The sequence below is a fragment of the Oryzias latipes genome, chromosome 6, assembly GCF_002234675.1.
Source record: "Oryzias latipes chromosome 6, ASM223467v1".
NCBI classification, from domain to species: Eukaryota; Metazoa; Chordata; class Actinopteri; order Beloniformes; family Adrianichthyidae; genus Oryzias; species Oryzias latipes.
In genome coordinates, this window is record NC_019864.2 from 23,103,141 (window position 1) to 23,247,319 (window position 144,179).

Here is a 144,179-nt window from a genome sequence, read left to right on the forward strand (position 1 = left end):
CCCTCCCACTTCAGGTTTTATGTTTCCTATGCAGAATCCAGTGGGAGACATTAAGAGATTATCTGTCTAGTGTATATACCAGTACGTCTATGCATTCATAAATGCAACTATTGTGTGAAGCTTGTTGAGGACTTTTGTCCTATATTAAATTGCTATACCCATTTTTTCAGAATTTTCACAGTTTGTTGCTAGAGTGAAAAGATATAAAATATAAGTTTTATGTAGCTTTGTTTTTCTTTTAAAGTTTTACTTCAATAATCTTTGAAGTTATGTTTAAGTGTTAACAATGGTCTTTTAATTATGATTATGCCATTTTTAGTAGGAGTCCAAAAACCTGAGTTGTTATTTTAGTTTCTGCAAAGCGGCAGAAGATCTTCAGAAATTTCCCTCTGAGTTGTGGGCAGAACTGTTGGTGTCGGGTAAGGCCGCCCCCATTTCCTATCACCCATCTGTTTACATACTCTCCTGCAAGCTTACAGCTCCTCGTAACCCCAACCAAACATGACCAGTGCAACAAAGATGGTGAGCAATATCTGAGCTATCCAGCCATACAGTTTTATTTGCTCTGCTTTGGATTCAAGATTTCAGTAAAAAAAAAATTGAACTTTCAGCATAATTTTTCTATAAATGTCCTTTATCAAGAGAAAAGTTCTACATGTTAAAAACCCAATTTGCATTGGAGTGGGTCTCTAAGGATTCATAATGGAGTCTCAGGCGTGGATATCTATGTGGTCTCCTCATTAAAAATATTCTGGACTCTCCTGCATATTTTAAAGCTGAAAAAAGAAGGATATAGGTATAGGAGTAATCTAAAAGTATTGGCCCTTTTTTTAAATGTCGTTTTTTGATCTGTATAAGTGAGCTGTGGTGCCTCTGATCCGCCGTTTGGGAGGCCATGTCCCGGGCGAGCCTGCGGCTCCGCCTCCCTCCCAGCACCACCAGCACTCCCGAGCCTGCGTGTCCGCCGCCCCGGACTCCCCCCTCAGCCTCGGCTTGTGTGCCATCCCCGCTCCCCAAAGTGGACTTGGGACTGCTGGCCCGACCCGAGGCCATTTGTCCCAGCCGAAAACGCGAACCTGCTTCAAACAGGACGTAACTCGGTCAGACGTGAAAGGTGCAGGAGAAGTTTCTTCTTCTTCTTTTTTTCTTCTCTTTTTTTGCCCCCAGTTTTGTGCCCCGCGGTGGGGCAGGAACGCTGAGGTAGGCCGTGCAGGAGGAAAAGAGAGCGTATGATGTGGATCTGGTACCTTCTGCTTGGTTCGGGGTCAGGCTCAAGAACTGTTGGTAAGTTTCCAGACGCGCGTGCGAACTAACGTAGCCATGTAGCGGATACGCTCGAGCTGGAGGAAAAAAGGGGGCTGAGTTCCTCTTGCTGTTCTCTCTTTTTTTTTGTTTTGTTTTTTCCCCTCAAAATAACACTTTTGCTAACAAGCACCGGCGCAGGAGTTCCGAAAAAGTGAGAAACTTCACACGTTCGAACCGTAAGTTTGTCTTGGGGGTGGAAGTGTTAGAAGCTGGGCAGAGTTTGTGTGGAACTCATTGGACCGAGAGCGGGTCTCCTCAGCCCACATCCGCGCTCCGTGTTTGGGTGATGAGGCAGTAAAGTCTCCGCAGAGAAGCTGTTGACAGGAGAGGGGTGACAACACCATCCGTTCCCTAGTACCGACATGGCAGCTGTACACACATTTATACTGGGACACACACTTACAGTTTGGCTTATTTTACTCTTTTAAATGTGGATAGTGACTGCTGTGACATGATGTATTTACTGATTCAGATTTAATATTCGGGATGCACGATATTCAGTATTGCAACATGACCTGCGATACGTAAACAAATAGCAAATACAAAACAACAAATGCATCATTTCTGTTTCAGGGCAACAGTTTTATTTAAGTAAAAGTCAACCTAAATTATACTGCGAGTGATTTCAGTCGGAGACAGGTAAGAAGTTGGACATTGGGAAACGCATCAAAGAACATTTAGCTACTTTTCTCTTAGTACTGACCAGAACTAATATGGGCAACAATTAAAGACCCACTTCTATGAAAATCACATTCTTAACATGTTCTTGTGGCATTTTTCATATTATGGAGGACATGTATCAAGAGAATTAAGATTAAAATTGAGTATTTCTTTGTTCAAATTGTTGTGAAACAGGATTGAATACAAATGCTGTAGGAAAAACCTTGTAGTTGGGAGGTAGGTCCTACAATCGGTGGGCCACAAGTTCCCTCCTGCGCTCCTTTCTGATGTATCTACTTGCAGAGAAGCCACGTACATCTTCATCTTCCTCGTCTGAGCTGCCACCTGGCTCAAAACTATACAGCTGGATAGCTTCAACAATCTTTGCACTTTTATTGTACTAGTAATGCTAGGTTGGGCTGAGGGGCTGTAAGCTAGCTGGAGAGATTGAAAGCAAAGGGATGATGGGAAGTTAGGGAGGCTTCCTCTGCACCCACAAATCAGAGGGGGACTTTCTGATGAACACTTGCCGCTCTACAGTAACTATGTTCTAGAAAACAACTCAGGTTTATAATTCATTTTTGGCTAAAAATGTCATAATCATAATTAAAAGACCACTGGAAATGATGATCAGAGTTGGACTTTAAGATGTAACCATTTATTGCAGTTTATACCTGTCCGGGTGAATACTCGATTCTGATTGGCTGCTGGGTATTCGTTAAAAAGTGATATACAACAGGATAATCGCACGGTGAAAAAAGAAGTTCCGGTCACCTAGTTTAAATGTTTTGTATTACTGCGCCGGCTTCTTTCAAACAACCTTTTGCTGCATCATCTGGACAAAAACAAACGGTAAAAGGTGAACTTTCTCTAGGAACTGATGCTTTATTAAACCCATCGGAAAGATTTATTTCTTTTGTAAGTGACCATGGTATAAGCGGGTTAATGGCCTTCGAAGTATCCATTATAACTTTTTAACGCACTTAGAAGCTTCCATGGCGTGCGTTAAAAAGTGATCATGCATACTTCTTCGGTCGTTAACCCTTACTTTTGCTGTATGGTGTGGTAATGCGACGTTGATACATTTTCAGTTTATTGTGCAGGCCTATTAAATATCCAGTAAAATATTGCCAGTCTTGTTTCAAGGGTCAATTTTACCACAGAAAATGACCTGGTGGCGACTTTTAAGATAAGGAGACTAACACCAGCATGCGATACATCATACTGTCTCCACTTTTATTTTGCAACATACTTATCCTCCACAACACAGACGCATTGCTCAGATTCTTTTTTTGTTCAACTTCTCCCCCTCAGGTCATTGAGGTTTGCAGGCATGTTGATTCCCTACTCCCTGAAGGTCCCACAACAGCTTTAATCAGTCTCAGGCCGAGCATACTTTTTTTTACTGCACATTGTTTTCATTGTCAGACATAGTTGAGAATTATTGGTGAACTGGGGATCTTTGTCTTATCTGACACAGATTTCAGATAAAAAGCTTTAAATGTGATTATAGGATAAAGACCCACCCTGATGAAAATGTTTTTTTTTTTTTTGGCAGTTTTAACATGTTATTGTAATATTTTTCTTGAAATGGAGGACATACAGAGACAACTAAGCTTAAAATAATATTTCTGAAAATGTCTTCATTCAAAAAGTTGTGAGTCAGGGGCAAGAAAAAAAAAGCTGTTTGATAAAATAACTTGTAGTTGTGACATAAAATACATTGATAAACTCCCCATTCAGATACATCCACTTGGAGACGTATAGATCCGTCTACGTCTTCATTCTCCTTGTCCGAGCTGGCATTTGGCTCCAAACTGTACGGCTGGATAGCTCCAATATTGCCCCCCATTTTTGTTGCACCTGTAATGTTAGGTTGGGGGTGGGAGGGGCTGTATGCTATGGTGGGAGAGCATGTAAACAGATAAATGACGGGAAGTGGGGGCGTACTTGCTCCACGCCGACAGTCCTGCCCTCAACACAGAGGAGAATTTTGAATGAAATTGTGCATCTCTGCAGAAACTATGTCCTAGAAAAGAACACAGGTTTCTTAATTTTGGCAAAAGATGGCGTAATCATAGTTTAAAGACCACTGGAAACGCTTTTACAATAACTCAAAAGATGATCGGAGTGCGACTTTAAGTGTTCAAGTCTTAAAAAAAGTATGGTTTTTTTTTTTTGCTCATTCATTTTTAGCATGTGATTGTACTGGTATGTTGTTTGGTTTTAGTCATCCATGACATTTTGAGTGATAGGCAACACCCTTTGTTTGGTTTTTATTGTTTTGCATATCTTTGTGGTTTCTCTAAATGCAGTTTTGATTGCCCTTTTGCAGCTTCCCTGTTATTAACTGAGCCTTGTAGAGTCTGAGATGTGGCTCCTGGATGTTTGGAAATTTCCCTGAGAGTTGCATTATTTGACACTTGGATGAACCAACAGATACATTTACATTTTTGGAAAGTTAACTTGCTTTTCCTCTGAATTAAAATGGACCAAAAAAAACAGTTGAAAGTTTTAAAATTTATTTTAAACCCTTCAGAAAATCCTCCAAAATATACAATTTTTTGACAGCATGCTAAAAAAAAGTAAAGACACAACTCTTAATACTTTCACGGGACCTATCATTTTCATAATTTTGTATTCATTTTGCATTTGAACAGTTTTGAAATGCAGCATGGAAACTCAGCATGGATGTCAAGGATTTGGATCTTGAACATTTCTCAGATAGGCTATTAAGATGACCACCTTTTCCATTAGACATGTGGAAAAGATTCAAGTCCTGCATAGATCCCCTCCAAAAGAATTTGGCTGAAATTAGAGGAAGGAAGGAAATTTTCTGCCCAACCCTACCCCTTGATAGCTACAACCCCGCTTGTTTTCCAGCTGCCAGTGTTGCTGCTGACTACCTGAATGATATTTGTTTAGTCCATCAGAGTTTAAAATCACCCAAAATCTATCTTTATACCAGGGAGTTCCTGGTATACAAGAACATGAAAGCTCCCACTTCCCGGTTCATGGTGTCTTTGCCGTGTTTCCTGACTTCAGTCGCATCTTTAATCCAGTGTTTGAACCTGTTTGCTTTTCATCCTATGATCATTCATCCTGGTCCATGGTGTGTTTATTTATTTTGCAGTTGTCCAGAATGGCTGACCTCAAGTTTCACTGTTTCTGTCTCCTGTCATGTTGTGTTTTTCAATGTCCTTTTCTTTTCTGTTGTGAATAACTCCCACCTTTTCTATACATGCATTTTCACATGATTTTGGAATATAACTTTGAATTTATTATTTATTTTTTGGATCAAACCAAGAGTTTCCATCTGATGTTGAATATTGGCAGCATTTGAGTGTGGGTTGTGTGTGCTTGGCCTCAGCTTTGCTGTCCTCGTTTGAGGTGATGGTGACCTGTTCATATATGAGCAATTGGTAATTCAGAGCTTGTGTGCAATTTGGTGCTCTAGAGACCATAAAAATATTGATCAGCATTTATGGGTTTCCTGCATACGAAAGCATTTCTGATGTACATCAGCTTTGTTTCACAAACCTGAACTTACATTAGTACTTAGTGCATGAGGAGATAAATAACAGTGAAAGTGGTTGTTTAGTCACATTGTCGTTGTCATTTTTCTGACATTACAGAAGCATCAAAGTGAAGTCTATTTCAGGTGTTCTATCACTTTTTAATACATTTCGGTAGCAGAGTAAAAATCACAGTCTTACAAAGATAAGGTTTTGATTAGGTTTGCAAAAACATCAAAAATGGTTCGGAAAGCTGGTTTGACAGTTTCTGTAACATCAATTGAAATATGTTTTGTTGATAAGAAAGTAAGGGGAGGGTACTAGGATCCACTTTTGTTTTCTCAGTTGAAGTATAAGACACTTTTTAATGTGGGAACATTTTTGCAGTTTGTTGTTTTCTGAAAACAACACCAAAAAAAAAGAATTGGTTTGTTTGCTGATCTGTGAGTGGCTTTTATTGTTTGGTAAGTTAGATAAAACTGCTTCACAATAGCAATGTTTTTTTCTCGACTCACCGTGGGAACACTAAAATAGGTTCCTAATCAGCACTTCTGTCTGAGCATTATGCCTTTACTTTGACATGTAGCTCAGAAAAACAAAGGTCAGCTGCAAATTCAAAACTAGTAAGTCCTCAGGGCGTGTTGATGTCTATTAGAATGGAAATAGTGACAGGCATTTCCCACCTCAACAGTGATACTGCTAGATAGATTTGAGCAAACTCTGTATGATGATCCGTGCACCTTATGTACACAATATTTTATTGTTTTCCCTCACAATGTGCATGGTGATACTAGTCCCATGTGTCTATTTCACATAGTCTACTCAACATTCAAACGTTGTAAAAGCAAAGCTGTGGTGTGGACTAAATGAATCACGGAATGCACATTGTGTGTCACACAGCGAATAGGCAATTTTTTGTTGATAGTTTTCATAAAACGTACACTTTCTGCACAAAATAGGAACAGTTTCAAGAGGTTAAATATGTTATATTTTTTGTTTACAGTAATGCCTCTTTATCATTTCAGGATTTATTTCCAAATTTGTGAAATATTACAATGATCTTCAATTAATGTTAAGACATAAATATGGTGCCATACATAATGGATGAGAGATTTGCTAAGGCCCTTTAAAAAAGCCCATAGACCAAACGCTCCACCTTCATTACTGAAGTGCAGAATTAGTTGGCAGATTATTGGGGGGTAAAATTGAGATGCACACTATTTCCATTTAGCCACAATCCATTTTTTTATTTTAATTACTTATTTCCTCTGTTAATGCTGTTCACTCTGCCTGTTGTATCTTCTTTAAAAGTCATTTGCTGGCAACTCTGGGCAAATGTTAGGGATCTATAAATCAATATCAATACAAATATAGAACTTATGTCACCGTGCTAGCCTCAAAACATTTTATTACTTTATATCAGCCTCATTCAACTGAAGCTGTTGGAATTACATACATTGGTCACGCACTTGCAAATGTTGTCATTGTATAATTATCTATACTTTTTATTATGCTGTTGGTCATAAAGATTCTTAACACATCTTAATCAAAAGGTGCCCTTTTCATCATTCAGGGCTGTGACCCACAAGTGCTGTGCTCTTTCTAGCAACACTTATGAAGTATTTTTTTTTTTTTGGTTGTGGAAGTTTTCAGGACCTCTTTCTTTAGTTTTCATGATAAATGTGATATTAAAATGGATGAGTTGAAAATAGGTCTATCTGAAATGCAGAATGTTTCTCTTAGACATTTCAGCCGTTTAGTGCCACCCCTTCCTGCTCTGGATACAAAACTTTTGGCTCTTGTCTTTTTCAGGTTGGAGTTCAAAAACCCAAACCTGTGTGTGTGCTTGTAAAATGTTCGCTGGTGTCCTATCTAATGTCATAGCTACACGCAATGGGGTAAATAAACGTATTTGAAGGTCATGAATTTTGCTAGTCGTTCCTCTAAACGAGAAATGTTTGTAATGTTCATCATAGGTACACCTTAACTGTAAGAGACAGAATGTAAATAAATCCAGTAAATCATGTTGCACGATTAGGTTATTTATTTGTAAAATAAAAAGAGCAGAAAATAAGTATTTGGTCAATAGCAAAGGTTAGTCTCAATACTTTACGTTAATCTGATTGTCAGTGACAGATGTCAAAGGCTTCCTTTAGGTTTCCACCAAGTTTGAACTCTTTGTACTTGCGATTTTGGTCCATTATTCCATGCATGTCTTCTTAAGAGCTGTGATTCTTTGGGACCGTCACTGGACTTTCGACCCCCCCCCCCCCCCCCCCCCCCCCACAGATTTTGTATTGGATTGATGTCCAGAAACTGGCTAGACCACTCCAGAACCTTGAAATGCTTTGTAGGTAGCGTTTTATAACAAGAACAAGTCGATGTTAACTTTTTAGACCTTTTTCATTCATTTAAGTTGAACGACTAGAGTTAGTAACTGACAAATAGTCTGACTGACATAGTCAGCCTCATAATAGAAATCTGCCAGTGGAGGAATCTTTTAAAACTTTTTTGCAGAAAATTCTTTTCTCTTTTCTTGCAGTTCAGAGTTTAAGAAATAAAACTATAATTTCATTCAAACATTCCAATTAAATAAATCATAAGAAAGTGAACGAGGCACAATCTCAGCTAAGTTTTCACATTGCCATCAGTAATCAATGGAGGCAAAAATCCAAATAGTCCTGATTATTTTAAACTTGTTTTCTGGGTTTATTCTTTAATAAAATTACATATTTTATCATACTTTTGAAATCTACATTAGTATGAAAAGTCTTTACGACTACTGATATTTTTCATGTCGCCAGTATACAATGGTCAAAGCTAGTGCGACACTGAAAAGAGTGATCAGATTTACACAATAGAATGAGCAGAACGAGGCTGCACTCTGGGGTCATGTGGTAGTTATTATTTCTCTCCCAGTCTCTTTGTTTTTCTTCAGTAATTTACTGACGCATGTTTTTCAAAGCTAAGTTCTTTTTATGTTTGTATGGCTCTTAAAGAGAAATAGTGACAGAGTATTTTTTGGTTGGCTAGTAAGGTTTTTAAGTACACGGTAAATGTCGCTGTGAGTATTAGGGATTAAGGGTGGTTTCTTGGCTGAAGTATAATTTAATTCAACTTGATGTACTGTAATCATCAGTGGAAGATTAATAGATATAAAATATAATAAGTGCTTAGTAATATTTAATTAGAATGTATATTTACGCCATGTCATTTGTGACCCCCAGGGTTATAGTAAATGATGCTGCACATGTTCTGAGCAGCGTCTTTTAGCTGCTACTCTCAATTAGTTATGGTGTTTAATATTTCATGATCACTGATGGAGAGGCATTAAAGGAGATAGCAGAGATGAGTCAAATGCTCTTGAAAAAGCTGAGAGAGCTCATTATGTCTAGATTTTGTTTTCTTACTGAACTACATTGACTTGCTATGTTGCAAGGCTTGGGTCAGTTTATTTACTGAGGAAATTGATCAGCCTTGCTCCTTTCAAAAGTTAAAGCTTTCCTAATGCATCACAGACACGTTGACTCAAAAGCAAACGGCTCACTTTGAGTAGCTGTTAACTTCCAAAGTTCAAAGGACACGGGCTTATGCATGTTGAAAACATGCTAAGAGATTCTTACTACTATATTTGTATAAAGATCATAAATCAGCAATCTTAGATGTCACAAATATTCATACTTGTTTCTTCTGGAACACATCTCAAATATCTGAGTATTCGGATACTCGTTAAAGCCCTATCGGGAAGGTTGCCAGCACTCTAGGTGGCCACTTCCAGAGATGGGCAACACTCATACTCGCTTTTTCCTTAGAGGTACTTAAGTATGAGCAAATAACCACTAGGACTATACTGAAGAAAGCCAGAGTGTCCAGAGAGAACCAGTACATGTACACAGAGAGTGTGCTTTAGTCTATGAAGAAAGAACCTACTCCCAGAACTCCCAAAAGTTTGTCCTCAGGGATTCCATTGGGACTTTGGGTCTGCCAAAGACTTCGTCCTGTCAGATTCCTCCAGTGTCCGAGCACATTTTCATGGTGAAAGAATCGCTTGTCACTGACACCTTAACTTTCTGTGCAATTTCTATGTAAGAACGACCCACATTTTCCAGTTTAATGATGGTTTGTCTCTGCCATTATTAGTTCCTTTCTCCCCATTTTAGACTCAACTCATTCCTGCCAGCAGTACAGTGCTGCATGACGAAAGCTCACGAGGGTATATAACACCCCAGTGTGCTTCAGGACGGCTTTTATGCCGACAGAGAAGGTTGCAGGGAATCAATAAATGCACTAAAAGTCAAACACTTTTAGGTTTGACTTTTAAGGCTTTGTCAACCCATGTTGCATAAAAACAACTTTAAATTTTTAATGTCTTTCACGTTTCCTGGGAGGATCTTTTTATTTCATTCTGAATTGTACACCACTTTTTCCATTAGGGTAACCTTGCCTTTCTTTTTGTTTCTGGCAGTTTATAGATTACTTTTCTACATTTTAAGTTATTTGTTAAACTTTACTTTACTGAACTAGAAAAATAACAGATAGTTGAGGCAGTCAAAAAATTTTGACCAGTTATGTAGGTTCCAAAAATAATGTTTTGGATTTTTTTAGTTCCCAGAATTCTTACTTTTTTTTTCTTCTCATTGTAAACAGTTGTATTTTTCGCCCAGGTTTAATTGTATATCAATTATGGCTGTCAACAATTAGTCTAAAATGTCGACTAATTGACTATTAACAACCGTCAACACCAAATTGGTATTGTCGTTGCGTCTTGGTCATTTTTTGATAATTATAACCAACACCAGCCACAAAGTCATTGGGACTGGAAAGCACAAAAGGAACTTTTGGGGGTGGTGTAGCCCTTTCTCAGCCATAGAAAAAGATGACAGATACAAATTTATGTTTCATGCTGCGTTCACACAGGCCGCATGTGGTGCGTTTAAGAACGCGCTCTATGCGGATTTATGAACACGCATCCAGCCAGTTGTGTTCACATTGGACAAACGCCAGACACGCAGGTAGCGACAGGGAGAAGATTCTCCTTCTTTTGTTTATTTACTCTTTATTAGCGCTTGTCCGCCATCTGCAATAGGAAGAAGCTTGGTGGGAAAAATCGAAGCGGTGCAAAAAAATTATTATTATTATTAAATCATTCATATTTTGCCAAAGACGTTTTGTTTTCACAGCTCTGTTCTCACAAATGTCGTCCGTCTAGGTGTCATATTAATCGGACCGGACACAAACCGCTATTAATTGGGTCTCATTCGTGATCATGTTTACAACCGTTTGTACTTCCTCGTTTTGAAGTGGGTGCCACCCACATGTCACTACCAAATCTGGTCATATTTTTACTTACTATTTCTATGGGACATTTAGACAATGATTTAGTGCAGGGATCAGGAACCCTATAGAAAGCAAGTGCATGATGGCTTTTTTTGAGTTAGAATATAGCTTACCTTTTATAAGGTGAAATTCAAATTAATGAACTATACATTTATGAACTATACATTTAAAATTTCAATTTTTGTGAATGCACCATACGCTAGGCATTAGCTGTACCGTATATGACGTGAACCTCCACACACTGAGTATTAGCACTATCACCTTTTGTAAAAAAAAAATGCACATCACTTCATGTAAACCATAATCATTGACTAATCAACTACTGAAATAATCGTCAGTGACAGCCCTTGTACCAACAGATTGCTGGAGAGTCTTTTGCCAGTCTATCTTTGATCAGTTAAACAGTTAAGCTGATGTTGATTCATCGCTGCAAGATACACCAAACATTTTCAACATTACAGGCAGCAGGGGGTCCAGAATGAGGTTCTAATAAATTACTATAGAAATTAACCACCATAAAGAGATTTTCCTCATAAATGGAATCCAAAACTCAAAAATTTCCATGGAGTTTTGCCTATTAAACCTTTACTGACAACAAACCATTCATTCAATTTTTTACACAATACTTTACTAAAACCAACAAAGGTGAACAGGATGTCTTCTTTGAACACATTGCTTCTTTACTGAACTCACATGGTTTCTGCGTTTTGGTAGGGTCCCATTCCTTTTTTTATTCTAAATGATGCTTTTCTAGAGCATTTTCTGTTGTTTTTTTTTTACTAAGTTATTATTTCTTAAGAAGTCTAAACCCAGGTCATGGTTGAAGTTTCAAATATACTCTTTAATTATGTTTCTTTCTGACTATGTTTGGTTCAGAAATGCTCCATCATAATTTTCATCCAGAGTGCCCCCCCCCCCACGCCGTCCTCAGTGTTGCTTTGCCTGCCGTCACCCTGGAAATGGACCCTGGCATGCTGACAGCTGGCTCACCTGCTGTCCCCCGTGATTAGCAGTCATTTGCTGTAGTGTGCCTCACAGCCACCGGGGTGGACACTGTGGACTCTGACGGGCTATTTTGGACAGAAATTCCAACATCCCCTGTCACTACAAACAAACACTACCTTAAAGGTCAACACAAACCCAGAGAGGGACACAGTTTCAGGGCTGCTGATCCTCTGTGAACTATGTGGCGTGAGCCCTGCTGTATATCACAGTGAGTGTTTGTTTTCTTGTGATGCAGAGAGAGCAAATAGACAGGTTATCTCCCAACTATCCCAGTTTTCAATCAGAAAAATACTGAATATGAACTAAAGGAGGCTAAAATAGGCGGTAACATGACCCAAAAACACAACACAAAAGTATAAGTTCCTACACTATTGAGGTAAAATCTGATTCTTTAATACCTACTACAGACTTTTAGATCAAATTGACTTGTTAAAGACCCTCTTCAAACATCTTTTGAGCTCTTTTAAAAGTTTATAAAAATTCTAATTGTATTGTTTATGTGTTGTTTTCTATGACATTGTTTCTGCAGAGCGGCAGTAGTTCATTAGAAATTTGCATCTGAGTTATGGCAAGGACTATTGGTGTGGAGCAACCCTGCTTCCCCTTCTCCTCTGTGTTGCTTAGAGCTCATAGCAGGGACCGTGTGGCCTGCTCAGTGTATTTTCTTAATCACAAATGAGCTCAAACTGCATTTTTTTGTCTGCTCCTGATTCACAACGATTTGAATGATGAAATTACTCAGAAATGTCCTCCGTCATGAGAAAAAAGCGACGAGAACATGTTAAAAACGCCAAAAACACGATTTTCATTGAACTGGGTCTTTAAATAAGGTTGAAACACCCTTATTGTTGGATTTGCTGCAGTTCTTGCTGCTGTTTGTTTTATTAATTAAGGAAATGTATTATTTTGGAACTAATTGGTAAACTTCGATCTTCATTTGGAGCCACAGGCTTTTAATTTTGACATGTGAAGTAAAAAAAGAAAAGAGACTTTGTGACTTGTTGTGTTGCATAAAACTAAATACATAATCCGAAAGGCTAGCATCTAAAGCAGGTGTGGGCAAACTATGACCCGCGAGCTGGATCCGGCCGGCCTCCATGTTTGGTCCTGCCCACTGAACAATATCAGAGACCCATGTCTTTTTATTTTTATCTGGCCAAACGATCAAAACCTGCATAGAACCCTTCTGCAGTCTGTGCTCCAACCTGAAACCCTCTAAATTCCTGTCAAACAGAACAGACGACAGTCTTCCCTTTCTACGTTGCAGTTCATCTTTCCCGGTTTAGCTCACTCATTTAGAGCGATGATGCTGTTTTTTTTAAACAGCGCACCCTTTTCTGTGTCCCGATTGGCTGGAGACCTTGTCAATCAATCTCCTCAGTCCGTGCCGTGTCTCCTGTACAGAAACACGGAGCTCTTCAGATCTACAGAAATCTGTGATCGATCAGATCTTTGTTTTCATTCTAAAATTTCTATAAAGGTTTGATAATTTCAAATAGAGAAAAGGATGAAAATGTCCATGTCTGCTGAGAAAGTGTATTTAGGCAGTGAGGAGTTTTACTGCCATAATCGTCTGTAATCAGACTCAGTGGATTTCACCGATCACGGTTATTTTTAGAAAGTATCTCCTGCAATAAACGAGGAAACTCTGTACTGGTGAAGAGGTAACGCAGATAAATGCGTAGCTGCAGCAGAAGACATAGAAATTAGCTTTTTTCATTATTACTGGATGAGAAACAGACGTGCAGGACACAGCTGCTCAGTTTTAGAGCAAACTGTGAGACCTGTGAGGAGCTACAGCCCTAAAGTCTCAGCAGGAAAATGACAGGGGAGGTTCCACTATTTATTGGTTTTTCTTTTTAATGTATCTGTATATTTTTTCCTGACTTTTTGTCTTAAAAATCACAGTTATTTGACCAATTTTTAATTCATAAATAGTGTTATATATTTTATTAAAAGGATCTTGAACTAACAAAACTTTATCATAGGGATTTAACAATAAAATATAGATAAAAGAAGTTTAAAGAAAGAGAGTTATTGTGGCCCTCACAAGAAAAAGTTTGGGGACCTACTCCAGCATCCATGTGGTGTTGGAAGATTTGTTGTTTGTCATTCTTCCTATCATTCAAACACCACATGAGTCAAATAATTGCCCACCCCTGATCTAAAGGCTCTACATACAAAAACCATCTTGATGCTGGGATGTGACACATAAACAACCCATTTACCAAAATCGCAGCGTGACTTCAACCTCAAAATCTACATTGCACGGCCCGGTTTCATCATCCCGCTTCAGTGCTACGGTTAGATGTAACTTTCCAAAGATCTCATCCTCTCAAAAATATTTTATTTAGATTTTTCACGCTTCTTGCTATCAACAGATCTATCCGGATGCATTTGTAATTTCATACTCATTTAGTTTCAGAGGATACAGTAGATGTCTGATGTAGCCTGTTCACATCACATTTGTGCCAAGGCATTCATCTGTGGGATTAGAATAATCTGCAGCATTAGGGAGACTTGTTGCAGACCGCTTTTCTTTTTCTACCACGCCACCAGTAATTTGGGATTGTTGAGTTGCTCTGGGATAAACTTTAACCCAGAGACTAACTCACAAACAGCTGCGGCTCATGAAACAAGCCCTTTGCACAAGTGTGCTGCATAACTATAATTAAGGTGCTGCAGAGTGTAAAATTTACACAGAAATTCCTTTTCCTCTGAGGCCTTGTGGATCTGTGTTCTCTTTAATGCTGGCCATGACAGTTTACTTGCTGTGCATACATTTTGAAATCATCCCTACAGCTTTGCAGTTCATGTGTATTACTGGCAAGCATTTGGAGGTATTTACATTTGTCCAGCATGATGGAGTCAGAGGAAATAGTTACTGGATTTTCCACACTATAAGTCACTTTGGAGTACAAGTCGCAGCAGTAAAAAAATAATAAAAAAAACTTAAATAAAGAAAAAGAAATGTAAGTCGCACTTTTTTTGGAGAAAAAGTGTGACGCTTTTGAAAAATTCCGCCAAGCCCGCTGTAATGCTTAGTTACACCAAACACGATTTGTGTGTCATATTTGCATTTTCTGCCTCTTTTTTGACACACATCAGATTTGGTGCCTGACCTATGTCCAAAAATGTGTACATAAACTCCCGCTGCATGTGGGAGAAGCTACAGTCAGAAGTGTTTCGCCTCACCACTACATGGAAGCATTGGCTGGATATCTCAGTTACAATGCGTGGAAGACACGGATGATATCGAGACATCAAGTTTATTTTGTTTTTTAAGAGATCTACAAAGACGTTAGCAACATGTCTCCATGTCCATGAGATCAGTCTCTTTTTTTTTTTTACAGTGAGGTTTACCATCCACTGCAGGAGCTGCGTCTGAATGACTGTTGCTCTCAGCGGTACTTCTGTCTCTCTGTGACCCAGTTTGAAGACTTGCTTTTCCACACTAGTTTAAAAAAGTAAAATTTAAAACAAGGATAATAAAAAAGTCGATGCAAATAAGAAAAATATCGCAAAGTTCGGGAGGAGAGCGATCATACCCTCCTCCATGTTGGTTTTGGACTCCACCCGCTGATCAGACTTAGCGTCACATCTTATTTTGTGTTTGTGCACACACAACGGTAGTGCCCTCTAGCGGTTGTTTGTGGGAATTACTGAAAAAATCAGCCTGTCTTTCTCAGAAATCACGTAAAAGTCGCACCTGAGTATAAGTCGCTTCCCCGGCCAAACTAAGCAAAAAATAATGACTTACCTTTGTTTCACTGAAGAAACACAAATAACAGATGTGATATGCCGCTCCTCCTTCGCCAACCCCTATTTGACAGTTGCCTTTAAAATGCCTTTAGATAATAATGCATGTTCTTTCACACTGAAACCTGTTTTATTTAGCAGCCTCTGAGGTGAAATTCCTGTCTAAAAAAGCTATTATGGACGTGAAGCTATAACTTCAGCGGTTGAGCACATGAGTGAACAAATGCCAACCTCAATTGGTTTGACTTCATAATTGTCTTTTTTTCTTCACAATTAATTTGAGCCCTCTGACTAATAACCCATAATATTGATTTTGAACCTCAAAGTTTATTACATACCTGAAAAACCTGGTGCTCAATGGAGCTGAATATCTGAAATTTCTGATGTTAAAAGGGTCAGGTATTCTGTTTTTTTTTTCTAACTCACTGACAAATTAGGAAGTGATTCAGAAGTTGAAATTTATTGCATGAAACAGACATAACACACCTGAGCTTTATCACTAAACTTTAGTTATCCTCTCTCGACATCAGCTCTTATTTTTTGTCTATCCACCATTGTAAATCGGTGTTTGGGAAAATTTAAGGTGTGGGGCGTATGCGGAATATGTATAAAGAGTAATCCTCTATTGGATAAGTACCAGAGGAGGCAAAGCACTCATCTTCACAGGAACTAATCACCCAATCCTGCCTGCTGTTTACAGAGGCAGTCTTGCCTGCCAAAATCAAATGCAAAGCCCATGCTAATTGCCTTAATGCTGCTTTCCTGTCAAGCATGGCTTAACAGCAGCTCCCAGGGACAGGGCATGAAGTTTAAAAAAATATAGAATTTTCAATGAATAACAAAAACTAGCAGGGGTTCGTGCTTCTTGTGTGCAAAATAAAAAAGAAACAAACACACACGTAAAGTATATTTACTAGTTTTCAGTTTTTGGGGATTTACATGCACAAAGGAGGTGGAGAAGAGGAAGGGGGTACCGTAATTCAAAAACATTTTGGACCGGAAATAAGCTATTGCTAGACAAAAACTATTACTTCTGCATGGGTCTCAGTGGTAGCAATTTGAGTGTGTCCCTGTAGAGCTGCAGGATTGAACTGGATCCATTTATGCCTGAGGCTTGATGTCACGCTGACCTTCCTGCTTCTAATGACTCTGCATACTTAATGAAGGATTGTGGGGATTTTGAAAGACTTGGATGGACCTGGATAGTAATTGACTTCTTAAAGTCAGCGCAACTTTGGCACTGACTTTATTTGGGATGTTTTTTGTTTTAAGGTCTTTTGTACCAAGCATGTTGTCATTGTTCTGTTTTGTGACTCACTTGTACAGTAGTACACATCAGGACATGATCAACCTAACCTTTTTCCCCACGTTTTGTCTGGTTGAAAAAAAATCAACATGCTTTATTGTTGATGTCTTAGTGACTATATTCATGCACTATTGTGCTTTTTCTTTCCATTGATCCATCCTAGGTACAATAAAACACAGTCTTCACCTTCAAAATAAGAGTCTGTTAGTGTTGTTTTTTTTTCTTCTTGCTGTGTGCTACTAAGTCTGGTGCTATTTGAGTCCACAGATGCACTATCAATAATGCAGGCCTTTTTGCTAGGCTCAGGCTTTTAAAGGCGCTTGTCAAAGCCGGTTCAACCAAGATGCCTCCGAGTTGCTGAGTTGTCATGTCTTAAATGATCTGAAATTAAAAAAAGAAAAGATCTGTTAATATTTAATCCCTTAACGCAGGGGTCGAGAACCTATGGCTCGCGAGCCATATTTGGCTCTTTTGATGGTCACATGTGGCTCGCAGACAAATCTTTAATTACACTTTTTTTTTTTCATTAGACCAGTCCTTCTCGGGCGCGATGTGACGCCAGAGGCGCGCAGTAGTAGCGGTGCTTGGAGAGAAAAATCTGCGCCAGCATTATCAGTTTACTATTAACTATTATTTCAGATAGTTTATAACCAGTGACGTGCGGTGAGGTTAATGGCTGGTGAGGCACTGACGTCATCAGTCAGATTTACAAACATATGAACCATACTGAGTAACTTATTCACCATTTGATTGACAACAGTTAACGTGTTTTGTTTAAAATATCATTTCAACGTGTTTTTTTTCATATACAACTGCAGCATAGAAAAAAACATTATCGTCTTACCTTTACTTGTAAATAAAGTCCATATGCCGCTCCTTCTGAAGAAAATGACTTGCCCCTTGCTATCACTTATTCTATTGTTTTTTAGCGTCATAATCTCAGGGCTCACCGGCGCCCCCTAACATGAGGCACGAGAATGTCTGGCCTCACCCAGCGGCTTTTTTGCCAGCGTTTAACGCTCAGCACAAGAAACACGTCCCTCACATACAGTTAATTATAAAAACAAACACTGTACATTATATACATCTGCTAAATTAAACTCAGCTCATATAGTACAAGTGATTGAACCGACATACAGAGAGACAGCAGTACCGTCTGACTGCATAGGTATTGCGCAATCCAAGGCGAGGCTCAGCGGGCTGGTGCCTCATTGCACGTCACTTAATATCTGAACGGCAAATGCGGAAATTCAGCGATTTTGAAAAGAAAAAAAAAAGCCAAAAATGGTACATTTAAATGGAAAATGACTGCAAAGCACAAATTACTGATTAAATATAATAATTGAATTTATTTTTTCTCTTTTCTTCCCATAATGACAGGTGATGCTGTGCCTCACCTGTCATTATGGGACGTGCAGTCTCCTGACTGCACGTCACTGTAACTGTAACAGCCTGAAACCTGTGAATTGCCGTGCCTAAAACTGAGAAAACTCTTTCTCAGAGACGGGAGCGCGCAGTTGTGGGGATGTGTGAGGAAGAAAGCAGAGGGTGGGGGGGTTGTGGGGACAGGTAGCAGGTGAATCGCGCAGGGATTGTAATAACGTAAAACCCGCTGCCTGTCACTCACTGCAGCGTGTGAGTGTATGTTTGGCTCCAGGTCTGCATGTGATCAGTCTTTGTCACATCTACAGAACATTCAGACCTACGATCACGTTTAACGTCTCAACGCCTGCATGGAGCAGAAACTAACCACCTATCAACCAGACTAGACAATCAGCAAAACTACCACGAGAAATAGACATAATTTATTAGCAACAGCATAACAATGTTATTAAAAAGAATCCACAGACTTGTTGTACTTTAAAAATGTTGAAATTACATCAAATACACATATCCATTTGTATATTTAGTTTTAAACATATCGTTGCGTACTGACTTGGACTGGGTGGCTGTTGGGACGCGTTAAAAGTTCTGGGGTTCATTGAACGCATCAAGCAGAGATATGATTGGCCCTCAGTTCTGTCGCTCAGCCTGTTAGGTAATTTGGACCAATGGGGTTTAGCTATGGGCCGAATTAGGGAAATGGGAGGGCTGATGCGGCAGTGAGGGAAAATAAAGTTGGGAGAAGCGCTCTCGTCTCAGCGGGAGAGATTCAGGAGTTGCTGAATTAATTGTATGGCGTTTGTTGCGGTCTACAGTAAGCAGAATAAATAACCTTAAAAGAGGTTACGTCTCCGTGCCTCAGTGTGGGAAAGGGACACTACATTATTGTATGGCTCTTTCAAAATTACATTCCAAAATATGTGACGTTTATGGCTCTCTTGACCAGAAAGGTTCCCGACCCCTGCATTAACGTATTGACACTTTTTCTCACTCTTTTTTTTTTTTTTACAAAATACTGACATGCCAAGAAGTGCTTTTGTGAAAAGATAATTAATGTTTCAAATAATTGAAGAAGCTGCAACATCAACAATTGATAAATATCTTCTCTAAAGTAAAAGAAAAAAGAAATGGGATCTTTTTCCATGCATAATTGTGCAACTGACAAGCACGATCTTTGAAAATTCAACTCCCAAACACACTAAGCTGTCATAATGAAAAAACAACAGCTGCACTTCAACTAGAGCTGTCAACAACGTCGACGTATCGACTATTAAAAATCGTCTATGCTAATTTGATAACATCGACACATGGTTTTTTTTTTGGGTCGTTTTGGTTTTCGTGAACGCACATCCACCCGGTTGTGTTCACATCGGACATATAGACACGCAGGTAGCGACAGGGAGAAGATTCTTCTTCCTTTGCGTATTTACTCTTCATCAGCGCTCACGTATTTACTCTTCATCAGCGCTCACCTACAATACGAAGAGGCTTGGTGCACAAAATCAGAACAGTTCAAATCCCGCAAATTCTGCCCCAGACGTTTGGCTTTAACAGCTTTGTTCCTACTAATGTCCGTTTTGGTGTCATATTAATCCGGCCAAAAACAAACCACAATTATCAAGGTCTCCTTCATGATCATGTTTATAACGGTTGGTAGTTCCGTGTTTTGTTATGGTAGTTATGGTAGTTTAAAGACCCACTTCAATGAAAATTGTGTTTTTTTTTTATTTAATTTTTTTAACATGCTCTTGTGGCATTTTTCATATGATGGAGGAGAAGAAAATTCAACTTTAAATTACATTTTTGAGGATTTTCTTTATTTAAACCAGTCTGTATGAATACCATTTGAAAAAGGGTCTATTTTTGACATGGAAAATTCCCCACAAGCTATAAGCTCTCAGCAACAGGAATGGGGGAAGGGGGGTGGGGTTGCTCCTCTGCCATTCTGTAGAAACTATGTCCTAGAAAAAGATGCAGGTTTTTTTTTATTTTAGCTTTAAACAGTGTAATTATAATTAAAGGCCTAGACTAGAAATGCTTTGAAAATGGATAAAAAAGATGATTAGGTCTTTAAAGAGTGTGTGTTTTTTTGTAGATTAGGTGGTAAAAGGTTAAAGAGAAAATGAAAAATATAATCTGAAACCAAGGTAGTACTGGAAGAGCCCCTTTTAAATCTGCCCATTTTTTTCAATTTGAAACCAAAACGGTGTGAAACAGCGAGCTCCTTCACCATAAGAAGCCGTATCCTCACAGTTTTTTACTTTACCACGGACGCACACTGCTGGTGAAGCAGCAGGCCAAAAGAAGCGAGGTTGGATGGTGTTGACTGCTGGTGCAGACTGATCTGCAGCGTGTAACCTGGTCACCAAACTGCTAAAGCAAATCGATTAAGAGCAAAGGTCAGGGAAACAACGGCTAAATAGGGAGAAGATTAGTGGGCGATTCTGTGGTTTCAAATAGCTGCAGCCCTGAAAACAAGCCAGCATGTCATATTGATCAGCGGGAGCTCTGACGCACAACGCGTTAAAAGGAAAATTGTTCCTTTTTATAACACGAGAGGCTTCTTCTGCCTTCAGTGAGGAAGTTTTTAGCCATTACCATGACAACGTAGTGGTCTAACGCCAAGGGGAGCAAAATTACAGGTCTGAGTGAAGCAGGAGAAGGGAAGCCAGAGTTGACAGGCTTCCCAGCACTGGAGAATCAGGTGGTAACTAGGTGAATAGCAGGGGGGGGGGGGGGGGGGGGGGGGGCTGTTGAAACAGCATGATAGGCTGAGATTAACACAGTGTTTGCACACCTTCTTAAACAGTAATCAGTAATATGGATAAGAGATGGAGCAATACATTGACAACCGACACTCCTGCTCTAAAATCAGTAAAGCCTTGGTCACAGGTGATGTCTCAGGTGATGTTGATGTTGTCATACAATGCCCTTATTCCCTTCTGCTCCTCTTTCTGTGGCAAATAAACACTCTAGTTGCTGTTGGTGAGGTTGCATGCACAGGTGAGCAGGTGAAACGTAAGTGCAGGTAAGCTTGCCTGCAGACAAGCCCATATGCACCCGTAAGGGCAGTTGTGACTGAGACATGGGGTATATCTTTAAGAAATGGTGACCTTTTTTTTCCTCCATCATCCATATCTTTACCTGACGTGCTGCTGCTGTGTCTCAGTTGGCCTTTTACAGATCTCATTTCACGTAAAGATTCTGAGTTATAGCAGCAGCTGGCACTGCCTGGCAGTGTCAGAAACACGCATGCGACCTTTACGTTGTAATTGCAGGCTTTTTATTGATTCTAATGGAATTTAACCCTCATTAACACAGACGATACACATAGTGCAACAAAAAACAGAAATCAAAAGTGACAAGGGTATATGAGCAGCCAAATATAGCAGAAAGAGGCGACCCTATGTCTGTTGGAGCACACATTTCTTAGTGATAATGCCGTCATTTTTTTCTTTACCCACTTTTTGCCTTAATTTACTGCCATTCTGTCCCCCTTTATTTCCTCAGCCGCTCACCTTTTGCTCTCCGTTACTGTTCCTCCATCACTCTCTGCCCTGCTGCTTTTGGCAGATATAGTTAATTCCCACTGCTTCTCAACCCCTGCAGTGACTCCACGGCCTGGCTGCACAATTAGGAGCTCATTACTTGCTAATACACAGAGTAGGAGAGGAAAGGCCGTCCGTCCCTTTTTTTTGTTGTGTGCTGCCGGTCTCCATCATTTTATCACTTTTCATCTTCAGGCTATTTTTAAGCAAAAAAAAGCCTTTTTTTCCCTTTTCCTCCTCTGCTCTTCTCATTCAAGCCTTCTAGTATCTGCATGGTGCATAATAAGCCAGCTATGAGGAATTAATAGTCTAATTTCCACCTAATAAATATTGAGCATTTTTTTAAATGTATTTCTTCTATTATTAGCATATACTCTTATCTCATGCGCTGACGGCTTGGCTGTAATTTTGTGGTTCGTTTTACCTCCTGAAAGCAGATGTACTTTATCATTTCTCCCATATCTGGCTATGAGAAATCTCTTTTGACGTTGTGTTGTACATCTGAAAGCGAGCCGAGACGCGAGTCCTGCCAGGTTTGGCAGATTCCCTCTGTGGCACTCTGCATCACTTCTGTCTGTCTGGCTCTCCTGAAATGTCAGTTTGCGCAGCGAGGGGCCTCGCTCCTGCAGCATTGCAGCGGTTGAAGGTTGTGCCCTGCTTACCAGTTTGTTCTGCCGCAGCTGAGCGCATGACGAAAGTGAAGCAGGGGAGCGTTGACGTTCGGTTTGGTGGATGTATTACAGTCTTGTTGACAAGAGAAGCTTTTATTATTTTCCTGAAAGGACCGATGAACAAACAGTGACTTTTAAAACACCGTGTGCGTTACTGTGCTTGTTTTAATCTTTTGTGTGTCAAACGCTGCAGCTCTGAGTCTGTGTTTGAGTTGTGAGCTGTTTTTCCTGATAGCTGCATCTCCTTTTATCACTGTCCCCTTAGAATCGGGTTATTGAAAGACATGTCATATATTATAGTGTTTTCATTCTGCGTGGTCTGCACAGTCATTTTATTGGCATAAGCATTTGTCAGAGTGAGATATTCTTATCCAATAACGGTGCAGTTGATTCATATTTATTGGAAACATCTTTGGATGTGTCCCACTTGCTGTTTTCCTGATGCTTTTTTGTTATTTTAAAATTCTGTATAAACAGGAATGGCACTAAACTGAGAGATACCTTAAAAAGTGTTAAATATCCACTTAAAATAGAAGATACAGATTTATTTTCATGTGTGCGTGCATGTTTAAAGCTGTAATTCTGAATGACACACAGAGTTTCACACAGTTATCTGAAATTACTGGGATTTGATTGTTGACTTCCTGCAAGCAAATGGATCTATTATTATCCAGCAGCCAGTTTGAATGATTAAAAGTAGGAATGTCACTGTTTAAAAATGTTTTCTTTTCTCTCACTCCAGGGCTACTTTAGCCAAAACACTATCAAAAAAATGTCTGCTGGTTCCCTTTGTGGTCTCATCCCTAACCACAAAAAAAAAGACATAAGCCTAAGTCGTAACTGCCACTACGGTGGATGCGGGCTGTCGAAAAATGGACAAACCTGTATAAGCCCTGTAACCTGTATGAAAGAATTAAGGTCGTAGACGGCTCTTTTAGCCCGCATAGGGAAAATGTTCATGCGCATTTTTGCTGCATGTGACAGGTCATAGCGAACTCTAATAAAATGGTGAAGTATGTTAAACGCAGACACGTCATACAGATTTTTTATTTTCCTAATCCTCCCTAACCCTTTGCACTGCTCAAGGCATCCATTAGTGCTGGTCAAATGATAAGTGTGTGTCCTTACGCATATCTTCTCTGTTAGAGATGAGGAAATTAGACAGAGTGTAGTTTGCATAGGTATGGGCGTCTTACGGGCGTCCTTTTCAGACACTTTCTTTTGAGCTGCACACCCCATCCATGCAGGACAGAAGTAAGGAGTGTGGCGTTAAAGGCACCGTATGACAGCATCACTCGAACGTCAAAGGTGCTTCCAACTTACTTTATCTTTACAGATATTTCACGATACACTTGCCACACACCACAATGGTACGTTCCATTTTCATGACGTCCCTTAAGGCCCGTACACACCGGGACGAATATTCGGCAGCCGTTATTCGCCAGCGTTTTTCAACACGTTTTTTGTGTTCACACCCAGGCGATTTTCACTGACCATGAGCCGAGCGAACATGCAATTTCATTCCCTGACATTAGATGGCGCTTAATGTAAAACAGAAATACTCCTGTACACAAGGTGGCGCTGCGCAACTTTACGCTTCTTAAAGTGGCTTTTCACTCAGAAGAAGAGAGCAAGTATTTACGCGCTTGTCAGAATCATACAAAGAAAACATGAATATTTCAAGCACCAGTAGCTCCGCTCCAGTTCCAGCGATGAAGAAATTATTGTTCTGTAGAATGATGAAAGACGCCGGAAAAGACGTCGATTTTGGGTATATCCCATAGTTACGAGAAGAGAAGAACATGGGGAGTTTTATCGACTGGTACAAGAGCTGAAAATGTATCATTAGCGTTTTCGAGGATATTTTAGAATGTCCGTCTGTGAGTGCATCTTCTTCGTCTTATTTCTTCACGGCAGTGTAGACGCTACTTGGCGTATATCTTCTTCGCCGTGACGTATGTGTGCTCAGCAAGACAGTTTTGTGTTTGAGCGCCCCCAAGTTGTGTTATACTGTAACTTCAGAAGCTCCAGACACGTGTGCAAAAGCGCCATTCTCATTGGTCGTATAGTTTTTGACGCGGCGCGTCAAACCAAAAAACGAACCCGAGGCGTTTTTTAAAAAATGACGCTTTTACGCGTGGCGTTTTTCGCGTCGGTAGGCACACTCATATTGGTGCCCTTTGTTTAGTCACGAGGCGTTAAACGTCGGCGAATATCGCGTGTGATATGCGTCTCGGTGTGTACGGGCCTTTAGGGTGACCGTACGACAATCAAGGGAACTGCAAGACACACCTGCACCCCCCTTAAGATGCAGCCGCTCCTGTCCATGACTCTCCACAGGCCTGGACAACCCAAAATCCCAAAGTACCTGTACGGGTGCATGTGACCAAAGCTTTCACTTACTTCATCAGCATAGCTGTGTCAGTCTTTATTAAACATGGCGAACTGACATTTTTACCTAAGTTCCTCTGCAGAAAGCTACTAAAAGGGCAGTCTGCATTTCAATAGATAAAATAATTTTTTAGATGTTAAATTTTTTTTTTTTTTGCTCACAAACACACTGAAAGGAATTAAAAGTACATTCTTCCTCATCAGGAATTCCAAGCCCTGCGAATGTGCTGCTATGGTGATGCCTCTCGGCGGGAAACCCACAGCCGCAGCGTTGGTGGTCTGATTACACGTCTGCATGTGCACAGCCTCCAAAATTCAGCTCACTTTCATGACCCCAGCATATATTCATGCCTGTTTCATTCGGGTGAGGATCTGTTTATCCGGTTTTATCCTTGAACTGAGTGGGATGGCCGGGTTCAGAAACTTCTATTTCTGCTGATTACTTCGGGGCATTTTCAGAGCGTTAGTTTTTGTGTCTTGCACTGAAAGTGCAGCACAATTGTTGGTGAATATTTTACATTTCTTTTGAAATGAGAAAGGTGCAATAATTCTGCCCCAGTGACTCCTGAAGAAGGACAATTCTGGAACATTATTTCGGCCGTCAGGCAGGATCCATACATATGTTTTCCTAATTTGTTTTTCTCTAAGACAGTTGTTATTCGTATTTGCAGATATTTGTATCTGATTTTGAATGAATGAACAACTGTAATTACTACAGACTCACGGCATTTTGACTTAATGTAGCGTCAGTTACCCTGAGATTTTTCACCAGTAATCAGTAAACATTTATGCTGGTTAGTGAACCAGCTTCCTGCCATGGAGGTCGACGTTCAGAGTGAGTAAACATCGTTAAACTACTACATCAAAATCGTGTTTAGGTCCTTAATAATACATAGCTGATTAAACATTCCAGCCTCCCATGGATGTTTACTGGATGATGGACTACAGTTTATACTTTGTGCACTGCATGTAGTCCAAACTATCTTCTGAAAAAACGTTCTGTGTAGTAAATGATCGGGAAATTATATTTAATGCTCAGCTTTCAGGAACTGGGGGTGTAGGACCCAATATACATGAAGACACTAAATGTTGACAATGTAGATGACCTGACAGGACACTTAAATACACGGAGGGGAATTAATAAAAATGAAGACAGATGTGATGATTATGAACAGGAATCTGGTGTGACTGACAGGGGGACAACTCCAAACCGAACATGACTAAAAACATCACCAAAACTTCAAACTAAAGGGCACAGTACCCCTTTCCAAAAGGGCACATTCCAGATGGTCTATCAGACTACAGCATTAGGGAGGACCAGGGAACCTAGAAGATCAACAGAACAAAAACAAAATTAGAAAACGGGTCAGGTTCTTGCAACCCAGCAGCATTGAGAGTTTACTTGGAGAACTCATCCTCAGGAACAGGTGCAAAGTGGAGCAGTCCCGTCGACTCTACCAAGGGACAGGAAACAAGAAGAGGAGCATCCCCATTGACTCTCCTTTGGGGACAGGACACATGGCCAAGGGGGTGAACGGCGACCATCCATGGGGACAGGGAACATGGAAGAGGAGTATCCCCGGCAACCCTCTTCAGGAGCAGACATGTGAAGAGTAGCGGCCCCGGCAACCTTCCTCAGGAACCTGCAGGCTGGATGTGGGATGGCGTGGCTTAACCCTTGTGCTATCTTAGATGACCCCACCCTTGCATTGACGTGTTCTCCCTTCCATGACAAAGGTGGATTAAGGTGGAAAGATTTCATGTAATCCATGGACACCAGTGAAGATCACAAATCATTGAAGAAAAAAGGTTCAGCGCACTGTCTAGTGGGTCTAGATGACCCTACTCCCAACGTTAAAGTGCCTAGGATAGCACAATGGCTAAAAAGGGCTGACGTGGCGTGGTATGCCATGATGTGGACTTAGGAGGGGAAAACCACTGCAGCAATGATTCTCCTGTTGTGTCCAAGCTGATCAGGTCCTGCTGTCAGGAGCTGGAGAAGTAGGACCCAGTATTCAGAAGAACAAGCTTGGTGGCAGAGACTTTGTTTAAAAACTAAACTGGAACCTGACAAAACCCACGGAGAAGCAAAAAGGTGACAAAGGAGATGACCTTACAAGAATGAACTGAAAACAAGACACTTGAATATTCCACTCTGAAGGTACTTTATAGAAATGAAGACCGGTGAGAAGGTTTTGAACATGAACCTGGTGTGACTGACAGGTCAACTCAAAACAAACATGACAATTTAAACACTAAAGTGCCCAATTCTAACATCAGCATTTATACTTTTTTCAATTTTTCTGACATAATTGATCATTCGGTGCTTTACGACCTGCTAAGAGTTTTTTTTTTTTTTTTTCCATTCTCGTCAGGTAAAACTGATTAAGTGTGCAACGTTTGTGCAAATGTGAACATTTTGTGTAACTTGTGTTCAGCTTGCGGTGAAATTGAATTAGCTAAAAAATTAAGCGTGATTCTTGCCTAATTAAACTTTATCATCAGTTGCTCGTTTAGCTTTGATTGCCAAGTGACACTAACACGCAGCAGGTTATGGCGGCGGTGATACCTCCACCCAGAACAAATGGCTTTACGGGAGAGATTCACTCTTTATGGCCCAAATATAGACAAAAGCTGATTGTAGAATATTCCGGCTTGCTGTCTGTTAGCATGCATGACTGGCCTTTTCGCTCTCTTTCCCCATTAAGTCCCGCCTCGCTCTGTTGCTCAGTGCTTATGCTTCCTTGCTTGTATGCCTGTCCTCATGGAGGGGCTTTAATTGATGCAGACCAGCTTCTTTACACTTGTTCTTGTTTATGTTGGATGCTTCAGTGAGCCAAAGAACAGGATGGAGAATCTTTTCCTGTCGGTGCCACACACAGCTTCCTGCAAATCGAGTGTCTGTGTGTGGTACAGATTGTGAAAGGGGACAGCCAAATTACCCCCTCCTCTGCTGTGCCTCAAAGCCTCCAGCCTGTATAGCCACCCCTGCTGGAGTTGTGTGTAAAAAAATAATAAAAAGAGTTTCTATCCTTGATCCTGAAGGTGCTAACTTTTTTTTTTTTTTTTTTTAAATCCTGGCCAAGGTTGTATTGATTCTCTCCTTCCTCATCCTCCAACAGGAGTCGACCTTGCTGTCCATGTTTGTATCTACAATATCAGACTGGGCATGCTCCTTTCTTTGTTTTTGAAGTTCAGATAGAATTTCACGTTATTCAATCCACATATTTTTATTCAGCATGGCAGAAGGAGGTGGCGGACAGGTTTCCGAGGATGGAACCCTTTTTTCTTTATTCCCCTACAGTTCTGCTATTTGAGCATTTTACCGTGATGCCTCCTCTTCATTATTATTTTCACCTCTCTGCCCTCATCGTGACAATAAACCGTCAGCCAGGCTTTTTCTGTGTTGCTTTCAGCTTAAGATTGAACTTGAATTCTGGCCTAATCAATGCAGGGCGGCTGTCTGCTGAGGAGCAGGGCAGTGAAGCACTAAATGCACTAATAACAGTCATCTTTTATTTAGATTCACTTCACCAGAAAACTGGTAAAGGCCGCTGCATGAATGTTACAGTTTCAGTTGAAACATTAGAAACCCCTATTGACTGACTCGTCTCTAGTTATTTATTTTATGCTTCTTCCTTTTTAATACAATGTTTTTGTTTTTATTAGTTTCTAAATGTATTGGAAATGGAGCTGAGCATCACTCCCACTAAACTGTAAATCTGGATTGAAAGGGTGACGATTAGGAAAATCTGTTATGTGCCAAATTAGTGATCAATATTGCGATGACGATATGAAAAAAGAGTAAAACAACTGAATCGTCATTTCCATCTAAACAAGTCAACGCTTAAACTAGACTCTTAATGACCCTCGTCTCCATAGGAGGCGGGCATTTAAAAGGTTTCTTTTTGACTGGTTAAATGGACTTTATCTGATTTATTCAATACTTCAAGCTGCCGTTAGATTGTTTATGCATAAGTATAAGCATTAGAAGTAACTATCACAGTTTACGCTGTGTTTTGCGACACAAAATGAATTGTTGATTTATTGTGCGTGTCTATTGAGTGGTACTTATTTACTTCAATGTTGATTCTTTTAAAAAAAAATTATTTAAAACAAACATCATTTGGTTCTGCTAAACCTCTTTGACATGACTAGTGATATAAAGTGAACAAAAGGTGGAACTTGTGTTCAGAAAAATCACAGTTTCTGACATGAAAAAAAAATAACTATCAGATTCATTCATCTAGACAATGAAAGAAAAGCACAGTAAGAGACCACACCAACAAGCAAAGTTTCTTGTGCATCAGGGAGAAAAACAAGTGTGACGGAGGACTGGCATCCCATTTTCTCCAAGGAACGCTGCCTCCGTGATCCTTTTATTGAGAATACAAGTAGGAGGTTACAACTTCCAAGCAGAGAAACAAAGTTGAAAAGTTCATTAGGGGTGTCGTACAATGAAGCTTTTGTCCATGTTTTCAGTTCAAACAGCCCCCTTCCTTGTCTGCTAAGGACAGTGGGATGTAAAACCCCCCCTTCATCCAGGTTTGGGGTAAGAAGTCATCTGTAAACTACAGTTTGAGTGAACAATTAAAAACACATTTGAACAATTATAAAAACAAAAACAATGTCTTTCACACTAAATGAATCTTCTTTTGCATAACAAATTCCAAAAAAATTAAAGGAAAATAAATTATTATTGTTATGGTTTGGTAAAACAATTTCTTTACTTTTTTTTTTTTTTTTTTTTAACTAAGCCCCAACTCTAGAAGTTGTTTTCTTTTTATAGGTGCGGCTAGGGTCAAGGTTGCACTTTGATGGCTGTGCACACCTAAACATCTGTGCTTTTAGGTTTTTAAGATGTTTAAAAAAGACATCCGAAATGAAAATAGTCCTAACAATCTGGAAATTTGCTCTTGACTGTTGATGTAGTTTTTTAAAGAGACTATCAATGAAATGTTTGCAGAGCATTGAAGGTGGTTACTCCCCCAACTTTGGTGCAGGAACTGCTGCTGAATTTGATTTCAACTGCTGCGGGTTCTATCTTTACTCTTTTTTTTTTTTTTTTTTCTTACCTCGATCGCCAATAATGGAAATATAGCTAATACTGTTAATTTTTCTGGTTGCACAGTAGTTCATCTTTTTAGTGTTTTGAAGAAATGGCATCAAAAATTCAAAACATTTTGAAGTGGATGACTTTTTAGTTTAATTTATTAGTTAAGTAAAATTAGCAACACAAATTAAGCTAATAAAGAAGTGTGCTTAAGTCCGGGTCTCTGGTCTTTTTCTTCACCTCTGCAGGAACGTTACATTATCAGTTTCCATTATCCCTGTTTCTGTTTTTCCCAGCCATGCAGATCAAATAGAGGAAATGTTGCATTATGTCATAGTGTGCTGTCAAGTTAGAGGCGCTACAGCTGTTTTTGGAAAGCTCCGCCCACTTCAGCTGCGACAGTGACCTCTTTTCACAGCCCATGAGATGGTTCTATTGGTAAGACAGGGCAGCGTCACCTTGAGCATGCTGGGTAAAAGGTGCTTTTTTTAAATGATTTACTGCAACAACTGTCAAGGAACAGTTGGAAGTGTCAGTGAGAATTGTTTAGCATTTTTGCTGAAGTGGTTTCACCCTGATACCTCGGCGCATTTGGCGGGACAATTCAATATTTGCCGAGACGATTTTCTCCTTTTCATGACTATTTTATGAGACTATTTTCCCATGTACACATCATAAGCCTGTCCATTCCGTCATCACTTAGGGTGTTAAAGTCACCCTGGCCACACAGATACAACCAAGACAAATGCTTTTATTTTGTATTTGCCAGCTTCTGCCTTTTTCTAATTTATTTCCTTGCAAATCACTCAAGGCACACGTTAAACCTTGAGAGTTCTGGCCAGCCTGTCACTCTCGCTTCAAGCACACAAAGGGAGACTTAGTGTGCATGCATTACCATAATAATCATCATTTAGGAGAGCTCAAGGCTTAATAAATTGATCAAGTAGATGCTGATGCTGATTGCAGTCTGTTCAGGGAGTGTCATGCAGCACAATCTGGATTTGACAGGAAGACATTATGTGGGTTTGTGAAGAAAAAAAACAGGATTTAATATGATGCTTGAATATCATGCATGTGTTGATGCTGGGAGCTTTTCTTTCTTATTTTATTAGGTATTAAAAATATAGAAAAGTGCTGAAGAAAGTAAACCATCACAAACTGGGAACAAGGATGCTGGTTTCAAATGCACTCGGCCCCACGCCTCTCCAAATGAAGGTTTTGCTATGAAAACACAACCCTATGACACCAGTGCAGTGGAAGGATTTCAAGGCTTTTTCTTTTGTGCAGGAAGGCAAAAATAACGCAGTTCAGTTTCATTCTTTGTAATTGGACTGCACTTCCTTCGGCGAGATGCGCAGCTGTCCGGCGCCATCCCCGTCTCATCGTTTTTGTGCTTTCCCTTCACGCACATACCGCTGTTCACATCAGAGTTGTGTTGCTGTGCATGATGCCTCGGGCTCACTACAACAAATAATTCAAAGCTTGCTGGATGGACGTTTAAGTCACTATTTATGGACATGGTTGTGTCAATTTAAAGGGTTGCAGCCAAACAAAGCGCATCTAGATTATGGTGTCCCTGTTTTGTAATTATCTCGACCAACTTTAATTGTTAATGTGGTAATAGAGTTCCCTATTTTAGTAATAAACTGCAGCAAGTATTCAAGATAAATAAATTGGACCCTGATGTGTTTAGCTTCCCAAAAGATGGGCTCATAACAGGGTTTGCTATTAGGAATATTAAAGGCAGATTAGAAGAGATGAGGTGTCTGCCAGCCCTCACTCTTCTCCACTCATTTGGCTGACTCGCCGTCGCACACAGAACACTGAGTCCCTTTGCTGTAGCTCCGTGGCCTCAAAGCAGCATATCTATTAACCTGCTGCCTCCCTTTCCACCCGCTCTCTGAATGCAGTCTGCATGACTCTCTGTTGTTTTGGTTCTCTGTGTGTCTGAATGAACACTTCAGACCTGTTTTAGGATTAAGCTTAAATGTGATTATTGGGAATTTACAATTCCGCCGTTCGGTTTTCGAATGTCGCATGGACACAAACGTTTACTGTATGCGAAAGGGCTGGGTTTAAAAAAAAAAGTTTCATCAGTATTAATTTTAGTTTAAAAATGTCAAATCAGCATAAATCAATGTTCTTTTAAAGTAATTTGAAAAGTTATTTTTTAAAGTAAGGATTCCTAATATGACTGATGAAACGTCCACTTTTGTTCAGTTTCAATTGTTATGTGAGAAATGTTTCTCAAACAAAACAGTTTTTAGTAGATCTATGAATGTAGTGTGTTACAAACACGTTCTAGAATGACTGGAAATGCAGGTAACCCTTGTGCTATCCTAGGCACTTTAACGTTGGGAGTGGGGTCATCTGGACCCCACAAGACAGTGCGCTGAAGCTTTTTTCTTCAATGATTTGGGATATTTACTGATGTCCATGGATTACATGAAATCCTCTTCACCTTTATCCACGTTTTTCATGGTAAGGATAACACGTCAATGTAAGGCTAGGGTCATTTTGACCCCCCAAGATAGCACAAGGGTTAATAAAGTCTGACTGACACTTTTCTCTCACTTATTGTATAGTTCGGTGCACCCTATAATGCGGAAAACATGTTACAGTTTATAATACCAGAGACACAACACACAGACAGAATCTTAGTTTGGATGAAGTTAGAAGTTGTCAATGGTTCCCTTCCTTGGCTCTACCTATCATAGGTAAGTCGGGGAGTAGAAACCCTCCATTTTGATTGGACACCAAAGCAGAGCAGGCCCTGAATGCAACCAAAGCTGACCCTATCATACAATAGCAAACATAAGACTGGCTTTTTTCAGAAAGGTAACACTGAACTGAACTAAAGTGCATCCAGAACTGTGCGCTCCAAAACACCCAAAAGCATCCATTTCAAACACCACCGAGGAGCTGCTCTCTGCAGCATTCCGCAAGAACTTTTGAGACTGATATAACTTTGTTTACCAAAACAACAAACTGCAAAGTTCAAAATTCTTCAACCAAAAAAGTTTACTGAAAGTGTGAACAGCAAGTTTATACTGTGACATTTTATATATTTACTGGAATCTATTTGAGTGTCTATTATAAAAACAAAAAGTTAAATAAACCAATTGTACTTTTATTGCGGAACATATAGCAGGTCTTTACATCATCTCCAAAACTCCTGAGAGGACTGTGGCATCGCCTCTGAGAGATGATCTGTAGGTGGTTTTCAGCATCTGTCAGCAGAGAGAGGCTGATGTAAGAACAGTTTATTATGTGTCAGTTAGTTGGGATCAGACTGACTCTGCTGCGCAAATATCAGCTGACACAAGTGACAGTGTGTGCTTCAGTTAGCATTTCATTAGCGCTCAAATGTCAAAGGTTCCTGTGTGTATTTGTGCACATTTATAGATGTAGAGACAGAAAAAAGATCTTTAGGAGTAACTTCTCTACATGATTGATTGACCTAATATTGATTTTTTGACTTGGATTCAATATTTTTTAATTAAAAAACAAAAAAAGTAGAAATCTATATTTGTCTTCAAACAGAATTTCATAGTTATGACATAAAGTAGCATTTAGATATTGGCGGTACTTTTGGGAAATAATCTGAACCTAGACATGCTTACTGATGTTTTTGTGGAGCTCTTTAAAATACATAAACCTGATCTCTCAATGTCATCTGTGTCTTCCGTGCATTGACTGAATATAAGTTATTTCAGATCACCAGTGGAGCCAGTTAATATAATATTTGTGTATTTTGTGCTGCAAGCACCAAATTCCGCATGGATGTACCTTAGGATCCCTTCTTTTAGAAAAGCACGTTAGCCATGAGAATATTTTAAAATGTATGTAATGTATATATAATATTCATATGGTAGTATTATTAGGGCACCCCTCAAGTATAAATACAGCATTTTGTGCATAAACAGCATCTTTACAAATGGCCGCCATTTTGGATTTTACTTGTGGCTAATTTGCTTTTCTAAAAGAGGGGATCCTATTGTCTTGGCCCCTATAGGGTCGTAGAGAAAAGCAGCCATATTGCAAGTGTAATGCAGGTGTGTGTGTCCTTCCCTTATACGCCCAGCTCAAAGGTGTTGTTGAAAATGCTACTTGTGCATGTAGTAAGTGTATCGTGAAGTATTAGTAATCTAAGTTGCATACCCTTTGATGTACGGATGATGCTGTTGTTCAATGCCGATACGCCACACTCTAGTTGATAGTAGTACCGGTCCCTTTGGGACCTTACTCTACTCAATAGTAGTCTCCTGTAGGACACCTGTAGGATGTCCAAACAAACTACGCTGTGATTATCTCATTTCGAACAGCCAGGCTGCACACAAGCAGCACGTACTTATCACACGAACAGCACTCCCTGGACTGGTCATGGAATTCACAGTATTTGGAGGGGTTAAAAAATGAAACATCTATACGCGGCGCATCTGCGTCTCACATGTAGAGCCGTGACGGTGTGGGATTTTTGATCACCGCGGTGATGAACCAGCAGACCAAACACAAATTCCCCAGGCAGCCGCATCGCAAATGAATACAATTACAATGCAGAATTCTTTATTAACAAATAACAGTAACAACCAACTACTAACTATCAAACTAATGAACTAACTATATAGGTGTTGTAGAATTACTATGTGTGTCTGTGCGCTGCGTGTGTAGAAGGAAGGAGCGCGCAGACGTGTGTAGGAGGATGCGCGTGTTGATTCTTCTGCAGCAGACCGCTCTCGAGCTGCACGCGAGTTTCACCTGTGCTCTCTGGTAATATATTATTTATTGCCCAGTAATAAACGAGACTGCAGACACTTTGTCACCTTTCTGGTAGCCATGAAGCCTGACACCCATGAAGAAGGCGGGGCAGGAGGCTCCGCCTTTGTTTATACTGACACGTAACATTGCGCTGCACAAAATAGTTCCCAAACAAAACATGTAGTGATATTCATGGAAATCTAACAGTGTGCGTTCATGTTTGGTGTTACCGAGTGAAGGAGAACAGTAATAAACCCCCTCCCAACACAAAATATTCCGGCGGGCGGCCGTGTCGCGCACTTAAGAACGCACACAGCTTGTAATGGAAATGATTACAATGGAAATGAATGATTAGAACCCAGTAAATTTGTTGTATTTCCTCGCGAGACGGAAACTTCTGTTGTAGAATGAGGATGTGTATTCTTGTTGGATTTCAAAATATTATTGAGGTGAAATGTTAATGGATTGCTGCCAAGTACCATCCACCATTGCATTGTTATTCTTATTCTGTAGCACTTTTCTTGCCCCCATAGGCAGAATGGCTGTGCAGTGACCCTATGTCTTTTTTAGAGTAAACTCAGCTGTCATTAAACAGCGAAAGGTCCAAACCCTTCCACAGCAGGTGCACCCTCGGTAACCTGCTTTCAAGTTTAATGAAGTGGCCAACCAAGTGCCCCCCGAACTTCAGCGCTGCAGCATCAAAGTGTTCTCTGGCGTGGCCAGGAGTCCTCATTAATGTCACACGGTTTTGTTTATGAGCTGAAGCGCTCACTGCGTGGTGTCAGACAGCATCTAAAGGGCCATGTTTCACATTCCAGCACATTATACCACAGCTGCACTGCGTCAACAATATGACAGATGCCATTCAGAGCAGAAATGGGTGTTTCTGTTCTGTATTTGCTTGTATAACAACCTTTATGCTTATGATATAAATGTGTATCTTTTTGCATCCCACAGGGGCATGTTGGGGGTCTATTACATACATAGAGCTTTTTTAACTCTTTTTTTCTAAGGGGGAGGGGGTTGTTTTTGCATCTTTCTCATAAAAGGCCTTTTTATCCATGTCTTATATCTGTCTTATTAGGAATTGTCTTCAACCTTTGGATTTCCTTGTAAGTCGAGCAGCTTTGAACTTTCTGCTTCTTTCTTTGTTTGTTTGCAAATCAGAGAGCCAGCTGCTTCCTGGGAATAATTTCACCACCGAGTGCAACATTCCTGGAAACTTCATGTGTGGGGATGGGAAGTGTGTTCCGGGCGGCTGGCAGTGTGACGGATTACCCGACTGCTCTGACAAGAGCGACGAAAAAGGCTGTCGTAAGTTCAAACTAAAAAAGCAAATGTCCTTTTTGGCTCCCTAGAATCAAAGTATTTAAACAAGAGCACCCATCTGAAGTCACACTGTGCTCTCATAGAGCTTTAACTCTTCATGCTGAACACTGTTTTGCTTGATCTGCTTTTTTACTCAAAGCAATTATGGCCAGTTCTCTGCCAGTTTCTTTAAAGCCCCCCTTCCAGTGCATCTTTCTTTTCTGTTTTCCAACCTTGGCCCTGGTTTAGAATCAGGCTGAATACTATCAAAGCGCTGGCTGATGACCTTTGTGTGCATGGATAATTGTTCATTTTTCATCCTCACTTTTATTTGGTTCCGATCACATGGGTCCTCTTTGTCAACCCCCCCCCCCCCCCCCCCCCCCCCCCACACACACACTAGCTAAGCCTGTGAAGATGGAATTGTTGATAAAGATTGTCTTCGAACTTCTGCCTCGCTCAATCGAAACCCCTGTCATCCAATAAAAATGCTTATTTAAATGTCTTAACCTCCTGTTTTTTCTCCAGGAAGGTCTTAATTCATCTCACCTAATGATTCTCCAGCTTCCAGCTCAGAGTTCGCTCAGAGCAACGTGTTTTTGACCACAAATTTACAAACGTTTTCCCTAAAGCCTTTTTTTCTTCCTAACCTGGCTTATTCTGAGCAGGAAAAGGAAAAGATCCCGTATCGTTTGTCTTCTGTTCTATCAGCCTCGCTGATTCCCTTCCTCCCTCCAGCCGCTGCTTCTCTGGTTGTTGTTGTCTGTCACTGGCGGCTCAGGAAGACAATTTTGGACGATGTTTTGTCCGCGGGCACATCAGCACACTCACAGCATGGAAAGCTACACTCGGCTGTCATCAGTCACTTTGCCGCGCTGTAGCCAATCTGGTTAAATATACCTCAAACTCTTCACTGCTGCAATTTGCAATAATAACCCTCCTACTCAGATTTATTCTGCATCTTTTAGAATCACTTAGTGATCTTTGAAACAGCCGATGAAAGCAGTATTAAAAGCTTTTGAGGAAATTCCGCTAACTGACATTAATCTAATAATAATTTCTCTAGAATCTACTGATAAACCAGTATGTTTGCTCGTTTTTGACCCTACATGTACAGTTTTCTCCCAAAGATAACCTTTATCTTCAGGCATCACACTCACTCTGACTTGGCTGTCAGAGGAGCATTTGTGTTGGACGTCTGCATTATCTCTTCTGGCGTAAGTGGGCCTTATTTTCCCAAAATAGACGGCGAGTTGTCAGGCTGCACCTCGGACTTCGTTGGACTCTCTGCAGAAACCAGCATTAGACAGATGATGGAAGAACAGGAAGGAAAATAAGGAGCAAACAGGAGGATTCATGGCGGTGCCTTCAGCTGACGTTCTGTCAAGATGTGTTGTTATCTAAGTAGAACACAATGCCTGGAAATTTGAAGACTGCAGCTCTCAGGTCTCTTCAGATGGATTCATAATTAGTCATCCCCTACTAGGAAAATGTCCACACACACACACACTCGGTTGTCTGCGTTGCCATCGGGATGACAGTTTGTTGACTTAGCCCATTCTCCTTCTGTGTTTGCGTTACATAGTGTGTGTGTCTCACAAGAGGAAAAAAAAAAAAAGGAAAGATGGAGTGTTTGCCATCACAGTGGTTGCTAAGGAGCCGGTGCAGTCTTGACCACTGCGGGATATTTAATTTCCTGCTATTTGTAACCTGAGCAGATCTTACAGAAATTTGGATTGTTTTGATTTCCTTTCATCTTTTACTTACCATATTTTCTTTTAGGATACACTGTATTACAAGGCGCACCATCAATAAATGGTTTATTTATAAACTTGTGTCATACGTAAGGCGCATTGAAATATGAGGCGAATTAAGTAAAGAAAAGAAAAGATTCAGAGATAGTCTGTTTGTCGGTCAGACTTTATCTACATTCAAAGAGTAGAAGTTGTTTTTGACACTACACGTTTGCTATGTTAGTGTAATTACGATACTTGTGAATCCCAATTTTGTTTGCAACACTTAAAAAACAGACTAATAGCACTTAAACAGACGTCACTTTGACTATGCTATCTCCCAACCAAATTAGTAAATCGTAAACAAACAGCCTAACTCCCAACATTGTTTGCAACACGTAATAAAGAAACGACTAAAACAAACGTTACTTTGACTACTCGAACTCCTAGCCTTGTTTGTAACGAGGAAAAAAAAAACATACAATAAAACTCAACCCTGTTTGCAACTTGTCACACACAGACTGATACAACTAAAACTGACTACGTTAACGCTCAACCTCATTTAGTACGTAATAAAAACATAATTCGATATCGCCACAATATAGCCATTTTAGCACATATACAATAACAAACAACCTTGTTTTTAACTCTTAAAACCAGACTGATACTTCTAACACAAACGGTACTCTTAATACCTTAACTCCCAGCTTAGTTAGTAACATGTAAAAAAAAAAAAAAATCACAGTCCAACATCACTACACGTTAGCCATGTTGGCATCTTTACGACACCACTTAACCTTGTTTGAAACTGCTTTAACACCATTAAGCACAACCAGTTTAAATACTTATATTAGGCACTCCAGATTTTGATTGTTTTTTGAAAAGAAATTGACGCTTTTAAACCTGCCTTATTGTGCGGAAAATACATGCAAGTTTTCTACAAATGTAGTCCTTGGGAACGTATCTAGGTCATAAAACATGTCCTTTCTAATAACCGTACCCTTCTTAATGTTGTTAGTTATGCCCTTTTTTTCGTTTAGTTAAGATACAACAACACAGGAAACCCTCTGGAGCAATTTTTGCCTGTGATCAAGGTCTATTTTTATCACATGCATTCACCCCAGAAGACAGCTGTGGAAGATTCCCTTTAAGCCGACCAGCCAGCAGATTGCATTGATGTGAATGTCTCTGATAGAAGGAGTACTCACTTGGTGCCTGCAGTAGAGGTCTAATGTGGGGACATCTCCCCGCTGTCTCATTACCGACTATCTTGTTTTTGGAAACTGTGAGGGGAGAAAAAAAAAAGAAAAAAAGAAGCGTCTTAGACCAACACTGATCATGGCGACTTCAGTTCAATTTAGAATCTGTTTGCAGCCTGGGAAAAAAAAAGTTCTGCCTAAACGCAAACAAGCACACATGCTCGCTCAAATGAGGAAGCATCAGTCCAATCCAGAAGGCAATATGGTGTTTTATATTTATATTTACTCATGGGCAGGTTCCTCCCACTCATGAACTACAGATGACATTTTCTGGAAGATTTTCCCTCAAAACTGAACTCCTCTCTATCTCCACTGTCCTGATTTTTGTTCTGTTTTGATTTAAAAAGGGAAAGGTTTTGAAGAGAAGGGTAACAGCTGAATCTTGTCTGGGTCGCCGCAATTGCAAATGCGGTCCAGTCTGTCACGTCTGATGGGCTGCCAAGAACTGGCTCATGGATGATGAGAAATGTTTATCCGTCAGGAAAAAGGCTGGCTTTTAGACTTTTTTTTTTCCCCAAACCTCCCTGCTTCTCCTCTCCTGTTTGTTTGTTACCCTGCTCCCCTCCAGCACAGAGGTCAACTTCATTCATGTAAATACTTTCCTCTGCCTTTTTCACTCTGCGCTTGGAGAAGAGAGGCTTGGCCTCATAAAAAAATACAAAAATAAATAAAAAAGCCCTGGGTGATGGCATTAAAAGATTCCCTGCAACGTTTTATAGTCCAGCTGGTGGAGGCTTGTAAAAGAAGTTTACATTTTGCTGCATTTTAATGGATGTGTAGTCTTTGAAGCAGGTCCACTAAAATGATTTGTTCTCTGATATTTCTTGGTTGTATTTAACTCTTTAACACCCTTTTTTTCTGGGTCTTTTTTTTTTTTTCATTTTCCGCTCCAGAAACCGTACACCGCATGTAGAAGTGCTGCTTGGCAGCGGGATGACTTCACAATCGTTCTCCGTGTGGCACAGAGCTCTCCACCTAGCAGCAGCTCCGGCTCACAGGCTGTGCTCGTGGTGTTGTGTTTGATGCCGGTTGGTTTTAAAGTCACAATTTGATGTTTTTGCAGTGCGCATCCACAGATTTGTATTGCGTGAATCCACATAGATATTCAGACTGTTTTTTTTACTTTTATTCCGAGAACAGTGACGAGTGGCGGCCTGTGCTGAATGTGGGAAGTGCTTCACATGTGAGGATTCTTCACGATGAAATGCTACTTTTCGGTTCAGTATCAGCTTCGACTCGCCCCACATTCTTTTTCTCTCGTTTTTCTTTTCAGAAACAGTTGAAAAAAACATTGTTTTTTCACCTTGCTGAAAACTGTTTTTATATAAAGGAAAAACGCTGCATCAAATTCAGAGTCGCTGAGTTAGGAGACAGCAGTGAAGTGCCAGTCCTAAACTAGAAAACACTGTCAGGTGGAGCATTGCTTCTTGACCTTGACACGTCCTCTGTAATATTTTACTTGTACAGGTTATATTTATCACATGTGATCAATTACAGAGACTATAGGCTTATGTAACACACAAATAAAAAATGAAAATAATTGACAGCTTTAAAACAATATAAGTACAAAAATAATACAATAAAAAACTCCAACTGTTGGACATTTTTGTTGGGAAAAGGAAATATTATAGCACTATGTGTCTAAATTCTCAGGTCTCATAAGACTTTCTGTTGACTTGTTATCTTGTTTGTGAGGTTTTCTCTTTGACTTCTTAAAAATAAACTGAAAAGCCCTGTAGAAAAAACAAAAGACTTCTGAACAAAGAATAAATGACTACGTGTCATATGAAACTGCAGATGAAGATAATTATCAGCTTAAATGCGACTCTATCGTTCTCTGTGTGGCATTGTTCGGCAGCAACACTTGCTGCCTAGCAAACGTTCATCTTCCAAACCCGCTTTATTTCTTTTACAGTTACAGGTTGCTGGGGCCTATCCTTTTTTTTTTTTTACTTGTTCTATCCAACTGCTGAGCAAACAGCTTAGATCTGAAGGCCATTTGTGTTGGACAGGTTTTACTATCACAAAAAGAGGTTATAGAACTTTGAGAAACCAGGGTGTAGATTTGTATAAACCTCTTTTTGTTGTATTATTTTTTATTTATTAGTTACATTTAGTGTGTGTGTGGGGAGGGAGAGGGGAAGAATATGAGGGGGGGGGGGTGAAGGAGAATAAAGGGAAGAGAGGTGAGAAAGTGGGGGATACAAGTACTGATTTGAATAAGTTATTATTTTAAGCTGTAACAATTATACCAAATCTGCAGGAAAGACAAATATTACATCAAGGTGAAATTCTGACACGAAGATGAGAGGAAAATATCTGTCCATTAATACACTGTGGGTAAGGAGGAGGGATGAAGCAGACAGGGAGCAGTGTGGCAGTGTGCACGTGGGGGTGGAGATACATGCATGCTGCCGAACTGAACTGTGTGTTCATAAGGGGAACCAGATCCTCGCCAGCCAGACCAGGAGGAGAGGAGAGACCCCCAGGCCAGGAGCACCCCCGGCATTGGGACTCAAGCAGCCCAGGAGGTAGGGAGGAGGGGACCGCCCACCCAGCCATGGGGGCCACCAGGCGCCAGATACCGAGACAAAAGCCAAGGACGAGGCCAGGGCCCCCGAGAACCCATGAGCCACCCACTACCCAACCGGCGCCCCGTCTCCACAAGCCAGCCCCGGCACCCGACCCGAGCAACCCAGAGATCGCCGCTGGGGCCTATCCTAACTACTGTGTGGTGAAGGTGGTGTCCATCGGAATGCCACACAACCATACACACTCACATTCACACCTAGAGACAATTCAGAACCATCAATGAATCCATGGAGCATGCTGTTGGACTGTGTGTGGTAGGGAACTGGAGAGCTCAGAAAAGAAAAATGTTGAGGAAACTTATTGAAAGGAAATATGTGTTAAATAATTTTTTTTAGGATTTTCCATTTTAACTTTTTTTATAAATTCAACTGAAATTGCAGATGTGGAATAAATGTGACAAAGAAAAATCCCATAAAGTAACGTAATGATTTAAAAAAGGAATAACACTCACAGATGTAAAAGATGCCTTTTTTTTGTAAAGTAAATCATTTTATTAGCTCTTAAGAGAGCCTCCTAACGTCAACCTTGAACTTATTTATGAAAGGACACTGATGACGCCATGATAATAGCTAGCCCTTCTTCTTTTCATATCAAACAAAGACCAGTATGACAGATATTTCAAGCTTAGCCCAACATTCATCTGGTTGGTTTGCAGTTAGGTTCAGGCTCTCCGATTCTGACCAGGAGCTTTTGTGTGACTGTCCACCTCCAGTCCAGAAGTGCAACCTAGCGGGAGAGACGACCTTATGTGGTGGCATGTTCAAGAGGACCTCAGGCAGATATTCATGAGTTGGGTGTTGAAGAATTCCTCACACAAAGAGGTCAAAAGTAGTGTCCTTTTCCCTGGTGTCCATAGCACCAGCCTGGGAGAGTGTTCGACGAAATAGTTGCTGACAGAAAAGAGAAGGCGGAGAGCTGACTGAGCTTAGTGAGCCTCAGAGCCAGGATTAGCCTTTTCGCCCTTGTCTGAGCAAGGCATAAGCAACCAAGAGAGCAAATTCTTAGCGGGGGAAGAGTGGAGGGGGGGCTGGGTGAGCGGTGTTGCAGAAATTCATTTTTAAAGTAAAAAAAAAAAAATGAAGGTTCTGTTTTCAAGCAATGCTGGCCTTCTTAAAGGACTGTAGCCTCTGTGGCAAACAAAGGACTCTTTTCGCTGCAAACTCTTTTATATGCCTTTAAACGGCTGAGCCCTCACCAAATGGTGGTGATCACAAAGCAAAGAGCAGAATCGTGGGACCCTAACAAGAGACTGTTGACATCCCAATGTTCTGCTCAGATTTTGGTCGTTGAATTTCTTTAATCATGACAGTGAAGCCGTGGCTTCTTCTTCCATTCTCAGTTTTTTTTTGTTATGTTGGCACAGAATTGTTTCACAAAATTTTGAACTGTGAATTAAACATGAAAACCCGTCCTAAAAGAAAGTTTTTGAAGATGAGGAGGATTTGAAATATTTTTTATCATGTGTTTCCAGTTTTTACTCAATTATCTGAATGTCATTTTATGCTGCTGGCTTCCTTAGCCTATATATACACACATGGATGTACACAATTTACATTTCAATCACCCTAGCAGATGATATCACAGAAGGGATCAATAAATTGGAAATTTACAGTGTTGATGTATCACTTTTCACGGTCTCGCACTTTTGTGGATATTTACATTTTTCTTCAGTGCAAGTGTGCAAAGAAAAGTGTGAAAATGTTAGTGTCTGTCTGAGAAAAGAGAATAAAGTGTGTACTAGTGCGGGGTTTTACATAATACAATAATATAACCCTACTTCACAGATTACACCTATCGCTGGTTATTTTTGCTTAACAACCGTGATAAACGCAGGAACACTGTATACTACTAAATTTCCTTTCTCATCTAGTTTCTTTCTGTTGAGGTCTGATTGCTGATGTACTATATTTTCGTTGGATACCAGCTTAGTGACTATGTGTATGAGTGTCTTCCCTGAGACTAGGAGGTCGTAGGTTCAAATCCACGCTTAGGTCATACCAAGGGCTCTAAAAATGGGACCCAAAGCTTCCCTGCTTGACCCTCAACATTAAAAGGTTGGATCAGGGGGTTAAACCACCAAATGGTTCCCAAGTGCGGCTGTGGCTGCAGCTCACCACTACCCCAGGGGATGGGTCCAAGCCTGAGATGGAATTTCTCATGCCAGGTCTGGAACAGCTAATGGGCCGTCAAGCTGAATACTTTCCTCGGATATAGAAGCTCATTTATAAAGTCCCACTCCGATCATCTTTTCATTTTCGGGTAAAAGCATTCCCAGTTGTTTTTTTAATTATTATTGTGCAGTTTGTTTGTTTTTTTGCCAAACATTGTGTCATTTTCTGGGACACCTTTTCTCTAGATTTCTCTAGTTTGTTAGGAATTTGCCTCTGAGTTGTGGGCAAGATCGTTACTGCAGAGCTCTCCCGCCAGCTTACAGCCCCTCACAACCCCAACCTAACAATACCAGTACAACAAGAATGGCGAGCTATACTGGATCTCTCCAGCTGTGCAGTTTTGAGCCAGATGCTCAGACGAGGAAATCAAAGACGTTAATGAATCTATTTGTCTGTAAGTTGATCAGGGAGCTATCGTGTGGCTAGCCAATTATAGCTCTTACGTCATTGCTCCAAGCTTTTTCCAATTGAATTTTTTTGTCTGCTCCTGACTCACGACGACTTCAATAAAAAAATCCTCAGAAATGCATCATTGAGAAAAACGCTACAAGAACACAGAAGAAAGAAGAGATTTTGAGTTTTTCATTTTTGGAACTGGAACACAGAAGGATTTTTGCTTTTAGAAATAAATACATTGGAGAAAATACTGAAAGCAGAAAAGTCTAATGGGACTGTAAGGGATTATATTATTATCATGGAGCGAGTACAAATTCGATCTTATCCAGTGTCTCGCTCTGACTCAGCCTCTTGCTGCCACATATATATTTTTTAAGTATTTTTTACCAAATGCTATTATAGTTTAAGTCAGAGTCAGAATTAATTCAAAGCGATCGCTTACAAATCTTCCAAAGAATCAAAAATGCTGTCTGATCATTTTAAGAGAAGCATTGTTGGACGGTTCAGTTCAAACGAGACTGTTTTAGCGTCGTCGTCGCCTTTCGTCGGAACGTTTCTGCACAGTTATTTTAGGGCAGATCACAGGCCAAGCTGTTCAATTATCACTTTATGCGTATCCTTTTTTTTCTTTTTGAAGTCAAACAGGATTTTATCCAAGTGGAACAGCTTAGCAAAATTACCACTGGCTTTTACATTCTTTTACCCTCACATAAAGGAAGCTCTAGCATGTAACACCTTCTATAGATGAGTATTGTCTTGTCCAAGGCCTAGACAGTAAAATGTGTGATCATTTTGATCCGCAGGCTGACTTGATTGCCCTTCTTGCTTACATCGTGACTCTCTTACCCATTGATTTTTTCCCCCCTTCAGAAAATCTCTCCAAGGTCAGAGAAGTCTTTGAAGTCCTTAGCTGTCTCCAGCCTTTCTCCGCCTGTCTTCTCTCCACCCTGCTCTCCATGGGTTCTCCCCTCTTCCAGTCTGCTGTCAATCATACATGTCTACCATGACTGAGCTCTACCTGTGCTGAACAAGTTATTTTGCTCTTTGAAGAACTAAGGGGGAAGTGTTAAGGGGAGCACAAGCCAGTGAGCCAGCATTTAATATTGATGCTGATATCACAAAGGGGGATGGTCAGATACACTAATTTACATTTGTGTTACAAAATAGAAAGATTTATTTTTATGTAGTTTCAAAACATTTTGAGTAAAAAAAACAGACATTTTAGATTAGTTCTTTTTAGTTTTGTTTGATTACTGACAAAAAGAAATGCAGTATTTCATGATAAAAATGCTGTGTATGGCTACATACACACCGGCTATGTGATGTACATGAAGGAACGCGCTAAACGCAGCTTCTTGACTGCGCTCTTAATCCATGGTGTTCACACCGGACACTTGACTTGGAAGAGGCTTGGTGTAAAAATGATGAGGGGGTCCAAATCTCTTGAATCTTTCTCCAGGCTTTTCTTTCACAGCTCTCTTCCGATATATGAAAGACTTAAGTCAATTTCGTATTGCTTCCTTCCACTTACGGCTGCACCCTATCCGTACATTTATCCCTCCAAGCGAAAGAATATGCAAGAAAACTGTTTTCAATTTATGACATTACTACAGCTTGATGACGTCATCAGTATACACCGGTCATCTACGTTAGCGCGTAGCTGCCAGTGCTTGGAAAATACACAACAGCATTAGTTTTATAACTTTATAATGTCTTTAAAACCAAAACTCAATACTTACATTGAAACATAAAATTCGACCGTTCGGAGCACACCCTCGTGAAGAAATGGGTTTCTCCTCCACAGCATAATATGGATCACCCTACTGGTAGAGGGATAGCCAACCCTAAGTCGCTACGGCTCCTCCTTAACAAAAAAATAAAAAATAAACTTTCAGATACCTCTATAGCTTTAAATTCCCCTATGATTAGAGCAATAGTGAGGAACCAACGGGGTAGGGAAGCTTCAGTTTCGGCTTCAGTGTCATATAATTCATGCCGGGCACAAACTGCAATTATCAATTTCTCCTCTACAATCAATTTTCAAACGGTTGGCACGTCAGTGAATTAAAAGGGAACCCTTCCATACGTCGCTACCAAATCCAAGTCCCTGATTGGTCAAATTTGACCTGGTTTAACTTTTAATGCACGTTCAGTAGCAGCATGTTTTGTATGTATAGCTCAAAAATTGTCGTAGAACACATGAGTTTTAATGAGAAAGCCCAAAACACACATTTATGCACGTTAACATAGACTTTTCACCTGAAGGTGCCACTTGAACACGCGTTGCAGAGAGCGGTGTGAACGCACCTTCCATCTGACTGATGTGAGCGGGTGTGTCTGTTTTTGTTTGTGCGTCCCTTGGCCGCTCGTTTTAATGTCAACATGCCGCCTTTTCCTCTTCATGATCATCCTACCTAGAGGAAACGGCTCGACTGAGAAGCTCATTCGTTTTCATTTGTGCTGCTCAGCAGAATGCTGGAATAAGTTTGGAGGCCATCCAGCTTTCTGCTTGATTTTTGTAAACAACTTCTCCAAAGCCTTAGAGCTGAGAGAAGGAAATTAGGCACAGGAATTAAATTGAGTGGAGACAGACAACAGGTTGGAGGAAATGGATACATTCATGACGATTGAGGGAGAAGAAGAAAATACCTCAGCAGTACCCAAAGGGTAGCAGCAACTTAGTTTATTGATCATCAGGAAAAAAATATGATCATTCATATCATGCATATGTTATTTATTTATTTTTTGTGTTAAGAATGATCATATAATAATCATATCCAACTCTAAATTCAACTGTACATGAAGTTGATTCAGCTTCATGGCTTTAGTTGAGGAAAATGAGCATGTCTACATGCTCAGTTGTGACCGTCAGTTCAACAACAGAAAACTGTCTTTCACAACGCCTGGAGACAGTTCCTCATGAGGGGATGCTGGAGGATGGTTCCAATAAAGCTTTGGCCTTCAACATCACTCATGGCCTGCATATCCACCTCAATCAATGTCCACATCTCTCGGGTTATTCTCTCTCAGCGCTGAGGATTGCAGCTCCTACTTGTTAGCAGTTTTGCCTTGAACTTCATAACCATTGAATCCAAACTGGTTCTTCTCAATTAGCGCTATTGCTGTTTAGCTGCCAGTGTGGCTTAAATTCTGTTTCCATGGCAACTCTGCTGCATCTTTGAACTGCAGCGCCCCTGCTGGTTGCAGGGAAGCCAAGATAACCAGTGGATTGCTATGAAAAATACTCTGTAAAATGATCAAATTCCCCACTTCCACCTCCCTCAAATAATATTAATCTTCTGTTTCTTGCTTAAGTTTCCCTTGCATTTCAGTGAAACACATCAACTTTGTCCCTCCAACCATCCCTGGCTCCCACTCACTATTTCCCACTCATGACTTTGCCCTTCATGTGACTTTTGAGCTAATTTGAAGCCCAAACATTGAGTCACATGAATTTAAGCCAGCAGTATGTGTATTAATGAGGATTCATATGGAGAGGAACTGACTGAGGAATCTCAGAGCAATAAGGCTGCTGTCTTTCAAGCCTTGCAGAGGGAAAAAGAAAATTCAGCACACATGTGCTTGCCAAGAGAGGAACTTTCATCAATTTCCAAAAAATTCAAAATAAATGAATCTAGAATTGGAATTCAGGTCCCCGTGTAAACAAAAAAACAATGAACACCTTGAGATTGAGTATGTTTCCCAACAACTCTTGTGCTTCGTCTTCTAAAATGAGAGTCATGCAAAGTAGGATTGGATTGGAGTCTTGGCTGTCCAAATATACAAATGCAGCCTGGGCTATATACTCATAGATTTGGTTCTGTCCCAACCTCCTCTCGCACTCTGAGGATTAGGTGTCATCCATGGGATGGGCGCTCCAGACTCTTCTTGTTATGTCTTGGCTTCTGCTCTCGCTACACATAATTGCCACAGCCTGAAAGAACTCATAAATCAGCCTGCCACAATGTAATGTAGAGAAAAAAATGTGGGCCCCATGGCATTTGAGATGGCCCAATGCCAACCTTAGAGCTGGCCAATTCCAGCCCAATACCAAAATAAGAGATATATATGTTTAAAACTTTTTTTTTCCCTATAACAAGTGGCTTGTCTTTTTTTTCTTTGAGAGGATGGGGGTGGGGGTTTATTAAGCTTCACAGTTTTATCGATGCAGGACTTAAAGGAAAAATGTGATAGAGGAAAAGAGTATCCTTTAATGTGATGGCATTTTTATTAGTAGGAACAAACAGCGAACGACAACTATAGCAGTTTCTTCCCTATACGTTAAGCCTCAGTCACATGCACCTTTTTGGGGAGTTGATCGTATGGGTGCTGTAGGTTTTTGGGTTGTCCGGGCCCATGGAGGGTCATAGATAGGACATCTTAAGTGTGTCTTGCAGTTAGTTCCCCTTTGAGACTCGTACGGCCACCTCTAAGAACGTCATGAAAATAGAAAGTACCATTGTTGTTCGTGTGGTAAGTGTGTCGTGAAGTGTTTGTAGGGATAATCGGAGCTACACACATTGATGATGTATGGGTGATGCTGTCATATGGTACCCTAACGCTACGCTCATTGATTATTTAAAAGAGAACTGGACTGAGTGAGTGTGACATAACACATAGGAAAGGCCTTACGTCTGGCTCTGGCAAAATGGAGCCAAATCAGTCGCCGTACTTTCGCAAAACAGATGTCGCCTGACCACAGTGTTTGGTCCAATTTGGTCTGAGCCAACGTTTCTGTGATAACTACTATCGCCAATCAGGAAAATCTTGTTTGAAGTCCACACCCCTTCCTCTGAAAGCGAGCTTGGGAGAATCTGTCAATCAAATGTTCGAGGTGGTCAAGAGCGGGCACCACATTCAGTTTATAATGTGAATAATTTGCGATAAAAATCAGTATAATGAAAAAAAAAGAGGAATTGCAAGAATATGTTAAAAAGAGATATCAGAGCAAGAATGGTTGCTCTGACTGAGTAATAACTGCTCATTTCTCAATACAAGTCTATGGGATTTATGCTTCTTGGAGCCAGTGGGTACTTCTTAATTGGAATTTTTGGGGGAGGGACTGCTCAGTCCAGTTCTGTGGTACAGTCCATGGCTGCTCTCTGCTTTGTGTCAGTGCCCGTAGGATGCCCACACAAACCATGCTCCAATTTTGTTTTTATTGCCTAATTTTCTAAATTCTACCAGTAGCGCCCACTTATCACTTGTGCAGCACCAACAGGCGCCTTGTGCAGTCTGCAGGGTTTGGGGAGGTTAGACAAATGAAAAATGTGTGCGAGGTGCCTGCACCTCACCTACTCCCCCTTCACCCGCAGACAGTCCGCATCCCCCCATAAGGGCAGTGCTAAAATGACAGACATTACATCACATTTTCTCTTCACATCATGTATGTAGAAAATAGACCCGAGTTTCCATGTGAAAACATCAGGATCTTCAGACCTTTTCATGTACTTCATTGTGTTTAGTGCAGCTCGACAATGCTCCAACACTCAGAAGTGCTTTCTTTTCTTAATGCATGTCTGTTTTGTTTTATTTACCTCCTGCTGCTGGGGGGTGGGGGTGGGGATTAGGTTGCGCTAAAAGCTCCGGGTTAGCGTTAAACTGAGCATTAACACGTATTGATGTTCTACATTCTCGTCGCTCAGTCTCAGGCCTGTCTTTGGAGATAAGAGCCATGGCCTGCTTAGACTGATTGATGATAGGAGCCAGGCAAACAGTCTCCTGTCCAATTTGTTCTCTGTCATTGTCTGTAACCTGCTTTCCCTTTTTGTAATCTTTCCTCTTCCTTGTTATACTGTAGGTATGAGAAGGTAAAGATAACCAACATCATAAGCTGAATATCAAATTTGGTATTAATTTGATTCTGTTGGAATCCAACTGTACGTATATTAATAGTATATAATTGATATATGAATAATAAAAGATGGATGGTTTGGTACTACTGTCTTGAATGAATTCTACTGCAATTTAGCCATTAAAGCTGATGAAAAACTATTGGGCATTGTTGGTTTCTAAAAATCCTCCCCGCAATGCACAGACTAATATGGAGTTTTTTTCCCTTTTTGCTCTTTTCCCAACTCGCCTTGTCCCTGAAAGCTAAGGGGAAGTCAAAGTGTGCTCCTACGTTCTTCGCCTGTGCAAGTGGCGTTCACTGCATCATCGGAAGGTTTCGCTGCAACGGTTTTCGCGACTGTCCTGACGGCAGCGACGAGGACAACTGCAGTAAGTGTCTCATACATTCCCCACCTCTCAACACATGAGAAAGTCTTTGAAAAATCTTTTTATTTCAGTTTAGCCAACTGGCCATCGCAGGTTTAATTGGAAAACAAGAGTCAGACGCTGAAGGACGCTCTTAAATAATGAAAGAAACATCATCTCGGCAGCATTTTAATTCGATACAAGTATCGCTAAATGAAATATCGGGATATATTGCCGAATCGATTTTTCCCTACAACCCTAGGTGACAGTGAAGACGTTTAAATTTGGAGACTTATAGCGTCAGACTCTGAAAAAAGTTTTTTCATTCTTTTAAACATTCATGAGTTTGTGTCAGTTGATCACACAGTCACTTTGAAGGACAGCAGTAACTTTGAATCACAATTAAGTTCTTGTCTTCATTTATTTCAGCTTTAGAGTCTCAACCATGACAAAAAAAAATATGGTTTCATTTTCTATGAAAAGAACTTCAAATGGTTCTACTGTTATTTTGTAAACATGATTTTTTATGATAACAGTTCAGTGGAAATTGAATGGTCTGTCATCCTTAATAATGATAATCACACCATCAAATAACAGAAATCTGCGTATTTTTTTTTGTATAATGGCATTTTTCCATGAGGAAACCAAGAACAATTTTCTTCTAGGCTTTTAAGGTAAATTTGACCTTTTTTTTAGGGTTGTTAATTTTGAAAAGCAGCAATTTACAACAGTTAAAAGTTGAAAAAAATAAAGAAAATAGAATAAAAATATGAATATGTAAATAATAGCAGTGCCCAAAGTTAACCCCATAAGGTAACCCCATTGGTTCACCAGAGTTAAATAATAATAGAAGAAAAAGAAAGCAGACAGGAATCCATAGTAAAATGCTATTTAAACCCACAGTTTGGCTCTAATAAACCTTTCTAAAACAAATATTTTAGTACCACTGCTCAGTTTTTTGTAAGAAAAAAACATAAATAATGCAAAGAATAGTTTATGGTTAAACATCCATAAAATATGTTTTTATATTCATTTTTGCTAATTTCATAGCATTTGATACAACATTTTGTCTCTGTCTGGAGGGAAGGTGTCATCCTAAAGCTAAAAGAAAAATAGAAAAATTAAGAATTTTAGCTATTGCCAAAAAACAACAAACTTCAAATACATGGTTGTTTTTCATGATGTTTTTTTTATAAAATGTTACCCTTCTTTGAATGTCTTGCAACCTGGTGCCATACACCAGAGATTTTTTGTTATTTAAGTGTGACCCCCTCACCTGCCGTCTATGGCGGAGGATGTGAATTGGGCCAATCACTCGCCTTTGTCAGAGACGGTATTCTTTTTCCTGCGGCGCCGTGCTCACAAATCTAATCTCGCTATTTAAATGGATCTGTGCTCCCTGCTCACAGCGCATACTGCGTCACCGCTGTGTAATTGTCTGGATCCTCTCTCAAGATAATTATGCCTCCTTTTGTAGGAATGAGAACAAAGCAAGAAAATCCAAATTTGTCCTTATAGGGAGTGGCGGTTTCTATGCTGAATGAAAACCTTACAGTTCTTATCAAAAATCAGCGAGCAAAAGCCTTACATACAGCTTTTTGCTTTTACTGAGTCTGACAAAGACTATCTGTCAATAACAGCATTTATCATATATATTTAACTGTTGCCTCTGGCAAGTTTAAACAAACCAAACCTAACCTACATGGTGTCAAATAACTGAAAAAAATATTTCTTTCATAGTGCTTGTGAAGGATTGTTCATGGAGTTAAGGGGGTGTCATAGCTGTTAAATCACAGAGAGCTCTTTTTAAACTAACCGTTACTTTAAGCCTAAAACCTTTTTCTGCAACACGGTATGATGTGATTTTTGACCTCTGACCTCAATCGCAGCAGGTAACCCCCTGGTGTGCTCGGAAACTCGGTTCAAATGTCGAAACGGCCGCTGCGTGGACCGAAGCTTCTTGTGCAACGGACAGGACAACTGTCAGGACAACAGCGATGAAGAGCTCTGCCTGACAACAGCAGGTAAGTGGATCATCCACATCCACAGAGGTAAATCTGCTTTCTGTTCGGCTTAGGTGACAGGAAAGCTGGTTGAGAAAACTGGATTTTTATTTTTTTATTTTTTTTACCTACAAGCCACTGAAAATGGAAGCCATCCATGTGACGCTTCAAGCTACAGATTTCTAAATGTGAGAATGTAAAAAAATTGTTATGAGAAAAAAGATAGATTTTCAATGATTTTTTTAATAGTTTTTCCGAAGAAAATTTAAAAAATCCACTGAAGTCTTAGTGTTGTGACTATATGCAGGAGAAATATATTTGTAAAGCACAATTTAACAAGAGCGCCATTTAAACGGCTTTATTGGCAATCATAATTCTTTTATAGTCTTCCAAGTTAGCTTCAAAATCCAATTATGCCAAATGAAGAGGATGTCTTCTATTAGGGTTTAAAGGGGAGGCAATGGAATAGGGTGTTATTAACTGTTACCTTACAGCATTTTTGCCACATAAAGTTACTCAAAATGAAACAGTGGTGTCATTATTCTGATAATCAGGCGAATGCAGCCTGGTTTCTGTCACGTCGGGCTCATATGCTTGCACAGCAGTCAACTTCTGTCAAAACTTCAACTTTACTTTCACTAGCAAGCCAGCCACTTCTGCAGTCCAATCCTGCTGCACCTACAGCACAGCCCCAGGCATCCAAATGTGAACCTCTCAAAAAGTTCTGATATTTATACAGAATACGTGTCTATCTCGTTCCTCCCGTCACGGTGCCTCAACCCTGGAGAACTAGAATGTTAAAAATAACAGAATAGACTCAGTGAAGGAGAATTCAATAATCCTGGCACAAATAGCTTAAAAATTTCAGAAATTGGAAACACAACACACAAAATGTGTCTGATAAAGAGGTTTGGAGCCGTCAAATAACAGCAAACATCTAAACAGGTATACAGAAAACGTGGATTAAACTTTAAATTGCTTTTAACCCTTTAATACCGGATATGTTGCCTGTGAAACAAAATAACACGCAACATTTTGCGCTACCGTAATTCTTCCACTACCTATATCCAACAGATTACCGGTATTTATGTTGCTTTCTATCTATATACAAGACTTTACTACCATTTTTCTTCGTGGAAAGCAGTTTTTCTCAGCTTTAAAATCTGTTGCAATTAAGTAAGTTGTGTAAATTACATTAATTCAAAGAACATCAACACTAGAGCTAAAGCTCCAGTGTAAAAGGGTAAAGCTGGGGCTCTTCTGTAGTTCTTCTCAGTTTTAAAAACATCTAATCATCTTTGCTGGAGTTCAATATTCTCCTAAAACTCCGAAGCTTCTCCCCTTTTATTTAACTTGTCTTAAATGGTAAAAGCAGCAAAATGTTGATTTTTATTTGTTCTTTGTATGGAAGTGAAAGAAACATCGAGTGGCGGTCAATTTTTAATTACAAGACGAAGCTCCCAGACTGTACAGCTCAATGCAGACTCAGAATGCTGACTTAAACTATACGGTGATGCAGAAATATCGATCCATGTGTGTCCACTGCACTCTCCGTCATTCGTGTAAGGAGATGTGGAAAAAAAGTTCTGCTTGTGTAGAAGGATTTTACAAAAATACAAGCAAGAAGTTACTTTATTTTGGATTTTAAAGTTATTTTTGCTCATTTCTTTATCCTTTCCTAACCAAACAAAAAAAACCCAGATCTGGCAACCTCTCCTATGAGCAAAGGGGACATTATTAGTCTTTTAAAACATTCTGATACATTATCTCATAAAATGTTCATGCACATCAGTATGGATTCAGTTAAGATCTACTGAGTGGCTTATAATGCACCCCACTGCTGGCTCTGAGTGCAGCTATTTATCTCCACATCCTACATAGAGATCGTTCCCTGCCTAGGAGCTGCTTTATTAAAAATCCTGTTAACACCGAGAGGTTTTGCAAAAAACTTTCCCCTTTTAAAAGTTTTACAAAGTCTCAAGTTTTATCTGTTTCTTATCAAAGAGCACTGATATTTTGTAATATCCGGCAGGGGTGGTTGCAGCAGAGCCTGCACAAAAGCCAGATTAGTTTTATTTTTTCCACGTATTTTGATGAAGTTCCACTAGTTTAAGCAGTGCTGTTGACACACAGCGGCCTCACTCTGCTCACAGTTTGCCTCTTCACATAATAAGCACAGACCTGCCGACGACAGATAAGACACGTAATATCTGCTCGGAGCCACCTGAGCCTAACATTTCCTTCACTTTCCTTCTCAGCCACACTTCCTCTGTGGAACTGTTCCCCCTTTTTATTCCTAATTACCTCCTTCAGTGTCTCCACGTTTGCTTCAGCTATTAGCAGCGTCCGCTGAGAGCTCAGCTCACTGTCTGCCAAAGGACTGATTATTATGGTTTTAAGATATGATGATTCGGTTATTCTTCCCTGAAGTGTCAAGAGAAGAAAATTCTCACAAACATCATCAATCTTTAGGGATTTTAACATCATTATTTAATGATATTAGTGTTTTAAATGACTGGCCAAAATGGATTTTTAACACTGCAATGCAGTTGGGTAACCAAAAGAGCATCAAAGCACTGCTGTCATTATTATTATTTTTTTTTTTTATCGAAGCGGTAATTGATTTCTGAAATCTAGACGAGAAAAGTGTCAAACTGCAAAGTAGCAAATCCACTTTTCTATGAATATAATTTGCTGCTGCAATTGACTGAACGTAAAACAAAAACCGCTGTATTAATAAAATATAGTAAACAAGAATTGCTGAGACTGAATTGACAAGTACCAAAAGGTAGCAGAGATGAGTTTTAAGGCTAAGGGTAGAGGCTGTGCTGTAGTCACGTGCACCTGTACGATGATTGAAACGTACGGGAGCTGCAGGTTTTTGGGTTGTCTGGGGCCGTGGAGGTGTTATAAAGAGGAACAACTTTATCTTAAGGGGAGCACAGTTCCCTTGAGGCTTGTCATGAAATTTCATGAAAATGTAAAGGATTGTCATGCGTGTGGTACTGCACAGGGCTCACCATATAATAAGGTGTATCGTCAATGAATAGATGTTTTTTTAAGTGATGTCATATATAATGTGCACCGTTACTCTAAAGAACATTTAGTGAAAACAAAGAATTAGAGATGAACCTTTATTTACTGCCTTCACAGTAATACTAGAACTTCTATGTGATACACTACACGTTGGTGTATTTACAATACCTGTAACTCCTAATCAAAGTTTCCAACATGGAAAACCAGAATAATACTACTAAACTGCCAACCTTGTTAGTAACACCTAAAACCAAAAAACACAGTCCGATGCCGCTACACATTAGGTGTGTTAGCGTACTGTGTGTGCGATGATATCCACCTATGTTTGTAACTGATACTGTGACAGAGCGCCACGTACTTCTTAAAGTTGCTTCAGCATCAGTGAGCATAACCAGAATGAACCTGTATATAAGACACACTGTTGTTTTTTTTTTGTTAAAAATCAAGGCTTACTTATGACGTCCAGGTGATGCTGTCTAAGGTGTCCTTATGCAACACTCTAGTCGTTCATAAGGTGTGAGTACTCTTTGCTGACTTACTTTATTTCCTTATTTAACAGTCAGACTGTTAAATAAGGAAATAAAGTAACACACCTTTCACCTGAACTGCTCTAAAGGGCTCTCTGTGCAGTGCACAGGATTTTGGGGAGTTGAAAAAAAAGAAAAATCACCTATTACACCCCTACTTACCCCTACATGTTTAAGTGTTCGCTACCAACTGTCACTCATGGCATGCCTGTAGAAAAAATGCGCTTGAACACTTTGCTATACAGGCTCACCAAGTGGTCTACGACTTTGATATTTTATGCAGGCCATCTGCATGCCCCATAGAAGTTTGCCCTTTTTTTTTATATTCAGAGAGCCAATATCCACCTCTAAGGGCTGTCGTAACTAAGTCACAAACCGTAGTGGACAGGTGTTGCATTTCCCTCAAGCTCCTTTTTTGTACTTTCCCTTCCTCCCCCTGGTTTAAGGGATGGAGCACAGCACAGAAGAGCATGTTTGTATCTGTAACCAAGTGTGTTGGAAGCGCCACCACAGGGCTCACACTTCAGTCAGATGACTGTGGGACCTCATTGAACATAAGAGAGCCATTGTCTTATCCAGAGCAGCAGTCACATGAGAGCAGAACTCATCCTTCAAATGGACACACAATGAGTTTAAGCACATCTGACAGACTTTTCCGCTAAAAAAAAAAATGCCGGAAAAGAAACCAAACAACCGATGCAGTTTCTGTACAATGCAGTGACCTTCGTTGAAGGTCAACATATTGATGAGTTGAATAAATAAAGGGAATGAGCACATCTGATGGATCTAAGTATTTTTTTTTTCAAACAAAGTAATTGGTTCTAAAGTAATCATCAGACTGTCTCATTACCCAACAATTAACATGCAGGGACTAAAAGTATCAGGTGGCATAGTAGCTGAAAGACGGTGTTAATGGTTCACGCTCACATGTCCTCTGTCTCAAAGAAGATCCTTCTGCATCGTTTTTCCTTGAAACGGGCTTTGAAGTAAGAGACCTCAGCAGTGTGGGGATGTGTAAGTGCTGGGAATGTAAGAAAAGAGGGGCCAGAGGATGATGTGAGGGCTTCAAACACTCAATTGGCTTTGTGGGTTTTAAAGATAAGGCATCCTTTGTGTAGTCATGAGCATCAAAGGATTGTTATATGTGTGTGTGTGTTTGTGTGTTTTGTTTCTGTACATACAAACTTTGTGAAGTTATGGCAATAAGGCTATTGTTCTATGGTTTTACACATCATAAAAAAAGGTTTTTGTTCTTTTTAATCTTTTGAAGACTATTATTCATCATCCGTTCACTGCTAAACAACAAATATATCCTGAAAATGCACAAGCTGTTATAAAAAATACTCTTTGAAACATTAAACTATTAGTTAATACATTTACATACATGCAACCTTATTCCGAAGTGGTTAACATGCCAAAGAATACGATCTTTTTTTTTCTCTTTGAAATGAGCAATTTTATGTTAAATGTTAAAAGAGACACAGGATTACTCATGACACTGAGAAATATGTCAACAAAGATTTTCATTCATCCAAGTAATGTATTGAATTTCATTCATGGCATTTGGACTAATTGTCTTTTCTACTAGAAATGGATGTCCACCTATCCAAGTAGCTTCACCAATCTCACATTTATGCAAATACACAATGGAAGTGCGATCATCAGAAACCTCTGGTGTACACGTGTGGCTATCGGATAGTTGATTTGAGTCTGGCTACCATACGGTGGCCCTGAAGTTCAAATCACATCAATAAATCTCTCGACGCAAAAATATTTTAAAAACCACGACAATTAAAAAAACAAAACAAGTTTGATTACATTTTATTTTGCTTGCTGGAATTGTTTCTTTTTTGCATTTTGGTTTCTGGAATTTTGTTATGTTTTCTAAAATTGTATGGCGTTTTTTTTTTCGAAATTTCCTTGTCTTATAAAATGTTTTTGTGTTGAGTGATTTGCACTTCAGGGCCACCGTACTTTGTAGCGCCACTGTAAGGTTTGTATAGTTGACTAACTGGGTTGTATTTTCTGAATAATGTCATATTTTTATTTATTTATTTTTATTTTCTATTCATGGCAACTTGTGAAATTTTCAAATTGGTCCCGCCCATTTGGCTTTGAATTTTTTTTTGGTTCGTTTACATTTTTTTGAAAAAAAAAATTACCAAAATTAAGAGCACCCCAACTAAATGCCCCTCCCCACCATGTACATTCTCCTAACCTTTTGAAAAAAATTCTATACAATACAGATGGGTGTGGCCCTTATTGCTGTGTTTTGTGTTAAGGCTGGGTAGAGCCTCTGTTCCCCCCTTAAAAATCACTGTAGAAGTAAATATACACTACTTACCCTTTATTTTCTGACCCAAACCAGGATGTTGCACCAGAGAGCAGACAAGCATAACACAGTTGGAACATGCAATCAGGAACTGAATAGAAACTAATATTTGAATACCCGAAAAACTCCACACTTTTAATTAAACAGTCCGATGTCCTCACAGCCATCAGTGTCATCACTGGCCTGCAGATCCTCAGAACTGTCAATCAAAGCAAGATGCCAGGCACTAAGCTGCCACAGAACATTAGTCAGTGATGAGTATGATGTCAAAACACTGGCAGCTCCCATCACCCCTGACCCTGATGGGTGTTGAACTCTCCAAATCAACATCGTTGAGGTTGACAGAAATTAAATATTTGTAAGATTCTTTTTTTTTATTTTTTTAAATCATAGATATTTAAAAATAAATCAACCATCCAGTTTTTTTTCTTTTCATTTCATTCCGACTTGCCCTCAGGGAAGGAGTTGTTTTGAAATTGTTTATCAGAAAAAAATGTTATTTTCCAACAAGTTGATAACTGAAACTCTGGATGCTTTTTCCTGAGTGTATATTTACAAACTGCTGTCTCTCCTTACCAGCAGAGCGCTAACCTTTGGTTTGCGGTGAGCGTGCAAATCCCTCATTTGAAACAGGAAGGATGCTGTGCTCCCACAGTCTAATCTGCAGCCTTCTATTTGTTGTTTCCTCCTAAGGCTGTGCAAGTGTAAGTGCTCTGCAATGGATTCATTGGCCATGCATCTGCTGTTTTGCATAAGCACTTTTCATTTAACAACTTGTTATCACAGCCTTCTTATTTACTAAAGTTTAAGTCATTCAGAAAAGGTTTAACACGCAGTGACTGTGGGGCTGACAGAATTCCTGCCTCTCTATTAGCATTACCAGCATATGACAGTTTTCATTGATTTTCTGATTTATAAAAAATCAAAGTTTGTTAGCATCTATTCAGAATTTTTTAATAATGTTTTTTTAGAGTGACATCCATCTTTAGGATTTTTGGTGTAGATGCAGACATGTCCACCTGCTCCTGCACTTGTCAGCAGTGCTCAAAAAGCTGGCAGAAGGTGAATGGTGTGGGAGGTAGCGTGAAAATGGCGGAGGGGGATATAATGACCATAGACTGATGTGTGGGAGTAGAATGTAATGGTGGTAGTTTATCAGAAGCAACTCGCACTTGACAGGCACAAATAGGAATGGTGGGTGGGGATAGTGTTTTGAACTGTGGAAACTTTTCAGGTTTTGGGTGGCCTAAGGCACATTAACAAAGGAGTGCCATGGGAGTCCTGTTCAAGCTGATCGCAAGATGATGTTAGCTGCTGCCGGCAATGTTGAACACAGAGATTGTGGCTTCCTGTTTTCTTGTCTTTTCTTCAGTTTAAATTGTAGATGTCATTTGTGTCTTACTTGTGTTTGACTAAGGTATGTGCTTTTGTGTTAAGGTAAATAATGTGGGTTATATTTTCTGTTCTAGCTGTTCATTCAGTCGTGTGCTTCAGCTGACAGTACATGTGTTTTTGTTGTATCTTTTGTCATGTCCTCACACTCTCTCCCACTTGCCAAGGCTAAGTGTTGGTCCTTTGAGAGCTGCCGCTGCCTCCGCTGCCGCCGCTGCCGCGGCTGCTGCTGCTGTTCAACAGCATCTTGCTATTGCCTATAGCTACAGGGGTGGAGTGGGTCGGGGATTTGATAGTCACCCTGGGGACCGGTGTCAGCATGATTCATCCTTGTCCTTATACGTGGACCAGTCGGCCGTCCCTGTTCAGGCTCCCGTAAATTTACAGCCTGAACGATCCTCCTCCTATCACCATGGTGACGCAGGTCAAGAGACGTCCAGCAGCAAAAGACTCTGGGAGGAATTTCACTGCAAACAATAGCTCCACTGTTGCTGGTGGGCAGAGTTTTACAACTTTAATTTGGTAATGAAACTATGCAAAAAAAAAACAACATTCTTATACGGCCCAATAGTGAGGGGGTTTGAGCATTTCATGCATGACAACTGAACACCTTCGGTTTGTGTGTTTTGACGTATTTCATTTCAACATTTTTAATCTGAAATGTAACTGTGTGCAATCTTTCAGCCAAAAAAAAAAGAAGTAAATAAGAATTTTGTTAGACAATGTTGGTTACCCCATATGGATGTAGACATCTTTAATGAAAGGGTGTAGCTGTCCGTCTCCTAAAATCTCCATCTATGCTGTCAAAGTTGCAGCTTTTGGGCAAGTTTTAAAAAATACTCTGTGAAGCTTGTTTGCCAAAAGAAAAAGAAAAAAAGGAAAATCGGTGAATGGCTTGAAACGGAGCTTTTTCCAAGTGTATCCATGTGTTGTTAGACTGTCAAGGATGGGTAGCTTCAATTATACCATCCAGCTGTTCTTCTGCCTCTTTGGGATCGGAGATTTTGGATTGTCTAGTGGATTTTAAAATGCAAATGTTTGTTCATCTAACTTTTTTAATTAAGAAGCACCATAAAATTGGCTTTTTCATATTGAAGCACAGATATGGTGTTCATATCTGTTTTTTGTCTTTGAATTCTCCATCTCTGTCCTCTGCACAAAAGTGCAAACCTTTACCTCTCTGTTGCTCATATGCTACCAGTAGTAGTCATAAATTCAATTCAAACTTTATCTCGAAGGCACTTTCCATGCAGCAGCAACACAAAGTGCTTTACAGGTTTAAAGCAATTATTAATAGAATGATAAAACACACAGAATGCCCTCAACCCTCCCGACCCCTCGCACCCCAAAAAAAGGGACAAAAGTGACACATAAATAAAACTCAAAGAGTAAATAGAAATAGAAACTAATGTGGAAAAACTCCACACAAATGAACATGATCAAATCTATTCCTTAGGATAAATATAATTGTAACCGATTAAATTGACGAATCATCGTTGTACCCTTTCTCTACACCAATACAATTAGTTACATTTTGACTTGATAGAAAGTCATAATCAGATCAAATTCAATCAAACTTTGCATAGTTTGAAACTACGCATGAAAGCATGACTATAATTATAAAAGAAACTCAAAAACCTATAAAATATTGGTCTGTTTTTAATCCTTTGGCAAAAGTAAAACTGTGACATGAATAAACCAAAGACGGCTCAGTGAGCTCAGTAGCTCATTGATTTATGTCTCTTTGAAGCTGTCGTTTGCATGAAGGTAATACGCCTGGCTCAAGCCGCCAGACGTCTCTGCTTCTTCCATCTGCACTAAGCAATGCCTCCACGGTACACACTTAATGTTTAGATGAAGGCTATTAAAATGCTAAAATGTACAGTGTTTGATGCCTGAATGAGCTTCCCCACGTCTCTGATGCTGAGTTATTTTGGCGGTTCAGGCGACCTTTCAGGGCGCCCAGAACTGTTTTGAAAGAAGCCACATTCCTATTAAATGCAGTGCAGAACCCACGGAGGGTCGTGGTGCTAAAATGTTACCAAATAAAGAAATAAAACCAGTCCAAATACAGTACTTTAAAATTGTATTTGTCATTTTACTACATTTTTAATTTCTTTAAGGTTATTTTAGAAACTTCAAAGTTAAAGAAAATGGTCAGGGAATTACTTCAAGAAACTTATGATTGAAATGTAATCACATATAATAGTTCTCCTTAAATTTCATGCACTTGTCAAATAATTTTAACAGAAAGTCAGCTCATTTTAACCCAAAAAAAAAAAAACTTCTGCACACAATAAAACGTCAATAATTAGAGCTGAAATTGTAAAATAATTGAGCTAGAGGACAGAGCTTTGAGGGAAAGCATTTCATTAAATAGCTTTGATGAAGCTTTGAGACACTTAAACATAGTAGTTTTACAAAATTATCTACCCAGAACCCCGTTTCATTTCTGTCACACTGGTTATATAATCATATTATTTTTTTCCTTCAAGCATGGCTAAAGCAACCGTCTGCACAGTGGGCTACAGAGCCACATAATATGTTATAGCTGGCAGGAGTGAGTTTCCAGAAGGGCAGGGTAATAATGCCAAATTCGTAAATCAATTGGGTTAAAGAATTGTTTTAGAACTCTAATGGGACCTGACTTTTTCCCAATTCTTTATTTCCAACTGTGTATTTAACTAAAAAGATCACACATGAATTATAATAAGTAAAAAGGGTCTTGGAGCATCATTTATACCTTTTAGAATGGCTTTTTCAGCAGAAATACAACATTTTATTTTCCTAAAAAAACAGTGTTGTACCATTGTCATAGCAATAAAGTCAGTGGTCTTGTGCTGTTAAAATTCCCACAAATGGAGCATGTGTTGGTCAAACCTGTTACAACGGGATATGAAGCAGAACATATAGTCACCATACGTATTTCATTAGCTACTGTTGGTAGTCTAAATAAGAGGTTGAACTGTTTAATACACTCCTAGCTGATAAAATGACCCAAAAAATGCCAAAATGCACCATTCTAGCTCACATTTTAAATTCTCAACATGTTTTTGTTTATACTTTTTACCAAATATTAGGACAGTTGCAGTCACACAAGGCCTTGTATGTCAACCGTCATTTTTACCACAGCGTGTGAAGATCTGGTGTTTAACCGAGCAGTTACATCAAATCAAAAATGATATATTTATGATTATCCATGTGTTTCTTAACAGTTGCTCCTATTTTGGCAGCCATGTTGGAACGTCCATGACATAAATGTTATTATCAAGTCTAGGAGAGGGCTCTTAGTCTGTTTTTGATGGGATGAAGATTAATGAAAACTCAAACAACTCCATGTGTGCAAGCACTCCATGGCTCAGATTCTAAAACAAAACGCACACAAAACAAATACACACCAGGCCAGAGGTCTAAACAACATTTCACTGTTACGCTGGGCCTAAAGTATTCTAAACCATCTATCCACATTCTCATTTAAGTCTCTAGTTAGGTGGTTTCCTGATGTGCCAGTATTTGAAAGATGTTAAAGACAGTTACTTAGATTTGACATGTAGCCAAATGTGATGCAGTGCAATAGTGCGAGTCTGGAGATCTTTCGGAAATGCAAAATGAAGGGGAGCTTAGATCAAATAAAACGAAAAGAAGAAAACCCTGGAGGGAGAAAAAGAGAGATTGCATGGCAGATAATGAGAAATAATATATGAGATGAAAGAGGAAGATTAAGGATGAATATAGGGACCCAAGGAATAACAAATAAAAATAAAATCTAGGTGCTAAAGAAAGGATGATGCAAACTGGAGAGATTAATAGAAAAGTGAATTATGGTTAGTGGAAAAGCCACTGAGAAAAATGCATCTAATATCTAAAAATATAAATGGAGATGAGCGACACCACAGCACAAAAAGGGGTGAAACCGGTAAATGATCAATACGATGAAATAAAAACACTGCTGACGAAGAAAGAAAAGGAACCAAGGGAAAATGTTAGAACACAAATGTAAAACCAAAAAGCAAGAAGGAGCACACAGAAACCGGTGAGGTCTGGTCAAGAAGGAGAGGCTAGAGTGAATCAAAAGAAATGACCAGGATCCTAGAACTGGAGAACAACATGCATGTTGAGCTGGAAATCAGACAAAACTGTCAAAACATTTCCAAAAAACAGAGATTTGATGTCAGAAGAATGAAGACCGGAGAGTTAAGACCCAGACTGACAGATTCACTGCCAAGATACTGAAACAATTCAATTTAAACAAGAAATTATTCAAAAGAAAAAACAATTAATGGATTTGAGTTACAGATTTATGTTCTTGATATTTTAAATATTGCAAAATAAACTATAATGAGTGTCTTGAACTATTGCCTTTTTGGTCAAAATGTCAAAAAATGAGACAACTTGACTAAATTGAGTGGGTGACATTATACAGCTTGTACAATACATTTAATTTATGTGGCCTACAGAAGAATTTTAACTCTAAAGAAGTCTATTTTAGATTTGTGCAAAACAACTTCACTCCAATCATTTAAAAGAAAATTAGTGCCAATTTTCCAATTATTTCATATTTTTAATTCATGACTGGTCCAAAGCAGTTGAAACTCAATCGTAGCATTAAATGCTTTTGGAGCATTTTTGCCCATTTTGGTGTTTTGCTCCCATCCCTACCCTCATCTATTCACTGTAAATTTAACTTCCTGTTACTTGCCCATCTCCCTCTCCCCTGTTTCCCACTCCCTCATCCTCTGGCAGGATGTGTTTCCTTCAAATCCACAAGGATAAAGCAAAATGCTTGGCATTTTCTTTAATCTTTTTTTCCCCCCGCAGTTTTTCATTCCATCACATTGTTATCGTCTTTTGGTTTCGCTGTCTCTTCCTCACCCATTCTTTCTCTTTATATATTTTTTTCCTGTTTGATTCTGTCATGAACAGACCCGGTAGAGAAAAATGTTTCTGACCCAAGCTGTGCTCTTAGACAGCCTGGGGACAGGAAGACAAGAGGAGCAAACTATGGAATGAACACTAAAAGGAAATTTTGGATCAATTTTGAGCCTGCGGTGCTATAAAGTAGCCTGTTTTGGTAGAAAACTCAAGAATTTCTTGCAAGTATGGCTGCAGGACAAATACATATAAACCCGTGTACATACCTGAAGTAGGCTGCTGGCTAAGTTATATTAAAGCATCTAATTTAAAACAAAGACAAGGTCAACATAAAACTAAAATACTTCATTAAAGTGCAAAAGCTGTGCACTTCCAATAATTGTTTTTTTCTTCTACTTATATTCATCAAAATATATTCAGAAGTCCTCTAGATTGAGTTATAGACTGCTTTTTAAGTTTGTATAATTCAGAATATAAGCGGGAAAAGAAAAGACAACTACAAGCGACTGATTACAGGGATCTTCAAAGTGGAAAGGACTTTCACAAAAATTCCCCCAAAATTGTTATCAAGATTCTCCTGCCAAGCGTTTGAATTGATGACTGTTGGAAAGTGCAGAGGAGCTGTTCAAATTTGTACTCACAATAAATTACACAGTTTGGTGTCATTGATGGCAATGCAATATTATACAATATTGTTTATTTAAGACCACGGTTAGAACTTAACAGAGATTGTCTGATCAAAAAGAGGTTAACATTTAATAAAAGCTAGAACTGCCCAATGTTTGTAGTGTAGCAGGAAACAGCCTTTGGCCTTAGTCACACGCATCCATACGGAGGGTTTACCTGCCTGGGTGCTGCGGGTTTTTCCGTTCTCCAGACCCATGGAGGGTCGTATACAGGAGGGGCTGCATCTCAAACGGCCTTTCAGAGTATATTATATCTGTAAATATGATAATATATTACCTTTGGCACACAAAAGAACAAATTTTTAAATGAATAATTAGTTAATTTTTGCAATCCATTTTCCTAAGACGATTCCATCTCTGAGGCATCTGCTTTCGCTCCATGTGGGTACCGCCCACTTCATGACGTCAACCTAGAGCCGGCAGCGACAGTGTGTCTGCTCAGAGCGCCAGGTTTTTAGAGGAATGCTCAGAAATGTGTGAATGGATCAAAATACCGCTATGGAGTTGTTTTTGAATGAACATTATATTACACTTAAAAGCTTAGAAAGTGCATCTTGCATGATATAAGCCCTTTAAGGGGAACACAGTTGTGTCTTTTACTTCCCTTGAGGCTTTTTGGCAAATATATCACATTTCCTATCCCTGATTAGCCTAACAAATGTCTGTTTTTCCAAAAGACTGCTGTTGTTGTTACACCCTGAATATCTGAATAAACATTCTGATTACTTTTTAATCCAGTTCATTCAAAATGAAGACCGGAGCCAATCGATTTCACGACTTAAAGTGTGTCAATATTTCTCAAAAACGTTTGGTTTCATTAGATAAAAGGTGTCACTTTCTTTTTACGACCGTAGGTTTGTGATGGCGCTGACTCTGGATTGTGGTTTTTATTGTGTCCCAAGCTGCAAACCTCCGTTAAGCAGGAATGATGAAGCTCTACTGCCACAGAATAAAGATGCAGTCCGCTTTTCAGAGCTTCACACTCTGCCGCAGCAGTCAGAGACACTTAGTGAAAGTGCTTTTAAATGATTATTGACCTTAATTACAATAATTGGCGCTAAATCAGACGAATGTAAACCCTGAATATGTTTCTGTCATTGTTCTTCATGGAGTTTTATGTTTTTTAAAAGTATGTCTGTGACGGTGTAGAACCGTCTGATCGTTAGGGAAAAGTCTTCAATAAGCCTGAAATTGAAGGATGTCTGTTACAGATTTTAAAAGTTAAAAAAAAAAGGTTTTCGAAAAAAGAACAACTTCAGGAAATGTTAGTTCCTAACTTTGCCTTCACTTTCATCTGTAGGAATATTTCATTCACCAAAAACAGGTTGCGATGCATTGATTGACCCAAAACTGAAGTTACTAACTCATTTTGGATTTCCAATGTAAATGGTATGACAAAATATACTTTTTACCAAATAAAAATTGAGTTTTGCTTCAACTTCCCCACCCAAAAAAACAAAATCAGCATTCAAAACAGAAAAGTAAACTTGTTGACTACCAGAAAAACTCATATCCACGGGAAACCTCTAGGGAGACGTACAGCATCTGTTTCAAGGATTTAAGGCATAAGCATTACTTTTGACAAATCTCTTAATTTGCATGTATGAGCCAGGATCTATTTTCAACCGTTTTCTCTAGAGAAGTCGTTCTACTACTAATGGAACTTGGACAAAATTGAAATCAAATTGAAATCAATCTCCCTTTTCTTCATTGCAACTGCACCTCTGCAAGTTTCGCCAACATCAGAAAAACCTTTTAGAGAATGTTTTATTATCTCCCCTCCCCAACAATATCATATGACTCCCCCAGGCTGTGGATGATGCAAAGCTGGAAGCTAAATTATTAATTAGACGGGCATAAAGTTGAATTACTTGCACTGTGCACCACTGCTGATGTGTGGCCTGTCGCAGCTGTGGCTCTGTGGGTAAGAGATTGGGTTTCTTTGTTATTGAATATGGGCAACTGTGCCCAAGCTTGGTGCAGATGGATGGGATTCTTGGTAGAAGTGCATTATTCCAAAAGCCTTAATTACAGGGATGAAACAAAAGCATTTGTGAGCATATGGGAAGAGGATTGATTACGGTGATGCTGCTGTATTCCTGAACATAAACTACAGCCTGCATGTTATTGATGTGGAAAAGTCACTCCTGAATGAGATTAAGGAGTAAAAAAGAATAAAATCAGACGAGCTTAAAGGATTCATATAAACTGTGAAGTTGTCTTTGACTAAACAAATAAGTTTGAAATGGAGTTATGTTAGCCTTTATGTAAAAACTGATGGAATGAACGATGCTGTCAAAGTTAAGAATAGATGGAGCAATATTTTTGTTGTAAACAACATTGGAAATGAAAGTTCATTCAAGTAGTTTTAGGCTCAGAATTACTCCACAGAGTAAAAACAGATACTGGTTTTAAAAAAAAAAAAGCCATGAATTGAGCTGTTCATCTTTACCTCAGGTGTTCCTGGAAATTGTATTCTATTTAGAGAACAGACATACTTTATTGCAGATTAAATATATGCTTTTATTCCCTCAATTCAAGATGGAGATCATGTCTGCTGTCTGAACCTGAGTGTTAGTTTGAACAGTTCAACTAAGACATGATCAATTATTATGAGTCCTTCGCTGGTATCTGAAGGGGGGCGGCTGTTGCAGAGGTGGAGCGGTTGACCTCTGATCTGAGAGTCGCAGCTTTGATTCTTGCTCTGCCTGCTCATGTGCTGAAGTGTCCTTGGGCAAGACACTGAACCTCACTATGCTCCTAGTGGTCTGGTGTAAATTATTGAATGAGACTTGGGGATATGCTGTACATAGATTTTTGTTTTTGTTTTGTTTTATCGTTTGTCACAGTTTTACATTCTAAAAATAACCCCATAGGTGAAAAGCAGACTTGCAAAGGTTTTAAGCCTGGAAAACTCCTCACTACACACTTCACACATATTTATCAGACAGACATGAACATTTTCATACTTTTCTTTCTTGTTTAAACTCTTTAAGTTCAAACCGTCATAGAGGAATAAGTCCAGTATTATGGAATGAAAACAAAGATCTGTTTGCAATAGAAGATTTATGCAAGTTTGGCATCTGAACAGTCTACAGGAAACACGGCACAGAAATTGCTTAACAAGGTCAACAGCCAATCAGGACACAGAACATGAAGAACCTGTGCACTGTTAAACAAAAAGCTTGCTAATCGACACTAAAACAATTCAGAAGACCACAAAGGTGAATTGCGAAATAGAAGGGGAAACACTGTACAGTAGATACACTCGACAATAGTATGAATCTTTTTTGCATAATCAGGCAACAATAACTTCTTGTTAAGTCTTGTTTGTAACCCCTGTGCTATCCTAGGCACTTTAACGTTGGGAGTTGGGTCATCTAGACCCACTAGACAGTGCTCTGAACCTTTTTTCTTCAATGATTTGTGATCTTCACCGGTGTCCATGGATTACATGAAATCTTTCCTTTCTTTTAATTTCTTTCATTTTCCTTTATCCACCTTTGTCATGGTAGGGAGAACACGTAAATCTAAGGATCGGGTCATAGGATAGCACAACGGTTAAATGCCAGTGAGTGACCGACATCTCGGTTTCTTCGATGGGTTAATTGTTACTTTTTTGAAAATTTAAAAACAACAGTACTTTTAAGAAATATATCATTACGTTTTCAGTCTAGTAAAAATATTTTCTATAAATTAAAGCCTGTTAAAGTATTTTATAGGAAAAGCTCATTATGTATTAAAAAAAAAAGATAACAAAAGACTAAACAAGTGTATTTCCGCACCAAACGGCTGGTTAACCAATGTAAACATTGCCCTCTTTACATTAGATCTACCAGAACAAACATGAGCTGTGATCAACAGGCTAAAAGAAAAATGCTTCACAAATTATTGTGGAATAAACTGTTGTCAGTATTATTAAAATAATAAAAGAAGTTAAAAATAAAGTAATCTATAAAGCCAACCATGGAGATATTTTTTTATGAAACGAATAATCAAGATCAAATGCAAAGACCTTAAAAAGAGTGTAAACAGTGCTTTAAGAACAAAAGTAGAAGGTGCTTCAAAGTCTGATAGTCCTGAAATACCAGCAGAGTTCCACAGAGAACTGAAGGTGTCAAAGTTCTAGTTCACTTGAAACAACTGCTTCTGTTGTGGCAAAGCATCACATGCAGCACTCTCAAAGGATAACCATCCCTCATTGAAGCCAGGGCGGCAAGGGCTCATATTATTCTCTGTTTGGGGCTACTACCTTTGTCGTTCAGTGTTCAGGATATAGAAAAGTGGGCATGTGTGTGTTTTAGCATGCTGTGTGCAGCATTTTGTGTTTTTTTTCTGTGAGTGAAAGCTGAAATCTCCTAAAGGTCTGTTCACAACATCAGTCAGAGAGAAAGCACAAAATACACAAAAAACTGCAACCATTTGTATCCAAGTCTTTTTTACAGAGAAACAAAACCCCACATTCTGCACATGTTGCTCGTTCTAATGCATTCTGCTGAGTTTGTACACGCAAACCAGGTTCCAGTCCTCACCTCCAGATACCAGCTTCTCCTGTGCTTCTGCAGCACAACCCCCTAAATCTTCTCGGAGGCTTAAAGACTCATAAAGCATCATTTCAGAGGTAAACCACTCTGTTTACATGCCTGCTTTAAGGATCAACAGAGGAGAGTTTTTGTCTATATCTATATCTACAACCAACCTATGGGAAATACTTTTCATGCTGAATCCAGAAAACACAGCTGCCAGTCAAGGAAACAGCTGTGAAATTATCTTTTATCTTGTAGTATAACCGATTCAACACTGGTTGGTTGAAAAAAAGAAGACCTCTTTAAGTTACTGACTCTTAATAAAAAGACCATTGTATTAATGTTCAATACATTTTTTTAAACTAAAAAACCTGACATAATGTCTAAGAAAGGATTTAAATCTCAAGGGATTGAAATAAACTGCTTTATTTAAAAGGTTTTCATGCTCTGTCCATCACATTGCCAATCCTTTGAACTAAATAAGAAAACCTTCACTTTTTTAAATCTATCTTTTGTAGGAAACCTGTAAATACTCACAATCAGGCTCTGTTTGTGCAAAATGTCCATTATGGATGGGGAATTGGAAAGAAAAAGATTCATTTGAGAGAGAGAGAACAGTTCTGAAGACTTGAGAAGTCAGTATGACCAGCAGAGAGCTTTTAGATTGATTTGAGTCCTGCACAGTCCAATAGATATAGAGTCAATTCAATAGTGATTGCTCTAGCATCTTCTATTATAGTTTGCTGTTAGCCTTTACTTTCTTGTGTCTTTGAAGAGATTCTCTGCAATCCTGCAGTGTAGCATCAAGGAGAAAATAATCTGTGGGGAGCAATAAGGAGAGTCCAGGAATAAGACGTGAATGGAAGGTTGGGAGTTACCGGTAATGCCCCTCTGAATGGTTTTTCTAAAAAGTGATGCTAGGTGCTGCACCCACACCTGATTTAAAACAGGGGTGTTTAGTCTGATTGGCCTGAAGTAATTGAAGTTCCTCTAAAAAGACGGCTGTGTGCCACACACATAGCTTAAAGGATTTAACCATTGACTGTATATGAGAACAGAGAGTGTGAAATTGGCTTACATCTAGCTGCATCTGAATGAAGTCAATGAAGTCAATTCAGACATTTTTATTTCCGCTATATGGATGGCGCCATGTTGGAACCAGAAATTGTCAGTAAGCAGTGATTGGTCTGAGTCGGTCTGATTCAACATTTCAATGGCAACTACTCTCACCAATCAGGAGTGAGCTAATTAATAGTCCACGCCCCTAACACTTGAAAGCGGGCTACACAAAATCTGTCGTAACATGAGACAACATACTTTTATTGAGACATCTGATTGGCCAGTTTATTACTTGAATAACTTGCACTACAGAAATAAAAATATTATGGGAAGGAATTGGGATTAGCAAGAACATGTTGGTGGCAGAGTAAGAATGAATATTGTGACTGATCTATGACATTAACAGTCATAAATAACAGTCTATGGCTATGTCTGAATTCCTTCCCTACTCCTTAAATACTAAAAAAGTATGTGATACTGTCTAGTGGCCTGGATTGTAAAAGAAATTTGGATACTAAGCTCATTACTTTTTTCCTTTTAAACAGCAAGTATGACATCACTGATTTCATGAAGTAAAAACCCCAATAAATATGAGCATTTTACGATGATTATTTATTAATCCACTGTGTTGCGACGATGAAAACGTGGATGGTTTATAAATAAACACCTTTTCTTTTCACAAAAATTATTCAAACCCAATGCAAGGTGGTCTATAATCGCCAGTCTAGTGAGCATCGATGCTTCTGGGAAATTTCTAGGGCAGTCAGTTTTGGACAGCACTACAAAATAACGAACACACTGTATAAGTATGTAGTGAATTGTTAAGGAATTTGGACACAACCTATGGGATTTTGCCTTCTTGGAGTCAGCGGTAGTGACGTGCGGTGAGGTTAATGGCTGGTGAGGCACTGACGTCATCAGTCAGATTTACAAACATATGAACCATACTGAGTAACTTATTCACCATTTGATTGAGAACAGTTAACGTGTTTTGTTTAAAATATCATTTCAACATGTTTTTTTTTCATATACAAACTGCAGCATAGAAAAAAGCACAAACGTTATTATCGTCTTACCTTTACTTGTAAATAAAGTCCATACGCCGCTCCTTCTGAAGAAAATGACTTGCCGCTTGCTATCACTTATTCTATTGTTTTTTAGCGTCATAATCTCAGAACATGAGGCACGAGAACTGCTGGCCTCACCCAGCGGCTTTTTTGCCGGCGTTTAGCGCTCAGCACAAGAAACACGTGACTGCAAGGCACAAATTACTGATTAAATATAATAATTGAATTTATTTTTTCTCTTTTCTTCCCATAATGACAGGTGAGGCTGTGCCTCACCTGCCTCTCCTGACTGCACGTCACTGGTCAGCGGGCACTTCCTGTTTGGAATGTGAGGGGGGAGGGGCCCCTCAGTCCACTATTGACATACAGTCAATGGGTTTAAACCACACTAAAACTTGCTGCTTTCATTAGGCATAGCTGGCAAAGTTTTACAGACTTGTTTCCAATATTCTGCATTTGTGCAGTTAGTCCCAATGCATTGTGTTTTCTTATATACTTTCCCATACTCATTAGTAGAGTAGTTTATTCTATTCTCTGACTGAATCTCAGTTGTGAACCAGGAGAACATTTTCTAAAGAATGCTGTCAACCGTGTTTTTGCAGCAACTCAGCTCTTGCGGTGTGTCTTATTTGGTCTTTGAGATGTCAACTACTTCCTTTGTGCACTTTTACTTGATGTGCAAGAAGTTACAAATGCAGGTAGAGAAAAAGGAGCGGCTTCACTGCAGTAACAAAGAGGGAGTATAGAGAAACCTCAGACAGATGATGACATATCTCTGTTGGGGCAAATAAGAAAACCTTTTCATTTTTATTAGCACATCTTCTTATTGTCTGCACCTAGAGCACAATTTTTAAGCTTTTATATTATGGTACATTAGTTTCTTGTACTTGAAAGGCCAGTCAGTTATCTGACTGACTGTTCTGGGACCAGCCTTATCTCTAGACTTTAAGTGTCAGCGCCCCCTTAGGTACTGATGTCCAATCATTTCATTCTATTCCAAGCCGAGCTGTCACACTTGGGCCGAATCAGTACAAGCATCATTTCTGACCAGTGCGCTTCACATTTTATCCCTCAGACAGAGGTCATTGATTCCACTCTCACAGAACAAAGAGAAATGTGGAGCTGCAGACCTTCAGCAGTGGGCAGAGCAGCTCTGCTGTCTGACTTGACTGATAAAGGGCCTTCTAGTGCCTCTGTTTGCCTGACTGGACCTATTGTTAGAGATTAGGTGGTGGAATAGGCTCCAAAGGTCTTGTTCTGTTTCTTTTCCAAAAGAAGAATTGAGAATATAGGGCAGGCGGTGTATTTTCCACAGAGGACTGGTTGGTGTGCCCACGTTTGACGCTCTTAATCTATAGATATGAAATAAAGTATGTGTTTGTCTTGCTGAGCTTTATCCCACTTAATCTCAACTCCAATTCTAGCTTGACTCCTGTGCACTCCATTTTTCTGTCTGAGATCAGACCTACTGTAGCATGACCTGCAAGGATAATCTACATCTGCGCTGTTGGCAGAAGCTCAGCAGCGTTTTCTGTACATAGTGTATGGAAGCAATTCTGTAGCATAATTAAAAATAAAAGTCAAAACCAGAAATGCTTTTTCATTTTCAAAATGAAGCTGCATTTTTTTAATTAAAATTAAAATGAAAAAGCAATCCACCAAAATGCTTGTGTCTCTTAGCAGCCGGACACACGGAGATGCACTGACATCATCGCCCCGCCTCCCCTCTGGAAATGCTTATTCGAATTGAATAATACGACAATGTCCGCAGGGTGGATGTTAAAATGAAAATGCAAACCCCCCTCAAATGCATTTTCATTTTAATTGTGACACAGAATAAGCGGTTTTTAAGTAGAAATGAAAAAGCATTTTGAAGAATTGATTTTTCATTTTAATTTTGAGTCATTTGATGCAGTTACATTTTGAAAATTAAAAAGCATTTCTGTCAATCCATTTTCATTGTCATATTAGACATTTCTAAATGAATTTTGCTACACATTTACCAGAAAACATTTTGAAAATGAAATGTCAAATACCATTTTCTTTATCATTTTAATTAAGTGACAGAAAAAGCTGTGTTGAGGAAGGAAATGAAAAAGCATTTTGAAGTATTGCTTTTTCTTTTTAATTTTGAGTCAAAAAGTGCAGCGTCATTTTGAAAATGAAAAAGCATTTCTGGTTTTAACTTTTACTGTTAATTATGCTGCAGAATCGCTTCTATACATAGTGTTCCTGAAGACTCTTTTAAAAATGTATCAATGGAATGTTTTTCCTTTTCGTCACAATAAAAAATAAGCCATATTTGGTGCTTTTGATATCTAGAAGGTTTTTCTTAAAGCATCCATTGTAGATACTGTTACATAAAGAAGTTGCAGAACCGGGTACATTTTGAGTTTAATTTGATTTTATATATTTTTTCCAATGAATTTGTGTTTCTCAAACCAGTTTGTAACTGTTAAATTTGCGGACACTTATTTATTGTAAGGTGAAAAAAAAGAATTCAGTGTGACAGATCATGCCTTTTAATTAAGCTGATATTTCTCTTGAGGAGGAGCTAACCACATCCAGACTACACAGCCAAAGCAGTTTTCCACGGAGTTGTTGTGGCTGCACAGCGGGATATACGATAATATGCTCAGAATTCGAGTTATTTTTGTTTCTTTCTAACAAGTTGTCACATTCGTTTGCAAATGAGGCATAAATAATTAACTGCAAAGACATAAAGAAAATACTGCTATAAATCCAGAATTATTTTACCACATTTTATAACAAATGGCAACTCATTGAAGAACGTCTGTCCACACAAGTGTAGATAACTCTCTTTTTGTAACCAAGAAAAGGGAAGCACTTCCTCACCTGGAGCTTTCCTCACAAGAGTCCTCTTACTCCCCCATTCTCAGTAGCTATGGTTACCAAGAGACACGTAATTCACAGTCTTGTACCCCCCTGCTGCAGTTTGTTTTATTCCTGATTTCCAAATGTCCATTGCAGTCGTGGACATTAGAGCAGGCCATCAGTAAATCAAACAGTTTTGGTTCAGATTAGGGTTCATCAGGCAGAGATATGGCCTTACATTGATTCATATCTACAATTTAAATCTACTGGTAAATTGGTCGACTGGCTTTTAAATCTGTTTTTAAGAATGGTTTGCTTTGGAAAACCAAATCTAAATCAAAGGTGGAAAAACTATGTCACCTCCTTCCTAAAGGCTGTGAAGATTAACCAGTATTTTTCTTGTTTTTGGGGGGTTACATAAAATATCTTTCGCTTAGTGTTTTAAAAAAATGAGACCGTGTACTTGTGGTCCTTAAGAATTAGTAGGGATCAGATTGCTGATGATAGAAAACTAAAATGTTAAAATGTGTCCTGGTGGTTATGAAACAGAAATTTGGGCAGTCAGACCTAACAACGACATTTTCTTCTTCCAATGATTGAGCGGGATTGCACCTGTGTTACTGAAGCTACGTTTATGATCATTCGGATTCAAACGACCAGACAGGCAGGCAGACAGGCAGGCAGACAGACAGATAGATCTTTATTTGTCATTGTCATGCATACAAGGAAATTAAAAGTGCCTTCTGGTCAGTAACATTCATACATTAAAAAATGTAAACAACTTACTTCTAAAACAATAAATAATACATAAAAACGACATAAAATTGTGTCAATATGTGTTAAAATTGTTAAAAACCAGAGAAATAATAATACTAATAATAAACGTCTATGTAAATGTGCGTAAATGGACCTTCTGGGCTTCCTCGTTCTAAAGTCTTGTATTCACGCATAGCTACTAAAGTTTATACAAACGTTTTCGGGCTCTTTGCGGGCATTGAACGAACCAGGTCAAACTTAGTCGGATTTAATGGTTGCGTATGGATAGCGTCCCCTTTAAATCACGAAAGTGCCAACCATTTGAAGATTGATCATAAAAGAGAAATGAATAATTATGGTTTGTGCCCGGCTGGAATTTTATGACAGCAAGCTGGTCATTTATTGGAATAGAGCTGTGAAAGAACGAGCCTGGAGGGAGATTCACAAGATTTGTACCACTTTGACGTTTTGCACCAAGCCTCCTTCAGCTGCACTTGTAATTAGTTGTAGAAGAAGAAGCCCCTCCCTGCTTGTACAGTGTGAACACCATATGCTAAAAGCGTGTTCAATAACACGCTTTCAGCATGTCCAGGTATGAACGTAGCTTAGGAGATGCTTTACCATCAACATGAGATCAGTCTTGTACAGTGGGGGAGCAAGCACGCCACGCTCGCTCTCCGTGTCATTCTTGTGTGCAGTTCAGAATAGATTCATCTGAAGATGTGTGCGCAAGCATGGGTTGTACATTCAGAAAAGATGCTAGAAACAGAAAGACTTAAAGAGAGATGCTTGTTTTGTCTTTTTTAGCAGAAGCTTAAGACTATCTGTGCTGCTGTCATTTAGCTTTCAAAAACCAGCACTTTTTTCTGTCAGCCACATGGCATGAAGCTGATCAGGTAAATCAGCAGCGTGACATTTCACAAACCTGCAACATCTCCACTAGTTTATAGCTTTTGCATTGAAAATAATTTAATTAATAAATAACAGGCACTGGATTAATTACTGCAGTGTTTGGATGTGGCGACAGCTCCCTACATAATAGGTTATAGCCATATAACCTATGGCTAGCCACATGCAGTTCAGCTTTTATGTGGGAATGTGGCAGCTTTTAAAGCTCCTTGTTTTGTCCTTTTAACACCCAATAAGCTTTGTATTTTAGCTCATTTGCAATCTACTGTGCATCAGAGCAAAACAATTATCAATTTAATAAAATTTGGAATGGAAAAAATGGTCCTTTACATGCATTTCATCCATTAATTTATCATTTTCTATAATATATAACTTAAAGATAAAGACATATTCTACATAATTGCCTCAGTCCCTGCTCCTCATTGCCTTCCCTCCCTCTTTTTCCTGTCTACCTATGCACTATTCTGCCTTTCCAAAGACAAAAAAATCACACGTTTTTTTTCAACGTATGTCTTTCCTAACAGGAACTTTCAAAGCAGTCTAAGCACAGGTAATATAACCAAACAATCGCACAAAAATGCTGAAAAATGAAGTGGTAATTTGCAGTTATCTCTTTAGCGGTTGGTAAAGGACAGGGGAATCTTTTGAAGAGCTTTGAACAAAGCGAAAATCCTCGCAGTCAATGCTTTTGATGACACAGAAGCCTCTGAATGCTTTGAAGTGCTTATTCTGACTGAAAGACGGGAGCACGCCGCAGTGTCACAGAAGATGCAGGGCGCTAGCGTTACTGAGCAGTCGGCACTGCCTCAATATCCACTTATTAGAAAATTAGTCGCGCTGCATAACAGACATTCTGCTGCAGCTGCCTGACTCTTAGTGAATGGGCTGGGTTATAAATAGTCTGCCTCCTGTGCATTGTGTTTGACAGTTTCTTAAAACTTTCTAAATACCCGCAGCCGACTTTATTTCTTAATCATGGTATAATCCACCGCTGCATCAAATATGAGCTTTTACCTCATTTTTGGTGGCCAACTACTTTCTTACCAAATTTGTACTGAAGTGGTTGTTGTTTGTCCAAGATTCTGCTGTTTGATGGCAATTATTGTAGGATTTTTATTATACTTCAAGTAATCTCACCTCTCTCTTCTACAGCAGGAAGGGATTGAGGTGCACTTCATAAATGATGCCCACATGGGCTTTAGCGTTTCTCCTGACAAAAGCGAGGCATTTTTGTGTGAGTGCTCTATCTTGCTGAACATCTTATTTCTTTTTGGTGAATGTCATCCAGAGCTTGTCAGCATTCATCTACTAAAAGTCAGTTTTCCAGCATCAGCATCTTGTCTCTGAGTCTGCTAGATGAGTCAGTCTACTTTCTGACTCCTAAATGTCCTTCCTTCCTGTTGTCGGACAACCCTGCCGGCTGCTGTGTGTGATAGTCATCTGTCGCTCCTGAAAAATGTGGACCCAAGGCCCGTTATGCGTGCCAAGCAGGGTTTTTCACAGCATCGTCTCTCATTATCGTCACATCAAGTCTTTTTGCACACCCTTGTTTGTGTCAACACTCACACGGAATCTTCCCATTTTACTGTGCCAAAGAACAGTTGCTATGGTGATTTCCAAAACCTGACATCTTGCCAAATTTGTAAAGTTTGATCTGCTTATAGAGCATACAGACACACTGCAAAAACACCTCCCTTAGAAATAAGTCAAAAATGCGTAGCCTATTGACAGATTTACTATATAAATGCAAACATAAATCTCCCAGTAGGACAAGACAAATGGTCTTACCAAGAACTCTTATTTTAAGAAAAAATATTTTTCTCTAAACTAAGATTATTTAGCTATTGAAATAATTTTTAGTAAGAATAATTTTCTTGCAAGACAGAAGAAATGACAATTTTTCTTGAAACAGGGGACTTTTTACTTTAAGACTCAGATCTGCTGTGCAAAAGTGACTCATAGTCCCATTCTTTTACATTTTTTGATTCTTGATTCTACTTTTCTTACCTCAATATTTTGTGTCCCCCTTTCCCTCCCAATCAAGAATAACATTGAAGCCTTTGGATTGTAGAGAGCTCAAAGCAAATTAGACCTGCTTTGTGTTCATATTTTACCCTAAAAGCTTGGTTAGTGCTGGCTGATTTGCGACATCTATCGATTAAAATCACAAAAATGTAGTCTACTAAGACTGCTTTTACTATCAGAGCCTGGATGACTGAGAATCTCCTGCTGAAGCCTCAGAAGTTTCAAGAAGAGTGCAGAAATCCAGCTGTTATTTTCAAGTTTGGATCTGTTTTTTTCTCACGACTTCTGATTGACACATGTTGATCCAGAGGTTGCAAAACCATCTGGAAGCTATTTAATGGAGACTTTCAAAGTAAAGAGAGTGGCTGGTTTGAAGCCAAACCAAAATGCTTTCCCTGTGGTTTATTGAATATGTCAATAATAACACCAGTTAATGAAACATCTGCTGTGATGTTACTAGTTAGGATTTGTTCAGGAGATTTAAGCAAGATTTCACACCAAATGTGATTTCCAATTGATTTTTATTTCTTCCTCCCTTTACTTTCTTCATCCAAAATTACAAATGACAGTATATACTTAACAAAAAAACACTTTTATTTTAATTCAAAGTGCAACTAAATGCAAGCTGTAATAAGGCTTTCAGCAAACTGCGGAAGGTATTTTGTGAGCTGCCTTGAGCATCTCGTAGAAAGCAGCACTTCTCCCACTCAACAGAGTGTCTCTGTTTCAGGTGTTGAAACAAAGTCCTCCTACTTCTACATTTGGTAGCAACAGCCGTCAAACAGCATGCGCATTTTTTCTCCAAGTTTGTAGTCGCAAAACCAAACCAGTTCCGTATAACTGAAGAAAATGTTCTTTTTTAGGGAACAAGCTCCTCTTTACAACAAATTTGAATTACTGTATTTTTTGAGCATTTGTTGCGTTTTTCTTTTCTTTTTTTGGATAGTTTGGCCAGAGTGCAACTTATATGTTTTGACATATACCTTCAGGGGTTGCCATTGACAAATTAGCTTTCCCTGATTCGCACAGGTGGTTTGACAGAGATTTAACGCCAGAAGCCTGACACAACCCCCTATTTATCTGGGACAGGGGGGACCCAGATTTGGACCCTTGTGGCTACATAGTTAAGTCTTGCCCAAGGACCCACACTAGATAAAGCTCATCGCACCCCTTGGGAATCTAACCCTGATTTCTAATGAGCTGCGTGCAGGGAGGTGCAATTTGTATGTGATTTTTAAAAATAAATAGCAGAAGTGCCACTCATTTCTTATGCCGGACATGGTCGAATTGTTCCAAAGAGACACGAAAGAGGATGGAGAATTGAACTGTTTTAGTGATTTGAAGTGATATAAAGACTTTAGTTGACTTGTTATTATAATCTGCATGCTATGGTTATATAAATAATTGTTCATGTGTTGTGCTAATATACTAGATTCCTTCTATGTTTCACAAAGTCAAATAACCATCAATGTGTTAAAGCGTGCGTATACTCCAGTGCAATGTGTATGTGATTTTTTTTCCTTCTTAATAATGCTTTTTTTTGGCTGCTGTTGTTACGGTTTCTGTTTCTTTGCCCTTGTGGTTTGTTTCCTTTTTGTTCTGTGATGTTTTCAGTTCACTTCCTGTTTTATTTTGTAGGGTTTCCTGTTTTGTTTTTGTTGTGAGTTTTACTTTGGTTCCCCATCCTGCCTGATTGTGTTCACCTGTGTCTCGTTTGTCTGTATGTATTTAAGTCTTGTCTTTCCCCTCCTCCTGTGCTGGTCGATAGTTTGTATTTGTGCTGTTGCCTGTTTTCGAGCGTTTTGTCTTTCGAGTCTTCGAGCCTGCTTAAGCAGTGGTTTTGGTTTTTTCTTGTAAGTTTTGTTATTAAAACCCCCATTCCCTGCATCCTCCTGCCTCCTCTCCTCTCTGCGCCTGGGTACGTCCCTCCTATTCCCCCCGTAACAGCTGTGACTTATACTCCAGTGTGACTTTAATATGATTTTCTCTTCTTAATAATATATTTTTTGGCTGCTGTGACTTATACTCCGGTGCGACCTATAGTCCAAAAAATATGGTAATCAATCAAATTGATTTATCGCCCAGCCCTACTAAACTCCATTTTGCTGCTGTGCAGCTTGTGTAGTTAGCCTGCACTGCTCTGAATTGTGTTTCCCATATTTCTCCTGAAGTATCTCCTTAGTTTCCACTAATGTCCCAACTTTGTCTCTTGGAGACCAGCTTTCAGTCTTACTCCAGCAGAGTTCTACTCCTTTTTATCTCCCAACTGCCATGCTCCTTTTTTGGCAGTGGAAAGAGCTATTTCCTGTCTATTTTTGTCTTTTTCATCCTCTTTGGATGCTCTCCTGATCCTGGAGTCATCAATTAACTCCAGACCCACCCACCCAACCCACCCACGCTCTTGCTGTCTACAGTAAGCTGTGACTGAGTGTTGCGATAGCGGCAAGATAGTGGCAAGAAATGGAGCGAACAAGTTATTACAGGACAGGCAAATAGAGACCCAATGAAGCATGAAAATCTCTTCTTAAGGCACCGCACACATGCACACACACACGCACACACTTCACCTGAAGCAATTTAAACATATATAGTAGTACTTTAGAAGATGGGTTCCGAGAAATAAACAAGATTTAAGGTGCTCAAACAAACCCACAACCTACTTATTAGTTTCATCATTCCTCTACTAACTAATAAGGATGACTATTCAAAAATCAGGCAACCAGTACGTGACGGGACAAAGAAAAGAGATCAGTGTCAACTCTTTGAATTTTAATACAAAGAGATCTGTAAAAGTGCTGTCGTGAGCCAGTTGACATGCAAAGCTTTCTGTTGCGGTTTGGCTGAATAGTCCTCCATCTATTGCCATTTCATATTTCAACACAGAGAAATGTCTTTGACACCAAAGGTTTTAAATGATTACTAAAGCTTAACAGAGAACCATGAGGGTAATGCAACTCATTACAGTCTGTGTGGAAGTCTGGGGTAAAGACATGTGATGATTTATTTGTTAAATATGCAACTTTAATGACTAAATAGTTCCCTGGTTTGAAATAAGATTATACCCAATAAATAATGAAGTACAGTAAACAATGCTGGGTTATTAATAAACAAACACTAAGTAGAAATCCAAATGTAGAGTGTAATTTTCATATGTAATCAGTTATTTCAGCATTATAATAAGGTGGCTTATCAAACTTTTTTTTTAAATATAATTTTGATTCATATCAGGTTTATTGTAGTAAAATGCATAAGACAGATGAATTCCCTGAACCGTTATGTGTTAGCTACCCAACAAAAAGGCCACAGACCTGAAGGATTGTGTGTCTGCCAAGGTGATCGGACTGGACTAAACACACAACAGTAACTTTTTGTGTTTTGACACCTTTTTATTTATTTTTTGCAAGAAATGAAAATGCAGATTGTGTTTAAATGTTGAAGATGTTCTATATCTTCTGTAAGTGGGTTGTGGAGAGTGTAATCACATCTGCCGCCTCTGTTCTGTGTTCTGCTCTGGAATCTCTTGAGCTGATTTTTCCAAAGAGGTTGGACCTGTTGGAAAACCTTGAACACCCTTTGCAAAATACAGTAACTGAACAACAGAGTGTCTTCAGTCAGGGCTTCTTCAGATCTGCTGTAACCACTTTTAATGACTAAAGAAAAAGAAGTTACTACATCTTTTTATTTAGAAAAAGAAAATGAGTGAAAACTTATGTCAGCATAGTAGTCTTGTTGACTTGGAGTGAGCCTTTACCACACATTGATTCTTTTCTTCTTCAGCTCAACATAGGTTTTCTGCTGTGCTTGGGTTCATTTTTTTTATTTTTGACCCAGTTTCTATCAAGCTTAATAGCTGGCCTCCATCTTGACACCAGATTACTTTGGTTTACATTGGAGGGTCATTGAATTGGTGACTGGTCATGGTGTCTTTATTGATCCAAAGTTTTTGAAAGTTGGATTAAAATGTGTCCTTATGTGTTGTGGTTTTACCAAATGTGTTTGTAATACTGTAGCCAACAAAAACTTGGGTTTGTTTGCCAAAAAAAATATTTCTGCTGACGTTGTGGAGATTGTTTAAAAGAAACGTTAGTCTTCTTAGACTTTCGTTCCTTTTTTCTTTTTTTTTTGCTTGTTTTTGACAGCCAAACTGTCAAAAATATTTAACTATTTTCCAGTTATTAATCGATTGAAAAGCATCTTTCAAAAGATTGTTCAAGTTTCACAGAAATTTGCAAAATCTGTTCACATCTTTTAATAAAAAGAAGGTGTTGATCAATATTTAAAAAGACTTGATTTGTAGAATTTGGTTATGAATTTACAAAAGTTAAAAAAAGGGTTAGTTGAGGAAGGATAAAATAGTTTCCTTTACCCGACTGTATTGGCTTAGATTTGAACTCTAAATACCAAATAGAAGAACTAATCCATTTCTTGATTCATAGGTTACCTAAACACTGTTAATAAAGGACCTTGAATCTGGGAGGAGGTTAGAGCATAAAGCTTGTCTGCCCACTAATGGAAATTCCTATTTGCTATAAAGAAAGACTTAATGTAGTCCAAGAGTCATGCAAGACACATTTGCTAGAACTTGGCATGACATTTTATTTGTATTGTTGAACAAAAAAGGTAGTTGTGCGTCTTCACTGCCTGACTGTACAGTTGATAAATGGAAAACACAAGAGAGCACTCATCTGAGTGTATTCACGTGTTAGAATTAAAAAGTACGAGGTGTTTTAATATTCTTATCCAGATTAAAAAGATTTTTTTTTTTCAAATTAAAGAATTTTTCAATGTCCAAATAAGCACAGAAGATTATCTGGATTTAAAATAAATAGTGAAATGAGATTTAATTAAGCCCAATTCTTCTTTTCTCTGAAGATTTCACAGCCAAAGAAAATAAAAACATTTGTAGTTCTTACTGACCAAAACAGTCATTTAAGTAGCCTTTAAGTAAAAAAAAGTCAAAGTATCATCACCAAATGTTCTGTTTACAACAAATGAAACTTTCACTCTGTTGTCTTCACTGTGCATTACATGTGACCATAAGCAAGATGAATAACAAAAATGTTAACTGCAGATTCAAACAATGATTATATTTCAGATAGAGACCCAGACCTAATTGCAAATGAAAACTGGGTCACTGATAAAAGAAGCTCGTTTTCACTTTCACAATGTCTTCGTCCTAGCTTTGATATCAGATGCACTGCAGGGATTTATAAGAGTTAGTGTTCCACACTCGAGGTGCCAGCATGCCGATTGCAACAGAGTTGTTAAAAGTTCCACAGAAAACCTACAAGCAGCTACACTCCTTCCTGTGGTGTAGAAATTATTCTACACCACAGGAAGGAGTGTAGTTTCTCAGTCTGGATATGGATGAAGGAGTTTGTTCCTTTTAGTCAAAGCTTGTAAATGAGGGCTTTTGTTTAAGTCAGGTGAGTGCAAGGTGACAAAGCAGAAACATCATAGGTGGTAGTTATAGTCAGAAGAAAAAAAGAAAACACAATTCAGAGGCTTAAGTGTGGATTAAAGGTCATGACACACAGCCACTAAGTACATTTTCTGAGTCTTCCATGTATTACATTTTGACACTTTTGTGAAACAAGCGGGACATACGTAATTCATAAGTGTTTCTTGCGTTCATCATTCGTCGATGTGCGCAGATGGCCGTCGAGGGTTTCGACCGTCAGGTCTTTTCGTGAATTCGCTTTTGAGCTGGTCAAAATTTTGGATCATTTGAGAATCATGCGGTTTACGTGTATTTTACATAGTTTATACGTAATTATTATATAAATCTTACGCAATGGTGCGTGATTTTTGCAAGATTCATATGCAAATTTCTGTCTTCACCATTGTTCCACGTCCAGGACTTTTCACGCATGTACCACCAATGTATGACTTTTAGACCGCTTGTATGGCGCAGAAATCACATTCAAATGACATTATTGACTCAGGAATCACTAATGAATTGCATATGAACAGCTCCAAAATCATTGCCGGTTCAAGTTCTACGTTGATTTACGTATTCTTTGCGTGCTTTATTCTGACTTTTTTCGTGGTCTAAACATGGTTCATTCGGGATGCATTTGTGAAAATTTCATATAAAGACCACAGTTGTTCTCACTGTTTCCACATAAATTCATTTATGACCAATTTTCAACCGTGTAATATGCCCAAAATGTTCGTAGTGTCTGTGTGACACAGACTTAATGCACTACATCAATTGTTATCACTCTGAGTGAGAAGTGTGGATGTGGCCAACCTTTTAGATGTTTAGATGGGTTTTTTAAATGTATTTTTAAATAGAATTCTTCTTTTTCCCTCACATTGTTTTTATTTTATTGGGTTGTTTTTTCTGTGTGTGGAAATTATCAGGTTTTGATTATTCTTTTATACTTTTGATTTTGCATTAACTTGGTTCTATATATATATATATATCTATACAGTATATACCAGAGGTCTGGGAGCTTGAGGGTCCTGCGCAGTGGTTACGCTTCAACAACAGAGGACGCCATTCTTTGCAGTTGCAGACCCTGGAATGGTGAAGCCACCCTCCACTGCCATTCTTTCATAACACATAAAATAGGTCTTTAATGCTATGGAGATTGATTGATTGATTTATTTATTTAAGTGTCATGCACTAATGTGCCCAGCCCACACGGGCTTATATGACACTAAAAAACAAAACAAAATACACAATACATAAAGATACATCCCCATCCCAAAAAGAATCCCATAACCAATAACCCCCCTACTCAGAGTCTAAAAGAATACATAGAGTCCATTCTTATTATCCATGCTTTTGACACAAAATTTGCCAAACAAAAGATTTCATTTTCAAAAAGCCAACGTAAAATTTTGTCTTCAGATAACCAAAACAAATCAGGACATTTCTTTTCTATAACGTCATACATACAAAGTCTCTGTTTCTCATACAAAGGACAATAAAACAAAAAATGAAATTCATCTTCCACCACTCGCAGCTCACAGACCTCACAGAGTCTTTCCTCCTCAGGAATGCCTTTAAAGCGCCCTACTTCCACCTGTAGGGGGAGCACTCCTGCTCTCAGTTGAGCACATAAGGATCTTTGTCCTCTTTTTAAGTTATATATAACATATGATTCAGCAGAAAATGTGTCTTTAATTTGCAAATAAGTTCGTAATTTTGGTTTTTGAAGCAGTTTCATTTTCCAGTCTTTTTCATAATAACCAACTAAAGTTTCCTTAACATTATCTATCTTACATTTCAAACAATTGAAAAATAATGATTGTAAGTTCACAGAGGACAGAATGTTAAATACATCATTACACCAGGGATACATATGAGCTCTATCCCAATCAAATATTTTACGTGCAATTCTCTCTACAGGTAGAGTCACCAGCCGGTTCCATAATCTGAGAACTTCTGCTCTTTGTTTGATCACACAAGGTTCCCACCCCATGTCCCCCTCTACGGCGGCTTTAGTGGTGAACCTGTGTACACCCAGAAAATATCTCATTGCCCTGTATTGAACCTTATCACACTCAGGAGCGTCTTCATAACCCCAGACTCCTGCAGAATAAAATAACACAGACCCCACCATGGCATCGTACAATTTACTAAACGTGTCAAGACTCAACTCCGGACAGACCTTCATCTTATTTATCACTGCACCAAGTGCCCTCCCAGCAGAATCTGATAACCGCTGCTTCCCTTCTGAGAACATCATATTTTTATGAAAAACAAAACCAAGATATTTATAGGTATCAGTATACATAAGGGTAGTTTTACCAAAATAAAACAGAAAATTACTTTGAGGTACTAAAGGCTTTCTAAAATGAACGATTTGTGTTTTGTCACTATTGATAGTGAGTCTCCATTTGTTACACCAGTCATTCATTGTATTTAACATTCCTTGTAATTTTATTTCCTCATCCGCTATCAAAATAATATCATCAGCATAAAGTAATATGCTCAAGTTCCAATTATTGATATCAATACCCAAGTTAGTTTTCTTAATTTCTTGAGCTAAATCGTTGACATAAATAGAAAAAAGAGTCGGTGAAAGAACATCTCCTTGTTTAACTCCAAATGGTGTGGAAAACCATCCTGTTTTTAGATCATTCACCTGCACACAGGCTAATGGAGCCTTGTACAGAGCTTTAATTGCTTTATAAAATTGACCATTAATACCATACGTAAGTAATTTATATTGAAGAAGATCTCTGTCTATCGAGTCAAATGCTTTTTTAAAATCCACAAAACAAACAAAGGTACTTTTACTTTCTTGCAGTCTAGCTCTCACAACAGAGGACAAAACGTAAATATTGTCAATACATGCTCTATTTCTCCTGAATCCATTCTGCTCCTCTACAAGGACTTCGTTTGTTTCTAGGTATTCAGATAACCGATTATTTAAAATACTAGAAAACACTTTATACACAGTACTCTGTGGAGAAGTATGGAGAAGTATGGCGTGCGCTTTTTTCTTTCCCCCATGGAATTAACCAGATGAGAAAAAAAATATTTCCATTCCTTTTCTTCTGAGGCATTTTAAGTGTGACAATCAAGATCTGTGGGGTCTTTTACTACCCAGATTCCTTTTCATTTTATTAGACTCATTCATCAGAAGGGTGAGGTCTGACAGTGGTTCGTTAGCATATTCAATGGCAGGTAGCCAATCAGCACAAAAGACTGGTCTTCATTAAACAGAAAGGACGTGGAGTGGCTGGTTTGCGGTGGAACTTCAGCTTGGTTTGATTAAAGCAGACAAAAAAGAGTTTCAGAGCTTTTCATAGTCACTGCATGCCAAATGATCCATTGTGCAGCAACAGCAGCTTTCACTGTACTTCAGTGACTGCCAACAGTTTGCAGGCCTACATGTATGTATGCCCGCCCACAGCCTTTTTTTGTGTGTCCTTGTGCTGTGGAATCTGCTGTGATTTTTATCAAACTGAACTTAAAGCTTTTTCTTCAGAATCAATGCTCAGAAGCTTTACTTGTAGTGTAAATTTATTTTTATCTTTCTTTAAAGGAGGTGATGTAAAAACAGTTTATTCATCCAATTGGCTGTTTTTGTATTATTATTGTAGGCCTAACCTCTTGTTAGATCCTCGTATTAAATTTGTATTCAAGACATATGTTAAGAAATTAAGCTTAAAATTGCATTTCTGAGTATTTCTTTATTCAAATCATTGTAAATCAGAAGCAAATGAAAAAATACAGTTGAAAAAGAGCTCATTTGTTACATAGAAAATACGCTGGGCAGAAATGCATATAGACATACATTGAATTACATTGTTATTAATAGCTATAATCACCTTCCCAACAACAGAATGAAATTGTCAATATGGTGGGAACGGACCTGACTGCGACTAATGCAAAGTTTTTTTATTATGTGTGTGACAGCTTTCCTGTCAGAGGGGGGAGAACTACTGAGAGTTCAACAGAGTCAATAAGCTGGAAATAATTGATAGTTATGAATATCAAATGAAGTTACTGCATAAACAGATGGCCCTCTACATTTTTGATTCTGAGCTAAATTCAACCCTGTGAAACTAAATCCCTTCAAAATAAGAATTCTTGAATAATTTTTTGCTTCATGCGTTATATATGTAAAAAAATATCACTGTCAAATCAAGTTAGATACTTTGTTGTGATTTAGCCTCTTAGTTTCCCCTGTTCTTTCTGGCTGCGATCATCTTTTAATCTATTTTATGAGTCCCTTAACTATGATAATGCTGATTTTAGCCTAAATCTAAAAATGTGCCATTTTCTAGGACATAGTTTCTGCAGAGCAGCAGTAGTTCATTGTAAATTTGCGTCACAGTTGTGGGCGAGACCAGAAGTGCATCCATCTGTTCACAATTTTTCCTGCTAGCTTACAGCCCCTCACACCCTCAACATAACATTACCGGTGCAACAAAGATGGCCTCCAATATTGTAGCTATCCAACCGTGCAGTTTTAAACCAGATACCAGTTCAGACGAGGACATTTTCTTCAGATGTTTAATATAAATGCAAATCAAATCAATCAGACATTTTTGGATTATGATGGCTAACAGTTTCAACATGTTGATGAAAGCAGTCACCTTATTTCTTGAACATGAAAGACTCCCTGCTGCAAAGAGTGTGCACGTTTTTTTTCCCTTTTATAAAATACTAATGTCCGCGTTCAGCTTGCCTAGCTCAGGCCAGGGGGTAAGACGTGGGATGTGATGCATGTCACAACCTTTTACTCTATGCTTTTGCTCTTTAAGGTGCTGAGGGCTGTGTCTGACAGGAAGAAAGTTCTCAGCAGTCAATAATGTGAGACTGCCCGTTCTGCCGTATTTCTCAGACAGTGAATAAACTCAAAGGTGAGCAAGTTCTCCATGCCTGGGTTTGTCCACATCCTCAAGGCTGGAATTGTAAAGGTCTTCATATTTTTTGAGCACTTTGGTGAACAAAAAAAAACCACAGGAACTGCCAAGAGACTTCTTTGTCATTTGACATTTTAGTATTTCTGCTCTCCAGTTTTTCTGCATTATGTTTAAAGCACATCCCTGCATCTATTTGTTGGTTGTTTTTGAGGCGGGAGACATCTGCATGGAGGAGCTCATGCTAATCAGAAACACTACAATCAGCGCCTTGCACAGAAACAGATTGAAATGGTCAAAAATGAGTTTCCTCTTCACATAAAAACACAGAAAACACAGAAAATTTCAGCGTGTTTGTAGCTTATTTTTACATTCCTGTATTGCAGAAAGTTACTAGAGTTAAGCCTTCAGACCCCATATAAAAAAAACAGAGATCTCTGTGTTATTTAAAGCAGCACAGCTGATCATGGTACCTCAAAAAAGAAAAAAAGAGAATAAAATATTCTTCTTCTGTAGGTTTTGGGATGACGAATAGAAGAGAGTTGAGCTTGTTCTTTTACTTTATGCTTTTGTGAGTGTGAAAGAGAGAATATGAAACGTTTCTGGTTTTTTTACTCGTCTGTGGTGTTTTTGATTTTTAGTTCACAAAATAAAAAAAAGATCAACTTAAACAGAGAACCAGGTAGTTGTTTTTTTTTTCTTCAAATTTCACTCTTCTTTCTTTTGCAGCAGAGCCACTCATTATTTTATAATTTAAACACAGAAAGATATTTTTCTCTCTCTCTTTGTTCTTTATTAGTTTTGGCTTATGAATGTAAATCTTCCTGTCCAACTGACCTAAGATTGAATCATTTTTTCAAAAATAAATAAATAAATAGATAAATTAAATAAAAACAAATCTCCTACTGTAATGATAATAATTCCTGTTTGCATGACATGTCTTATGGCATCAGTGCCTTCCATTCGTGCCCTTCATTTTAGTATTTGAACTGAAAAGCTTAAAGTGAAACCTAATGCTCATAAAGTGAATGAAACCTCAGAAGTAGTAAACTGCTTAGTTGCAAGTGGTTCAGTTTATGTCCCATTAAATCCGTTGCACTGAAGACAGTCCTGTCCCTGTCTCAACAATGAACCTGTTTAATTCTGCAGCTAAAAAGCTGTTTGTTACTGAGCCCGGGAACTGAAATGGGTAAAATAATAAATATTCCGTTCCCACAAAATAACATTTCGTTCCCTCGAAATAATTAATTAATTTGTGCGAACGAAATAATTAATCATTCATTAACCCGGATGTTAGCGATACTTGGATTTACAGCAGATACTTTCACATTTCTACCTGTGTGTGTGTCTCATTACATTGCATGGAAGACACTGAGGATGTTTAGAGATCCGATTTATTTATTTTACAAAGCTCTACAAAAGCATCGGTAATCATGTCTCCATGTCTGCGTTCATTCACATCCCGGTCTCTGTTCTTCCTCAAAAGATTAGATTAGATTAGATTCAACTTTATTGTCACTGCACATGTAGGTACAAGGCAACGAAATGCAGTTAGCATCTAACCAGAAGTGCAATTATCATTAAGTACAGAATAAAGGTCTATAGTATGTACAATAACTATACAGGTAAGTATTATGGACATAATTTACAGATATTAATACTATAAGCACGATATACAGATAGGTGTACTATGAACACACTTTTCAGATGGGCTATGTAAGAGTGTATGAACACTATAGGCAGAACTATGAACATAATTTACAGTATTGCAATGGACAGTAAAGTGCATAGAAAATATTACAATGTGCAGATGGATTATACAGTGTTCCCGGATGAACAGACAGTAGTGCAAGTAATAACAAGTTACTGTTTTTGCTTGTTGTGAATAAATAAATAATTCAGTGTTGAAGAGGGGGGAGGAGTCTATGGTGGTGTGGGGGGTGTTTTAGGGGCGTCAGAGGGAAGAGTTCAGCAAGGAGACAGCTTTAGGGAAAAAGCTGTTCCTGAATCTTGTGGTCCTTGTCCGGAGGCTCCTGAAACGCCTCCCTGAGTGGAGGAGGTTAAACAGTCCGTGGTCAGGGTGAGAGGAGTCCTTGAGAATGCTGCGAGCTCGACGTAGACAGCATTTCCTCTGGATGTCCTCAAGAGGAGGAAGTGTTGTCCCTGTGATGCGCTGCGCAGTTTTCACCACCCTCTGCAGTGCCTAGCGGTCAGCCACTGAGCAGTTCCCATACCAGACTGAGATGCAACTCGTTAGGATGCTCTCGATCGCACACCGGTAGAAGTTCACCAGGATGGATGAAGACAGCTGGTTCTTCTTCAGTGTCCTGAGGAAGAAAAGGCGCTGGTGAGCCTTCTTGACCAGGCTGGAGGTGTTTGTGGCCCTCCGAGATGGTGGTTCCCAGGAACTTGAAGCTGGAAACACGTTCAACAACCATCCCGTTAATGTGGATGGGGTCATGAGTGCTTCCATTCTTCTTCCTGAAGTCCACAATGAGCTCCTTGGTCTTGTTGGTGTTAAGGAGCAGGTTATTGTCAGCGCACCATGTGGCCAGGTGCTGTCCTCTTCCCTTTAGGCAGTCTCATCGTTGTCACTGATGAGGCCAATCACCGTGGTGTCATCTGCAAACTTAATGATGGAGTTGGATCCATGCACGGGCTTGCAGTCGTGGGTGTAAAGGGAGTAGAGGAATGGGCTCAGCACACAGCCCTGTGGTACGCCAGTATTAAGTGTGATGGTGGTGGAGTGGGTGTGACCTGACCGAACATGCTGAGGCCTGTTGGTCAGAAAGTCCATAATCCAGTTGCAGAGGGAGGTGTTGATTTCCAGGTCTCCAAGTTTTGTGGTCGGCTTGGAGGGAATGACGGTGTTAAATGCTGAGCTGAAGTCAACAAACAACATCCTAACATATGTGTTGTTATTGTCCAGGTGTGTGAGTGCAGAGTGCAGCACTGTGCATACTGTATCCTCTGTGCTCCTATTTCTGCGGTAGGCAAATTGGTGTGGGTCCAGTTTGGGTGGGAGGCAGTCTTTGAGGTGTGCTAGGACCAGTCGCTCGAAGCACTTCATAATGATGGGTGTGAGTGCCACGGGGCAATAGTCATTCAGGCACGTTGGGGAGGAGTGTTTCGGTACTGGCACAATGGATGTGGACTTAAAACATGTTGGCACAGTTGCCTGGGAGAGGGACAGGTTGAAAATGTCTGTGAAGACCCGCTTTCCGCTCCCGCTTTTGAAAAGCCGCTTTCCGCCGCTAATTCCGTGTCTCTGTGACACACATTCGTTCAAGAGGGGAAAAATAAAAACAAGAATGCTCTATTTATTATTGTCTTGATGAAAATAAAAAAAATATCGTAATATTTAGGATGCCCAAGCTTGCTGCTTCCCCATACCGCAGCGTGCTCGAGCTATGAGCTATGTGCTACGAGCTCCGGTTCGCCGCAGAGCTCTTTTGCTTTTTATGCCGGCATTCGGGCAGTTGGCTGGCTGGTTGATGGACAGCCAGCTGCGGTATGAAATATTGTAGTTTAGGGGTCAAATAGTAATAATAATTTTCAGGACTTCTTTTATTAACATACTTGTTAGCAGTCACTTAACATCCGAAGCTACATGCTCTATATCCCCTCATGCATGACACATATCCCATAATGCATCTCGACCAATCAACGTGTCCCTGTATCTGTGGTGTATTCAAAGACAACAGGATAAATGTATATCAGCATATTCTCCGTTCCCACGCATTAATTATTTCGTGGGAACAAAATATTATTTTGTGGGAACGCTTTATTTATTTATTTTACCATGTCATATCCCGGGCTCCATAGTTTGTCTTAAATGCATTTTGTTTTTTCTGCTGTCTCTTTTTATACTCAAACTCATATGAAGAACCTGCTATGGGCTAAAATAATTAATTCGAATGACCAGAACCTTTTCTCGTCTGCCTCATTGTTCCACCAACAAAAAAAATGATCATCCTAAAAAATTAAAAATCGGAGTCATCACAAAGATGGTATAAAGAAGGTTTTTAATGGTTCATTTGAGCTCTAACAAAAGCAGAAAAAAGGCTCTGTCAGGTTTGGAAAAGATGGTACACAGATACGCTGGCATAAAGGCGTGTGCTCCTGACACTCAACGCGAAATATAGAGAGGCTGATCTCTCCTTTTGTCTTGAATAAGACGTTGTTTAGAGACAAACGGGATGTTTGCTCCTCTGTCTCTTTCCACACGTCTGGGTTTGGATCCTCTTTTCATCTCCATGCCATCTGCGACCGCTGCGTGTCCCTGTAATTCTGCATCACACCAGGGTAATAAGACTGGTGCAGGTGGTAAATATTGGAATGCAAAAAGAAAGGTGGTAAATTATTGTAGAAAGCGAACGCATTAGTAGAATGTGGAGGAAAAAAGGAGCAGATGAAGCAGGGAAAAAGTAGAAGAATAGTGTTATTTTGTACTGCTGATAAGCACTCTAGTGACAGTTTAATCGAGGCTGAGTGCCGTTGTTGTATATCGTAAAGACAAGCTACATGTCATCTCAGTGACAGTAATTAACGCGCATAAAGAGAGTAAAGTGAAATAATGGATAGAAAGGGGGGTGAAATTTAGCTTCAGAGCGCACAAAGCCGAAGGAAGGAAGAGGCAGATGATGAAATAAAAACAAGAGAGGGAAACAAAAGAGGGAGGGAGTAGGAGTGAGAATGAAGGACAGGGGAGGGTGGGAGGTGGAGAGAGATGTGAGGAGAAAGGCTCTCTGTAATTAAAGTGGCCTATTTGAAAGGCTGGACCTTACTTTTCCCCCTGCAAGCCTCCACATATGGAAGGTTTATGAGTTTCTTAATACAGTATACATTTAGGGTATCAGAGGTGCCAAATGCCACTAAGAGAACTGCAGAGTCAGGTTAATAATGTGAAGTCCAGAGCTGTGCAGAAAGCATGCACTTAAAGAGCCTGAAGGTTTCAGCCATTTTTTTGCTCAACATTTGGAGAAATCCTTTGCCTTATCATCTTACAGCTATTTGCATCCGTTTTCCAGGCATCCATTACCTTCTGCTGTACATTTCTGCCATTGACTGTACAGACGTCTTTGCCCAATTGCTGCTTGTCAAACTGGAGCTTCAGAGGTACCTTGTGGGTTTTATGTGCTGCTAGTTGGAAATGGCTAATCTACTCCAATTTGCATGCTGAGTGATGGTAAGTCGGGGAGCAGAGCTTCATAAATTTGCAGGGGTATTTAGAATGCCTCACACACACTTATATAAAAATAAATGAGAAATCTCATCATCTCAGAGTTTCTTACAGTGTTTTAAAAGCTGGGCTGTTTGTCAATGACAAGGATGCCCTTTAGCTCCTCATATCTGCTGTCCAGATCAGATGTCTGAGTTCAGTGTTGATCTTCAGTTTCCATGAAGGAAGCACTAAAAGCCACGGGGTCAGACATAGCAAAAATGTCAAAAAATACATATATATACTCTAGGTCAGTCGCCCCGAACATCTTTAAGGCACAAACAAGTTAATGCCAGAGATTACTTTTAGAGACCTGTACAAGGTTGAAGTGGGCGTCCAAATTACTGTATACATTATGTAAAATATCTAAAACGTGACAGATTTTGTCTTAACCCATAAATTGAAGAAAAAAATGTAGAGACTTTAGCCTCATCTGACTTTTAAAGGGCCTATACCATGCAAAATTAAGTTTTTTGAGCTTTGAAGTGAACAACAATGTTCATTCTTCACAAAATGAAACCCCAAAGCGGTATTTTGATCTACTCGAGCATTTCTGAGTACTCCCCTGAAAACCTGCACTCTGAGCTCCAGCCCCTCCCAACGCACCAAAACGAGCGAGGTCCCACATTGTGGCGTAGACCAGTGAGGAACCGCCCCTTCCAGAAAGAGTCTGAGCCGCCAGCTCCGCCCCCTAGGTTAACACAAACACCCGCTTTCTCCGTGGAGCCAGCGGTGATCGGCAGAAATGCTTACCTTTAATATGCACAATATGCACATAAACCTTTGCAAAAGTTTGGATGTTGTTTGTATTCTTGAGCAAGACACAGACACGCTGCCGAGGCCGGAAACCATGTTGACATCATGAAATGGGCGGCACCCACAGGGAGCGAAAGCCGGTGACTGAGATCAAGTTGCCTTACTTTCAGGTTGGAAAAGAGCTCAGGAAAATAACTAATATTAAATAAAGATGTGTTCTTTTGTGTCCCAGCAGTAATACTGTATATGATCATATGCTGTATATGAATATGGTTAACTAGAAATGGCTTAAGAATAGCATGGCATAGGCCCTTTAAGGTGCGACGGATAAATACAAAAAGAATCCTTTCTTTTATTTTGAAGTCAAAGGCCCTTATTGTATTTCCTCACTGGCTCTTTATTGCAAAAAAGAAACTTTCCACATATGTTGGGGGTTTTAACGGTCGGCTCAGCCGCTCTAAGAAAGTAGCAATGTAATTTTTTTTCTATTCTTAGCGACTTAACGTGTGTCAAGAATGAGTCGTTTGTGATTGGCAGAATGGAGTAGTTTTCCAAAAATAAATTCATTCAGAATAATTTTATGGAAAAAATGTTAGTTGTGTTTTTGTTTTTTTTTTCTTTGTGGCCCTGTACCAACGGGTTGGGTGTACTTCACCTTCACATCTGGGACAGAATCCAGCCTCCTTATAAATGCTAAGCTAAATGAAATATATTTTTAAATAGCAAAGAGGTATAATCTTGACAATTTCATCCTTGCCGACAGTCTTTTGTCACACATCACACTGGAAACCTTTCTCCACCCGTTCCAGCCATTTGCACACGGCTCTTTATCTCATGGATACAAATCCAGTCATCTAAAAAAACAGAAGCTTCACAAACATCAAATAAAAATGTGTTTCTAAGGTGGTATGACTTCTTTTTTCCCACGTGCAGTTTTCTGAAAATTACAAATCCACCTCAGCGATACGCAAGACTTGCATGTGTGAAATCACATTTTGCCAAAATAATTCAGTTAGTAGTTTGCTAACAGAAAGATTTAGTAATAAGCAAATGCATGTGCCGTTTCATCAGTGGCTCTCCAGCCATGCCGCAGCTCTGAGTCTCCCATGGGATTTAGGGCAATGAGGCTCATCATCATCACCTATGCATATATAGATTTTATACTAACCCAGCTGTGGTTTTTGCTGCTGATCCAGCGCTTCAACCTTGCCATGTTCAGCCAGGTTTTGCTGCCTTCCTTCTGATTACGCATTGTTCCGTTGTTTTCCTGATTGTTCCACAACAGCCTTTCTGTCACCCTGACCACTCATATTCATACATACTCCTGTTGCCACATCAAGGTCTTGACCGCCATCTGTCCCCAGCTTTGAGATACGCCTCACAGATACGCTACTTTTAGACTACAAGAGTCGAGGCGCTCTTTCGCGCTTAGTCCCCCCTCCCCAAAAGTCATACCTATTCTCAAGCATCACACCTGCTGTAACCAACTGTAGTGGATCATCACCACAGTCTGCTTCTCTAGAGACTTTCTTCTGGTTGTCGTTCTGTTCTGTCCATCTGGTTCACTACACAAACAGCTCAAGCCCAGAATGGTGGAGACATTTACTGAAAAAGAATCTTCTTGAAGATAAAACCATAACACAAAAAGGCACCAAAAGGAACAGAACTTAGAAACTTAGAAAAGGAAAAAAAAATGTCAACAGGCACTTAACCCCTTAACAAAAAAGTATTTGTACCTTGTTCCGGAGCCAGTTTAGCTCGTGCTGGTTTGCGGCGCCTTCCGTCCGTGAAACCCGGGTTCGACTCTAGGCTGCTCCCTGTTCCCTTCTCTACCTCTGCCGGTTCCAAGCCCGGTTAGAGAAGGTTGCGTCAGGAAGGGCATCCGGCGTAAAACATTGCCAAATTTACCATGCGACTTGTTCGCTGTGGCGACCCCTGATGGGAGAAGCCGAAAGTGGAAGATTTGTACCTTGTTCCATAAAATCTTTTTTGCTGCATCAGTTCATCAACTGACAGCAGAAACACAGAATTCAGAGTTCAATCAAATAATCAGCAGGGGGCTGCAGACACACACACACATACACACACACACTCCTTTTCATCTCCTGTATGATTAGCAACAGCCTTTCAGCACTCTATCTCAAATGTTCCAAAAACGTTCCCATTGTTTTGTTTAAGGCAGTATGAGTTTCTTTTGTTTATGTTTCTCAGTGGACCCACAGAAATGTGCTGATACTTGATTGGCAGCATAAGTTGGCCAATAAGGGATCCTTTTGTGTGGGCTCTCCTATTAGGTGATTATGGAAATGATTCTTCTTTTGTTTTGCCTCTCTATTGATACTCTGGTCGGTAATTAACTGGTAACGTGAAAGAGTTGCCAATTTTAAATCACCAGGGAGGGGTCAGAGGGGCTTGTTTTACTGGCTGGTGGCTGGTTGGGGCAGAGGCGGCTGAATTAGATTAGATTTAATTAAGGCATGGGGCCCTGTGACTGCACTGATAGGCTGTACACAGCACACCCTTTTGTAGGTGAAGGAAAACTGCGTGAGAACACAAATATGCCCCCACCACTTTCAAAAAAGGGGGAAACACGAAGAACAGGACATACAAGAAAAAGAAAATAGGTTAGAAATAAAAACCTTAATGGAAAATGGACTTTCTTTCTAAGCTGTTGTCTCATGATAAGGTTACATGTAAAATATTTAAGAGATGCATACAACTCAATCCCCTCCATAGCTGCAGATGCGACAGGTTTTTAAAATCAGGTGGTCAGTATGTTTCATTAGTCTATAAACCATTTTACATTAAGGTGAACTTTTGTTTTACCAAGTATCTCCTCCCATGTTGTAAACTGGTTATTGACCCAACTCTGAATGCAAATTGGAAGCATTCAATAGAAATAGATTGATCCAAGACAGATAATAAAAAGCATTGTTTTCAAAAACTGGTCAGATAAGTTTGCTTACGAGTTTAATGTATTTAGCGGGGTTTCCTATAGTGAGTTTCAGTTAGTAAGGATCTGACCTTAAGATTTTTAGGTAGCATTAATGAAACTGCTGGGTCTGGTTCTTTTAAATCTACTCACAGGACATCATCTATTCCGTACCAGAGTACATTTGACCCAAAGTATGGTTCGCTTGGTTAATATAATCACTCTGGCTCTATTGTGGGGCCTGTCTGGTAAATGGTAAATAATGTATATTTTTTAGTGTGATTTTTTTTTTTTTTTTTTTTTTTTTTACAATCCTGCTCCCATTCACCCACATTCACTCCACTGCCAAACACTGGTGCTAACTTCTAACTTTCAGGAGCAATGTGGGGTTCACTGTCTTTCCCAAAGACCCTTGGACACAAACCTGCCAACTTCCTAACACAGGTCGACTGCCCTACCACAGCACTACGGCCGCCCTGTGGTCTTAACAATGAGAGCAAAAAGTGACAGAGTTCGTTATGACTTCAATTGTTAGGCTGCTACTTGTCATTCACAGAACATCAGCCATAGGACCATTGGGATTACTTCCAAATGCGCTGTGTAACTTGATGTGTTGCACAAAGAAACACATTTGGACCAGTTGGGTGTGCACTCTTATGCCTCATTTCCACTGAGCGGAACGGTACAGTCCGATCCAGACCAGTCCGATATTTTGAGCATTTCCATTATAAAACTAACCCATTAAGCCGGACTGAACCCTAGCATATTTGGGCCCCTGTTGGTTGTAGGTCTATGGAAATATGGAATGGACCAGTTAGAGCGGAGCTAATGTTAAAATCCGTTGATTGGCTGAAGGTCATTATGACAAAAGAAAGCTCCAAGAACGTGGCTGTAATCCTCTCTCCAACAACTTGTACATAGAGAGTACAAGGCTTTAGTCTTTTAAAAAGCTATGACTGTTGTGCGGTGTTGTCTGTAAAGAGATGGTGTGTTTAAGCCTAAAGTAGGATCCTCTCGCTGCAAGCACCCATAACATTTTTATCTTGCTTTTTCATCACAGTGACACGCATATACCTGTCTGAATGCATCTCAATTGCTGTGCCTGCCTGTGTCCAAACTATAAGTCATCATGTCGGGGTTGGCGTTTCAAGGAGCTCTGCATGCTTGATTTAATTTTCTCGGACTCTGTAGCTGTACTTTTTAAAAGTAAGCTTTGTAACCTCAGCGCTGGACTAAATACCATTTCCCTTTGGAGTCTGGAAGTCTGTAAAAGCCTGGCGTACTTCAGAAATCCCCCAAAAGATCTTGCCTGCTTTGTTTTTTCCTGAGATCTAATCCTTGCACATGGAAGCACTTTCAGACAATTGATTCATGCCCGAAGATTATCTGGTAATGGTCATTTCCTGGCAAGCTTTCTGGGCAATCACCTCAGCTATCTGCTTGATGCTCAATAGACGGGGAAGGGGGGTGGGTACCTTTGAGGATGTCGGTTTTAATGCACGCCATCCTTCAAGCAGCAAACACGGACAGTTAAAACACAGAACAAAAAAGTGCTCTGCTGAGTGCTTTAAGCTTTTTTATGAGGCGCATTGATGTTAGATGTTCACGATCCCTTGAGGCTTTAGTGTAATTTGAACTGAAACGGCAACTATAAAACACTTTTACGTTGCTCGTTCTTCATTAGCACATCCTTGCTGCAGCTCCGTAATAAATACAATTCCTCTCATTCTCGCTCCTTCTCCTCGTAAATGCAACAGTGCTGTCAGCTGATAAGCTGAAACACCATTTACATGAGCCCAATCCCGAGTGCCTGATTGAAATTCTCGCTCTGTAACATCAGTCAGAGGAAATGTTTAAGTGCTATTCCCTCAACCTATCTAGAGTAATAAGCTGCAGTGCTCTTGTGCATTATAGACATCCCTTCTCTCATTTCTGACAGTGGGATGTTCCAGCTTTGCCAAAGCCAACGTAATTAATTCCGACTATTAGGACCACCGGATGAACGATGTATAAAACTTTAACCCTTTAACACTGGAACTGTTTTTGGCGACAACTAAATAGGACACGTTCTTTGACATCTTCAGCCCTTTATGCAACCAACATAAATCAGCTGATTCGGACACGGAGAGAAGCAACTTGTCCTATCGGATTTGCAGCACAAAGTCTCTTTTGTTGACCGAATTAGCTGATTTGCGTTGATTGCGTATCGGGGCGTAGCTGCTTTTCTCTGCTTCTAAAATAACTTTAATTTCGTCAACGGTTTAAAAGTTATGGTAGCTAAAGCTCCGGTGTTCTTCTTTACAAAAGAGACTTTGGTGAAAGTGATCACATATGACTTCTTTTAAAGGGCCTATATCATGCTCAATTCAGTTTTTTGGCCAAGGGCGACTCTAGGATGATGTCGTGAAATGGGCGGCCGGTGGCCTCAGTGATCGAGTCATTTTACTTCCAGGTTGAAAAAAGAACTCATATTGAATAAAAAATGTCTTCTTTTGTGTGCCAAAGGTACTATGTTTTCATAGATATAGATATAATTTACTATAAAAGGCTAAAGAATAGCATGGTATAGGCCCTCTAAAGATTTTCACGTATGATAATAAACTGTTTTCTCTCAATAAATTCTTACAATATACAGAGTTGAGTAATCCAGCCAAAAGGAAGGCTAATTATTTGCCTGTCAGCTGTTTTTAATAAGATCCTTTTTTTAAATCACAAACCAATAACTTCTGTTTCATTTTCCAGTCGGACGTTTTGTTGCACACCAAACTAATTTTTATGAATGAGTCTTTTTCACAACTAGTATTCCTCTCCGCTCAGCTTAACCCTCTCTGCATCCCTTCTCTACCAAAAAATGGGAATAGAAACTTGGCTCTAACATAGAATCAAACTAGTCCAGCCTTGGCACATACATTTGACACATACTTGTTGACTTGTCCTTTGCAAATATAGAATTTTACAAAGAATCTGTACGTAATTCGTTATATCAGACTTCTAAACTTTTCCTTTCTGCCACCAGCAAAATAATGTGTTGTGGTCTCCCGTTCAAAATTCATCTCTAAGTCCAGGTACTCTGGTTATGCTTATGCCAAACATGGTCTTACTTCCTTTTCACCACAAAGAGTTGAACTGAAGGTTTAAGAAGAAGCATCTGAATATTCTCATGATGATCACCTTGTCCTTCTTGTGTCTTAAAGCCCTTTGATAAAACCTGTGTCCTTAATTCACTTTCATACCCAACAGAATCCAATGAATCCCATTTCAAAATGAAGTTGAAGTGGCTGCCAGATATTCAAGCATGTCCCCCAACCCTCTTCCTCCAAACCTTTCTTCCCTTTCCCCTTATCCAGCCACATGATCCATTCTTAAATTGCTCCACGTCTTTTTCCTCTTCTTGACAGAAGCTCCTGGTCAGGACTTTGTGACGCTGGACTATCGACTGCGCTACTACCCCAACATCACCTACGCTGTCATCGGCAGTGCAGTCATCTTCGTCCTGGTGGTGGCCTTGCTGGCTCTGGTGCTCCATCACCAGAGAAAGCGGAGTGTCCTGTTGCCCAGAGGTGTAAGGGGGAGCTCGCATCATCACCACCACCACCAACCACTTCTTCTGTCCCGTCTGGTCATACTTGACCGAGGCCACATGCAGTCTAGAAGTTCAGATCCCCCTCCTACCTCTCCCACCTTAGCGGGGCAATACAGCTCATCTCCTCAAGCCATGCAGCTGCTTTCTGGGGCCTTGTACACCTCCACACCCTCCATGGACTCACCTCCATCTTACTCTGAAGCTGTTATGGATGTCAGGTGAGATGAGCAATCGTTTTTGTCTTTGACGTTCATATTCCAGCTGTTGCATGTGTCGTTGGGTATGTTCGAGTGTTGATCTTTCTTTGACGTGAACATTGTCTTTGTGCTTAGTCGACCTCCTTGGTTTGATCTCCCTCCACCCCCTTACCTGCCAGACGGGGATCCTCCTTCCGAGGGTGAGCTTCCTCAATATGATGGTCTACAGGGCTGTCCGAGCCCCCAGGCAGCTCATCTGTCTGCACCCTCCACACCCAGAACTGTGGCTTCAGGGACACGGCCAGATCTTAGCCCCAAAGACGAATCAGAGCTGTAGCCCTCAGACTAAAACACAGAGAATGCAGGCCTCGAGGAGCCGCCTGAAGGGCAGTCTAAAGATCAGGTGGGGCAAGCGAAGAAGAAGAAAGGGGCAAAAGACTCACTCTCATTGACGAGCTACTGCCTGCTAAGTCAGGCACCAGCGCTTTCTTTGCAGTGGCCTCGCTTGTGTGCTGGCGCTCCCTGGTGGTGTAATGGATGCACTACTTTCAAGTCAACTGCACCTTTCTTTGCAAAGTTAGAATGAGTTTGGTTTACTTTAAATGCACTCCCCAATCTGCCAGTGACAACAGCCTTTAGCTCCAAAGGAGGACTCGGTAGTCTACCTGTAACTGTGGATATTCTTGTAGTGTGTCACAGGTTTTTGTGAAACGCGGCATTGAAACATTCCCCTCTGTTCCCTTTTTTTTTTTGTCATGTCAGCATTATTTTCCATTTTACATTTTTTTTTGTTCAAATCGTAAAACAAAAACTGAAAAAAATCAGATGCAATGGATGGAACACTGATTTTCAATTAAATTTGTCATTTAAAAAATGCACCAATTTTGATAATTAACAATACTGAAAGTTCATCCAAATAACCAATATTTCTCAATTATTTAGAGAAATGTGTATTATACAAGTATTTCTTTCTGAATACAAAATACGACAACGTTTTATTCTAAACTTACACGTAATCATTCCTCTGAAGCAGCTGGCAAAGATCCCTTTAAATCAGATCCGGCTGAAGACGAATGCTTCCCAAAGGACAAAGAGAGCAACAGCAGAAGATCCAGTAGAAACCTTCTCAAGGACCTTTGAAGGCGTCTGTGACTGGGAAAAAAAACACTCGAAACAAGCAGCCTGATGTAAGATTCAATGCAACATTCTTATTTTACACTTTATGCTAATATGTAAAGCTGCAGCTGTTTAGTATTCAGAAAAAACATCCTTAATAGTATTTGACTGAATCCATATCTGAAGAATCCTGTATTTGTCTTCCTCACTTTGCTTTGTTTGACATTTGTACATAGATGATAGAAAACCAGAAGTATATATTTAAAGTAGAATCCCGGAAGTTTTGGTGAAGGAATCATTGTGTAAGAACAAACATTGGGTATTGTTTCCAGCTTTTCTGTAAAAATTCAAGTAGATTAAAACAATCAAAACAGATGTGGTGATCATCAAACTGTTTCCACGATAAAACCCTCCAAAGCAGGGGTGTCAAACATACGGCCCGTGGGCCGTATCCGGCCCGCCAGGTGGTTTAGGCCCTCACATGAAGAGTAAAAATCATAAGGATGTTTAAAAAAGAAAGCAAGTTTTGTACTCCATACCTGTGGTGAGTCATGATTTTTTAAAGAAATAACCGAAATTCGCAATTCTGCCACTAGGGGGAGCAAAGGAAAAGCTTAACAGGTGAAACAACATAACTCTGCATGTGCCAAAAACGAAACCTAACAGCTCTGTGTCTGGGTAGGCAGTGGTTTGGTTCCCTGTGAGCCTCATCACTGAAGGATGATCAGTAGTGACACCCTAATGACCAAAATGTTGTCAAAAAGACAAAAAAAGGTTGAAGTGAAGTCCTGAGCTTTCCAGGAAAATGGAAAGCGTTTTATTAGTTCACGGAGCTGAATGCAGACCTGCATGCTTGGTATGTCATCAACAGGTTCTCCAAGAATATAACATTCAGCACCACTATGAGACTCCCCACAAAGAAAAGTTTCACCATCTGCAGTTAAGAAAGAAAAAGATTTAGCAACTATTAGCTGGACCGATAAAGAACCATCTGGATTTACTGCAGCCGTGACTACAGTGATGGAGCAGTGAGACCTAGCTACGTTATTGCAGACAAGTTGGAGCAAACATCCAAATCATTTTCTGATGGTGAACTTATTGAAAAATGCTGAAGGCTGCAGGAGTCTTGTTCCCAAAAAGCAGTCGACCTTAAACATGAGTCTGTCAAGTATTACGATCACATCCAACATCTCTGAGGAAACATGGGCATCCATATGAAGGAATCCAGTCATTTATTGTATTTTCAGTCACTATTGATGAAAGCGCCACCATCACAGATATGTACAGCTGTGCATGTTTATTAGAGGTGATGAAGAGACGTCACAGTGGAGTTTCTGGAGTTGATGGACACAACAACAACTGATGACATAGTCAGCTCTCTAGTTACTGTGCTGGATGATATTGGATTGAACTGGTCACATGAAGTAATTTTGGTCACTGATGGTGCTCCATCAAAGGTCAGAAAAAAGGCAGGTGTTGCCACAAACTTCAGGTAGAAACCAGGAAAAGATTCTTATAATAATGAATAATAATAATAATAATGGACATTTCATTGTGTTTGGCACACTTGAATAAAAGTAAATGTGTTTCTGCACAGGATTTGAATCCTAATATTGACGGTCTTGTGAAGTTTCAGGAGAGAAAGGAGGTTAACTCCAAACTCTTATGTTCACAAATGTTTGCAAGTTTCATTTAGTGTAATTTTTTCATCGTTTGGACGTTTACATTTTAGGAAGATGTTTCATTTTTTTTCTGTAGCCCCTCTTGAATTTAGTATCAGGATTGCTTCAGTGTCAGATTTAAAATGTTCAGGCTGTATAAAATTGAATAAACCAATATTTTTTAAAGTGAAATTAATTTTATTTAAGATCCATTGGCCTCTGTGAATGAATGTGTAATAAGAAATGATTAGGCTACCATGTTGGTTGAGGCATGTTTTCCAATTGGGTAAAAAAACAAGAATAAAGCTGTTGTTTTGCCTTTACGCTACTGGTCCGGCCCACTTGAGATCAGACGGGTTGAATGTGGCACCCGAACCAAAATGAGTTTGACACCCCTGCTCCAAAGGATCAATGATGCGCCTTAATTAAAATGAATGTGAGCACAAGTTTGTGAGTGAATGTTTGCTGTAAGACTGGAAAACCTCTCAGGATGAAAAGTGAACCCAGGACCTTAACACTGGTTTGGACGTGACGAGCGGACTTGGTCGAGGTCGTTTTTGGCTGACTTTGTCTTTGCAGTTTGTGACGAAGATCTTTGTAGTCTGTACATTTGAAGTAATATAAAGTTTTACTCAGATCTCATGTGCATGACTTTTTTTCTGAAGAAAATCCTTTAATTTTATTTGTTATGTATGGCTACTTCCCAAATAGACACATGAAACAGAAGAAAAGAGATGTGGGACCAAAAAAGCTTTTTGAGATCAACTTAATTTGTATTTCTGCGTATGGGAAAAAAAAACTGCTAAATTAGTTCAAAGTACCAACGTTTTTCCACATTTTTGAGAAAAATAATAAGGTATCTCATAAACGACTTGTCTGTTTTTTTAAGTCAGCCAAGACATATGAATAACCAGATGACACAAACCTCACTTGTGACAGTAAATAGCACCCTTACATTGAATAACCTGCAAACACGTTAGCATTTCGTAGTGTATTGTAGCTGAATGACCCACTCTAATCATCTTTTGATCTATTTTCAAAGTGTTCCCAGTGGCCTTTTAATGATTATTATGGAGTTTTTATGTAAATTTTTAAAAACCAGTGTCGTTTTTAAGACATTTTCTGCAGAGTGAAGTTCACCTCTGAGTTGAGGGCGGAACTGTCGGAGCTTGAGACCCACCAAGTGTATTTTCCACATGACAAATGCAATCTTTAAAAAAAAAAAACAGAATTTTTCTGGTCTCCTGATTCACCACAATTTCAATGAAGAAATACTCAATAATGCAATTTTAAGCTTTTTTTTCATATATATGTCCTCCATCATCAGAGAAATGACACAAAACACCAAAAATAGGATTTTCATCGGTGTGGGTCTTTATAGAAGTGAATCTAACACATGGTTTTTATGCATCACATCTATACCAGATTGTTAACTTTTTGAAGAGTTTATTCACTTAATGTACAAATATTGTCCTCCTGACTATCGGAAAAACAATTTTGTTCAAGCTAATTTTTTTCCCACGAAAAACTACAATTTCCATTTGGTATCAGTGAAAATCCCCAAAGTCCTCTGTAAATACCAAATTTATTTAATTCAGTAATACGCAGCGGTTGGGAGACTTTCAGATTTACAAATGTCTTCTACAGCACTCCTGGTAGTCAGGAGGATATGATATTTTCATTCATATTGGTGTCAATTCATCTATTTCAATTTAATCTAATCATTCTTAATCTTTCTAGCTATTCCGATAGTTTGTCACAAATGATCTAAAGAACCCTGTGATGTATTACCACTGCGTGTGGGCATGCATTCTATAGTTTGACCAGCAGATGTCACTATCATCATGTGGGCTCCAGCTTTTCCATCAGAATTGATTCTGTCCATCACTTGGTTGAGTTCTCTCTCAGCATGTGCATGTCCTGGTAAACTCTCCTTTATGCATTTTTTCTATCAGTTTTACATTTTCTCATTTCAAACTTTATTATCATGGCTTCTGCCTTTGTGGCAGCTTCCCATCAATCCTGAATCGACTATGATTATGTAAACATTCATTATCTGAGCTGCAGAATCTGCATTTTTAATTTCCCTTCAGAACAGCGTCCCATCCTGCTCTTCTCAACCCAATTTCCGCATCACACTATCTATGACACATCAGATTACTAATCCTTGACGGACATCCCACATGGCCTCTTCCTGTCGTTTTACCTTCCTCGTCTCTTCTTTTACCCCTTCTTGTCTGTTTGTCTTTTATTGCTCCATAATTGCGCCTACAGCTTATTTCCGTTCCCCTCACCCTTTCACTTTCTGGTCATTTTGGCTGCTTTTTCTCTTGACACCCCACTCTCCTTTACCTCATCTTAAACTCTGAGGCTGGGGGGCCTGTGTTTGCTTAGCCCAAGCACTTTACTACTCAGACTTTAATTAAAAGCCTGCACACTTATTTTGCACTCTGTCCTTCGGCGTGGCAGCTGGTGAATAGGCAAAATGCAAATTCTAAAATGGTATGTTCATGTTTTACAGCTGTTGTGTGAATCAGTGGAGTGGTGATGCCTCATGCAACGGCTGCACAAGGAGCCCCCGTCAGCCAGCAGAGAGAGGGTTGACATTAACATTGATGAGAAATATGGACACTGTGGCCTGATTCCAAGGATGTGGAGCAGAGAGACTTGTTTCCCTCTCTTGGGAGTCTTTCATTTTGCATTAAGCGCAGCTCTTAGTTATCGGATATGGTCCAAGGGCGATAAAGCTGGCTAATACCCCATGAGCAATCAAATCCACTCAGGTAGGGCTGCATGGGATTTGAAATGTTGCTTTTCTGCAAAGGAAACTGTGCTAAACTTCAGGATGGATTTAAAAAAAAAAAACATTTGAGGTAGTTTAGGCCCCTTCTCAAGGCCCCCTCACGCACACTCTCACTTGGCTGCTGTGCCATCACTGCAGTGAACTGGAGATAAGACCCGCTGTTTTGACATGTAAATAGTGTGAGCGTGGAGGGGCAGGAGGGGGTATTGTTAGCACGGAGCAGCTCTGAGGGGCTCTGGAAGCTGGGCTGAGGGGTTCGGCCAGTGCCGCTCTTATCAGATGAAGAGCAGGCCTCTGAGGCGAGGAGGGGTCGGCGAAGGACAAGGGCTGGGTGGGGCGGTGGAGCGAGGCGGGGGGCGACCGGAGAATAGAACAGCTGGCGGAGTCACGCGTGCAACCCCAAAAACACACAGAGCCCAGACACGCTGAGCACGGTGGGAATCTCCTCGGCTAAGAGATTCACAAACACACCAGCTCTTGTGTTATTATCAGCCGGCGGCCAGCAGGCCTGAGCACTTAATCGCAACAGCAAAGCAAGGAGGACATTTCACACCAAAATGCAATCACTGCAGACAAACATGGATTCAGATTTCCATACAGGCTTTCCTTTCACATTCTTATGCTAACATGAAAAAAGAGGGACGGGGGGGGGGGGGGGGGGGGTCACTGATTCTGGCCTTTTAACTTTTATGCTGCTTTATTGACAACAAATTTTTCATCTTTCTCTTGCAAGAAGGAAGTCTATAAGGAAAATAAGTTGTAGTTTATCGTAAAAATTAAACTCTTTTTTTTGGGGGGGGGGATTTGGATTTTAAGTTGACCATAAAGAAACTAGTTTGTGAAAAACATATTCAAGGCTTAAACGACCTAAAATCCGTCAGCATACCGATGGAAATAAACAGATGCATATATATGCATAAGTCAGAGCAGCATTAGCAGCTGAAACAGTAACACTTCCATATCCAAGAATAGACCAGGGTGTTGGCTCTTGTCCTCTCCATTCAGGCCAGTGTTAAACACACAAAACAGCATGCTAATGGGTAATCCCTGAGGACCAGCCACCTTTGTCCCAGCCCTAAGAGGATGTCTCTTTCTGGGCACTGGGTGACAGCCACCAGCCTGCCTGCTTTGGACAGCCATCATGCTGCCAGACACTGACCTCAGCCCTTCATCGGGATGGCAGCAGGTCGCCGGGCCCTGATTGGTATCCGATAGGCAGAAGATTGATGTCTTCCCTGATTTCTTTTTGTTTCTTTCCCACTTTTAAAGACACCGGGAGGAGATTAGGGAGAGGAAAGTGAAAGTGTGACGTAGGGATGCTTTGTTGTGCAGCAGGTGGTCTGCGTGTGTCAACAAAGAGCTCCAGTGGATCTGATGGACTGCAGTAGGAATGCCATGAAGTCTCCCACTCCAGCTTCTAAAACAAACTATGTAAAAAACAATTTTACAGGCTTTAAAGAAATATCCCTTTAGGAGAAAAATGAGTCTAAATGGTAATCGTCTTGCTAATTGCAATAAAAATGATGATCTTTTATAAAAAACCTTCATTTACATCAAGAATTTCATGTTTTCTAGTGTAAAATGGGAGCTCTTTAAAATGCAAATTCTTGAAAAGTGTCCCTACGGTTATAAGAACTGTATTTCTATGGATTAGGAAATTCCACATTGCAAGGTGGACATTAGGAGAAGGAAGCAACACAAGATAAAGGCTGTCATTGATTTGCTTGGGAAGACATTCCACAGTGCAAGGTGCAACAGAGAAGCTTAATCCCAGAGGAATACACGTTTTTTTTCATCCAATACTTAAAAAGCAGTGGAATAATAGGGGAGATGTTTTGGATTACTTAAGATCCGAGCCTAGGGGGGAGCAGGGCGACGCTTCAGGATTGATGGTAACATTGTGTGGTGCGTGTGTGTGTGGTATCATGCAAGAAATGGATGGTGATATGATTATTTTCAACTATTTATCCAACCAGTCTTAAGATGAAATATTGCAGCTTCATCCCAACTCTGAGGCCTCATTTGTCTTTTGGCCCTCGGGGGACTGAAGTCCACAAAGAATAGCAGCCAATGTGCAGCAGGCTGTGCAACATGAAAGACTTTGTCTATTTATTTAACACAAGTTTATTAGGAAAACATTTTTGACAAGCATTTGTAAGTATATATGGAAGTATGTGATTTTTTTTTCCTCCTGTGTAGCATCAATATGGTTTGTTTTATTTGTCAAGGACAAATGGACAGACATTTAACCCCTCCTGTAATGCTTCAGGGTTGACCGCAGCTCACCGTTTGGGTTGTGCCGGAGTCCATCTGACCTCATAGTTCGGCTCTTTTGGTAGCTTTAACACCTAAGCTGTCAACACCTAAAAAACATATGCTCTTTGACATATTGTACATTTTTGAGCGTTTACACAATCAATGTGAATCAGCTGATTCACACATCGCAAAAAAACAAAAAAACAGTGAGACCACATTTCACCACTCTGGGGCTCACCTGTAGAAAAAGGCTTCATTGACTGTGGAAGTTTATAAGAGAAAAACTTAAAGCTCATCTTTTCAGCTTAGCTTTTAAGTAGTTTAAGTAGTATCTGTTTGTGTTTACATTTTTTTTCATATTTTCCATGTTAGTTTTTTTTACAAAGTTATGTGTGTTGGGGAGCTTTTGTTAAGATTCCAATTATTATATTATATGATTTTTTTTCTTTTATGTAAAGTACTTGGAGGTGTTCTGTGCTAGAAAAAAAGCTGAATAAATGAAGTTGAACTAAAATTTGATTCTAACCTGGAGAAAATTGGCTTTTCACATCAGCTTTGAACCACTATGTAACACTTCACAAACATAACAGCGCAAAGCTGGATTTCTCTGGTTTAGAATCTGCTGGAATTAGGTCAATTGCGTACGCAGTTGAAGAGTTACGGTGGTCAAACAAACGTAAGCACCGTGCCAAAGCTCTGCCTGCAAAGGGGTAAGTACTTTGTGCCATCCCTGGGCACCAGGCCCCTAAGTTCAAAGTGGATGAATTTATGCACAAACGTGACTTAAACAGATAACGTCGGTTTTTGGTGACATACGTAAGCCGTGAGGAACAGGAGGAAAAGCAGTGCTCTACTGGTGGTGTTAGCCATGCCTAGAGAGTGATGGTAAAAAGAGTTACTAAGTGGAGCCAGGAACGGCGAGCAATCAACCCCCTGTGGCGCTGTCGGCATAGCTCAACTGGTGTGCTGTGAGTAGGCTGTAAGTGTGTCCTCTTTTCTGCCTCAGTGTTTACCATGCATTTCCAGCTACATCCGTATCCATAGGCAGGACTTCCCTATCATCCCAGCTCATCTTCTTTGCTTTTCCAATTTCCATTCCCACTTTTTTAGGTAAAAACACACGGAGCATTGAGACATCCCGGGTCCCCAAGGCCACCCCACGCCTCGCACGTTCCTCTCAGACAGGGAGCACGACACTGGGCCCCTCTATCCCGATCTACTCTATGATGCCTCCCCCAGTCAGCTTGTTCATGCCCCCCAGTTCCATCCATCATATCTGCCCCCACCCAGCTTCCATCACTCTTCAACAAAGGCAGCTAAGCCAAAGAAAAGAAAAGGCAGAAAAAGACGAGAAGAATACAGCCGCTACCATGCAGAACAGTGCGGGCCAAAGGAGCAGCCTTTGTGCGGGGACGTGCTCGCCTTTGCCTGGTCTCTCCTGCAAACACACCCTCTTCTCCAGGGGAACAACAGCGCTGGGGCCCGGGGGATGGAACTGGGGTGTGGTGCTATCCAAAGCAGTATAGTTAAGGCCTCCTAGATGGCCCCTTGGTCACCAGCAGACCTTGTGTTTTGAGCTGTCAAAGCGGGCCGCCCTGTCCCTCCCCTTGCATCCAAGGGCAATCCCTCTGGGGGGGCAGTAAAGGCTTCAAACTTCTGATGCAGGGGGCCTGCCTGCTGGAGCTCACCACGCTCCGCTGGGCTGACCACTGAAGCTCCGTGGAATGGAACTGTAAAACGCAGGTATGAGGAGAGAGCCGGGGCACATCTGCAGGGAACTGTTAAAGAAGGATGAATGAGTTACGGATTTACATCGCTAGCATCAAAGACCATTCCAGGGATTTTGATAAGTGCGCTCAACTGTTGCGCTGCTGACAGACGAGGGAGCAGAAGCAGAACGAGAAGGGAACATATTAGTGAGAGCCCACCGTCCTTTAAATGCAAACCGTAGCAGGTGCTTTTACTTTTTTCCTGTGGTCCTAAAAAGCAGAAATGTAGAAGTTTTAGTCAGAAGTTTGGTTGATCAGCAGGTTTCTGCACATATCAGGAGGAATTATGGTCCACTCTTCTTTGAAAATGACTTCTAAATCAGTAAGATTTGGTGGCTGTTGCTTAGCAACTCTGAGCTTCAGCTCTCTTCAAAGGTCTTCTATAAGATTGAGGTCCAGAGATTAGCTGGGCCACTCCCTGACCTTGAAATGCCTGTTCTTCCTTGGTTACCTTGCTTGTATGTTTTGGGTCATTATCCTGTGGGACGACCCATCAATGACCCATTTTAAACCTCCTGGCTTAAGGAGGGAAGGAGGTTTTCCCTCAGGATTTGATGATACATCCATCCTCCTATTAAGTCCTGTGCAAAAAAACACCCCCAAAGCACGTCCATGTTTGACAGTGGGGATGGTGTTCTTGGGGTAATCAGCAGCATTTCTCTCCAAGGGGGACTTTGAGAGAACTCTGAGATGTTAAACCGTTGCGGCATTAAGTATTATCAATGGTTTTTTCTTGGTGACTGTGGTTCCAGTTGCATTGAGATCATCAACTAACTCCTGCCGTGTTGTTTTAGGCCCATTTCTCACCGTTCTCATGATCATGGAAACCCCACCAGGTGAGATCTGGTTCTGAGTCCCAGACCTGTAGGTGGATTGATGGTCATGCTCTTGTATTTTGGTACAATTGCACCAACAGTTGTCACCTTAACCTCCAGCTCCTTGCTGATGGTTTTGTGGTCTAATCTGGTCTTGTGCAGGTCGACAATCTTCTCCTTTAAGTCCACTAAAGCTCTTTAATCTTTCCCATGTTGGAGAGTTTGGAGTTTGACTGATAAACTGAGTCTGTGGATATGCATCTTTGTCCAGCTGATCAGTTCAAACAGGTGTATCCAGTTCAAGTGACAGGTTGATTAGAAGGGTCTCACTGGTCTGTGTGAACCAGAACCAGAACTCTTAATGGTTACTAGGCTATCAAATCTTTATATCCTTAATGAAATTCAAATAAAATCTATATACATTTCTAAAAGTGGATTTTTTGATTTTCTTTGTGATTTTCTCACTGCTGAAATGATCCTATCATTTAGATGACAGACTGTCAATTTCTTTCTTGGTGGGCAGACTTACACCAGACTTGCCCCCTTCGATATTCTTACTGCACCCCTTGGTGGGGCTGGCTAAATCTGGGCCCGTTTTCTCCATTGTAAATCTGCACCAATTGATGGAGCTCAGACAATCCAACACTGAGATAGTTCCTGTGTAACCCTTGTGCTATCCTAGGCACTTTAACATTGGGAGTTGGGTCATCTAGACCCACTAGACAGTGCTCTGAACCTTTTTTCTTCAATGATTTGTGATCTTCACTGGTGTCCATGGATTACATGAAATCTTTCCACCTTTATTCACCTTTGTCATGGTAGGGAGAACACATCAAAGTAAGGGTGGGGTCATCTAAGATAGCACAAGGGTTAAAAGATGTTAAATACTTAAAGGCGGATGATGAACACCAAACGTTTTTAAAGAAGAAACCTGAACAGTAGCACACAAATGCTCAAAAATGCAGCCAAAAGTCAAAACCAATTAAAAAAAACTCCTCATATAACAGCTTATGTGAAGAACTTCAAGCATTTGCCAACAATATTGATGTACAAGAGCAGGGAGAAGGAGTGTATGGAGTTTGCTTAAGGTGAAAAATATTGTGTACAGGCAGCCCTTCAATACAGCTGGAGATAACAGAGTGTGCTGTTACACAAAACCCCAGTGAGACAGGTTTCAAACTGGTGAAATGTAAACGGCAGAAGGGGCAAAACCAATACAGTCAACTAAGACCTGGTTCCACTGGACAGCTTCTAGTTGAAGAAACATCAAGCGATCTCCAGAGTAAGTCAAAGGGAGTTGCTGTAGGACGGGAAACAATGAGTCCCAAATTGGACACAGTAACACAAACACACATGCAGACCTCCATTTCAGAACAGCCTAATGGAACCGTGACTGACCGTGCCCCGGCTCCATTCACTCAGAGGACAATAGTGTGCTGAGCCGGCAAAAAGCCAGTTGAAAGAGTGCTCCTGGTTTTGTGTTTGTGCTGGCGTGGGGGTGTGTCCGCGTCTTAGGCGTGTGTCCGCATCTCAGGCGCACAGATTGTGACTTTCCCAGGTGAACAGCACCATACGGATCCCAGAGCTCATAATAGACAATCGTGCGGCATTAAAAAGCATTCAGCGGGGAGTGCATTCCCCCAGACTCCTCTGTCAGGGCACAGAGCCATGCCCGAGGGCCCCGGGGTGGGGACCTATGCTAAATGGGGCGAGGGAACGCACCAGAAGGAGATGATCCCTTTTCTTCTTTGATCACTGGTTGATGTGTTGATGGATGGTGGGGGACAGCTTGTTGAGTTCCCTGGAATTCAACAAAAATACTAACTGTTGAATACAAAGAACCTGCAGTTATGGCATTTGTACTCGTTTATCTCATTCTAAACATGGGACCTTGACAGTTTCAAAAAACAGCTTTAATGTGTTGTATTTTAAGTGAAATAGTGTCTTGCTTGAACAGATGACAGATTTGCAGAGACAAACAGTTTCACTTGAAAGCACGCATGAATGAGCTTTATTTATAAAGTACTTCACAATAAAACTAGAGACCTAAGAATTAAGAGCGAGATTTTAAAAAAGCTGCATAAAATTTCATGAAATGCAGATATAAGAGAATAAGATGTCACCAACTACTGAGTCTTCATATCTAAAAAGATATGTATTAGTTTGGCATTTCAAAACTGTTTACGTCTGATGTCATGCGCAGCTCTGGAAAAACATCAGTCGACAGTTGAGGGTAGGCAACAGAAAAAGCATGTGACCTTTGGGCTTGTTAAGCAGACACGGGTCTGCAGACTTAAAAACTCTAGACGGGCTGCAAACTGTCAAAATCTTTGGTAAGGAAGGCGGGACAACCCTTAGCAAAAAGTAGGACACTTTCTTAAGTATACTTAAGTATTAGTATAAGTATAACAATTGTACTAGATCGTGTACATGTAGTGTAGAAACTATACTAACTAAATAACTCTTTAGACTACATTGGAACATTTAAATTTTACAATATATAAATATGATTTTAAAAGTAAACTTCAAGTACACTGCCTTACTTTTAGCATAGGCTAAGTACCGTATTCTTGTATTACACTTGAATAGACTACTTTTTGCTAGGAGAAGACTATTAAGAGTTTCAAAAAACTCTAAACACTAAAACTCTGAATCTGAAGTAAATGTGTCTAATTTTGAGTCAAAGTCACTAATAACACATGATACACAAAGATTTTAGGGTAGGATGACGTTTTTTTTTTTTAACAATGTAACTTAAAAAGAGCAAAATTTTTCTTTTATTGGCAGATTAATTTTCTTTTTTTTCTTGTCATATTAGGATATTTATTTAGCTTTGTTTCAAGTAAAAAAAATCACAAATTTGGGCATTTTTTCTAATAATTATTTTCCCTTCTCAGTAGAATGTTACATGTTAATTACTTTCAGGTAATTTGTTATTAAATTAAAGTAATTTGTGTTGTTTATGTTGTGCATACAAGCAGGCTTATTGCTCATTCTATCAGTTGATTCTGTAATTAACATGAATCTTAGAAAGAAAGGTATTCAAATGTATATAAAAACAAACTTTTAACATTATTTTTTGATGACTACATAAAGATTTAGAGCATTTTCCTAAAATGTTTGAAAAGAATCTACAACAAATTAAAAATCTAAGCATATGATACAAAGATGAATGATAAATAAAGAGAAAATGACCTCCATGCGTAGTTCTGCTGAAAGAAGAAACTGCAAAGGAATGTGGGGGAAAAAGCCGTATCTCATTTGTAATGTTTCAGTGAAAACTTAAAATTACTGCTGAATAAGATGTTCTGCAAGGTAAAGAGGATAGGCCTAAACTTTTTCTAGGTCTCTCCAAAAGCGTGATCGATGTTCTCTTTAAGTCTATTAATCAGAAGGCTTGCCACCCTGTTCCCTCCGGTAAGCAGAGCAGGACTAGGCAGAGCCTCCTTTCAGGGTGAGGCGCTCCAGGAAGGAGAGTCAAATATTTATAGAGCTGCACGCCGGGATTCATTTCTCTCTCGTGACATTCACTAATACACGTTTCAGCAAACACTGACTTCTTTGGCAGCCTTCTCCAGGCAGATAAATTGCTGGAGGTCCAATCAGATTTTAATTTATGAAGGGTCAAATATAAACATCAACAGGCTCCTTTTAAAGAGCAAATCATGAATCACATATGGAGAGTTAAAATTCATAGTGACTTTTTGTTGACTAGCAGGAGGATTCTGGCTGGAGGAGAAACGCTACCAATAATACCCCAAAGTGTGGAGAAAAAAGGGAAAAATCATTTGCCACGTTAGCTTGCATTGGTATGTTCAGGCTGAAACCAAGACAAAGCAGCACGTGAGAAGCTCTTCATCCTCACCAAGCTGTGACCTGTCTCCCACCCCAGAGGGAAAAGGGGCAGGGAAGGAGATGGATGTAAAGGTAGACGATCACAAGTGGGAAGTCAAGTGGGCAAAAACATTAAAGACCCGCTCTGGTGAAAATCAGGTTTTTGGTGTTTTGAACATGTTCTTCAGGCATTTTTTTCTCAGGATGGACATATACAAATAAAATCAGGCTTGAAATTGTTATATTTTTTATTCAAATCGTTGTGAATCAGAAAATGTTGTTGCTTTTAGGTGGGAAATAGAAGCTACTATGGCAAGCCACAAGCTCCCTGCTCTGCTCCATTCTGATGCATCCACTTCTAGAAGACTAGATCCATGTTTTCGTCGTCAGAGCTGGCATCTGGCTCAAAACTGGACAGCTGGATAACTCCAATACTGCTCACCATTTTTGTTGCACCAGTAATGTTAGGTTGGGGGTGTGAGGGGCTGTAACTAGCGAAACAGATGGATGTTGGGAAGTTGGGGCGGACTTACTGTGCACCAACAGTTCTGTCCACAACTCAGTGGCGAATTTTTAATAAAATCCTGCTGCTTTACAGAAAGTACGTCCTAGAAAACAATGCTTTTTTCATTTGGCAAAGAAAGAGAAACAATCATATTTAAAAGACCACTGGTAACGATTTTAGAAAAGATCAAAAGATGATTGGAGTGGGGCTCTAAAGAGATTATATCTGAATAAAAGAAGACAAACTAAACAAAGAGAAAAACAGTTGCAAGCACTGGCTTCCTGAACGGATCCATCCATCTTTCAATTCCTTGGAAACAAAGGGGGTCGTAAAAAAGCACAAAGCTGTAAAAGACAGAAATAAAAAGAGTGTCTGAAAACAAAACATTTTCTAACAGTGAGGGGTTCAAAGTGGCAGTGGTCTGAACTCTTGACCTCCCTGCTGACCTGAAGCTGCTACCCCATCAAACAAAGTACTTAGAATATATCTCCCCATCCCTCAGTTGTTCTGCATCCTCATGCCTTGTAGCGCCTGTGTCACAGAATACCTCCCAGTAGGAGTCTTTGAAGAACATCTCTGTCTGCAATCAATAATCACATCTCCTACCCCCCCCCCCCCCAAACCTTCTTTAGCTCAACTCAGATTCACAAAAAGGTTCTCCTAGCGAGCTCTGAGAAGGCAGAGGCGCTCATGACGAGATAGAAAAGTGTCAGATCATCCCTTAATCCAGGGCATGAGAGACAGGCTCTCCAGTGAAGAAGTGGGAAATCCACTGAGCGGGGGCTTAGGGATGGAGACCCCTCAAAAGAACTACAGGGCTTTTCACAGCAGGCCTGCTAGTGCATCGTCTCACTTGAGGCACGACTGTCTAGTCACTTCCCGAAAGTTAAAGGACCCAAAAATGCCCTAAAAACAAAAAAAATTATAATAATTTGGAGAGCTCTGCTTGACTGCTCTATCGTAATCATGATGGTAAAAGAAATATCCAATCAGATCATTCACCACAATGATGAAATAAAAGGATAAAACTGAGTTTTTACTTCATTAAAACCGGCATGTATCAGTTACAAAAAAAAGCATGAACACATGAGGAACAGCATGAGCGTGCGAGTCATTACGGGCGTCTCTGTCTTTGTGCTGCCTTGTGTGTGTGCAGGCCGGTGAGTGTGCGCTTGCATTCAGCCTCTCACTGCAGCTAATGAGTGGCGGCCCACCTCTCCAGCAGGCCTGGCAGTCCTTGGCTTTGGGGCTGGAGCTAGCTGTTTTCTCATGGTAATCACACACTTTGTCCCGGGATGGATAATCCCGCACCGGCTTTGTCTGAGCCCCAGAGGAGAGCCCCACAAGGTCAACCCCGCTCCATACACAGCCACAAAGACCCAAAAGCAGTTGCAGGGCCCTACTCCAGGCCTGCGCTCCTCAGCAGGCGCACACAAAACTGCATGCTTGCACACAACTGCACACAACTGCTCATTATTAATTCGAAAATTTCAACAGGCCTGGTGTCATTAAAACAGACTTCCTCTGCCCTCATTCCTACACGCACATGCTCTGCAAACCCAAGCCTCACAACAGGCTGTAGGTTCATCATCATTTTATTTTCTAAGGTTACTCCGACTTTACATTACTTTACATTACTTCCAAAGTGGTGATTGGAACAAAGGCAATGGTGAGCAAAATATAGAACAATTGAGATCATTCTGAGCAGGAACAGCAGTGATGCACCAACATGGAGTTTTAAATTTGCTCCTAAGACAGGGGTCTGCAACCTTTTAATACTGGAAGGACCATTTGGTCCAGTTTCCCATTTACCAAAACCAAGCCAGAGCTGCAGAGTTCCACTTCACCATTTAGAAAAATACACTTTATATATGTTTTTGTGGCCAAATTTTAATATATTTGATTTAAAACAATGTTTTTTTAATATATTTTTTATATCCATGTATACAATTATAATGTATTTTACTTTTGACTGCAGCACACGCTAGGTCCTTTCAAAATTTATTTGACACCTTTTGTGTCAAATAAACTCCTCCTCCTGCAGTAGCTTTACTTGAATTAAAAAATGCCAGAAAGTCAACATGACAACAGTGGTGTATAATCCAAATAAAAAAAGAAATCCATACACAATTATTTAAGAACTTTTACTGCTAAACTGCAACTAACTGTTGTGCAGCAGAAGATGCGAATGTGTGCTTTAAACTGATTCTAATAATAAACTAATGACAGTAGATTAGGCCTTTTCCCATCATTTTGATCAGCTCTCTGAGATGTAAAAGATCTAAGCACAAAACTCAATTAAGTCAAATTAATTAATACATTTATTTATTAAATTTGTTAGCTACTTTTCTTTAAATCAAATAAGCCGTAATGGAGGGGTAAAGGATGTGGCTCAGGCTGCAGACCCCTGTCTTAATGTAACAATGTATTTCTAAATTAAACGTTCATTTAAATCAACTCATTATCAACTTACAGAGTTTATGTCAAGTATTAAATATGTATAATGTGGTATTTTAGTTGCAAGCCAGGGATGTGTTTTTTAATGGTTACAAATTTCAAGGGAAGCATCATTAATAAATGGACATTTTAGTAAATAGCTGTGATTCCAGGGGTACAACATTAAATATTACCAAGTCTGGGGTGTTTTATGTTTATAGGGGAAAAATTACCCAGATCTGATGTCTTTTTGAAGGAATGAATGTCTCACTGGGTCATTAGCCAAAGGGATTGGAGCACTGTGGGCCAGTGTGAAGAGGCAAAGAGAGGGTTTGTAATCCTCTATGGCCAATGGGACACAGCCAAATGTCTGTCTCAGGACACACTAGGACATTTTTGTTCCACAAACAAGCAAGATACACACACAGCCCTGCATACATGCATAAACACGAACACAACTAAAGAGATCCCACTGCTTCCAGTCTGGTAATCCTCATTGAGTATTCCGATGGAGTTTTGCCGTAGACACCAAGTTGACAGACAGAGCTGGAGAGTAAAAGAGAAAATACAGGGAGGGAGGAAGAGGAAAGGAGAAGAGACAAAAAACGTCACCCTTCTCGCCTCCCCCAGCCGTCACTGGTTGATGGCACAAGGTCTTTCCTTTTTGCTAATTGGCCACCCAGGCGTCGACTCTGGCAAGAGTTCTGCCCTAAAGCATGCGCATGTCGCTCTGTCACATAAAAAAGAAAAAAAAACTCCAGCTATTTTCCACTCACCTTACCGTTGAAGTGACACTGAGGAAGAGCCAGCGGCCACGTTAAGTGGAAGACGTTCCTGAAGGAGGCCGTTAAAAACATCTCACTGAAGCTCCAGAAATGAGCATCCTTCATTTAGGCTAGAGTTGGATCTGCAAAGTAAAAAAACACAGTTTGATTGCATCATTGCATTGTTATTCTCCTTAAAATAAACCTTTGGGGAAAAAAAGTTTGTTTAAAGACCTATTTTGATGAAATCTGTGTTTTTTTTGGTGTTCTTATCATGTTCTTGTAGCATTTTACTCATGATGGAAGACATATATAAAGAAAAGTAAGCTTTATATTGCGCTTCTGATAGGTCTTTATTCAAATTGTGATTCAGTAGCAGACAAAAAATGCTGTTGGGAAAACCTTATAGCTGTGGCATTGGTGCTAAAAATGGGGGACCACGAGCTCCTTGCTCCGTTTCATTTCAGTGCTTTCAATTGCAGAAATATAGATCCATATACGTCTTTGTTTTTCTCATCTGAGTTGGGATCTGGTTCAAAACTGTTCGGCTGGATAGTTCCAGTATTGCTCACCATTTTTGTTGCACCAGTAATGTTAGGTTGAAGTTGTAATGGGCTGTAAGCGTAAAAACAGATGGATGATGGGAAATGGGGGCAGGGGGCCTCCAAGCCAACAGCTCAACCCACAACTCAGAGGAGAATTTCTAACAAACTTCTGCTGCTCTGCAGAATTTATGCTCTAGAAGTTTTTTTTTCATTTGGGCAAAAAATGGCATAATCATAATTAAAAGACTACTAGAAAGGCTTTGGCAAGAGGTCTGAGTGGAACTTTAAACTATTAAAATTTATGAAAAAATTAAATTACTTTTTTTTTTTGCTTTTTGGTTGAATTTCATGCAGCACAGGTAGTTTTTGACAGCCGTGTTATCTTACGTTGTACAATGATCAGAGGTGTCTTACGGCTTTCCAGCATGTTTTTTTTCTCTCCAGGATTCTTCAAGGCGTGATGGACGGTGAAAGATCTCATTATTTCATTAACTTATTGGATGAGCTGGAATTTCGTCCCGAATTTGGCAAGCCTTGGGACGGAAAATGCAAAAGGTTTCCACTAATTCCTTTAGGAGAATGAATAGAGGAAGACTAATGGGAGGGAGAAAAAAAGAGGTGAAAGAAAGCTAACTTAATTGTCAGGACACTCCATATGGTTGTGTGACTTCTAGGTTCACCGTTGCAGCCGACTAGTGGGCTGAATCCATTCACTTCTCTAACTAATGACAAACTTCCCTATCCTCCCTTCAAAACGCCTCTCAAAATCACCCCCCCCCCCCCAAAAAAAAGACCCCCAAAACAGCCTGAATCTGGTTAGAGGAATAATGGAAGCAGCAAACAATAAGAAGGAAGGGGGGGGGGGGGTCAAATGACCCGCAGAAAATATTATCAAACAAGACTGGAACTCTAAGGGGTTGACAATAAAGCAGCCTGCTCTTTTCTATGGTACGCCACTGGTGGGGCAAGATAAGGGAATTCCTTAATACAGCAAACAGGGAAGAAAGGGGAGCTGTGCTTTTGAAAGATTCAGACCTCAAATCCAAACACTCCCCCCGTAGATTATGGCTTGTGTGTTTTAAAGGGAGGAAGAAATAAAGCAGTACTTTGTTGGACAAGTTAGCCTTGTTGGTGTTGATCTGCACCGCCATTGTGAGCAGCAGTTTTTATGCAGTTCTATGCAGATGACGGGGAGATTAGGAGGGGCTTGGGCTATGTGCAGCCTTTAAAGTTTTGATACAGAGATCTATGGCAATTATTCAAAAGGTGGCACAAAGGCGCTAAATGCTGCAGCTGTCTGAATTTACTGAGTCTTAAAAACACCAAAGAATAAACAGCGGATTTAGCTGTTGGTCCCACACTCCTTATCGAAGCTAACCGTGCACCCCGAGTCAGAACGTCGGCTGTGTTTAAAAAACCATTGCTATGGTAATGGAATTGATTGACTGATCTGAAAGTCAAATAGTGGCCAAGATAGCAAAGCAGGTTAGCCTCCGGCCATGGAAAAGGAACCTGAGAGAAGTGTGGAAGGCGGTTCATCAGAGCCTTAAGATTTACACTGACACATCGTCAAAACACTCCACATGCAGCCACGGGCCAAATATGAGCTTGGCTGCCTCTCATGAAGCGAGGTGAAAAACTTCACTGAGGCCCGAGCGTGCCAGCTAGCTATCAAAGACGCAAACTCAGTGACCGTCCCGCTCACATGAAAACCTCCGTGTCTGTGCACATCTCTGGAAGCTGCAGGCAAATGCATCATCTCTGGAACCCAAGAGATGAGTACAAATACAATCATTTTTTTAAAATAAATTCAAAAATTTTGTTCAATTACAGTGAGCAAAGACCTATTTTCCAAAACAGATTGAGACCTGAGGAGAATCATCAAACCACAGACCAGTATAAAGTAAACATCCTGATTTTTATTTTGGCCCACGCTCTCTTACCAGTTCTAATAAACTTTGATCAGAGTCCAAAATCACAGTAACCTGATGTCCATCTTTTGTATTTATGCTTTTTAGCCATACTTGGACTGTTGCTGCACACAAATCCTTTGGCAAAACCGAAGCGCTTAGACAACAAGTAGAAAATGGACCAAAACAGCCTGTGAAATCTTCTTATATGAGCAGCATTTTAATACCCTTTGTGATGTGGCCAAATACCCTATAGGGCAGTGTTCCCCAACCCTTAGGCTGTGCAGCGGTACTGGTCCGTGGTAAAGTTGGTACCGGGCCGCAGAAACAAAAAACAAAACCCTTTTTCCGTTTTTATTTATGATCTTATTCTGAACAAATGTTCATTTTCAATGTTCATCTGACTCATTCTTGACAGTCATGTCAATTCGCTCAGTTGAGTGTTCAAAATTCAGCTGTTACTTTCTTAAAGAGGCTGCCTGAACCGCTAAATGAAAATCCTCAAGTAAACAAAAAAAAAACAGATTTGGAAAATTTCTTTTAGCAGAATAGAGCCAGAGAGGAAACAGAAGAAGAACCTTTGACTTCAAAATAAAAGGATTCTGCATTTAACAAACAAAAACCAGGAGTCTTTACTTCAAATGTGGATTTATTGTGACATTCTATTCAACAACCGACTGTTTAATTTTACATGGATGGTGCTAATAAAGTTGTTCAAATGGTGGATTCATTTTACTATTTTTAGAAAAATAGCAGTTTTTCGTTTTCATTTTTTCTTTTTTTTCCTGACGAGGCTGAAGTTGGCGCCCGATTTTTATTACTTCCACTGTGACAGTTATGGGTTAAGGGAATATCTGCATCACATTTGAATGGTTACAATGTGAAATCTAGCATTCAAATAAAGTACAATACCTGGAAAAATTTAACAGAGCATGACGATAATCTTTACCCTAAAAAGTTAGAGAAACTGGAAGCTAAAAAACAATCGGTCACCACTTTGAGCCAAATGCAGTCTGGTCCGTGAAAATATTGCCTGACATTTAACCGTTCCATGGCCTGAAGCAGGTTGGGTACCACTACCCTGAGGGACACATGTACCCCTGTTTGATATGTGCAAAAAACTAACTAAAGACACTATTTTTAGAAGACTGAGTCTAAAAAAAAGTCATGAAGAGCTCAGAAAAGCAATGTTTTATGTAATTTCTTTATCTTTCAGCTACACTTTTCTCCTGTTTTGTCTGTTCTGTTGTTAAAACAAACACCCCTCACTGAAAGCTGTTTCTCTGCAGATACACGTACGATAAGATAACCTGCTGTCAGATAAGAATTCCACGACAGTTTTCCAAGCGGCTTTCCAATCAAGTTAATTCATGTTGCGCCTACATGACAACAGGAACACTAAAACAATACGGCTTGAATATAACCACGCCGATGCTTATCTCAGCGTTTCAGGTCGAGGGGGCTTTGCATTGGAGCAGAACTGCTCAAAAATGCACTATTTGCACAGTGTACAACTTCCCAGTAACTGTGGATTAGGCAAACAATGCAGCCCTCCCCATTTAGCCCCCACTTTGCCAAAAAGAAAAAAAAAACCTCCACCCCAAATTTGTCTTTCTTTGGTGGTTATAAAGACCGAAGCATAAATGAGGGTCTGTGTCGGTTTTGGGAAGATAACACTCTCTGGGGGAGGATTTAGGGCTGGATGTTCCTGTCCTCTGCCACATTTTATCTGCTAGAAAGTTGCTGTCCTGTTTGGATTGACGAGCTTTGGTGACCCAGGCTGACAAGGTGTTCAGAAGCCGTTTTTTTTGCCTGCATGCTCCCACAGATGAGATTGATGGCTTAGAGAGTCTGAGCTTTCCAAATAAAATAAAATAAAAAAAAACATTTGTGAGCGCCTTGTAGTGTTGAAGCCCCACCACTGGGCCGATGTGTGGAAGCACAGACGCTTGATTTATGAATTGAAGAATCTGTGAGGCTGCAGATTGACCCGCAGAGAATTCCTCAGTCAAATGATCAGTAACATTACTATCCTCCGACCACAAACGAGCAAAGGATGACAGCAACTTTGCAACACTTGATCTTGTCGAAATTAGTTATCAGAAAATCTCTTCCAAATGCACCTGTAAGATGTCACTCTAAAATAAAATCTTGACTTCGTAAAGAACTAATGAACACAATCACTGTTTAATGTTAGAAAACTGCTGTTTTACCGCTTATAATGTGAGTTTGACAATAGGTCAATTTATCAGCCGTGCCAACAGCTTATCTGCTGCCAAGTCAACTACGAATTTAAGGGGATTTTGATGACATTATATGTTGTAAACACACTAAAATGGATTTAGATGAAGGAAGAACATAAATGTGTTTGTGTGTTGTGTGGATAAGTACGCCTGCATGCATGTGCATGTCCTAAAGAAAGAAAAAAAAAGCAAGAATGTTTAATTAAATTGTGGAACTGACTCGACGAGCTTTTGCTCTAAAATGCCCTGCAGCTCAAGGAAGGATTACCACCGACCACAGACAAGCCTGCAGCCACGGCACGCTCATTACAGTAAAAATGAAAAGATCTGTTAGGGAAAAGAGATGGAGGAGTGAAAGCAAAGACAGTTGCTTTAAATTTGATAGGCGGAGTCCAAATAAACAGGTATGTGACTGTCCCTCCCAAAACTGAAATGTGACAAAAGCTTAATGACCTCTGCAGCAGAAATCCTCTGCAGCAGAGGCTGGAAATGAGCCAGATGTCAGCGTCTCAACTCTCCCACATATTTTACACCAAATTAAAAATGAACTTTGTTTTTTTTGACAAATTGTTTTCATTAAAACTGCTGACATCTAGGAACACAGTGACAAGAACAGCAAAAGCAAAAAAAGGGGGGAAAAATTCTTGCAAGTGCTCTAAGAGCATTTCTTTTCTTTTGTTTATATTTCCTATTTTTTTAGGTTCTTGTCTTGTGTTCAGGTTAGTTTGGTTTTGTTGCCCTGTGATGGTTTAGCGTAGGATGTACCCATGTTGCCGCTCAGTAACTGGGTAGGATCTGCCAAACCTGTGACTCCAAACGGAATAAAAACGGTTTAGAAAACGGATGAATAGATGGATAGATAGTTTTGTTTTCAGTTACTGTCCCCCCGTGTTAGTACTAGGTTTCAGTTTTAATTCTCAGAGTTGCTTCCAGTTCTTTTATCACCCTTATCCCCATCTCTTCCTTTTGTTTTGTCTTAATTTAGCTTTTTCGTCTTTTCACACTAAGCTTTTGGTGCCGTAGGGATTTATTTATTCCAGTTCCCTGTCACCATTTAATGTCAGTCTCAATGTATGACGTCTGTTTTTTTTTGTCATCTTTCTTTCCTAAATTTATTGTCAAACATGAAATTCAACAACCTGTCTGGTTGATCCAGAATCAGCATCTGCCAGACATGTGACTATTTCAGATGCCTCACCACTTTTTCTACTTTACCAGTCTGAATTTCATCACTAGTTAGCATGTTTTTCTTACTTCTGAGAGAGTGTTTTTTTAACCCTTGTGCTATCTTAGATGACCCCACCCATACATTGACGTGTTATTCCTACCATGACAAAGGTGGATAAAGGTGAAAAGGATTTCATGTAATCCATGGACACCAGTGAAGATCACAAATCATTGAAGAAAAAAGGTTCAGCGCACTGTCTAGTGGGTCTAGATGACCCAACTCCCAACGTTAAAGTGCCTAGGATAGCACAAGGGTTAAACACATTTTGTAAGTTAGCCATTTTTTCCAGCTAAAAAATACCTACTGCTGAAGAAACTCCAAACATTCTGGTTAAAAAAGTTTATTATCTGTATAGAAACAAACCCACATATGAATTCAGAAAATAATTTGTGTCCTGCATTAGGAAGCGTAGGAAAAAAAAAAAAACACTTACTTCCCAACCTAATCCATAAGAATCCCAGGCCCATTTTTCCTTTAAATTAAACAATATAACACAACACAAACCAAGTTGACCACATAACAATTCTGATGCTTTTCTGTTACACTGATGTCATAATGGGTTCTTATGGGTTGATTTAGTTTATACAAAATTGGAAAAATGAATCTAAATTTTCAAAATGGTATCTCTTTTTTTCAGTATAGGGCAGGTATGTCCAAAGTCTGGCCTGTGGGTCAAATGTGGCCTTTCTCTTTTCATTCATCACTCATTCATCTTCTAACCCGTTTTGTCTCTTTCGGGGTCACGGGGCTGCCGGAGCCTATCCTCGCCACTCATGGGTAAAGGCAGGGAAAATCCTGTAGGTCATAGTCTGTCGCAGGGTGGCTCCTGTCTTAGAATCAACAATATTAGCACTTTCTACGAACTGGGTGTACAATTTACTCATCGTAATTGGATAAATGACATTGTAAGCAGTTGAAAACCATTCTGAACATAGTAACTAGTGTTATTATCCTGTCGGGATGATTTAAATGTAAGCATTAACACTGAGCCTTTGATCGTGAATAATACGTAAGATGATGAAATATTATGTATTTATATTTTGATAAAAAGATTTTTCTTTTCAGACAAACTTTTTTATTTTAAAGATTTATTTCTGGACTTCGAACATAAAATTCACAGTAATTTAGGTAAAAATTTGTTGAGATATATTTCTGGTTTATTAGAAATGAAAAGCATCCCACTGCAATCTCACACATTTTCACCTCTTTGTGAAACCTTTTGGACAACCCTGGTCTAGGGTAATGTAGTTTAACTATTGAGTCATATACTCATCATCAGCCTAAAAGTGACATAGCAGTTTGGAAATGACTTCCAAAGGCCAGAATATATCTGCACGTGTTTGTATCATGGTTTTGTTGTATTGTTTGACTATTTAAGAACTTGCAAGTGCCAATTTGAGGATTTAAAAACTGATGAAGACTTGTTTGAAAGCTGTTTACAAGAGTAACTTTGTTATGCTTCACTCTTTTAGACACAAAAAAGAAGAAAAGAATTGGAAATCAATCAAGCCAAGGTGAAACTGGCCCCAGCAAAGAATAAAAGACAACACAAATAGCTGGTGAGGGTCATGCTAAAGTAGCAGTTTATCTCCAAAAGAGTTAATATTGACATCCAATAGATAGAAAGGTGTGAACAGCACGTCTCTTCCCAATCACTCCTGCTCTGTGATGGCTGTCCGGCTTCTTATCTGTGTTTATCTGCCGGCACCTGAGCTGCATCTGAATTGTGCGCTTGACAGCCACGTCGAGTCTGTGTGACAACACAGACAACCAGCAGATAGATTGCCAGTGAACTTGCAGATCCAGTTCAAACATGTGTATATTTGTGCATCTCCATGTATGGGAACGTCGACATCTTATTGTTTATGTGCGTCGCTTGAGGAAGCCTGTGGGATTTGGACCTAAAGGAGTGGAGTGTTGGTGCATTAATGAGTAACACTCAATGCCAACAATAAGACCACACATATTCGTTGTTTTTTTTTAAACACACCCCAACTCTTGAAAACACCATGGCCACACACAAACCCCCTCAACTCCCCATCCTCTGACATTTCAAGGTTGCATTGGGAGCCAGAGGAGAAACTTCTTCATTTGGAGTGTGAGACAATGTGGCAGGCTGGCTGGCTTTGTGCTACTGACGTCCCGCCGAGGCACAATATGGCCTCGTCAGGGATCAGTAGGAATACACAATGCCCATTACCCACGGGGCAGTGCGGAGGGTCTCAGGGGCAGGGCTGGGATGGGCCAGCTTCCAGACTGTGGGTTGTCTATGCCACATTGAAAAAGAGATAGAAGCAGAAAAGAAGATCCGACAGAAGTTAGAGAGAAAGAAGATTAAAGATAAAAGAGACATGAAAATAACATGGGTGCAAAAATTATAATAATAAAGCGATTAGAGAGAAAATGCAGAAAAAGGGACCTTGAAAAAGTAAAGGTCGTGAGAACAAAAAGTGCAGATAGTCATGCTACCTATATAAGCAGTGAAAACAAAAGAGTGGGAAATGAAAGAGGAGGAAAGTGGAAGCAAGTCCTCTGCCAAACTCACTCTGCCTGGTGGGGGGGGGGGGGGGTGCATCTCTCCAGGGATTGAAAAAAAAAAAACTGAGGGAGCATGGTGGCAGTGGGGGGTTTGGTTTATTTTGGAGCTGAACTTGGCTGCTTGATTACACCCGGCATAATGGAAGCCTTAAACAAATAAGGCAGGGAAGAGATGCATTTTCACCTTCACTACTTTCGTTTTGACCCTTGGATTCTGTGAGACAACGTAGTGGGTGGACACCGGGGGCCAGAGGTGGTGACCGGGAGCCATAAGGGGCTCCTACAAAGACATAAAGATGGATACAAGGGGTAGACATGGGTCAACGAGCCAGCTGAACTTAACCATCAGTCTCCCATGAGAATCTTTGCATGACACTTTCTTGTATCTTTTAGAAGCTACTAAACTAGTTAGCTGAACAGTCAGGAATCTTAAGGGGAGGATAAGAAGTGGTGGAAAAATGGACACAGTGAGCCTTAGGCCTAGGCGCCAGATGATCACAAAGTCAAGCAAACGCTCTCAGAAGCTAGCCATGGTATTTACATTGCTAAAAGCGCTGATGAAAGGCTGCTGGACGTGCATGATCTGAGCTATTTCTGCATTTGCAGACCAAATGTTTTCTCTCACCTTAGCTAGGGGTCAGCAGAAGTCTGATTAAATGGGTCAGTGCTCCCCTATTTTCAGCCCCCGCTGACAGGGAGATGCATTAGTGATCTGGGAGTACCTCCCTGGAAAGAAAGCAGGAAGATAAAAACTGCTGCGCTGCTGGGTTTGGATGTGCCCCCAGAACTTTCTCCACCACTTCCAGCTATAAAGGTGCTCTTATCTTTGAGGAGAATGAGTATGATGTCACTGGGAATGTCACAGTACTCAGGTTTAAGAGACCTGAATCAGCGGAACCAAAAAACACGGGGAAAAAAAGTTGCTGAACAAACCGAAGTTATGTTTTTGCCCTTTTACAAAAATAAAGAATAAATCACCAAACGTGCTGCAGCACTAAAAGATTAATTTAATCCAGTCTCTAAAAAGTTGAGAGGTTATCTTTGTAAAAATTTTTACTTAAAAAAAGAGTCCTTGGTGTTGGAATAAAGCATTTACAGCCAGTTTATTGTACTTTTAAGAAAGGCATCATAAGTGGATACTTTGAAAATGCGATCATAGACAACGGCCTCCTACCAATCAGCCCTCTCTTCTGTATTCCCTCAATTTTTGTCCATTCACACACAATCATTGGCGAGGGATTGGAGATCCCTCACCAATGATTACATCTATCTCAGATGGCTATTTTCAAATGAGACCAGCATCTTCTAACCCTTGTGCTATCTTAGGCACTTTAACATTGGGAGTTGGGTCATCTAGACCCACTAGATAGTGCTCTGAACAATTTTTCTTCAATGATTTGTGATCTTCACTGGGATTACATGAAATCTTTCCACCTTTATCCACCTTTGTCATGGTAGGGAGAACACGTCAAAGTAAGGGTGGGGTCATCTAAGATAGCACAAGGGTTAAGCCTCCTTCTTTCTGGTTCTGAGGTAGCACGTTTTCATTTCTGCAGAGACCCCATGAACTGCAATGTCTTGGAAATAGTTGAGTCAAAGCTAAAAAAGAAAAAGAGAAACATTAAGACCAGGGGGTACTTGTTAATGGGGCTTTGCAAACACTGATGTACTTTATTGGGCACAAGCACCAGTTGACACTACTGACTAGATTCCCACTCCGATCATCTTTTGATCTATATTAAGCGTTTCCAGTGGTCCTTTTATTTATGATTATGCCGCGTTTTAACCCTAAATTAACAAAACTGTAGTTTTGTAAGACACAGTTTCTGTGGAGCGGCAGTAGTTCATTAGAATTTCATGTCAGGATTGTGGGTGGAGAAACCATCTGATCACATTCTGTCCTGCTAGCTTATGTGCAGCACCACATTTGACTACATATGACCTAATGTGATTTAGGAACGTAAAGTGCAGAGATATTGAGATTCAGGCAGTCCTCTTGATTCACAACGATTTAAAAAAACAAATACTCAGAAATGCAATTTTGAGTTTAAATTCTTCATATGTATGTCCATCATCAGATAAATACCACTAGAACATATTAAAACATCAAAACCAGCAAAACCGTATTCTTTTTTTTGGCGAAAACAAGGAGAATTGATGATCTGCAGCAGTTTCCTCAGATACTGCATGCTTCCTGAATTCTTTAGTCTTTGTTGTTTGTTTGTTTGTTCCCCCTTACATGTACTATGGTTGCATAAATTAGGAACATTTCTTTACTTTTACTTCAGGATATCTTGTATTCATTGGAAGGTTGTGGACTGCTTCTCTCTTTTACCCTTTGTTTTTTATGCTCACTGTCCAAAGTTAATTCTGCCAGATGGTTCTTCATCTTTTTAAGACTTCCTCAAAATCATTGTCTTCAACAAATGCATCACATTTTTTTGCCCAAGTTTCCGTCTCACACCAACATAAATCTTGAGCAAATGAACTCATGTAATTTGGACTCACAAAGGCATGAAGGATTTAGTTCACTTGGGGTCAAAGGGGGAAGGCAGTTGTGCAAAAGTGCAAAAATGCATTTTTATGCATCGTGAGACTGACACTATAAAAGGTCAGAATGAAATATGTGACAACAAACCCTAAGTAACCAATACTTTAAAGAAGTTTTATATTTACCGTTTACCTCTCATCTGTCTCTGTTGGTGCTTTAGACCCCACCCTGGGCGCTGCCCCAGGTTTATTTAGAGGTGGGGGCATTTTCAAACTGCGCAGCTTGCCTGAATGGAAACTCTCAACATGTGGCACCCCCCACCCCCACCACCCTAAACACATAGACACACATACACACCATCTGGCCTGGTCCTTTTGGAGTCACACATAGCAAAGAGTGCACAGATGTGCCATCAAAATATTCCCATGGTCATGCACATATGGACATCTAGTCTTCTGTTTTTTCACTGCATGTTTTACATCTCATTTCTAAGATGCAAACAGGTGATGCAAACAATATTTTTCTTACTTTTACAAGTGAGAAGGAGTGTTTCCTTCCTTAATTTTAGTGTTTTGGTTGTGGATGTATTTCTCTTTGACGCTGCATTGGCTGAATTTTCTGTTAATTACCTGTTAATGGCATTTACCTGTCCTCAGCTGTGTCCACCGAGTTAATTGCCCCTGTTTGTGTTCACACATATCAACCCAGGCTGCAGCTGATTCCGTTTGTTTAGTTTGTTATTCCTTTTTACCAGTTTGCCTCCAGAATGTTGAAAGCATTAAAAACGATCAACAATAATTTCTGATGGATTAAAAGATGGATAATAGTCAGTTTTTCTGAGTGTATTCACGTAAACTTTAATTGACTTACTCCAATGTAAATAGTGTTTTTGGTGATTTTAACGTGTTCTTGTGGCCTTTTTTTTATGATGTCGGGAAGCAGGGGCGGGCTTACTCAGTGCCAACAGTCAGAAGCAAAATTCCAATGAACTACTGGAGCTTTGCAGAAACTACACAGTTTTTTTTTATTTTGGCTAAAATCATAATTAAAAGACCACTGGGGACACTTCCACAATGGAGTGGGCCAATGGAAAGAGTGGGCCTCTAAATTCAAACTGAATTAAAAGTATAGGTAAATCATTCAGTAACTGTTTAACATAAATATTTATTTCCTTAGTCATATTTGTGTTACGTCAATCAGCTGTTGTTAATGCAAACCTCAGCAAAAAAAAAAAAGGTCCTCTGAGATCTTGAAGTGGACGGACTTCACTCCAGCAGGAGCTGAATGCACATAAGAATGTTGACCTTTTGGGGTCAAAAATCATTGTGTCTTCTCCTTCCACTGTGTGGTCTCTGGTGTATAATTGACATTTAATGAAGGCCTCTATTAGCATGAGGCCATAATGGCACTGAGTAAAAGAATAGAGCGAGTGGAATGGAATAAAATCGGGGGGGAACGGAACAGCTTTCGGGACACATGTTGACAATGACCGTTATGGTAGAGAGTGAAAACAAGCAGATCTGAGCAGCGTGAGAGCCAGAACGACAAGCAGAACAGGGCAGTGGGAAGAGGTGGAGAACAGAGGGAAGCGACTGGAGAACAAACCCAGAGGAAGACAGGCTGTTGTGTGGCTGCCAGCCCCATCTGTCTGCTTTCACATCATCTCAATCAACTGCATAGAGAGAGGGAGGGAGGGAACAGAGGGATCTTGTCAGGGAGATGGAGAGTGAAAAGTTGTTTTCCGATGTTTTCTCTCAAATTCACACTCCAGCTGAAAAAATGTTTGGAATATTTTTTTTTTTTAACTTGTCCTGTCCAACAGCTAGGCAGACAGATGAGAGCTGAGGGCCTCTTGTGTTGGACATATTTTACTTTAACAAGAGGGGTTATTAATCTTCAGACAAACCAAAGGTATGTCTGAATAAACCCCTTTTGTAATTGAAGCCAAACTTTATTAATTTCAATCCTGTTTGAAAATCTTTGGTGTTGGACCGGACGGAAAAGGAAAGAGGGGAAGAAGAGAGAGGGACGTTAGAGAGGGGGGGGGGGGGTAGGAGGGTGATAATAGGAGGGGAAGGGGGGTAAGACCATGAAGCAGCATAAAGCAACAAGTTTACTGGTTTTTAATCATTATGATAAGGTTCAAATGTAGTACAAAAAGGGCGGGGCCTATCCACACACACACTCAAATGTTATAAACACACCTGCTAGCTGCAAAAATGTCCACCTGTCGACATGTACACAAAACAGATAGTGTTCACACGCATACTTATGCCTTTAAAACCAACTAGTGTGAAATATTTCGGTCATTCAATCATGCAAACTGTTAGTGCAAAGGTGAGCTAACACCTGTGCTCAGGTGAGTGTTTATGTTCTTCTAAAATGGATGGTGGAACGTGACAAGAAGGAGGGAGAGTGCCCAGCCATCCCCACCCCAAGACCCCCACCGCAGCAGCAGCGGCAGCCGGAATCCCCCCAACGCCACACGGGAACCGGCAGGGAACAACCGCCGCCCGGGCGACCAAGCCCGCCACCCAGGCCAGGGCCAGCAGGACCGCCGCAAGGCCCCCAGAGCCAGAGAGCAGGGAGGCACGGAGGGAAAGAGAGCGCCGCCCCAGCCCAACCAGGAGAGCAGCCCCCCCGCCGCGCCGGGAGCGCCCAACGCAGGGCCCCACCGGAGAAGGACGCCCACAGCCCCAGACGAGCACCCCACCACCACCCAGGAGTTCCGGGCATCCCCCCGCCCCCACCCCAGGTACGAGCCAGGACCCCCCAAGGGAGACCCGCTCCGCACTCCAGGCAGCCATTCGCCCGGCCCACGGTTGGTCCAGGGAGGAGCAAGGCAGGGGCCCGCCGCCCCCGCCCAGGAGGGGGAACCCCGGGCAAAAAAGAGGGCCCACAAGGGGTGTTGTAAATATGGCCCGACCAGGCTCGGCCACAGTTGGAAATTTGGCGGGGCCCAGCGTTTAGGAGCAGGGACCAGAACCCACCCCCCAGGGACACGAACACCCCCGGCTCAGATGTAATGTGAACTCCCCCACCGCGCGGAGAGAGCACCGCCGGGTCCAGGAAGCCGGCACCCCGGGGACACGGCCGCCGTTGCAAAGGCGCCCGTACCCACCACCAGGGAAGAGGCAGGGGACAGATGGTCCTAGGTCCCACCTTCCTTGCAAAATGTGTGTGCGTGTATGTGTGTTTGAGAGGGTGTGTGTGTGCATGTGTGTGTGTTTATGTTGGGATGTATATATTGAGGGGGGAGGGGTGTGTGTACTAAGGGCGGTGCAGTTAAAATTGGCGGGTAGGGCACTAAGGGGACATCTCCTGATTACTCACATGGACGTCCCCTAACCCTCCCCACCAAGGGGCCCTAAATGTCTAAGGTGCGGTTAAAATTGGCAGGTAGGGTGCTAGGAGGACATCTGCTGCTTGCTGGCAGTGATGTCCAAGCACCCCCCCTACCAAAGGCCCTACATGTCTAAGGTGCAAATAAAACCGAAAGAGGGGGGGCCCACTCCATACGGCAACCATAGGAGGGGGGCCACTGCCTAGTAACCCCCCCCCCCAAGGCCCATCGCAGGCTAAGCCCCCCACCCCCTCACCCTAATATGAGGTTATATGAGGAAGGGGGTAGGTTGGGGACAGCTGGTAGACTGTCCCCCGGTGGTCAAACAGCCGTCCCCCGCCCCCCCCCAGCAAGGGGGCCAGGCTCACCCAGCCCAGGGGCCCCACCCCCGGATGCGCCGACACCCCAGGCCCAGCACCACCCACCCCACACAGAGAGAGGAGCCAGAAAGCGTCGCCCCCCCCGGAGCAAGCCCAGGCCCCCACCCCCAAACGCCGGCCCTAGAAGAGCTCACCCAGGCGCCGGACCCGACCCCCCGACCAACAGAGCCCCCACCACCCCCCGCCAGGCACCGGAGGCCCCGACCCCCACCCCGGCCCACGGCAGAAGGGCAAGGAGCAACAACGACCAGGCCCCCCCACCCCCTAAGTCATGGAGTTAGCTATGGGAGACCAGAGAGACTGAATTCTTTCAAAGTTACTTGAACCTTGGGCTGACATTTTTTCCAAGCTAATATGATCAAGCAGCAGATTTCTGTGTTGACTTATATTTATATTTTTCTTGCTTTTCCAATTTATTAAAATAGTTTTTTTAGCAATGCAAAGAGTAATGAAAATGATAGAGCCTAATCCTCCTTCTACATCGATGGCACTCATGTCACCAAGCACACAAAGTGACGGTGAAGCTGTGATTGAAACCTTAAGCCAGACTGATAGATCGGCACATACCTGCTGCCAGAGAGCCTGGACAGGCGTGCAGAACCATAGTGCATGCATGTAATTGTCGGGTAGATTACCGTCACAGTGCTGTTTGGAATATTTTTGACAAAAGGTTTGGTCTTGGTGAATATTTTAGTTTTGTGCTTTGAAAGTGTTTTATGAGCTTAAAAGTTTCAAATGTGCCTCGAGTATCTGCAAGTACAAGCATGCGTTTGCAACCCTACAGATCTACAGTAGAGTTTTAGTGGATTTGCCTTTTAACACCTACAGCGATGTTGTCAGTGAGACAAAAGTTACCATTCGTCAGTTAGTTTTAATTTTTTTGAAAACTGTCAGACAAAAAATATTAGATATTTAGCGGTGTCTGACAGCCAAATAGTGTGAAGGGCAGCAGACTTTTTCAAAAAAACTTTTGTTTGCTTTTGCTTTACTAAAAAAAGGGGGTCCTTCTGTACTAGGTGAAGCTTGAAGTACTACAGGTATAACTCCACCACAAAGCAAACAGGTCAGGTCTGGCGTTTTCCCAAAGGAGCTTCTGTCTTCACTCTCATCTTGTTATAGCTTGCACCAACTTCTCATTTCATCAGTTTCTCACAGTGAATGCAAATGAGTCCCACTGTTCCTGGAGTCAAGATGAGTTCCTTCAGTGTTTTTCATGGAAAATAAAGGCTAGATTTGACTGTATGTGTTGCATTGCAGAGATATCATAATTACACAATACATTGCTGACTGCTGTTTGTATAGTATCAAAGACTTGATTTTTATCACATGGGTAATTTTCTCTACATACTGTAGGTGGTATAAGCAAATGACTGATTTGAATATGAAAGAAGCTCAAATGATTCCCTTATTTAACACTTTCAATCTAAATTAGTTCAAATGCAGAAATGTTTGAGCAGCACCAAAAAGAGAAACATTGCTCTTCTTCCAAATATATTTAAACAGTTTAACTTTCAGCCTCTAAAAGGCAAGCCCCATCATTTATTTATTTATTTTGCATACCTGTTCAACTGAAGTTGGATCGTTATCAACGTCTACACGGGAGGACAACCCAGCTGAATCATTATCTTCCAGTAAACAAGCGTGGGTCCAAACATGGTGGAACTTCATCTGGCAGAGACAAGGGTTTTGCCTCAGGCCCTGCTTAACCCTTGTGCTATCCTAGGCATTTTAACATTGGGAGTGGGGTCATCTAGACCCCACTAGACAGTGCGCTCACCAACACATCTCAAAGAAATGACATGCAAAAGGGACTCATTTGGAATGGACTTAATTCATTGTCGAGAAACATCTGTGGAGTCTGTTGTCTAGGAGAAAAAATAAATTCAACCACACCAATGTCACATTTTACAAGAATTTTGAACTCACAGAGGTTCAAAATAAAAGCAGATCACTCCCAAAGGTGTATTCAGACTGGAAAACTTAATCATGTCCGGATCGAGTCCTTAACCCTTGTGCTATCCTAGGCACTTTACCATTGGGAGTTGGGTCATCTAGACCCACTAGACAGTGCTCTGAACCTTTTTTCTTCAATGATTTGTGATCTTCACTGGTGTCCATGGATTACATCAAATCTTTCCACCTTTATACACCTTTGTCATTCATGGTAGGGAGAACACGTCAATGTACGGGTGGGGTCATCCAAGATAGCACAAGGGTTGACCTTGTAGAATGCTGGAAAATCAGTGAGGAGCAATGTGTATCATATTAAAAATTGTTTTGATGAACCGGAATTCATCCCATCACATTTTAGTAAGTTGCTGTGTCTCATGGTTGTGCTGTCATGGCATTATTTTGAGAGAATTCTGTTAAGGAAATACAAGGTAGCTTTTACGATGATGTCACAGCAGCTCCTGTCGGGCGTAGCCTTGCAACAAGAAACAGAAATCCATGTAAGAAGCATTTTCAGCTGTTTTAAAATAAACATTCTAATAAATAAACAGCTGGACCCTTTTTTTCTCTTTGATAACACAACAATTGTTGCTTTATGCAGTACAGACCAAAAGTTTGAACACACCTTCTCATTCAAAGAGATTTTCTTCATTTTCATGACTATGAAAATTGTAAAATCAAACTGAAGGCATCAAAACTATGAATTAACACATGTGGAATTATATACATAACAAAAAAGTGTGAAACAACTGAAAATATGTCGTATTGTAGGTTCTTCAAAGTAGCCACCTTTTGATTTGATTACTGATTTGCTCACTCTTGACATTCTCTTGATGAGCTTCAAGAGGTAGTGACCTGAAATGGTTTTCCAACAGTCTTGAAGGAGTTCCCAGAGATGCTTAGCACTTGTTGGCTGTTTTGCCTTCATTCTGCGGTCCAGCTCATCCCAAACCATCTCGATTGGGTTCAGGTACGGAGACTGTGGAGGCCAGGTCATCTGGCACAGCCCCAAATCACTCTCCTTCTTGGTCAAATAGCCCCTTACACAGCCTAGAGGTGTGTTTGGGGTCATTGTCCTGTTGAAAAATGAATGATGGTCCAACTAAACACAAACCGGATGGAATAGCATGCCACTGCAAGATGCTGTGGTAGCCATGCTGGTTCATTATGCCTTCAATTTGGAATAAATCCCCAACAGTGTCACCAGCAAAGCACCCCCACACCATCACACCTCCTCCTCCATGCTTCACGGTGGAAACCAGGCATGTAGAGTCCATCCGTTCACCTTTTCCTGCGTCGCACAAAGACACGGTGGTTGGAACCAAAAATCTCAAATTTGGACTCATCAGACCAAAGCACAGATTTCCACTGGTCTAATGTCCATTCCTTGTGTTCTTTAGCCCAAACAAGTCTCTTCTGCTTGTTGCCTTTCTTTAGCAGTGGTTTCCTAGCAGATATTCTACCATGAAGGCCTGATTCACACAGTCTCCTATTAGCAGTTGTTGTAGAGATGTGTCTGCTGATAGAAATAAAGAAATCTCTTTGAATGAGTAGGTGTGTCCAATTTTTGGTCTGTACTGTATTTGTCCGAAACTCATCTGTTGCTGCAGTCCTACTCTGTTTACAACGGCTACAGTGGCTGTTTTGGTTCAGTTGCTCTGCTCCATAATTGGATTTTATTCAGACAGGAATGTCAGAGCAAACTGAAGCTCAGTCCAATTGGAAACGAACCAAGACCACATCCAAAGATGGATCGGAGAGCGGTTCCTAAATCTGATCAAACTGTTCTTATCATATGATAAAGATAAAAAGTCTATAAATAAAACAAAAAGGTTCAAATACAAAAACAACAGCTGCATGTTGGAGTAGTAGTTAGCGCTTTTGCCTCACAGCGAGAAGGTTCAGATCCTGTCCAGGACTTTTCTATGTGAAGTTTGCATCTTCTCCAAAGCCATTTTCTCCGGGCACTCTGGCTTCCTCACACATACCTTGCATGCTTACATGCTTTGTAGGTTGATTGATCTCTCTAAATTGTCCCTAGGTGTGACTGTGAGTGTGTATGGGTGTGTGATTGTGTGGCTCTGGGACAGTCTGGCGACCTGTCCATGGTGTACCCCGCATTCATCCAACAGTAGTCGGATAAGGCTCTGGCAGCTCTGTGACCCCAAAAGGGATATAGCAGGTTAAAAAAATACATGGACCTAAAAATACAGGCAAAGACAAGGCCAAAAAATCATGAAAAATGTAATAAATAAAAAAGACGGACCTGTATAAACCCTTGTGCTACCCTATGACCCCACCCTTACTTTGACGTGTTCTCCCTACTATGACAAAGGTGGATAAAGGTGGAAAGATTTGATGTGATCCATGGACACCAAGATCACAAATTATTGAAGAAAAAAGGTTCAGAGCACTGTCTAGTGGGTCTAGATGACCCAACTCCCAATGTTAAAGTGCCTATGATAGCACAAGTGTTAAACTGAAATTAATAGAGGTATTTAATCCAAGTGTAACAGTTACGTACTATAACTCTTACAATGTTTTAAACCAGAAATTTCAAAGCTAATAACCTATTTGAAATCTTCACGTTACATTTTGAATTGGAATTATTTTGATAGCAAGTCAGCATCATTCCTTCAGCAACGTTCTGTAAATAACTCACCGGTGAGTGCATAGACCACTAAAGGGTTCACCTGCTTTTAACCCTATTTTATATTTGTCAGCCCTTCAAACAAAAACCAAAAACGTTTTAACAAATACTGGTTTAAATTTAAAATGTTAAACAAAATATGTTTGGGAATTCAAGAATGAGTTAGTTTACAGTGGTCAAATGTCACTAGAACATCTGATAATGATCCAGCTGCCACAGAAACAAATTTATTCATGGAAATAACAGATCTGAAGGTTTTTCCTCTTCATTGCTCATAACTGCTCACTTGAACAGTTAACTGTCGCAGCACTGTGTGTGTGTGTTTGTGTGTTATTGTGAAAACCCTTGTTTAATATAAACAGACTTTGAGACAGCCGTTGTGGTGTGCTCATGTGTGTCTTGAGACTCCTCTGATCCTGTCATGGAGATTGGCAAGTGAGGAGTAATGGTTTGAAAACGGTTATCAGCCCTCAAAATCCCTACCAGCAATTTTCTCAATTTTGAAAAATCGTTAACTTGATCCCACTGTTATGCTCTAAATGCTAACCGGAGTATGACACGCAGAAATGTCAAAATAAAGATATTTTTGCTTCTGCGCTGCTGCTTCTCCTCACAAACCCCACATAGAATAAGTTCCTGTCACAAACTGTTAGGAGTTCACACATGTGGAGAAGGAAGTCACGTTAGTACCTGGCTCTCTGCCCTGCAGGTTACCTGTCAAACTGTCACACCTTACAGAAAGCTGCAGCAGTCTTACGGCTGTGGCCGTAATATTGTTTTATTTGTATATTTGGAGTGTAACTACAAACAAAATTAATTTCTAAATGAACAGTTTTGAAAAATCTTAACATTAATGAATGGCTTAATGTGTTTTTTGACACAAAAATGACTTGCAAAGCCATCTAAGCAAATATTTATTCAGTTTAGTGAATTTTATATTATTCATATGCTTTTGCACAGTGATAAAGTTATAAAATGTATTGTTGTAAGAGCTTTCGTATTTGTACAACACGTTATTTGCACACAACCACCAACCAGGACCTACTCTCTTAAACTCTTGATTTTAGTGTTACTCTTTTATTTGCATTCAAGTTCATTGCCTGAAGTGAGCAACAACAGACAGAAAGTCAAAAGGTCAGAGATGTAAAGAAGACACCGATGTTATGTGTCAACTTTTCTTGCTAACTTCTCATGCATACTTCACACTGAAGCAGATTTAATGGGAAAATTGAGGAAGATTTTGCCTGGAGGATCGCTTACCTTTCACATAACTCTGTTCTCATTTTTTTCTCTTAGCATACTCACTCTTCTTTTTAGTATCAGGCCCAACTAAACTGTCAAGGTGAAATAAATTCATGCAATCAAGAGTTGGTCGAGTTTCCTGGTCTTATTGTTTTTTAGACTCTTAAATGATAAAAACTAGATTACTATACGGTCCGGTCCAGCTTAGAACGGTCCTGGATATTCAGGTGAGTTTTTCTGCTCAAAGTTGGACTGTCACGGCGCACGCACAAGCAAAAGCTAAGATATCAACAACAGCAATGGAGTAATGGGATCCAGCAACCCTTTTTTGGGTGTTTTTTTTTTTTTGCTTGGCTATTGGTTCTTTGTACATACAAAGCATTTCATGTTGTTTGAGAGAAGATTGCTGGTGGCAAAAAAGGATACAACTGAAAACGTTGGCGCTAGTTTGGCCATTTCTATTGTTGTAATAACCTTCCACCAATTCACAGGTTTCATCGTGTCACAACAGTAGCTCGGCCCTAACCGGTTCATTCCATTTTTCTATGGACTTACAACCAAAAATCAAACAGTTCTGTCTGGCTTAATTGGTCCATTTTAAAATGGAAACGCTCAAAATACCGGACTGGTCTATCCCGGACCGTACCACTCAGTGGAAACGAGGCATTGGCTACCTGCTAGCTTACAGCCCCTCACACCCCTAACCTAACATGACGAACAATATTGCCGCAATCCACAGACTTTAGAGTCAGATTCCAGCTCAGTTGTGGAAAAAAAAGGCACTTTGTGGCATGCCCTGCGTATTTTCTACATGCGCTTTTTTAAAGGTTTTTTTTCGTCTGCTCCTGATTCATTCACAACAGTTTGAACAAAGAAATACTCAGAATTACAGTATTAAGCTTAATTATTAAGCTTAATTTTCTTTATATATGTCATCCATTATGAGAAAAGATGTTAAGAACACCAAAGAGACCATTTTTATCTGATTGAATCTTCAAATTTAGAACTTTTAAAGTCTTATCTTGTGTTATTGCTGAAGAGTTTTACCATTTTGCTCATACGTTGTCAATTTTGTGTATGTATATTTCATCTAACTAAAGTAACCAGGAAAAAGCAAAGGTTTTGAATATATTTGCATGTACTGAAGCTATGATTTTATGACTGCTACAGTCTAATTACATGACACGACTTTTGAGCTTTTGTTTTTGCATGAGTGTGTACTTCTTGAAGCTTTGCCGTGTGTGAACAGGGTGGAGACCCTGACAGCATCACAGACAGCCAGCAGCCATTTCTTGTGCTTGATGGAGCTGTCAGAATGCATTGGATTGTCCCCTCTCTTTCTGTAGCAGGGGGCATGTTCTCTTTCATCAGAGAATGGAAAAATGCGTTCAATGGGGTGTTCTTATCCTTAAGGACAAACATTTTTGCACACAGAAAGGTAGAGTGGACTTACAAACATATAAAGGCTGACAGGGCGAATGAGTGGCATGGGGATGCAGTCTGAGGAAATCTGACATCTGACCAACCAGACCTATACTGCGGACACAACCGGGTGGGACATGTTACCTTCCAGAATAAATTCAGACTGCTTCAGGAAGTCTGTTTTGGAATTTCCTCCTAAAAAAAAAAGTAGAAGTACTTTTTATAGCCCAAGTTCTCCACTCAACTGTCACAGAGGCCTTTGGAGAGACAAACCCGTTTTTGCCTAAGGCTTCGTTCTTTCTGGGTGCAAAGACAAGAATTGACCTGCATGCCATGTTTTGTAAGAAAGCAGCAGAATGTATTTGAGTTCTAATAGAAGAACAGGGCATATTTTAGGTGCAAAAAACTGAGATTTTTTCTTTTCTTTTATCTAACTTTTTAAGTTAAAAAAAATTTGAAGGAGCCAACTAAAGAATATTAAGACTCATGTCTAAGCCAATGAGTTCTGCATGGAAGTTGTCAGTAAATTCTGGTTCATCTGCAAGAAATGTTTGCAAGAAATATCAAAAAGGAAAGAATTTGACTAAATATAAGATATTCTAAAAAACAACAGTTTAGAAAAACTGTGCAAAAGTTGTAGAAGACAGAAAACTGTACAAACTGCAGAACAGTAAAAAACACAGATGAAAGGCATAAAAAGAGTTAAACATATGAGTCAGACAACTTACATAACAGCAAATGAACTTGACTCTAAAAGGTCAAATACACCAATCCCCCCCACCCCCAACCCAAAAAAAAACCATTTGTTATCACAATCTGTGAAGCTTTGCACACATAAGCTACACATTAAATTGTATTTTGCCATTTTTGTTGTTGTAATGTGTTATTGTAATTCAACAGAACAAGTTCTTGGTCATGACGTCCGTGTAAATTAAAATTTTAAGTGAAATACGTCTCAACTAAACAAAATTTCTTAATATGAGATTTTATGTTCAGTAGATCTAACATTTTAAGTACAATCTTCTTTTGGCCCCTTCCGATTTGCAACCATTAGATGGTGCTAAGCGGTAAAATGTTCCCTTTTTGCTCAGAAGAAGAGGCTCGGGAAGCCTTCATTAAGTTCAGACTCCATGGTTCTTGCCTTACAGTGAGAAGGCTCTGGTTGAAATCCCAGCTCAGACCTTTCTGTGTGAAGTTTGGATGCTCATTCCTCCTGTGTTTCACAAATCAAATGTATGATCTTGAGTTAAAATTTTAAAGGCAGCCCTTTAACCTGTGCATGTTGGAATGTTGTGTTTTGTTTTAGAGTGTAGAAAACAGAACACTTTTTAAAATGAAGAATTTCCTTTAAAAAAAAACTTCAAACTTAAAGATATTTGTCAGGAATCTTTTCATTCTGCATTTTTAATGCAGGGTCTTGAAATGTTTGATAGTGTTATGTTTAGTCACCAGAGTGGTGGTGTGTCCCAACAATACACACCAGCATCGTGCTCCCTTCACAAGGTTAATACCAACATCAAAACACCACTTTGGCTGCTTTAGCGAGTGTTTTGTGTGTGCTTGCAAACCTCATAAAGAGTTGGTTCACACTTTGATCAACTACTACCAACACACGGTCACTGTGTTTACTCTACAACAAGACCATTGAAACCCAAAACATGAGAAGCACTCATTATTTATTAACTCCCAGTTTTGTCAGAATACCACTCAGGTGATATGTGTTCCCAAAACTCTTAAAATGTTGAAAATTATGGGGAGAGCATGAAGCTTCATCCGCAATCGATAAAATATATAAATAAATAAAGGAACAAATAAAAGTGGCCTTGAGCTGTGTTCAGACTATCAGATTTATTGGCACCAGGAATTCTGATGGGGATCAAGGCCAGGCAAGTCGATCCAAATACAAGATAATATTAAATGGATATTCAGAAAGGTAAATCAGTAAACAAAGTCACAACAAATATGATTGAAAATGTAATGTAAAAATTAAAAGTGAAGTAATTTGTAAACCAAATTTCAACCGAAAAATTGCACACAAAAAACATTTTGGCTGTCATACTAAAGCTACAACAGTCTTTGGTATGGACTTGAACATTGTCAGAATAGAAGCTTGTGTAACCCTTTAACACAAACGTTTTAGCTCCAGTGCTTACATCCCTTTGATTACCGTAAATCTTCAACCATTTAGGCAATTAAAGGGTTTCAGCGGATTCTGGAGCAGAGAAAAGCAGCTTTGCCCTGATATGCAACACCACACAGCAACGAAATGCTAACGCAATTAATGTAAATCAGCTGGTTCTGTCACGGAAAAAAGCAGCTTAAATGTAAAGTAATGCAAGATGACACAAAGTCACTTCTCTCCATTTAGAATCAGCTGATTCAGGCTGATTGTTTAAACTGTCCAGGAGTTATGGTATGGCTAAGAGGGTGTGTTATTTAGTCATCACTGGTAGCATCTCCAGGGTTAAAGGGTTAACATCATCAGGAAGATGGTTTCAAATTTTACCTTCATAAAACTCAAACACAAAATAACCATCATTGGTCCTGGCTCTGTGCACCAGCAAAAAGCCTGTACTAATAGGTGGTTTTACATGGGAACCAGAAACGTACTTTGGTGCCAAGCCATGGGGAGACTTGTACCTGTTATGTAACTGTTTATCTCACCTAATCTACATTCACACCACCTTCAGCAACGTCCATTTAACCAACCACTTTCAAGGAAAAGTCTAGATGCATGTAAATGCGCATTTCAGCTTTCTATGTTCAAAACTCTCATACTCACGTGCAAATATGCATATTTTTAAGATATTTTTATGGATCTACATACATACACAAGGTTAAACCAAGTCAAACGTTGATCAGAGACTTTTGCCAACCATAGAGAAGA

The 144,179-nt window shown here is 40.0% G+C and overlaps 1 protein-coding gene across 2 annotated transcripts; it reads left to right on the forward strand.

Moving 5' to 3' along the window:
• Positions 1 to 903: 903 nt before the first annotated feature.
• Positions 904 to 102,882, forward strand: ldlrad3 (low density lipoprotein receptor class A domain containing 3). 2 transcript variants are annotated; one of them, XM_023955938.1, is made up of 6 exons: positions 904 to 1,284; positions 35,859 to 36,005; positions 50,247 to 50,372; positions 52,241 to 52,372; positions 101,010 to 101,412; positions 101,527 to 102,882. In XM_023955938.1, the coding sequence occupies exons 1-6, from the start codon at positions 1,230 to 1,232 to the stop codon at positions 101,726 to 101,728; spliced, it is 1,065 nt and encodes a 354-aa protein (XP_023811706.1). In that variant the 5' UTR covers positions 904 to 1,229; the 3' UTR covers positions 101,729 to 102,882. The 2 variants fall into 2 exon arrangements, with proteins under 2 accessions (XP_023811706.1, XP_023811705.1); XM_023955937.1 differs by having other exon boundaries at positions 907 to 1,284; positions 52,238 to 52,372.
• Positions 102,883 to 144,179: the final 41,297 nt, after the last annotated feature.

Excerpts from the sequence above, each read along its gene's own strand:
- ldlrad3 (XM_023955937.1), top strand. The coding sequence starts at position 1,230 with ATGATGTGGATCTGGTACCTTCTGCTTGGTTCGGGGTCAGGCTCAAGA. Across the intron at positions 36,006-50,246 it reads GAGCGACGAAAAAGGCTGTC|CTAAGGGGAAGTCAAAGTGT; the intron begins GTAAGTTCAAAC and ends TGTCCCTGAAAG. Across the intron at positions 101,413-101,526 it reads GAAGCTGTTATGGATGTCAG|TCGACCTCCTTGGTTTGATC; the intron begins GTGAGATGAGCA and ends CTTTGTGCTTAG.